Here is a 143090-nt window from a genome sequence, read left to right as displayed (position 1 = left end):
AGACAAAAAATAATAAAATGTATTCCTTTAAAAATTAGGTGTACAATTTATATTTCAATTATGAATCTCAATATCGATTTCTATATTATATACTGTATATTTTTTTAGCTATGAGCACTGTTCTCTACCTCAACTGTAAAAATATTATATTTTCTCTTGTACACTAATGGGTTTTTACCCATATAATAAGTAAATAAATCATAGTCTGGATGCTATTGAAATCAGAACAGAGCTTATAAACCTCGTTTATACTGTTGTACATCTGGGAAGTAAAGTTTAATAAAAATGTAAAAGTGATTGTATTCGAAAACCATACAATGGATACTACGACTTGATCTCGTAAACTTACACTAACAATTTGAATATGCAGAGAGAAGTCAAGTTTAGTCTAAGTCACTAGCTTTGTGGTAAAAAACAATTGGAAAAATGCTTAACGATAAACGATTAATGAATATTATAAAAAGCAAGGGCCTCAGAGGGAAGCCTCGAGGTGCTCCCGACGAATTATACACGTATAATAATATTACTACGCGATCTGTTAAATTTCATAAAGAACACCTGTGAAACGCTGAACACGTCCCCGAACAGGTATCATAATTTCGATTTAACGTCCATGTTGGACCAGCGACTAGGTCAGGCAGGGATAATCGAATAACCGCCGCCTAGATTAAAGCCGATCCAGGTCGTTAAGAGAGTCGCGTCTCTTTCATTCTCTAACGCGATCCACGCAGGATTTTTATTTGTCCCTGTAAACATCGCGCGACTACGTGGCTATCCGAAAAATGTCCCTTAATGGCCACGGAAAGGGAGGTCGCGAAGTCATTCGTTCTAATGTAATTCACACCAACGTGTAAAATTCGTCACATACCGATGATGAGGAGACAGCAACCGTGGAATCTCGTGTGCTCGCCGAGGACCACGGCTACCAAACATTGGATCTCCGCTGGTAGCTAGGCAGATAGAGAAATTCGAAGAATTTTGTCCCCTCGTCGCAACACGGATACGGAATCTGTCAAAAATTTCGAGACACCTCTATCTATCCATTACTAGTTACGTAACCGATTCGTTCGTTGAGAAAACTGAAATCTATCGAACGAAGAATAACATTGAGATCAAGCCGAATAGTTTCAAGACAACCTGAGGCAACTTAACAAATCTTTGAACTGAAATTCAAGAAATTCTTTCGCAACGAACATTTTGTTATATTCGTTTCTTGTCCTGTTCATTCATCTTCGTCGCGACATAAACGAGTTAAAGAATTTAAATCAAGTTCGTGACGATGGAATAAAGTCTCGAACCGGAACGATAATCAAGGAAGGTCCAAAAAACTTCGCACCGAGTTCCTAAATAGTGACATCCTCGTGTCCTGAGAAACTTCAGCTAAAATCGAAAGTAGTCGTAACTTTGGCTGAAAAAGAAGAACCGTCTTTAAGCGACAAATACATGGTCATCGATATTTTAACCCGAAACTTCTGCCCTGGAACGAGGATTCTTCCATCGAATATCCCCGAAACGATCATAGACGATGGTGTTTGTCACCGGACACCGAACGAAAAGTGGAAATCCCGGTGAACACACGCAACCAGTAAGTAAGTATGGCATCAACGAAGGAACAGTCGCTGAGTACATACGGGTTTAGTTAGCTAGGATAGGTTTACAAAGCACTAGCCACTGGAGAAGCCTCTGTGCGAACACTTGCAACCTATGCAAACAAGTGGCATACCCTGCGCCATTGGAGCAGCCACGCCGTGATGTTTGTAAATGATAATGACCATCAGAACGTCGTAGCCGGTTTCGTTCTGCCGCGATGATTCTTCCACTTAGCGATCGGCGGACGTGAAGAGCTCCCGTCTTGTGTTTGCACGCGGACAAAGACGATACCTTCGCGTTTGGGGGATCTCCAGAAGAAGGGATGCTCGATCGAGCTCGAATTATTATTGACGGACGTGGAGGGACTTCGATCGCTACGAAATATAATAAAAACCGAACCTAGTTTTCACGCTGCGTTTCAAAATTTTCTCAACCCTTTGACAAATATGATTACAAGTTAATCTGTAGTTGCTGCTTTTTAATTTGAGTCGAAAAAGAATTCAGATTGAGTGAGCAAACAAGAAATTGCAAATTTTTTGAGAAGCGATAACTCGTTCTCGTTATTATTATTTTCCACCAAAAAGAATACCGTTGATTCGATAATTTGATTAAAATCAATAACTTTGAATTCCTGTAAGTGCTTTTTTATAATCGCGAATAGCGTGATCCAAGTTGCGAAAAGAATAGGCATCGTTGCTTCTTTATTAGCGACCGATATAAAGAGTGTCAATCCGCGTGAAAACTTAGCCAAGCCGGTTTGTTAAAGAGTTAATGAGGCTTGTGTCTCTGACAAAGAGTACGCCATGGAAATCAGTCACGCATTGTCCGCTAATACTTTACGAGGCAACCGAGCGTGGGCCAGACTGACAGTCATGGCTGTTCAAAACGACAGCTAAGAAGATTGCTTATCCATTCCCGGTTGCGTCCTCATCGACCTGGCTTTATCGCCTTGACGAACGGGAAGCGTGGAATTACACAGGTTCCATTAGGTTTGCAAACCGTCCGTTTCGTCGTCCGAGTAACGACGCAATATCTCGCGTCGTTGATAAGCTCGGCAATCAGATCTCAGGAGCAAAGTATCGATCATTAGGGATAAGCTGTTTTATTTGTTGGAAAGCGGGCTCGACTCGAAGACGTAATGTCCTGGCTGGTCGGCGAGCACACTTTGGAAATGAAACATAGGATTATGAATATCGGTTCGGATTACTCGCGGGGATCGAGGCGTTGCAGTGTTACAAACGATTCGTTTCATTTGCTATATTTCAGTTCCTTAGCGCTGCAATATTGGTATCTATGATCTTCGTAAGAGAGGACGAAGATAGTGATATCGCTAGAAGCTATTCGAAATTTTTTACTTTCGTATACACGTAGGTGACGCGACAAATCTAAAAGCATAAATCCTAAACGACGCCTGATAGATTTTTATACTTCTAGAGCGCCTCGGTTGAGATGTAATGTACGATATAGCGTGTTGCTCGAATAAAATAAATCACGGATTAAACAAATGTTTATTTAATACACTGCGCGAGAGAAACGCCTACTTGAATAGTTCCGTACCTATTTAATAATTCTCGCCTACTTAAATAATTCTCAGAGAGGCATTCGTTGTTCTGAAATACGTGTTGTACTACCATATACTAAATGCACTTTTAAGAGAAAACAAGGGAGTAAATATTGTTAATGTAGTAGTGACTATTTTGGAAAAATAGAACGTAACGATTTCACCGTTTCCTCGTCAAACGATCTATCATACTATATTCCTTTTTGCGTATAATTCTATAAGAAATATACTAGCATAAATTGAGCAGAATCAATTGAAGGAATATTTTATCAATCTTAAAATTCTTTTCAGCAATGTACGATGATTCCTTTCCCGCCTTTACGAGAGGAAAGTAGTACCGCGGAACGAAACAGGCGAGTAAACGTTTTGTTTTTTATGGATCACAAACTTAACGTTCCCTTTGTTCGTTCGTTGGCGTTCGTATTAACGGAATTAACAATGTTCCACGCAGAAGGCCGGAAAGTTTACGAGATTGAGCCTGTACCCACGAGTATTTAGATTTATAAATCCCGTGGCACGAAAGTCCAAAGTCATAAGCAGCTGTACCGGCGTACATATGTCATACGGTCTATTATATTCGGATAATACCCTGAAACGTTTGTTTCCGTAATCTGCCGACGATACGCCTCGTGATCTCCCTCTGGAGATACTCTATTTGTACGATACAATAGCCAAACACGCTTTTCTTGATATAGTCGAACGAATTAATCTCACGGATTGTTGGAGTACGAAATTGAATGCGTCGTTGTTCGATAATACACGCGACGAATTTGATTGTAAATAAATGGAGAACGCACCGAGAATATTATTGAAGTCAATACCTTACGAGTGAAATTAATTACGAATTACGTATTATGATTCGTCGATGAAACGTTGTAACTCGTATAACTACAACTATAATTATGCAAATTATATCGCCAAGATTATATTGTCCGAAAGTCCCCACTCTCGTTACGAGGGAAAAGAAATATTTTTAGGAACTAGCGAAGGCGTACAAGCCGTCAAACTGTTAAAGAATACGAATTGGGAGAACAAACTTTATTACTTAACATCGATTACCGAGCACTTGGATCTCGTTAACGTTGTATCTTTCTGTTCCCGATGGAAGGTACAAGTCCTTCGAGGAAAACGGTAGCAGAGGATAACATTTGTCATCAGTCAGGAAAACTTTAGGTGCCGGTTTTAATAGAAAAATAAACACCGCCTGTGCCAACAGCTTTTCCATAGAGGATACGTGTGCGTAGGCAAACAATGGCCGGGCCGAACCGGTGAACGTTGCTCGATAAACAAATACAGCCAGAAACCTGCATTTACACTTGGCTCAGCGTCAATGGGACAGTTCGAAAGAATTTTGATGACCCGTGACAAACCTACCATTATCTCCCAAATTGGACGTCGTTTTTTTTTTCGAACGTGTCACACCGATCGGTCGCACGAGACGCATTACGTATGCACGTTAAACATTAGTGAATGGCGTTCGAACGAGAGAAAAGGGTCGGAAACAGAAAATTTCCACTCTTCCTGAATCGACGAAAAACATCATATGAAACACAAATATTTGAATTAATTTTTGATCAATAGAACAGAGGCGGAATACTGGGTAATTGAAAATCGTAAATATGTAATTTTTGCATAGCTCGTAAAAAAGCTCGTTATTCTCATTTCCTATTAACGATCAATATAAATGACAAATGAGAAAATACAATATCCACAATTAATTTTCGAATATACATTCATTAAGTACCGTTCCCTTCCATGCAAATTTGTACTTCCGAGCCTGAAACGCCCTTTATACACTTACCTACGGAAACTTAGATCAACGAAACTTGATAATCGTGTTGAAATAAAGAACCGCATTCTCGTGTATTTGTCGCGTAAACTCTTCATAAAAAAAAAAAAACACCAAAATGAATACATAAGGCGTGACCCGTAGAAAGAGCGGCAACGACCGCGGAATAAATAATAACGCGGGTCGGAAAATCGTCGTCAGAATCGGCTAATTAAATTATTTCGCACGTCAAAGCAGCAAGCGCGCGCAAGAGGGAGGTGAAACAGAAAGCACCGATTTCCGGGGAGTCGACGCGCGACCGCCATATTAGCCGAACGATATCGTTTATTATTTTCGTTCTTTTTTTACTCTTTCCGTTGCTTTTCTGCGCTCGCCTCCCCGCGCTTTGAACTTGGGGGATCAAACGTCGACTTTGTCGCGGGAAAAGTCGGTGCACGCTCGGTGGCTCGGTACGTTACGCGCGCGAAATAAAACGCGGAAACCGTCGTTGCGGCAGACGAACCCGCTGCGCACAATCCGCAGATAATTACGACGTCCAATTAGCATTAATTACTGACCTCCTTCTAATTAGAGGCGCCCGGTTGAAATATCGCCGATATCGTTCCCTCGACGTGATTCGAGTGGCCACTTCACGTTCGGGAGGCCTCTGATGGTTAACTATCTGTTACCCTATCCGATACTTTGAAGCATCCGATTCCCGGAGTTTTTTCCCCCAACGCGTCTCTCTCTGTCTCCACCCGGTTTCCCCCTTTCTCCCGTCGCGCGCTCCACCCACGCGATTTATCGTCGCGCGATTTAGCCTCCGTTCGATCACGAGCAAGAGCGTTAATAATTTGATTCCGGCAGCCAAGTTCGTATTGTACGGGCCTGCAGACACGTTTGATCGGTTTCCACCCAGGCCTCCTGAATAATTCGTTGATTTAAATTCGCGACACGACCAGAGATCGGGGGTAATTACGAGAAATAAAGTCGCCGTTGTGATTATCGCGACGACGCGGAGAAAAGGGTGACGGGATTGATTCCCGGTTGAAACGTTCCCTCCCCCTGCCTCCCCTCGTTTAATGGTATCGCTTTGATAAATTTATTTCTGTCGCGCGCTTTCTTGCGACTGCTAGCTGAGGAGTTCCTTGGATCGAGAGCAACGCCGTCTTCATCGTTAATTGGAACTTCGGTCGACGCGATACCCGTGTTTGTGTCAACGTTACAGGAACGACCAATTCACCGCAAATAAAATTAAGAACTTTATTTTTTAAGGTATAGATTAGAAGTTGTGCCGGAAGTAACGTTGTTTTGAAACGAGTTTAAACTAACGAGTTATGATGTATATTTTGCGTTGAAATCCTACTAAATTTATCAAAGTGTAATAATCGCTGCAGAAGCTAATCCCAAATTTAAAAATATCCGAATAATGCCTATTATTCCGTTACCCGATTCTTATTTCTTGACGACCATTTCCTATTCCCCATAAAACAATGAAGAAAAAACTCAAGAAACTGCGAAGCTTTCTTCGAAATGTATTTTTAAGGACAACTCACCCTTTGACGAGAGGCCACCCCGAGTGCCATAAAGTCGAAAACTATGGTCAGTTTGTTAACCGGTGGGTTATTGCCTTTGACCTTCGACAATACTCGATGTTCCAGCCGCTTTCGTCGGTTTTCCTTGGCATCGTCGACCTTGAAGAAAAAAAAGGGACGAGTGAACGTTTATAACGACCCTTAAAGTAATGAGATTATTCGCAGGAAACAGTTTCACAGGAACGTAAACACCGGGGAAAGCGGTTTATTGCCCTTCCTACCTGGGCCCTCTTTGATTTTCTGGAGTACACGTGGCAAGGGATGACTCTCAAACGACTCGAAGGTTTAATTCGTTTCGACGCTGACCATGAATATTTTAGGGCCCCGATGTCATTGTTGGCATAGTCATTTAGCCGCGCGAAAGCTAATAAGATTATTCGGAAGATAAGGTTGTTTTATCGAGGCAAATATTCGAGTAATTGTTCCTGATGTCGAAGAAAAGCTTTTACTGGATAGACCCCACCCTAATCTAAAATTTGTGTTGCTTGCATTCATAAGATCGAAAGTTTCTCTGCAAGTTACATTGGGAAATATATTTATAGAGTTATCTGAAATATCCCGTCAGGATTTTGTAAAAAATAGTAAACAAAAACGTGGTTTTCTTTTCCGAGATCACTACTGTTTCAAAAGTATAAATGAAATACACTTGTCGAAGACTTGCATTGAAACAAAGCAAACAGACTTTCAAAATCCATTGTTAATCTCGAAGTACGAGAGTATTTCGAATATTTTGTGTGCACGGAGAAGAACAAAATAGAATATATTTTATATAGATTTTATACGAGACACAAGGTATATATCGTGAAGAAAATGAAAGCACGCCCGCACGTGCCATTCTTTCGTATTGTTTATGAATTAATCCAGGACAAGAGAGTGAGGAGGACGAGCACCCCAACAAATCCGGCCATTTCGGAAGAAATGGCCAATAAACCGGACGCGCTTGTAATAAGCCAAACAGCCGTAAATGGGCATTATATTAAAGGTCGCATCACTGCAGCCCATAATCTTAACTGTAAGTTTATGGCCGGCTAGTTGACTTTTCCCTGGTCGTATATAGTTATAGCCTGCAATCCAACAATCACAAGACAATTGTACCTTTCGTGGATTAAGCTGAAACATCAATATACTTCTCGAATCTTTACGTATTTCTTTAATGTATCTACTAAAAATTGACTGTAAAAAATAATTTCAGAAATGTTTAAGAATTAGATTAAGAAATTTAATTAAAAACGTTCCAAAGTTATAAAGTTTCATGTCACACGAAGATTTGTAAAATAAAATCTAATAATATTCTATTTAATTAATAGTTAAACATAAACTTGTACACGGTTTTGGTTAAGTAGTATGCATTGCAATATTAATGGATTTTAACGCGACTCGAAGATCATTTCTCTTTTCGTCCCTTCTTCGATAAAGCCCCTTCGAGCATTTCCACCCCTATCCTAGCCAAACATTCGAATCACGACTAGCGAAAACTCTCTTCGATTCAACGCTACCAAACACTTCCTTCGAGAATCCCGCGATTAGCCATTCGAGACGTCCCCCGCGACGTCGCAACTTTCTCACATTCGCGAACCTGCAAATTGAACAGTGCCTGACTCGGAACGCATTAACGCGTTAATTATTCATCCGATCCGGCAACAAATAAAGACGCAGCCCGGAGACGCGAGCTCCCTAATGATCGCGCCGGGCGAAACAACGTTACAGAGTAATCCTAATAAGTAACGCCGTAACAGAGTTATTATTCATCCGGGCCGTTGTCTATTGACCCTCGAAAGCGTCTCTAATAAAATACCACTAACCGCATCATCAATCATCGCCGCACAATCGGAGACAAAACATACGCTTTTACGGTTCCGCCTGTCTCCCCACCCCGCCCACTATTGCCAACTCACTCTCTCTCACCCCTAACTTGCTCGATCTTTGTCTCTCCCTTCGGCTCAGGCCATTCAACGCAACCACCGCACCGTCGTCATCATACGGCGCCGTTTATTCGCATTCAAACGAGCGAGGAGACACACTGTGTGTCATATACATTTTTTTTTTCTTTTTTTTCCAGAGGGTGGAGGAAAGGGTACACGTGGAGGGTGAGGGGGGTCGACGGCAGTAAATCCGCGCACTGATTCGATTAATTTGTCCGGCGTTGACAAGCGGCCCATTGTTGCGCATCCCCTCCCCCTACCCCCTTCCCACCCTCCGTCCAACGGCGGTCGCGAATTTTCACCGAACGGAATGACGATTTTCGATAAATCATCGCTGGCCCCGGCCGGCCGCGAACAATGCTATTGTAAATTGTGCAGGCTTATGGACAACTAGTCGCCAAATACACCGGGTATTTTTTCCCTCCACGGTTTCCCCGGCGAATATTTTTCCGAGCTTTATTAATGCCTCCCGCGAGGCCGATTAATAATGGCCGCGGAACGGGTCCCGCTGATTGGAATTTTTCGACGCGGCACGCCGCGACGTTTTAATTTCTTACTGCCCACGGACTTTTTGGTCCGTTTAATCTACCAATCTTAAATCACACGATCGCTCGTATCAAATGCTCGAAGCACACTGTACAGACAACGTAGTCGCGTATTCGTGTAAACCGAACGCTTACGAGTCGACTCGCGTGCGCAAACCTAACCACAAAATCGCAAACGGTCGTCGACGGCACCGTACTTTCTCACCGTGGCGATATTTTCATTGTATCGCGTTTTGGGTAGCAGCTGCTAAATAAATGCAGGTTTACGTTGCCGCCGGTGGCTGCGTTCGACAACAATGCAGCCGGGTGCGAAAGAATACGCGTTACGATTATATGCGTGCAATGCACTTACGTGTACGTGTCCGACTCGCCCTCCCGCAACCTCGAAGGCGGAGCGTGATTTTAACCGCAATGGATAAATCGGTCCTGCGAACACAGACGAGGGAGGCACCTCCTTTTGTTCACCGGCGTCCCGTTGTTATTGTTCGAGAGTCTGCTGCGCGAGAGCCACTTCTAATCATTATTGTCACCCGCACTCGCATCAGAGAAGTAACACTCTTTCTGTTTGCTTTCACCAAACTAATGACTTTCGCGAGATCGCTCCGGGCGTTTTGCGAGCGTCGTTTCCTCTCGTTAACGAATCGATCGCGAGAATCGAACGCGTGAAACGACCAGTTTCGAGTGAAGTTGCACCCGATCGCCGCGCGCATTCTTTCGCGCACGGTGATTCACTTTAGGTTATACGACACGTGTTCCAAGCAGTTTAACCACAATTCGAGCCTGATTAACAGTTTCGTGATTTGATTAATTAGGTTAGTATCAGAAATACAATACTACGATTAATCGGAACATTCCTAGCAAACGGACCGTTCACCGATTGAGGTGAGTTATACGTCATTCGATTCGTCTAATTTAGTACATTATTAAAAACGTAAGGTTAAGTATATTTTCACAGGTTCACAGGTAGAAACAAATGACTGTCGTTATTGTGTTCATGGAGTGAATTATAAATGCCAGGTAGTCAAATGTTAATTTGTTAAACATGTACGCATAAAAGTTATTTTTTTATGCACGTACTATGCAGGAGTAGGTCAGGTAGACAATATGTGCAGCAACAGTACAAAATATTGGCCCCCCCCCCGATTCCTAACCTAACCCAGGCCTAACTCAGCTACAGATGTCTTAAAATTAACATACAATTATGAGCAATGTCATATTATTATATAACTAAAATTAAATAAAAATACTGTTTCGCAATAGTCTTATTTTATAGGACAAATAATGGTCGATTGGCTGTACGAACCTGTCAAAATATACTTAACCTTACTTTTTTATTGCAACTTTCCGAGAAGTTTAAACAAAAATAACGAATTTCCGCAAATAATGAAATGCATATTAATTTTTTAACGAATAGGTTACTATTTAATTCTCATTATTTATCTTCAGTGATTTGTGATTCTAATCGGACGCCGCGACTACAACATTTCCAACGCATTGCTTGCAACAGCAATTGTCCGTGTGAACAGCGTGTCTATACCGAGAGGACGTGTCTGCAATCTATGTAAGTTAAATAATCTTTTATTCTTTACTTTCTACGTTAATAATTCACTTTCGTTGTGAGAATATCGTACGACGAACGTAATTACTTGCACAACGAGACACAAAACTGTTCTTCTTGAGTCGTTGGTCAACTTGAGAGCATTTTGCGTACACCGTTCACTCGCAATTATGATAACCGCTCAGATACCGAATACGTGTACCTATCGTGCTACAAAATAGCGAACGAAAATGTTCCCTGCGATCGACGGGTTCCTTTTGCGTTAAAAAAAAATATGTTCCGATGTGCTGACAAAAGCGTGCTATCAACAACGATGGAATGGTGCCTCTCCACAGAGTATGACCCACTCGACGGAGAAAAGGACCCCCTCGCGTTTTCATTCGTTGGGGGTAAAGGTCAATGCCTGCACGCACTCGACATCGCGAAACGTAAGAACGAGGCATAATGGCGTTCGAAAAAAAGGAAGGAATCAGAAAAGGTGGTTGGCATTGAGGCGGGGGGCAGGGAGAGGGTTAGGGGGTGAAAAAGGAGCGAGAAAGAGGGCAAGAACCCACGGCCCACTCGAAAACCCCAGTCATATTATGCCAAAGCCCGGCAGAATCTTGACTTGCGACGATATTTTTCAAGTGCCGAGGAACCAACCTCCGAAGCTCTCCCTTCCTTCGCCGAGCACCGATAATGCTGAAAGAAACATTTATACGCGAACCCTTGAATGTTTTTCCAAAGCTTTATGCGACTAAAGGGCGATCCTGCACAGTGCTACTCGTCAACGACGGTGCCGTTTTATAAAAGCTAAACGCTCGTTTCTCGTAATTCGTCCTGCATTAATTGCTACGACGATCGCTAGCGTTTCATATTTCATCGTATTTTTCAAATTATCTGTCGAAACATTTGAAAATCGTACCGTTGGATTTAACTCTAAAAATTAATCGGAATCGACGAGAAGCGCGAACTGCAATTAATGTATATTAAGGGATCTTCGAAAATGGAAAGAATCGATCGATCTTTCTCAGTCGTAAATAGATTTTTCTAAACGGATATAAACTGTCTATATTTTCGAAACTGACGCTGCTGTGAGCGATGGATGGTAAAGTCCGACAATAGAACGTAACGGTAAAAGCGTCCAAACCTGGCCAGCCGTTATAAAAGTGTATAGGGCTTGTGCAAACGAAAACAGGATATCGTTTGCGAAATGTAAAAAAAAAGATAATTATGAATTTATCAGAGTCACCTCTTATCATAAAATATCTACACCATTTCAACACTTAATTTTCAATTAAAAATCCGTCTTAACAAATAAAACCTCCTTAGGATTCTTATTTCGATCCATTCTGATTATCTTGTAGAACTAAACACGTAATAAAGATTTTTAGCTAATTCTTTTTCCTCGAGCTGTCGAATAGTAAATGCTCAAAAATTTTAAACGATCTGTCGAATACGGTTGAGAAAATTCTAGAAAATTCGTTTGTTCTACGCTCTGCGAAGACAAAGGGCCCCTTGGAAACTATTCCTGTCGATGTTTCACGCTGATCGTTTTCGCCCACTGTACGATTTAACGTGTGCGCAGATGTGCGTACCGGCGGTCTTCCGTCGCAGTTATTCATCTCAAAACGGAATCCTCGAAAGGGTCCCGGGCGCGGAGGCCATTAAAAGGTTTACATTCACGAGCTTCTTTCTCTCTACGGTCGAGGGTCAAGGGATGCGTTTCCCGAGAGGAGAGCCGCGAGTGTCCACAGAGTGCCATTCCGTCGGCTCTGCCCCTTTTTCTTTTTTCTTCACCTACGCAGCCCCTATTCAGCGTCGTCAACCGCCCTTGCTCCCTTCTCGCAGAAGCGTCTTCTTTCTCTTTTCCTGGCGGTTCGCGGGTCTCGTTTCTGCTCCGCGAGTATCAGCGCCGGTGAAAATTATATCCTGCGTCCGATTGTTAGGAGAACCCACCAGAACTGACGCATTCATCCGTTGCACTTGATGCGGCCATTGCATCGCCCGACTTTCGTGCAGTCGCTGCGACATGCCGCGGCTGAAAGGCTCTCCTTGATACGCGGTGGATGTTCTATAAATACTCGCCGGAGAGCTCTCGTGCAGGGAAAAACGGATTCGTCGCGGCGAGGGACGAATAATCCCTGTTCCCGCGGAAAGAAATTAGTGAGGAAGATATCGTTTTGTGCCGCGTAAACGCACACGAAATCTTTACGGTTACGCTGTCTCCTCGACAACCGAGTTTGTGTATATCGCGACGCGTTCTATACTCGTCGCACGAGAGGTCGAAGGATTTTTAATTGTGAACTGTTCAAGGATCTCGCATGCGGAGAAACGATGGGTTGAGAGGTCATTTATGCAACGTACAGTAGAACCTCGATTATTGCAACGTTGATTATCACGTGAAAGCCTCGTTCGTTGCACGGTGTCGACGATTGGAGGAGATGGTCGCTAAGCAACAAGTAAAATTGCTGGTAGCAATGGGGATCAGCTGTATAGAGTTACCACTCGTTGAAACCCATTTCAGAAGTTTTCTAATAAATTATCTTTTAATTCCAAGGGTAAAAAACTCGCTGGCGTGGGCACGTTCTATCGTGGAAATATTATTTTTTATGGAGATTGTATTAATTTGAACAAATAATTGAATACGCGGTATTTAAAAAGTTCAGTCTCATTATTTTTTTGACACGCGTACATACGTTAGCTGCGAAACAAGAAAAACGAGCGCGCAGGAAAAAGACAAAACGTAACAAGTATTATGAATTAATGTACAAGTTTTTCAAACGGTTATCCCAGCAAGACGTTTCCGTTGTTCCCCCAAAAGAGTCGCACGCAATAATGCACACTCGAGAAAATATTGAAATTCGCGATAATGTTCGTTATTTTTAACGCGGTGGCTGGAAATCTTAATTGTCCGCGGATTTACGTGTAAACGTTATATTTCGTTACTGTTTCGACCGGTGGCAAGTATTCGTTAAAAAAATCGACTGCAACGCATTTATTCCGGCCATTCTTCGTTGCATAATTCGAGGCTGCGGTACGTTCGCGGTTCCAAAGGACTTTTGAGAAAAAAAAGAAAAGAAAAGAGAAAAGTTCTTCGCGGCGATATTGTTCTAAGCCGCCCTCCTGGTTTCTTCGAGGAAAAGTTCTCCGCCACGGAACAAATTCGCCCTCGCTTGATTGTCGTTTTCGAGCGTTTCACGGGCGCGAAAATAATTGTCGTTCATCGTTGCTGGAACAGCGCAGAGGAAGTTCAGCGAGCGAAATTCGCACGAGAATAAGGCGGCCGGGCATTGTTCGAAATGGGAAAGGCTTGTTTTTCGCGACGGTTTCTGAAAGCACAACGAAAATGGCGAAAAGGCATCGCCGCCGACTTTCCGCGCGTTTTCGACGACTTCGTTCGAACGCGCCGCGAAACAATCGCCACCGATGGCAGCGCGATTTGTCCCTTGATAAATGTAGAATCCTTTGTGTATCCGCTGCGGAGGGGCAACTAAGTGGATTTCTTAATTATTTAGTTCCCAAGTTTCCCAGGGAATTTCATTATGGCTGGAAAAGACTCGGAAAGTTCTCTCAAAGGAGACATCGGAGCGTCACACGTCCGATAGTACGCGTTTTGACCCCCTTTTGAAAGTCAACTCTGCTTGAAACATTTGGTGGCCGTTTGTGAAGTCGAGTAAATCGCAACTCTTTGTAACTAGAGTGAGAAGGTCCACGATATAAACGGCGATACAACGTAAGAAAGAATATTTAACTTTAAAAGTCTCGTCGTGGCTTTCGATCAGAAAATATCAAAACATATTGTCCCCATTTTTTAAAAAGGGAGAGAATATTTAATTTTTACAATTAGTTTCAAGTTTTATATATTTTTGGACAAGAAATCAGCTCTTTCCCCTCATCCATTACAAATCAGAGCATCAACCGATTTGAAATTCAAAGCTATTCGTTATCGAATCTGCGAAGAAACTACAATGTATATGAAATTCGTATGGGAGAAATACCAAATTGCCGTTACACAATATTGCTGGTTTCGCCGTAACAGCGAAAACTTGAATGCATCCATTAACACCGAAAAAGGGGTGGCGAAAAGGCACAGAGCACGTGGCCTCGTCTATTCCCCACTTTTCAATCAATCTCACCCGCATCCGAGAGGCTTCCGGTTTTCCACGCGCAAACGACTCAAAGCACCCTATTCCGAGCCATATTCCGTTTCGTGAGCTCGCGATCGTCTCAAAGAAATTTAATTAACTAAATATTGCACTGAGAACCGAAATCCTAAAACGACTCGTTACGCTTACATGGATCGACGTCGAACGGAAATTGTAATAACGTCCTTTGGGTTGCAACTCGATCGGAGCTAGATCGTAACAGTCTGCGAGACTGGTACGCGAAATTTGATCGCTCCTATCTCCTCAACTTGCCCCACTTTGCACGTCTCATTGCAAATAGGAACATAATTTTGCTAATTGCATTTTCCAACACTCGGAGGGCGGATCGTTGGACGATTCCGCTGACGGAAGCTCACATAAAATGATATACAATTAATTATTTTTACTGATTTCTATTGCCCGTTAGAGTTTCGTCGGATTCTTCGATATGATATTCGTCACTTTGATAATCTTCTAGTTCTGAGTTAGCATCACTATGCGATAAATATTTATTATTACCTTCACTATCTATCAGCACATGAAAACTTCTTTATTCTCTGACGATTTGTTCTTTCGTCTTAGACGTGGTAATGTTACGCAATAATTGCAAAACGTTATAATACGTTCGAATAACGATGATCTAAATTTGTACAAGGCACAGCACACGACTTGACATTTAGAGGTCTCACAGAATACTGTCGAGAAGTACATCCTCTGAGCCACCTTCGTTTCGTTGTCGCCCTAACGTAAACACAAGTATCGAAGGAGCGAGCGCTTGCGTCTAGAGTGGGGTCCGAACAGACCCGGTCTTCGTTCTTTCCTTTTCTGATTGCCGATCGGATTACGTAGATGCTTCCAAACACTGAAAAAAAGTGGTTTCCGACTTGGCTGCTATAGATACTGTCTACATAATACACGAAGTGCCCCCTGCACAATTTGCAATGATCCAAAGGACATTACTCTTTTGGAGTCGTTGCTATTGGCGACATATGTCGCCATCCGTGACTTCGTTAGCGATCGTAACAACGCGTCGAATGCGGTTTACCACCCGCTTCCAAGGCCAAATGTCCTGGGAACACGATCGAGTGGTTTCAAGATGAAGTGACAAGGTGGCACAATGAACGAGACTTTAATAATGCGAGCGAGTCAAGAGGAAACGAATTCTCGTTCCACCCTCTATCCGGTATTCTTGCGTTCGATACTGTTCGATCCCAGAGATGCCACTTTTCCATTTACGACCGCGACGTCGAGCATCGACGTCGGTCCGCTGCGAAAACAGTTAAGTGCATTATATCATCGGGACGAGAGCACTGCTGGCCCGGAGTGGACATTGTTTCAACCCGTTCGACAAAAACAATGGCCGGGGGAATCGAGTGCCGAGTACCTGGTAGTATGTACGTTGAAACACTTTTTGCCTACCAGTCGACGCCGACAATGATCTCGTTAAAGAGGCCTGACCGGCCCACTTTGCCCCGATAATGCTTTTCTTTTCAGTCCCTCCCCGCCCTCCTCTCTCGATCCTCGCCGCAATTGTTTCACGGTAGCCGTAGCTTCGATTTGTCAGTTTCTTCTTTTGACTTCTCCGGGCATCGAGTGCCTTCGCAACGGACGCTGCTCGATGGGGTCGATCGCTGAGGGGCAACCATGACTGCTGGCCCATTTCTGACGCGTATCTTTCGCGATTCCATTTACGAACGTATACAGGGTGTTCGGCCACCCCTGGGAAACATTTTAATAGGAGATTCTAGAGGCCAAAATAAAACGGAAATCAAGAATATCAATTTGTTGATTGAAGCTTCGTTAAAAAGTTATTAACAAAATTAAATTAAAAAATTTCAAATCATTAATGGAAAAATTATTTTCGGTTGCGGAGGTCAATTACAGTCATTCTTGGGGAATAGACATACCCCCGAAATCCTACGCACTTTCGAGAAAAAAATTTGAAGAGGTGGACATTGTCGATAAAATTAAAAAATTTGAAATCATACTAGAAAAATTATTTTTGGTTGCGGGAGTCAATTACAATCATTTTTGGTCAATAGACACACTACCGAAATCCTAATCATTTTCGAGAAAAAAATTCCTGATTGAAAATGTAATTTATGGGCAGAAATGTTGCTCAAAAATTTCTTGCGAATCTTTAAAACGTCATAACTTCTAAACGGATTGGACGATTTTAATGTTTAAAAAAGCAAACTACGCGTATTTTGGTGGAGAATATGTACAAATCGCAAAAATATTCAAAAAGTTGATCCTTGACCCCGTAAAATAAGAAAAACCTCGTAAAAATGGTCCAATCTTCAAACAGCCATAACTCCTACAATTGTGAATATATTTCAATGAAACTTTTTTCTGAAGTGGAGCTCATGGGTACCTACAAAAAAGTATTAGACAACTTTTCTGTAGGGTGTCAAACAAAATGACTAAAAATGAAAAAGGAATTTTTAAAAAAAATCGACAGGTAGGTGCTTAAATTTTTCGACGAAAAAAAAATTTTTAATTAATTCTAAAAAAATTATTTTCGGTTCCGGGGGTAAATTGCAATCATTTTTGGTGAATAGACATACCCCCGAAATCCTACTCAGTCTCGAGAAAAAAATTCCTTACCGAAAATATAATTTCTGGCCAGAAATGTCTGCCCGAATTTTCATGCGAATCTTTAAAACGTCATAACTTCTGAACGGATTGGACGATTTTAATGTTTAAAAAAGCAAACTACGCGTATTTTTGTGGAGAATCTGTACAAATCGTAAAAATATTCGAAAAGTTGGTCCTTGACACTGTAAAATGAGAAAAACCTCGTAAAAATGGTCCAATCTTCAAACTGCCATAACTCCTACAATTGTGAATATATTTCAATGAAACTTTTTTCTGAAGTAGAGCTCATGGGTACCTACAAAAAAGTATTAGACAACTTTTCTGTAGGGTGTCAAACAAAATTACTAAAAATGAAAAATGAAGTTTTAAGAAAAATCGACAGGGGGTAGGTGCCTAAATTTTTCGACGAGAAAAAAAATTTTTAATTAATTCTAAAAAAATTATTTTCGGTTCCAGGGGTAAATTGTAATCATTTTTGGTGAAAAGACATACCTTCGAATTCCTACGCAGTTTCGAGAAAAAAATTTAATAAGTGGACAAATTTTTCGATGAAATTAAAAAATATCAAATCATTCTAAAAAAATTATTTTCAATTGTGGGGGCTAATTATAATCTTTTTTGGTGAACAGACATTCCCTCGAAATCCTACGTACTTTCGTGAAAACAATTCTTTACCGAAAATATACTGTGTGGCCGGAAATGTTTCTATAACTTTCTAACGAAGCCTCAATCAACAAATTAGTATCCTTGATTTTCGTCTTATTTTAGCCTCTAGAATTTCCCATTAAAATTTTTCCTAGGGATGGCCGAACACCCTGTATATGGAAGCTTGTATCAAAGCAAATTTAGTAGATTCGTAGCTCAATGTATGGACTTTTAGACGATAGACAAACATTTTGTATAGCGATGTACCTGTTGAAAAAAAAATTTCGAAGTCCTCTTGTCTCATCCTGTCACCCAGGCCTTAAATATTTCTCATGGCATTGGGAGAACGGCGTCGAACGGAAAGCCATTTGAAAGGCGAACCGTGACTAAAGGGCGGTCAAGAAGTCCGACCGGAAGTGCTGGGGAGAAGGAGTTCGCGCCCCGTTATCGGCGCGCGAGAACGCATAGGAGGTATAATGTATACACACGATGCCGAACGATAGAGAAACGAAAGTGCGTGCACCCTACCGAGGAAACAGCCCAACAGAGCCAGCGGGGTTTCTTAGGGTGAAAAGAGTAAAAAGGTCCCCGCGCCAATACAATTGGCCTCTAAACAGAGGGTAGTTATAGCGAAACGCAATGCCCATTGGGGTGACGCGAGGAACGCGGATAGATCCTCCATCCTCGTCCCTCCTGTTGCGCCCCATAAAAGCAAAGGGTGGTCACCTTCGACGATTCGGGGTGAGACTTTTCAATGCACCGACCGACCGAGCATAGAGAAAAATATTATACGTGTGCGTGCATATACGCGAAGGGAGCGAGACGAGAGGTGTCGTTTGACAAGAACCTGACGTCTCTGGTTCCTTCTCTCTTTATTTTCATTCTCCTTTCCCTGCTCCGGGCGGCGGATTTCAATGGCCGTGGGCTTCTCCAGTGTCGCGAGGAAATTCGAGGTTACAAATTTCGTTCAGGACCACGCACCTCGCCATTGTCCTGCAGCCGGCTGTTCGCCGTGCGAAACGTCGCCGACGTTCGACGGATTCCGATCGCGATCGCTTTGGGATTCATTGGATATACCTGCGCACCCGATCGATCTTCGAACATCGGGTCGAATCCTGACCCAGAGCGAACTCGAACGAATCCATCTTGGCCGATGGCAGTTAGGGGTTGAAACGAGTACCGTGGAACAATCGGTGGTCTTGACGAAGGCTACACTTGAAAACGATTCGATATTGTTCTCCGGTTGCTTGATAGAATTTCTTCCATTATCTTGAATCGTCGATGTGTTAACTTCAACCCGCCATTGCACGGCCTTTGTTTTACCTTTCAAAACAAAAATTATTACTCGATTACTTATTCGTCCATGAATAAACTGAAGCAGAAATGTTAGGTTTATTTTTATTGAGTTCCCAATTAACCCTCTGTCATGTGATTCTAAAGTCACGAAAAATCTACGTTTTTGAGATCTAGTGTCAGTTATAGTTTTCATTAGTACTTGATACATACTACTAGATCTTAGGACGCTTTCCAGAAGTCGAATGTAATTTGGGTTGTAGAGAGCGAAGGTTGCGATTATATTTCGATGGTCAAGGTTCACGTAAATAATAGATTTCGATTAATGGAAATTCATAGAGTCATTTATTACTTCGATTCGTCGATAATAATAAATATATGCACATATACGATAAGAGACATTGTTCCTTTACTCCCTCCACTCGCCTTGTCGCTCGACGATAAATTCTCTGTGTCGAAGATCTGGCGACGAACATCTTTTTAGAATCAAACCCCCGCCCGTGTGAATTTCGATCGATCGTTCAACGAACGTTGTTCGTGCACAAACGAATAATAACAATTTATTCATAACAAAACACAGTGTACAAGCTCTCGATCGACGCGCGTACACCATCGTCGAGACGTTTCGTTCTCTTACGGACTAGCGTCTTACGTACGTTTGGACAACATCGAAGAAACGCACGAGCAACTCACATGCATGCGTGTATGTACACAGACAAAAATGATTTAAATAAAAACGAAGGGAAACCGGAATATTGAAATAAGTGATTCGTCGGACACGATCGTCCTGATAAATAACCCTATACACGGTGCAACTATTTAGCGTGTGTGCTCTAGACGTTAGTTACAACAAGAGGTACGAGGCGACTTTTTTTTCTTTAAATCTACGGAAACGACACGCACACGTGATCGGCCGCGTTCGACGCGAGTTCTCGCGTAAAACACGTTCACGACGTAACGAAATCACAGTTAACGACTGGTCTATTTACATCCGGACCATTGGGCGACGAAAATGCTTTCGAGAAGAGCTTAGTAAAGTAGCGCTGCGAATTACGAGCGAAAAATAATTCGAGAAATTTATTTTATTCGATTGCACGCGCAACTCTCTTCGTATATACACGATGTTTCAATGTAGAATTATTTTAAAAAGTTTTATGAACGTAAATTAAAAACTATATTAAATATTAACAACAAAAGGACGAGATACAATTTTTATAATCGTGTTAGTCTTGAATCGACAAGACTGAATAGCGTATTAATAGTAACCGATCGATTCGTTCAAACCTGTTGTTCCATTCTTAAAGCATTTCATAAATCTTTGCGTATTTAACTGTGCAAACTTTTTACCTAATACAAGGATACACAAATATAATTCTACTAGATCAAACCGTAAGACTTTCGTCATTTATATTAAGTCGTTGAAGTGAGTTTAAACAACCGATGTTCCTCGATGATATGAACCAAAAACTAAATTGACAGTGGATGAATTTTTGAAAATAGACTGATTCCTACGAAAGGAGCCTGGAAAAGTCCATTTAACGATAGAGAAAAATCATTAGTTTCCTCGAATCATAATTTATTTAAACAAGCATGCGCAAATACTTAGGAAATCCCCAGACATAACACATCGTTTCTAAACCTTACACGCAGAATATATTGCCACAGTTTGATTGTCTACTTCGGTAACATCCGGTATATATAAACACGTTTAATATCAATTTAAAGAAATCGTCGCGTTAATTACAAATTGTCGTGGTTTTGCAAGCTGTGCAACAGCGGTAAATAAATTCCTCGAAACTATTTCTCCATTGATCGGCAGAAACACTACATCCGGGACGGTCGGAAACCATAAGTTGGAGGCAGAGACTCGCTCCTGATTCGCTTTGCCCCTATGGAGGGTCACGAGGACGCACGGCGCTCCGACGATCCACGGATCAAAGACGGAATATATCACATACGAAGCTTCTCGCCGGCGAAAAAGTGCGATCTCTAGATCCGCGTCCTGGACGAAATGTTCATTCGCTGAGGACGGACTTCTCCGTAGATCTCTAGCTCGCGATCGATAGTTGACATTCCAAATAACAAATTTCGGGCAACGAATAAAAAATAAATAACTTTTGATGCATTGTTTCTCCAATAAAAATTACAATCTGAATTCTACAATCCATGTTTTACGTTTAACGAATAAAAATTTCTTAATAAAAAAGCTACATAAAGTCTTCGTTCGTCGATAATTCCTATTAAATTCGGTTCAATTCTGCTCTCCAGAAAGCTCGTTTATCTTTCAGACGCCCCCCAAGTATCTTTGGAAACTTAACGTACATTAAAAACGTTTTAAACTTGTCTACCAAACCCTACGATTTTTCATACAATAATTTGTACAACTCGATACGATTATTTCAATAATAATAACAAAATGTGAAAGGTTGTTCTACAACCTATCGTACTCTAATATTCGAATATTTGAATAGTCGGATATCGTGATTCGAATACTTAAGAAAAATGAAATTTAAAGGAGAATTTAATTTACGCTCCGCATGGTCAAACTATTTAAATGCTACGAATATTCGAATACATGATCTGTACAGCAATTTGTTGAATAGTATTCGGAAAAAACTCGACGAGTGATACTCCAATTGATAGATCCGAGACGAAATCGTTGCACTAACGGATAGTGCTTATTATTGGCAAATCGTTAACCGATTATAAGATCATACACAATCGATAATTACATTCTTTGTGTCAGTTTGAGTTCTCTGTAACTGGCAGGCCCTTCTGCAGAGGACTTGGTGTGCCTGATACCCGGAAGTCTTGAAAGTTCGAGCTTGGAGCGCCTATCGAGTAGGCGGACGCGTGAGCTAGAACGAGATCTGACGGAGACCGGACGTACCGTCCCACGAAAACTATTCGCTAGCCGAGCGAACAGTCGCTAGGACTCGTTCGCGTGCGGTGCTTAACCTACGCGGATTGTATATTACGTATTATTTACATCCGTACAAACGATATATTAAAACGAACGGTAACGACGCTCGAGAGCCAATGGCGCGTAAAACGTCGCTAAACGAGACCCAGGCCTGTTCCTCAAATCAAACGAGAATATAATAAAATCTCTATTATTCGAACTACATGGAGACACCGAGCAAAGAAATTTTTGGATAACGGAAAACACTCTTGTCTCTAAAATAATGAAGATAAATTATGAACTGACGATTCTTGTTACAAGTCTCCATAAATTTTTTTTAAACGTATCTACGTAAAATTGCTTTTAACCATTTACACCCTCGTCCTTGCGTTACAAATAGGTAAAACCTAACATAGACATATTTAATACCAGTAATCGTAGCTTCCTCTATACCATGCAGTTTTTAGTCATGAATATATTAATTACTATATCGCTTTGGCGTCATTATCCCTTAACTAGAGTTGCGCTACAACCCGGAACTACAAGGAAAGATATTGATATGTATACGCTAAAAGTATCGTGTAATTTAAAAGAATAAAATCGTTTCTAGAAAAGTTCACAACAAAAATTTCTCGACTGCGGTTAAAGATTTTTACTAAATTTTTGTAGCAAATGATTTTTACCGTTATGGAAAAATATTTCAAACGAAAAAAGGTCTGTTATGGTCGAACACTCGGATAATAGAGGTACTACCGTAATAGATCGTAACGCAGAATTGAAAGTACCGCTACGAATAGCCAATAGCTCGACGGGTGTTCGAAAACAGCGGTGAAAAGTTTTCGACTTAGACGATCGGACGACAGGTAAAGGCACATCCGCAATTAGAAAACATTATTCGAAAACAATGAACTCCACACCTTTCGGGAGGGGGGGGGGGGGGAACGCTCCATTCACAGGGCACTGGCGTGCACAATGAACGGCCCCATTCGATAAAGCAAAACGAATCCCGAGGCCTAAACGGCCCTTTTGTTCCAGCGCATTAATATGTTAATTCAATTATCCGCGTCGTTGCCAGCGAGCCTTCCCTGAACGTCGATCCGTGATCGGCCGCCCCCCGACCTTCAAATCTCGCCGCCGCCCGCTCGTGCTGGACAGAGCAGACAATTCTCATGGACGTGCCTCGTCCCTGTATCTCGGACATGCGTCGATCTCGGTCGGCCCTCGAGCGTCACGCATATAAATACGTCGTCGGGTTCCCGCGCGAGAAGGAGGACATACACGTGTACTGCGAGTAACTACAAAGAATGCTCCTGGCGCGATACGTTACGATATACGAAATAACCCTTCTGACCATCGAATCTGAATACCATTCAGGGACAATCTGCAACAAAGAACGTCCCCGAGCAACGTCTTCTCGCTCGTACGAGACCCCGAGCAACTCGTGATCGCTAAACGTGAATTCCATCTAACAGGGCATTCTCTCCAGCTCTCGAGTATATACATACGGATCACATACGATTAAAAACTAAACCTGCGCAGTAGCGTCGTCGTGGACGCCGTGTTCTCTTCAATTGTACATCGAGACGGATCCGCGGGCCGCGGAGGTGTTCCAAAACTCACCGAGTGGCCGTTTCGCGCCACGAATCGAAAACGTTCTCGAACCTAGACGGAGTCTACGAATCTAGAATATCACGGAGACCGGTCTGCGTAGCTGCTCAAGGTCCAGCGTGGTCGATGTCGTCGGGTTGGGCACCTGCTGATGAGACGACGGTATCGGAGTGGTACCCGGACTGCTGCCGGGACTGCTGGTGGTCGTGACGATGCTGCCGGACCCAGTCGCCGACGAGGACGTGAACATAAGGTGAGGATGAGGCGCGGTGGCGCCCACGGTGTGATGTCCGGTCGAGAACAGCGGGCCCAAGTGGGACGCCGTGTTGTGGTACGGCTTACCTGCTGTCGTGGGCGATGAGTAAAATCCGGAGTAGAAGCTGCTGACCACCGCCGCCGCCGAGGCAGCGTTGTTGTTGGCTGCGTCCGCCGCCGCCGCCGCAGCTGCAGCCGCGGCTGCACTCGACGACGACGACCCCGTCCCGTTACTGCTGGCCACTAGCTTGCTCAGGTGGACCGCGTCGAAGGCGGAGCCAAAATACGGCGGCAACGGAGGATAATCGAGGGGGTGCGGATGATGATGATGATGAGAGACCGGAGCAGCTGGCGCGGCGAAGTACGGAGGCAGAGGGAAGCTGGGGAAGCCACCGGGACTCATCGAGCCACCTTTTCCAGGCACCGCGGACACCGGGACCTTGGGCTTCCTTCGCGGACGGTACTTGTAGTCCGGGTGCTCTTTCATGTGCATTGCCCGCAGACGCTTTGCCTCGTCGATGAAGGGTCGTTTCTCCGAGTCGGACAGAAGCTTCCACTCGGCGCCGAGCCTCTTCGATATCTCCGAGTTGTGCATCTTCGGGTTGTCCAGGGCGATCTTCTTCCGTTGGATCCTGGACCACACCATGAACGCGTTCATTGGCCTCTTGATGTGTTGCTCCTGGGACGCGGCGGATTGTTGGCTGGCCACGTTCATGTCCTGGCTCACGTGGTGCACGGAGTGCAGGTCCATGCCCGACAGGAACCCGTAACCGGGGTGTTGTTGGTGAGAGCTCATCATGGTCACCTCGTCGTTGCGAATTCGAGCGAACCGACCAAGATCCCACAGGCTGTATCGATGGACTGCCACCCCTCGTAGCTTTTCTTTGAACTTCACGCACTTACGAGCGGACCACCGTCGCGCTCGGTTATCGTCCTAATCCTCGCGTTCATCCACTAACTGATGTCGCCTCCGTCTTCGCCCTCGCTGAAAGATCGCGTAGCGTGACGAACACCGGACTCGAGGTACGAGCAATAAAAATCCACAAGTGTCGGAAACGAGATGTCGAGTTGGATGCAAGCGAGCGCGGCAAAACGGTCGAACGTGCTCGAATGGAGTGCCGGTGTCGACTGAGCGTGGACTGCCCGTAGGACCGGTCCACGACCTGCCGGAGGGATCCATACTTCCTCTCTCTCTCTTTCCCCCGATGGCTGTCTCTGTTCATCAGGATTTCGAGGGCGGAACCGACGCAGAGCGTCGTACGCCGCGCCCACGAACCGACCCTCTTCACGCTATTCGTCGAAGTTGCTTCGGTCTACGGCGTACCTTTTCTACCCTTTCTCCCCACTAAGTGACACCAGCACACCGACCAGAAACAGCAACCCCTCTGTACCCTACCGGACTGAGGAGGGCTGCTGCTACCTCGGAGACCGCGAGCTGCAATTATTATTATTGATTACCTCGATACGATGAAGTACAAATAGCGTATAGGCTGCCCGTTATTGACTAGCTCTCTGTTCGTGTACTGGCGCGCACGCCACCAGCGGCGCGATATCGCGCGATAATTGGTTACGCTCCCTTCCACCCTCGCTCTCGTTCACCCCTCTTCAACTGCCAGGAGAACGCGGAAGATTCTTCTGGTCAACGGGCTCGAGGATCTTCGGTTGGATTAACTTCTTTGCTCGGACTTCCGTGACCACCTTTACTCACCGGTGACCCCGATAGACCGCAGCCCCGATTGTTCCACGGGGGTGTATGACATTTTTCTTCGCATTCTTCGGACACCTTCAATTTCAGCGAAGATCTTTGAGGTGGATTTATCGCTGCTGAATACGTTGGAACGCGTCTACGTTACTCTTTTAACGCTTCGTTGCCAGGGGATGTTTTTTTTTTTATCCCTCGTCCGATTCCAGAAATAAATACTGTTAAATAATTGCTTTACCCAAGTGGTATTATGCAAATGTCAACAACCGAAAATTAACCTCTTGACATTGCATAATATCGCCAAGACTCGATTCTAGGTTTATGTAGTTAATTGACAAAACGAACGAACAAATTTATAAATTTGACTAGAAAGAAGGACCGTTTTAATCCCCTAAAATGGTAATAAAAAATTGCATTGAATTAGCTAGTCGCTTCTATTAAAATGAATTCTTGAAACACCAGGGGTTAACCTACCATATAAAAATTTTAACAGATGAAGATAAACCTATTATTACAATTATATTATGGAAATGTCAGCAAAGGAGAATCCCCCTCAGCAATATGGTAGAGCGAAGTCAAAGTAACAAGTTAAATATTTTAAAATATATCGTAGACACTCACGCTGTTGTTGGTTATAGGTTGTAGAATAACAATTGAAGAACACCCATTAATATTCTAGTAGACACGTTCCAACCCTTAGAATCGGAGAGAGCAGGTACTCGGATGCCAAAAAGTCTAAAACTCAGCACAAAGCAGATTGTATTAGAATTTTTTAGGGACATGCGTCATATCCTTTTCAGTAATTTCTTTAAATAAATTTTGAACATTTTTAAAATACTCTATCTTAGATATTCTTAGATATTTATGTGACTTTCCATTCTCAGAGGAAATAGAATATAATACCAAAGTTTGGGATTTTTTTTCTAAAGCATCCTGTATAAGAGGAACAATTTTTACCTTTTTTGTTTCCCTCCAGTACACCTAGGAAATATCTTTCGTTTGCTCGAATGTTTGTTTCATCCTGTAACCAGAAAACTTTGAGAAACGCGAAAATTAGTCAAATTTCGCGCCCCGTTCGCAGACAAGGATCGTTTCGCGGGCGCAACAATCTGACATAATTACGAGGGAATCATTAACACCGTTTCTTTGCTGACGCGACTAATCCGGAGGTCGTTTCGTTGAGTAATTAATCAGAATTCGCATGTTGACGTCCTTCTTCCTCCCTCCTATAGAAACAATAAAGGGTTGAAATCTGCCAGTTCCTTTCCTGTGGGAAATCTGAGGAACAATACAAAAAATCTCTCGACGACAGGCACTTGGATTAGAATGGAAAGCAACAGCGGCGAAAGGAGCGAGCGGTGCCCCTTTCCCAATCTCGACTCACCGCGCCCTCGGCTCCCAAAGGACATTCAGCAATGCGAACGAATAAAAGCTCTCTCTGTCGGTGAACTGCATTAGTCGTTTGTGCTTTTGTGCCGAGGAGGCGCGTACGCCTCGGCGCGGTGTCTCCTTACTTCGATTTTCAAATAATCGATTGAGCTTCCTGCATTTTGGAACGGAGCGCCGTTCGACCGAGCGGCGTCGTTGTAATGGGTAACTTGGAATAATTTTATACCGACGAAGGACGAGGCCATTTTCCTCCTGTGACTTGTACTTCTTCTTTTTACAATATGAAATGTTATTGAACTCTTCCTTGCTTTTGGAACGCTTGTAATTCAGATTATAGAGGACCTGGAAAAACTGTTACACCCTTTGCCAACTTTCGTTTGTTTTTTGTATTCACTTGACTTTGTTGACTTCTGTCAAATTCGACTTCCGGGAACATTTCTTTTTATTAACGGGCAAAGACTCATTATTATATGTAGGTTATACGGTCTATAGAAATTATAAAACGACATAGTTTTTTGACGATAGGAAAGAAGAACGCAGATACAGCCGAGCCTAAGATGTTCGTATATAACATATTTTCATTAAAAATCGATTCAAGTATATACAAACGAGTAACAGCACAATAAAAGTGATTATTCCAAAAGACGCGTTAATTTGGAAATTAATTTTGTGCTTATGACAGCTTCGAGTACTAATTTCAAAATCGTCACTCCATATTTATTGTCAAATAGTTAGCAAGAAAAATGATATCAGGGATAAGCTAACCCCGTTGAGCCAATTATTACCAAAATCTCTTCCTATTTAGAAAATCGTCGATGGCGTTCGTCGGGGTTCCGAGAGGAGGAGGAGGAGGAGGAGCGGGGAAGGGCGTAGCGCCAATAAGAGAACGGTAAACAGTGGGAGAAAGCGATTAATGCCCGAAAAAGAGGGGAAAAGGGAAGCCGGACTCTTCCGCGGGACAAAAAAAAAAAAAAGTAGAAGAATCCGTCGACGGATGGTCGCCATTCCGTCGATCCGGATTCTGTAAAATACGCGCGCGTCCGAGCACAGACGCACACAGGCCGGCCGAGTCGCCACTCACACGTTCCTTCCCCTGTATGCAGTCGGGTGCAAATTGGTATTGAAAAATCTCGAAGTCAATTAAAACTCGAGATACAAAGGATTTGGCGAGACAAAATACCAATTATCTCATGTCCTCCGCCTGTGCTGTCCCTTCGACTCTCCCTCCCCCATTGCCGCCAAACAGCCTCGAGGGGAGCACGGGGTTGGTCGTCGGGCGAACGGGGTGACTAGTGAGAGGGGGAGGGGCCGAGGGCGCTTACAAGAACTCAATTCCATTAAGCATTGAAGTGAGTAAAACGAGGCAGCTCAGCGTGGATGGGCATCTATATAACGCAGCTCGCATCTCGGTTATCTACCTAATAAAGCTTCGACTTCCTTCCAAACCCCTTTCCCTCCCACTCCGACGGCCGCGTCTCACCGAGCCACCCCCGGCACCGGCCCGCTACCCTCTACTTCATAAAGCATGTGCCAGCGAGGTGTCTGTGAGACAATCCCCCGGGATGACAATGCTTATCCCACGTATGAATGCCAGCGATGCTTCCTAGGTAATTTAAGTATAGCCACCCCCGCCTCCCACTCTTCCTCTTCTCCAGCCCCAACAAACCAACCTCTCTTTTCACCACCTTGCCATCCGCCTTCAACCATTCGAGGAAGCCGTATACCTTCTGGTGTGCACGTATGAAAACCCGTTGTCCCCGTTTAATGATTGCCATTAGCGACGAAATCTTTTCTCATCGACCACAAGCCACTCCGCCCCCAGCGACGAACCAGCCCCCTTTCGCTTATTCCGGGTCCTGTGAATTTCGAATGAGCCCCGAGATCCGTCTGGGGACTCTCCGTTGATGTTTTCTCGCCCTATCGGAGCTATTGCCAAGGTCGATCTCTGTGGAAGTGCCGTGAGAATCGCGGGGCTCCAAACAATGCACGTCTTTATCTCTTGCCGGAGATTACGATTTCGTGAGTGCAAGCTCGCGAATGCGTTTCGCTTCGCTCGCTCTACGGCTGATATTTCTTTTCTTTTCTGCTTTCTTTTCACTCGGCCATTGTCTCCCTTTGCCCCGTGATTCGCGCGTTACTGGAGCACCGTCGGCGAATAGGAAAATCGAACGGGCCAGTAACGCCGACTCCATCTTTCGCAGATTCGGCATCGACCGATAAATTGAACTTCAAACGGAACGAACGATTAATTAAGCTTTCGACAATTAGTCAGACGCGCGATATGAACTGATCGAAACGGGTTCAACGATGCTACAGGCGGACGTTGAGATCAGTTTACTGTTTAGCGAACTTGGACGAACTTTAACCGTCAGTTGAAGACGTTGGAACAGAATCTGATAAAGTTTATACGTTATGTTACTGCGCTGCATAGATACTCCGACGTTATGGTTGGAATAAGCTTAAACGTCATATTATTTATAAATTTCTTCTGATAAAAAGCAGTCCACTATTAGGTACTGTATATGAATGCAACAAAAAGTTCGATGCGATTGTTAATTAGATTACACGTAGACCTAGTATGGTTTGGATCTAATTATTTCGATAAGATTAACATTACATTTCAAGATTGTCGAACGTACGTCCGTAACAATCGAGCAACTGTAAATTAAAATTATCTAACGCTGGCATTATCTCCGCCCGCGTGTACATCCTTAAAAACCACCATGCAAGGATTACAAGAAACAAATTTCCGAGTCAACCGACCGCAAGGGGAACGCAGTCATTCAATTAACGAGGTACTTCAGGGTTGCCACTTTCATCCGCAAATCGGATCCAAGCGACTGCACGGAAGATGGCTCGTCTCTTGGAGGTCACACCGGCCGAACAAGGATGGGAGGTGAGCTGCTCTCATCCAGGTGGCAAAATCCCGGCTAATTAGTAATCGTCCTCCTCCTCTGTCAAGTCCGCAGGTGCTGCTCGGTGTATCTAGACGGCACGTCGAGCGTGTAATTCGGATGCGCCGGATTATCCGCGCGACGTTCCCGTGTTGATCCTGCAAATTAAGTCGACTGCTCGACGCGGCCGAGCCGTTGGAGCTCGTCGGAGGAAAGGGGCATGAAAGCGCGGGGGGGAAACGGGTGAGTTTATAAGAGGGGTTAGTCGGTCCTGGAAGCAGGTGGGGCAGAACGGAACGCAATCGTAGCGTACTTTGGGTGATTATAGGCAATCGCAAAAGTACCAGAAAGCGGCGGGTAAGAGGGAACAAGACAGAGCAGGGGTTGGACGGAGGGATGGAAGGAAGGAGGAAGGGGGAGGACGAGGGATACACGGGCCCATGACGGTGCCACGTCGCCACCCCGACGTGCACGCTCGAACGCGTTGCGTAATTAGCGACTGCCTCTCCGGTTTTGTGGGTGGGTGTAGGGGGTTGCTGGGCGGCCTGGATAGCGAGGGTGAAGTGGGTGCACTGTTACCGTGCGCCGAGATCGCGGCCACCCCCCTGCACCCCCGAGAACACGTTCGTGCGACTGACGACCGGTTGAAGTCCACCGCGTGCGTGAACACACGTGCGATCTACAGGGTGGTTCTTAACGTCGGATACCAGCCAGTATTCGCGAATTTGAAAAATGTAGGCTTCGGGTCTTCTCGTTTTAAAATAAACACGCATTAGTTTGTTTACTCGTCTTTCAACACGGAAAGTATTATTCTTTTTGGTCTTTGGCTTGAACCATGTTGTTGATGAATGAAAGAAAAGGGTAAATAGAGAAATGGGTTCTACTCGTGCAATGATTAAATAAATAAATAAATCCACCGACTCGCCTATGAAGAGTAAGACCCACTAGTAGATACAACAACACTGTGGCGACACCTCCTGCACTCGCCAATAGAGGAACACGCAAAATCTGTACCTCTTTCACAATTACTCGACTGACCATTGAATTTTCTTTCCTCCTGCTATCTCACTTATTCCTATAACAGGAACCCACCCAGAACACTATGCAACAAATGCATTTTCAACGCTTCTATACAAATCTCCGTCAAAGCAAACTATGCAAATTACAACCACGGATGTGTTTACTACAATATAGTCCAAAAATGTGTCACGCCCGTTCCAGTCAAAAATAAATCTATCCAAACGGTAAGTTTTTGAAGATCGACGAACGGCCGAATGACGACAGAAATCGTTACGATCGATTATCGAGAGTTAACGCTCGACTGGCAAAGTCATTACAATACGCGAGCAGGATTTTACCACGTAAACAACGTCTTGGAGGGCGCGATTCTCGCGCTAGTCGCTCGCGGATCTGATTTTCTCGAGTAGTAAGGAGGGGGGGGGGGATAGGGGGGCGAATTATGCGGCTCGTGGCGTCGACACTAATCCTCGTCGAAACACCCCGTAAAGGCTGACGGAGGGTGGGGGAGGGCAGCGAATCGAGGAGCTCGGGGGTGGCGAAAGGGGCCACGTAGACCGACGTAGACGCAATTAATGCAGAAACAGGGCGTAGGACGTCGAGGGGGTTTCGAGGAGGGCATCGGCGCTACGCCGCGCCGTGAGACGTAATGACTAATTGAGATTGGAAAAGAGGAGGGAATAATGCGATCCGGGTGGTCACGGTAAAACGCACTTTTTCTTTCCTCCTTCGTCCTTCCGTTCCCTCCTCTTCCTCCTCCCCTACCCTTCTTTCGTGTCGATTACAAAGAATCTCTCGCCTGCAGGCACACCAATGGAATTACGGGCTACGCTCTCGCACCGGTAGACTCCCGGATCAGATCCCGGGCTCGATTTTAATGCAATCGATTTATCGAGGCGCTCTTCAACGTCTCGAGTACGGACAGATTTATCAATTTCTTCCGTCCATTTTTTGAACGACGAGAATCTGCTCGATGACGTGGCAGTGTTCGTTCTGACGGATATGTAACGAAATTCGTTGAGATACATTGAAACGTTCAAATATATTAGGTCGTTCCGTAAGGAATTTCGTTGATTATCTTATTTTAAACGAGCACTCGAATCGTATCTCGACAATATGCTTTACAAACTTCTTTTTAAGTCTGTTCATTCAAACAGAGAAAAAACGAGTACAAATGAAGCATACAATGAACGTATTTTAAATTTGAAAGAGCATCAGAAGCGGTTTTCAAAATTTCAAAATGGGAAGAAAGCCAGAAAAGAAAACATTTTTTTTATTGCAAATTACACCTGTCATACTGGATTAGATTTTTATAAGATTTTAACTTTTCTCTCGTGTTTTAATTTTCTGTTTATGCAAGTAAATTATACAACAAGGACGTAGAATAGGAAACAAAAGGTAAATGAATAAATACCTTTCTCTACGACCCCGGTACACAAAGCAAACATCAAAAGCCATCGTTCTCCAGTCGCCCATCAGAGATTTCTGAAAACTACACCGATCGATGGTCCAACAACGTGTCCCGTAACAATCCGAAACACCACTCAGTGGAGTGAATTCTTCTTTTTTCGATGATCGGCATACAACTCCAATATTTGTTTGCTGAAAATTTCAAATTTTAATATACGATTAGCTACAGAATTATACGCTTGAGGAACATAGAGCGAAAAATTGATTTAGTAACGATAAATGTATTTTATATACTCTTCGTTAATGAGTCGCTAATTTATCTTATTCATAACTGACTGGCCATCCGCGACCATAACTTCTACATTCTACTAAATCTATAAGCCTGCAAAATACTCTTAAAATCGGCGTGGATCGCAAAGTCGCTGGAAAACTAAAATTCGTCGATTCTCTAAGAACCTTCAACGTTCGACGTTTTACCAGCTAGAATCGCTGTTTGGCCTACTGTAGTCCATCCCCCGGACGACCATCGAGCTACCAAATAAGGTCCCGGGCGCTTCCACGGCGCATCCATCAGCCGCATGAACAATCGCGGCGCGTGTTGTGACACGATTTGTCACGATATCGCGGGAACGGTTCGCGGCATCGATATTGTGCCGCGCACAATCCGCATCCAAGAGCGAAACAACGGGGCAAGTAAGCAGGGAAGGTAGGAAGGAAGGAAGGAAGGAAGGAAGGAAGGAAGGAAGGAAGGAAGGAAAGCAAAAGGAAAAGCGAACGGGGAGGAGAGGGAGGTGGGTTGGAGGTGGTTTGCGCGCACGGGGTTGGTGCGGGCAAAGGCAACCGGAGTAACCAAGGCAAGAGATCTCTCACACAAGGACAGCCGTCGCGCGAGTGTTCTCCATTCGTCGGCGCTGGGCTCGTCGACATTAAGATAATTACTTTCCAGCAGGACGTGCGCGCTCATTGTCGCCGGTACCGCGGTAGAATGGCATTATTCATTGTCAGGAAGAAAGTGAGGGAGCGCGAGGCTGGATGGTGGGGAGGGCGCGAGGTGCGAGAGGGTTGCGCGCGGGGGTGCAGCCCGTTGGTATACCTTAGCCCGTGGGTGGAGCATTATTCCGTCAGTTCCATGTTTCGCCATTGAAACCGGCGCGGGGGTTGCTTTCCGTTCCTCGGAGGAAGACTGGAGGGGTGGGCATCCCGCCGATGTATCCAACGGCTTTCTCCCGACGACGCCATTAATGTAATTATTTCCAGCGAGTGTTTCAGGTGCCACGAAACGCTTCGCAGGAATCGAGACTGATCAGCCGGCTGCTCCGAGAAAGAATCAACGTCCTCCGGGATGCGCTTACGCCTTCGTGGCTTTCCGCATTCCTTCATCCGCCTACCCCTCTTGCGACGTCGTTCGAACTCTTTTCCTCCTTCTTGCTCCTTCCGCCGCGCGTTCGCTCCTTCCTGACGCCGGGGGATGATTCGTCACAGCGGCGACGAAGCGTTAAAACGAGACGCGCTTGTCGAATTTGTGTCGCTCGCTTGCTACTGGCGATAATTCCTCGATTTCGTCTAACAGGTTCTGTCCGTGGAATCGTTGACTCCCGATTCTTTCCGGAAACCGCGAACTTTCTTCTTCTTTCAAACTTACATGGGCACTTCTTCTCTTACGTTCGACTGCTTCTTTTCCTTCTTCGGAGGACTCGGCAATCATCTCTGTGAAGTCGAACCGAAAAGAGGTCTTGTTCGTCCTGATCGAAGAAAAAATGTTTCGGAAAAAGCTCAGGTCACCTTGAGTTTTTTAAATAGCACTATGTAACGACTCACTACACAATGACCTTCGAACGAATTTTAGCTTAGAAATTCGCTCGTAATTGAGGGAATAATTTTCCGACGCGTTAATGAATGTGCGTTACCGTCAAGCGTGAAAAGGTCAATGAGATCTGCAAATAATGTAAGCTAGTAGTATAAGAAACAACACGATCCATACAAAATAATTAAATAAATGTAGCTGCTTCAATATTTTTGTGTGTTAGAACAAACTTCTTTGGTTGAAATTGTAGGTACATTTCTTTTTGAAACTATAAATTACTATGCACGCGTGCGTTTGTTTGCTTCCGTCGTGTTCTCGGCGCGAAGTTGTTCCTTTTTACAGGTGTTTTAGATCGTAACCTCGTTGACACGGTCGGCGATCAAAATTTTTGTTACAACATTGTGGAAAATTCCAAAAAAAGAAAACATTACAGATGTAAGTAACATAAATTTATCGTGAAGATTTGATTCGGTTGGAAAAAGGCGTTAAAATTCTTATTTGTGCTGCATCATGTCCATATCCGGTACCTTCATCGAGGAAGATGGTTTCGGGCTTGTTCCCAGGCCTAATCGTAACAAGCACAATAGACCATTCGAAATTGTTAGAAGGTAGAACAGAAACATCGACTATCGTGAAAAATAATACGTAGATTACGGCGAATTCCGAGATCATTTTGACCCATATCTTTATCTATTAATGTAGTTAACTCAGTACTAATATTATTATTGTTATTTATTGTTAAAAACCAAAACTTCACGACTCTGAAAGAAATAGTTTGCATGGGTCCAAATGGACTCAAAGTTTACTGGGTGACGTTTTGAGCCATTATATTTTTAATTGTTCCTTTCGTCAGATATACACTAACTAACAAACACAAAGCATCGGTACAACTGATTTCCTGGGGCGCTGGTATCCAATCCATAAAAATTCCAAACAAATCGGGCATTTTAGGCGACGTCGTTTTAGGATTCGACGATATAGAAGGTAAAAATTGTTATTTTCTGAAACCAACGATCACGTGCGCGCTCGTCCTTTACAAAATAACAATCGACTTACTACGTTGGAGGATTCGTAACACTCATGCAAATATAATCAGGATATTTGGAGAACAGGTACATAGGAAGCATAATCGGACGAGTCGTGAATCGAATTTCAAGCGGTAAATTTAGAGTGAACAATAAGAATCACGTCTTAACGACCAATGACAGGGATGGCTCGAGTCATTTCAATGGCGGATTTTTTGCATTCGACAACATTAACTGGCAGTCTCACATATTGCGCAAGCATGTGGTGCGAGCACAATTAATATAAATGAGTAGTATCATGTAATTCTCAATGCAATTCTTCGCACAGATGCCAACTACGAGACGACTTGGTAATCAATTTATTTTTTATGAATGAAATATTCGGTCCAAACGCTCATTGTTCGTTATTTACACGTAGATAGTGACAAATCGTTAGCTATGTGGTAACTCGTAGTAGGCAGTCAACGCGTTGAACAATTCCACTATGATACCTGAATGGTTCCTCTTTTTTTTTTTTAAATTATAATTAATCACAGCATTCAAACAGGTAATGTCTCATTTGAGCCGAGCAAACAGCGAGGGATATCCAGGAGATATGTTGACACAGGTTAAATACTCCTGGACGGATGACAATCAACTTCACATTAACATCCGTGCAACTGCAACTCAACCGACACCTGCTAACATCACTACCAATTGCTTAATGAATCTTGCAGGACACGTAAGATTTTCTAATTTCTATATTGAAGTGGTTGTTGTACGTATGCTAAAATTTGAAGTCACAATACGAGGTGCAATAATAAAGTCTCGAGAATAATTTTGTTTCCGTTGTTAGTAGTAATAACGTAAACAATTATAAGTCGTTTTAGTCGTTATGCAACAAATATCATTATCAGTTTAATGTATGAATTCACGACTCATAATGGAGACTGCTCAAACGCATGAATTATATACACTAGTATATAAATTAAAAATGAACTTTTTACACAAAAAGTATTATATTTTTAACTGTGCAACTAATGGAATTAACAAGTTGAATTCATACGAAACCGTTGCAATCATTATAGGCTACTGGTCCAAGCGAATTGAAGAAACACGTGGTGTCCATCAACGCCGGAAGTTGGACGTTTGCAGACATCAAAGACAATTTGCCGACAGGTGCTATACATCCTGTCGACAGTACAGTATTCGACCTACGCTTACCGACTCAGTTAACCAAGAAACAGCTTTACAACGTACCGGGTGGTGGTTACAACCAAAATCTCTGCATCACCAATCCCAGCTGCTGGTCTTATCGTTTTCACGCTAGGTAAGTCATCAAACATCGAATCGTCGGTGAGTACATTTAATCGTAAACGAAGTATAGAATAGAATTATAATCAGTGACGAGGTACGCGTGTACACTTCACACTTTATGGATTTTCGTGGCCCAATCGGATTGCCATACCGACCTGAAAATTCAAAGATGATTTTAGTGACCTCTTCTCATTGATGAGAAATTAAAAAATGCCAAATCATTCTAAAAAAATTATTTTCGGTTGCGGGGGTCAATTACAATCATTTGTGGTGAATACACATACCCCCGAAATCCTACTCAGTTTCGAGAAAAAAATTCCTTACCGAAAATATAATTTCTGGCCAGAAATGTCTGCCCAAATTTTCATGCGAATCTTTAACACGTCATAACTTCTGAACGGATTGGACGATTTTAATGTTTAAAAAAGCAAACTACGCGTATTTTGGTGGAGAATATGTACAAATCGCAAAAATATTCGAAAAGTTGGTCCTTGACCCCGCAAAATGAGAAAAACCCCATAAAAATGGTCCAATTTTCAAACAGCTATAACTCCTACAATTGTGAATATATTTCAATGAAACTTTTTTCTGAAGTAGAGCCCATGGGTACCTACAAAAAAGTATTAGACAACTTTTCTGTAGGGTGCCAAACAAAATTAATAAAAATGAAAAAGGAATTTTTAAGAAAAATTGACAGGGGGTAGGTGCCTAAATTTCTCGGCGAAAAAAAAAATTTCAAATCTTTCTAAAAAAATTATTTCTAGGTTCTGGGGTCAAATACAACCATTTTTGGTCAACAGACATACCCCCGAAATCCTACTCAGTTTCGAGAAAAAAATTTAATAAGTGGACAAATTTTTCGACGAAATTGAAAAATGTCAAATCATTCTAAAAAAATTATTTTCAGTTGTGGGGGTTAATTACAATCTTTTTTGATGAATAGACATACCCTCGATATCCTATGCACTGTCGAGAAAAAAATTCATTACGGAAAATATTATCGGAGGCCTGAAATGATTCCTTGAAATTTCACGCCTATGTTTAAAACATCATAACTCCTGAACGGATTGTGATAAGGTACTCATATACCTCACCCGTGCTATAATTTAACGAGACATCGTGCCATAGAAACTGAAATACCTACCTCGTATTTGCGTTAGTCTATTAATTTAATCTATCGATAGACTATAATTTCAAAAAATTATTAATTTTAGTTCTCACTCGATCAATTTAGTTGACGTAGGCGAAACCGTAAGACGATAAGTAAATAATGCAAAGTAAACTTCGGAGAAATTAATCCAACGTACACACCTGTTATGATGAATTTAATATTTTCTCGCTTACTTGCACGTATGTTAATATTACATTTTTTATTTTCCATCGAAGAGTTTTGCATCCTGCTTCGGGAAGAACTTTAGAAATATATTCCAATCAGCCAGGTTTACAATTCTCTACTGGAAACGATTTACCAGATCCCGATCTCGTTTACCCTCCCGATTTCGAAGATTACTGCGACTGTGGCGACGAGGATTACGTTAGACAACCTTCATTTAATCTATCCACGAGTTTCTGAAATATATTTATCGAATATAATTTACTTTAGACGGGAAATATCAACGAGATGAGTAAAGAAATTTGGGGAAAAGACGGTGTTCGATATCGAAGGCACGGTGGATTCGTTTTATCGCCACAAAACTACCCCGACGCCATCAACATATGCGATTTTCCTTGCAGCGTACTTTATCCCGGCAAAGTTTACGCGCACGACATAACGTACAAATTCGGTTTGCTTTCAGAAATTTGAAGACGTCGAAAGTTCAAAACGACGACGTTGATCGATATTAATCAATAAACGATCGTGTAGATTTATAATACATATATTTGTGAACCAATCTCGGCTGGAATAATCTTCGCATACGCGCTAATTGTACAAAACTATCCATAATAATTTCTATTCACATATTTATCGTAACGGCAATCGCGTGTTTCGCCCCGCGTTTGCTACTTAATGAGATAATTAGGGCTGCACAGCATTCGCCGCTAATTAAATTGTACATACTATCGGGTCGATTATCGTTACTATCCTTATGTAATTCTCTTTATTATCGTGAAGTAACTCCATTCTGAAGGTGTCACGAAAACTGTGGTCAAACTGTGGAAGCATCCGTTCGTGGTCCGCAATTTCTACATCAGCGTGTATCGATTTGCTCCGTTACTAGCTGGTTGTCCATAAACGTTTATAAATATATAAAGCTATATCTGTGTATGTATACATTTCTCGATTTATCTTAGGCGTAATAAAAAAATTCATTTCCTTTTGTACATCCCTAAAGTGTTATTTCTACGTGTAATATTTTTTATGTTATTTGCGGGCAGTAACTTATGGCAGACATTCTGAAGGCAGTTTCAAGTTTCCACGTACTCGATTTCTTGGCACCCATCGTTTAAATTCATCCCCGAGTTTCGAATTTCAATCGGGGAATTAACGCGTCGCGTGTCGTCGCGTGAAAAACGTGAGTTATGAAACGCATCGTTGTATCATTAATCGAGAATTGCTGTATACAATGCATTTCTATTGTGGGTCTGTGAATTTACATTGTTAATAAATATAGTAATATTTGAGTCATCGGATAACGCGTGAAAAAATTTAAAAAAATTCTGAAATTCGTGGGTGACAATATCAGCGCGACACGGGACGCGTTATCGTCCATCTGACATGAAACTACAAAGGCTTTGACCCGTCTTGATTACAAAACCTCGGACGTCTCGAGGAATGTCAGCGTCAAATGTCGACTAAAATAGCTTAAAAAAGAAACGAAGAAAATATAAAACATATTAGGCAAAGGCAGTGTTAAAGAAGAGTGTCAGTTGCAGCTGTGCACCAGCGACGCTCTACGTAAAGGAAAAAAAAAGAAACACAATTATTTGGCAGTGAAACGACGCAAGTCTGGTTACAAATGAACACAAATTTAAAGCATTCGCGATTTCTCCGCAGGATCGAACCGATGTCAGAATAATTCCTGCCTGTAATACTCGGCCCAGCGTGCTCTCGTTTTCCCTCGTTCGGGATTGTTTTTGTTTCGGTGTCTCGCGTTGCAATGAGAAAATTGACTAATGGAACCGAAACGTTGAACCCCTAAACGTTACTCCGTCACTATTACGTGAACTCTGAGGGTCAGAGGCCTTTCCCAGACTTCGTTCTCCTCGGCGATGCCGTTTTTCGAGCGTCCGTGAATAACCAAGCGGAATTCACCGGGTTCCTTCAATCGACTGCGGAAATGGAGGGCCCAAATACCGTAATCTTTCGCGATCTCAAAGTGATCGTCCTTGTCGCCTTTGGCTATCGTGTATTCCATCTCCTCGTCCTAGAAAAAAGTAGAAATCATTGCTTGCTGGCGAATTAAACTTCAACGGGACTTTAAAAAATATTTTTCAGACCCTCGAAACGAACCTTGACAGCGGGTTGCAGTTTAAGAATTCTCTTCCTGTGCTTCGTCTGCCGCAAACTGATCTTCAGAACGAATTCTTCGCCATGGTGGTGTCTGTTCGCTGTTCTTGGGATTCGTTTCTTCGCGATTTCGCTTCTACGTGAAATCGCTTTCTCTTCCATCGATCTAATTCGCGCGCCTCTTCTGTGTCTTCCTTTGCCATTGATCTGTTTCGAAAAAATTGTTCGATACTTTGTTATTAATTTGAATATCGAAATGAGAGGGGTGACAAATTATATAACAGGGAATAAGATAACATTTAAATAATATACCTTGCAAGTGAAACAACCCTCTGTCGATATCGTCTTGTCGTCTGCTGGTGGTATGTGATAAGGATCTGGATTTATCACGAATGTGGGCGCGTTGCTAATATCTTCGCCGTAGTTTCCTTGTGATAATGGGGTAATCGTTGACAAACAGTGGCCCTGATTTATTAAAATTGGAAAACAGAAACAGTTATTATACAAAGTGTTCGGCCACCCCTGGAAAAAATTTTAATAGAGGATTCTAGAGGCCAAAATAAGACGAAAATCAAGAATACCAATTTGTGGATGGAGGCTTCGTTAAAAAGTTATTAACAATTAAATTCAAAAATTTCAAATCGTCTGGAAAAATTATTTTTGGTTGCGGGGGTCAATTACAATCATTTTTGGTGAATACACATACTACCGAAATCCTATTCACTTTCGAGAAAAAAATTCGAGTAAGTGCTGAAAGATTTGGGTGAAAAAAAAGACTTTCGAATCGTATTGGAAAAATTATTTTTAGTTGCAGGGGTTAATTGCAAGCATTTTTGGTCAACAGACATACCCCCGAAATCCTACTCACTTTCGAGAAAAAAATTCATTACCGAAAATTTCATGTCTGACCACAGCGTTGATATGTTTCACTGAAATTTCATGCGTATCTTTAAAACGTCATAACTTCTGAACGGATTGGACGATTTTAATGTTTAAAAAAGCAAACTACGCGTATTTTGGTGGAGAATATGTACAAATCGCAAAAATATTCGAAAAGTTGGTCCTTGACCCCGCAAAATGAGAAAAACCGCATAAAAATGGTCCAATTTTCAAACAGCCATAACTCCTACAATTGTGAATATATTTCAATGAAACTTTTTTCTGAAGTAGAGCCCATGGGTACCTACAAAAAAGTATTAGACAACTTTTCTGTAGGGTGCCAAACAAAATTAATAAAAATGAAAAAGGAATTTTTAAGAAAAATCGACAGGGGGTAGGTGCTTAAATTTTTCGGCGAAAATGAAAAGTTTCATATCATTCTGGAAAAATTATTTTCAGTTCCGGGGGTCAATTACAATCATTTTTGGTCAACAGACATACCCCCGAAATCCTACTCAGTTTCGAGAAAAAAATTCCTTACCGAAAATATAATTTCTGGCCAGAAATGTCTGCCCGAATTTTCATGCGAACCTTTAAAACGTCATAACTTCTGAACGGATTGGACGATTTTAATGTTTAAAAAAGCAAACTACGCGTATTTTGGTGGAGAATATGTACAAATCGCAAAAATATTCGAAAAGTTGATCCGTGACCCCGTAAAATGAGAAAAACGCCATAAAAATGGTCCACTTTTCAAACAGCCATAACTCCTACAATTGTGAATATATTTCAATGAAACTTTTTTCTGAAGTAGAGCTCATGGGTACCTACAAGAAAGTATTAGACAACTCTTCTGTAGGGTGTCAAACAAAATTACTAAAAATGAAAAAGGAATTTTTAAGAAAAATCGACAGGGGGTAGGTGCTTAAATTTTTCGGCGAAAATGAAAAGTTTCAAATCATTCTGGAAAAATTATTTTCAGTTCCGGGGGTCAATTACAATCATTTTTGGTGAATCGACATACCCCCGAAATCCTGCGCATTTTTAAGAAAAAAATTCAGTACGGGCGGAACTTTAAACGTTAATAACTTTTTAACGAAGCCTCCATCAACAAATTGGTATTCTTGATTTTCGTCTTATTTTGGCCTCAAGAATCCCCTATTAAAATTTTTCCCAGAGGTGGCCGAACATCCTGTATTTTTCGTAAGCCCCTCGCTGCGATTCAAAGGAAACTTAATAAATGTTACGATCAAAGTTCCACGTTGAACGAATAACGGTTTATCCGAATAATTGTTGAATGGAATAAACGTAGTAAATAAATGGTTGGATAACAAGCGAGAATTTCGTGTTACCAACCTGTCCAATTCGCTGATAGCCAGTCGGACATCCGCAAATAAAACCACTCGGGCCATTGGGGGTGCATCCGAATGCACAGGGACTTCCGATGCATCCAGCGCTTACCTAAATCCATTAAATTGCTCTTAGATTTTTCAAGACGTAATGCAGGTCCTACAGTTATTAGATAAGGCTCGAAACATTACCTGAATGCACATTTGCACTTTAGAGTCGAACTGGTAACCATCCGGACAACCGCACTTGTAGCTACCAATTGTGTTGATACAGGTATTGTCTCCGCAAGGGGATGTACTGCATTCGTTCTCGTCAATACACTGATTGTAGTAGAGATGCTGAACGAACCCGTCGGGGCAACCGCAACGATAGCTTCCCATATAGTTCTATAATTAACAGAACGAAAAGAAGCGTCGATTAAACGAGGTTTCTCTGAGATTTGAAAGACGTGAAGCGACAAGCATTTAGTAACATTTCAGAGTCGATGCTGATGCACGGTAACGACCTAGAATAAAATTATTATTACTCGATGGCTTGTCAGGAAATCGATAAAAATAAAATATATACGCTATATTTAATGAACAACAGAATTTACCTGGCAACCGTGTTCACACGACGTGTCATCAGCGCACTCATTCTGATCCACGCAAAATCTGCCAGCCTGATCGAGCTTGAATCCTCTCGGGCAAATGCACCGGAAACTACCGAGTGTGTTGATGCAAGTGCCTGGTTTAGGGCAAGTTCCATGTTGTTCGCACTCGTTTATGTCTAGAGAAACAAAAAATTATGTACCTCCAATGACAAAGAATTAAAACAGTGTATCTGATACTCAGTTGAAGAACAGAATATTAAAAAAAAAGAGGCCTAAGACTTTAGAATAAAATATCTATAAAAGTTTAGATTCATCTTATTAACACGCTGCATTATTTATAGTAATCACAAACCGTGACAAGTGTCGCCATCCTGATTGTAACCCTCCTGGCAGCCGCAAGTGTAGCTGCCTTGAGTGTTGACGCAGTTTTGTTGGCACAGGTGATTTCCGGTCGCGCATTCGTCTAGATCTCTGCAACTGACGCCGTCAGGATTCAGAATGAAACCAGCTGGACAGGAACATGTGAAACTTCCCTCCGTATTCTGGCAGTTGTACTTGCAGGGCTTCGGCGTAACCTCGCATTCGTTTATATCTACAATTGAAAATATAATACTTAGCGACAGGCGAATCTTAATCATCGTTTGAAACAACGACAAAATGGTTCGTGCGAATAGCTTTCGAATTTTCTCCTCGTCTTCTTTGAAACTATCCGCAAATTTATTTTTAACAATGCATATAGGTGACCTTAAATAAAAATACTCACCGACACATTGGGTTCCGGACTTGTCAGGCTTGTAGCCCTTATTGCAAACGCATCTGTAGGAACCTAGTGTATTGATGCACAATCCGTTCTTACACAAGTCAGGAATCGTCTTGCATTCGTCGATATCTGAAAGAAAACGTTCGTAATTCCTAATTACGTGGCAAGACAAAGTATACCAAAGTATATCCAATCTAAATTTTACGAATAACCCTTAAGAAAATGCAAGTACCTTGACCATCCACGGAGAAACCTTTGTCCAAACACAGTTCGTTATAGTTCTCGGAGTCCTTGGACGGACAAATCTCGCAATGAGGTCCCCAAGCCGCCCCCATCGTGCAACAACAGTCTGCTTTCGTGACTGTCCTCAAATCGGAAGTTCTAGCGGTGCATCTACCACCGATCGTTTGCAAGAAACAGTAACCCACTCTGCGATCTGTAAGAGGATTTCACTCAAAACGTATCTCACAATCCGTATTTAGTTCTAATTACCTATGCAAGATTTTCCGTCTTGACTTTCCTGGAAGCCGTCGTAACAGAGACACTGATAACTACCCTCCACGTTCACGCAACGTCCGTTTCGACACAGACCAGAGTTGATGGCGCACTCGTTGATGTCCTTGCACTCGTCGGTCATCCCGATTTGCTGATATCCGGGTGGACAGATGCACATGAAGGACCCGATCAGGTTCTTGCACTGGTACCTGCAGTTGTTCGCCGGCGTCGCGCACTCGTCCACGTCTGAAACGATAATAAAACCCCATTCAGAAGTTAGTAGAGAAACGCCAGAAAAGTGGGAGGAATAAATAAAGAGGAGACCTCAACCTCGAACGAACAATTTCCTCTATATTTGAGTCTCCTGTATAGCATATGCTTTTCACATATTTATTGTGCATGAACATTCGAAGACTACTCATCGGTAATACTAGAAGTAACAGTCTACTACTTAGTTTCAACGACGATTCTAAAACGTCACGTTTATTGTGAACTATGTATAGTGTGTTCGCGAGAAGTTGGCTAGCGGGATCCGTTGCTCCGCCCACGCCTAGAGCGGGGAACCAATCAGAGCCGCGCATTCCTTTCGCTAGCCAACTTCTCGCGAACGCACAGTACGTATCGACGAGTGCAGCAGAGATTCGTGAAGAAGTTTAACCGTACCTATGCAGTGTCGTCCATCGGGAGCCAAAGTGTACCCGTAAGGACAAATGCATCTGAAGGAACCAGGCGCATTGTGGCACCTGAAGGCACACTGATTGCCAATCTCCAGGCACTCGTTCACGTCCTCGCACACTTGGTTCACTCCGGGAGTGAAGCCCTCGTTGCAGAAACACTCGAAGCCACCGTCGATGTTCGTGCAGGTCCCGTTGCCGCATATGTTCTGGACGGCCTGGCACTCGTTATTGTCGACGCAGTGTCTACCGCTCGCATCCAGGACGTATCCCGAGGGACACTCGCACCTGAAGGAGCCATCGGTGTTTATACACTCGCCGCCGGAGCAAGCGTCTGGCATGAAGAGGCACTCGTTCAGATCGATACCAGTGTCGTCCCTTCCTGGTCCCTCGGGGCACAGTCTTCTGAACTCCTCTGGATGGAGACAATTTATCGTTAGAGATTCATCGAGTGGATTTGGCTCGTGCAAACACCTTGATCCGTTACTCGCGTAGAGTTATACTTGGATGTCCCAAGTACTCGTCTCTAGATAGAAAAGAATAATTACCGCTATTATCGGGAGGACATTGCTCGCAATATCTTCCCCAAGCCTTTCCCATTGTACAGCAACAATGTTTCTTCGTCATTCCACCGGTTCGAGGGTAACCGCAACGTCCTCGCGTGTAACTGTCGTAACAAGATTCCTCCCTTACGTCGATGCACCGCATCGAATTCGGTTTGTCGCTCAATTGGAATCCAACCGGACAGTCGCAGATCACTCCACCTTCCGTGTTCAGGCAACGACCGTTCTCACAGATTCCCGGAGTCTCCACGCATTCGTCGACGTCTACGAGCGTGAATATCAATTTATTTCTGTCGAAATTCCCCTTCAACGTATGAAAAATGAACACATCAACTCCGACGCGATGTTCATTTTACAAATCGTTACTGTAGTCGCCCAAAAGAATCCAAAAAATAGGTGTTTTGTAATAAATTTATATTTACAGAGATATCGTCCACGCGAACTTCTGGGACAGATCCTATATAATTTTGCAAAAATTTTATTTATGTAATTTTTACCTACCCACGCATTTCTTCCTCGTGTAATCCAACTCGTAACCAGGTGGACAAGCGCATATGTAAGATCCCATTAAGTTTTGACACTTTCCTGGTGATAGACAGAGCCCAGGTATCTAACGCAATTGTTAATTAGTTTATCGAATGGTAATTTTGAATAATCGAATAAATTTAATAAAAATTAAACAAAATTATTGTGTTAAGAAGTGTATCGACAACTCCTTGAAATTGTTAAAGTACCTACCTCGTGACACTCGTCGATATCCCTGCAATGTTGTCCGTCTTGAGCTAACACGTAACCATCGGCACACTCGCAATTGAAGGCACCGATCGTGTTTCGACATCTCCCGTTGCGACAGAGGAAGGGCATAATTCGACACTCGTCGATATCTGTCTCACAATTTATAGTGGTACAGTAACTACCAGCACGTTAATTATTCCCGAAACTGTATAAGATCATTGTTTCGAACGAAAGTCACGCTGTACAGAAGGATCTGATATCGAATAAACGATCTCACACCGTGGATTCTTGTAATTTGCTATCGCGTGACGCATAAAAAAATGTTGTATTGTACGGCCTCCATCTTCCAAGGAATATTAAAGAAATAAATAACTTTGCGCTTTCGTATTGCATCTATTGTAATATTAATTTAGGATCATTCCAAATCGATCGCTTTTTTCGCCATTTTCACCAAAATCGTAAACTTCGGAAGCCCGTATTTTTTTAAAGAATTCGAAATCAGAAAAACGGCAACTTAAACAACCTCTAATATATCGTATGGTCTGCATCGTATTAAATTTTGAACAAAATCACCCAGAGATCGAGAGAGAAAAGATCGATTTGGCGTGGGACCCTTCGTTGTAATTTTCAATAACTTACCAGCGCAATCGTTGTTAGGACTGAGTTTGAATCCCTCGTAACAGCTACACTTGTACCCTCCACGCGTGTTCACGCACGTTCCATTGTTGCAAATGTTCGGATTCCGCTGACACTCGTCGATGTCCACGCAATTGTCTCTGTCCCGCGTTAGCGCGAAACCAGAGTGACAGACGCACTGAAAGCTGCCCTGCAAATTGTTGCAGGCGCCGTTGTTGCAAATCCCAGGCCTCTCGTAGCACTCGTCGATATCGACGCAGTCTCGTTGACTCAATCCAAGTTTGTATCCGGCTGGACAATCGCATTCGAAGTAGCCTTGCTTGTTTATGCACTGCGCGTTGCCGCTGCAGGGATTTGGAATCTATGAAAAAAAATGTTAGAGTATATTTTCTATCATTTTGAACCTACTACTCGTTTGGGGTGAAAAATTTTTCTCATTTAAAAAGTATAGCAACCACTGATCGGTATCTACAAAAATCAGGAACTAGAATTTGGAAAAGGTGGACTTTGTGTTGTTTGTGTTTTTTACCTGTAGACATTCGTTCTCGTCGATACACTGGTGCGAGTCCTCGTCGTAGACGTACCCCCGATCGCACTGGCATTCGAAACTGCCAGGTGTGTTCATGCAACGACCGTGAGTGCACATAGTTGGCATAAGGGAGCACTCGTCGATTTCCTCGGTGTGATTGGTTATAGGGTTCATTATCTGGCCAGGTACCATGCCGCACAGAACCTCGTGCTCGCCTGAAATAAATTTTTCGTTCAATTCGACGCAGTAGAATTTTAGTTGAATCGTTTAAAACCCAAGTTTCGTTCGTTCGAAAAGAATGCTATCGATCGAAAAATTAATGAATATTCTCTGTTCTTACGAGTCCTTTCGGCAGGACACTGCTCGCACGGACTGCCCCAAGCGGCTCCCATGGAACAGCAGCACAACATCTTCGTTTGAGGATGCATCATGGGGTTGAAACATTCACCCGACTCGTAGCTGAGGTAACACGATTCCTTTCTCATGTCGACGCACTCCTCTGGCGAAACGAATGATCATTATTGAATTTCAGAGACACAGTTTATTACAAATTCAAGTAAAATTTACGCACTTCCTCCTGGCATTGCCATGTACCCTTCTGGACACTCGCAGTGGTACTTTCCTTGGTCGTTGATGCAGTATCCCACGCCACATATGTGCGGATGCAACGAACACTCGTCGATATCTAAAAAAAATACAAAGCACTGATAGATACTACAAAATTAATGATATCTCTACTACGATACTATTTTTCGTTCCAATTTCTCTGTTTATAATGTAGGATTTTAAATTTGATCGAATATTATCCTGCTATTTAATTGGTTCATCTTGACAGAATATAACAAATACTAAATATACGAAATCATTCCTGATTTTCGGATGGATGCTGCGTCTATATTTACCAAATTGCTGAAGATAGACGCGGTATCCATCCGGAAACTTTGAACTCGAGTATAAAATCATTCCTGTCTGTCGCTATCTTGGACACTCGAATTGCTTATGGCAACTTAGAACACAACCTTCGTAAATGCTAAATATGAAAAATCGTTACCAATGCAGCTGGTTTTGGTATCGTCCAAGATGAAGCCCTCGTTACAGGAGCACATGAAGCTGCCAAAAGTGTTGGTGCAATGGCCGTTTTGACAGATGTTCTCGTGCTCGTCGCACTCGTTGATATCCTCCAGGATCACGGTGATCTGATTAGGTCTGTATCCAGGCCCACCGGGGCACAGTTCCTCGAATTCCTTCGTCCCAACTTGGGGACACTCCTCGCAGTGGTTGCCCCAAGCGTTGCCGATGCTGCAGCAACATGTCGCCTTCGTCACCGACGAGGACATGTCGAAGACGCATTGTGGTCGTCCGGTCCCGTGCTCGAAACCGGTGAAACACAACGATTCTCGTCTATCTGTTACGCAAAGACGAAACCAACTATAATTAATTTGTAAATGGAGGCTCGTGGACGGTGAAATAAATGCAATTCAGAGCTACCCTCGATCAGAATATATTTTACGACTCTGTGTTCTCTGTGTTCCTTTCACTACCCAACTTCTCGCAAACTCACGGTACAGACGCCATCATGCACACATAAATTGAGCCAATGATCGACTGTTTGATCTTCATCGTACCCCACAAGTCCCTTCATTTCACAATTTGAGACCCAAAGGTCCAATTTTCGAAAGATTACTCACCGACGCAAGCGTTCCCAGCTTCGACCAGGTCATGATTAGGCGGGCACTTGCACAGGTATTTACCCTGTGTGTTTACGCAAGTACCGTACTGACAGGATTGCGGATTCTCGCACTCGTCGATGTCCGTGCAGTTCCCGCCAGAACCGTCCAGCTTGTATCCGTCGTTGCACTCGCAACGGAACATCCCGAATATGTTCTCGCAGCGGCCAAACACGCACAGATTGCTGAACATCTCGCACTCGTTTATGTCGACGCAAGTTTGGTCGTTGTTTTCGTCGGGATGCATGAAGCCCATCTCGCATTCGCAGCGGAACGAGCCAGGGTAGTTGAGACAATGACCATTCTCGCAAAGGGTATTATCGTTCGCGCACTCGTCGATATCCTTGCAATCGTAACCATCTCCTCTGAAGCCAGCATCGCAAACACACTGAAATATACAAAAATCAATCTTACAAATTGACCTTTTCATCGAGTTTCATGTCGGGGCACTCTAAATGTCAATACACGGAGGTTTCTTTAGCACATTGTTCGTCAAGTAAGATTAACCCCTTGACGTACGATTTAATTTCAAATAATTCGTACAAACAATGGCCACGAAAAAGAATAGATTTATTTTATGAATACCTCGTAAATGTATAAATGTGTTGATTTTAATATACAGGGTGTTCGGCCACCCCTGGGAAAAATTTTAATGAGGGATTCTAGAGGCCAAAATAAGACGAAAATCAAGAATAAAAATTTGTTGATGGAGGCTTCGTTAAAAAGTTATTAACAATTAAATTCAACAATTTCAAATCGTTCTGAAAAAATTATTTTCAGCTGCGGGGGTCAATTACAATCATTTTTGGTCATTACACATACCTCCGAAATCCTATCCACTTTCGAGAAAAAAATTCGAGAAGGTGTTGAAGTTTTTCGACGAAAAAAAAATTTATCAAATCGTTTTGGAAAAATTATTTTCGGTTGCGGGGGTCAATTACAATCATTTTTGGTCATTACACGTACCCTCGAAATCCTACGCACTATCGAGAAAAAAATTCCTTACCGAAAATCTAATTTGGCGCCTAAATTTTTCGACGAAAAAAAAAAATTTTAAAACGTTCTGGAAAAAATATTTTTAGTTGCAGGGGTAAATTACAATAATTTTTGGTCATTAGACATACTCCCGGAATTCTACCCACTTTCGAGAAAAAAATTCGAGAATGTGTGAAATTTTTCGACGGAAAAAAAAAATTCCAAATCGTTTTGGAAAAAATATTTTTAGTTGCAGGGGTCAATTACAATAATTTTTGGTCATTACGAATACCCTCGAAATCTTGCGCATTTTCTAGAAAAAAATTCATTATGGGCGGAACTTTAAACGTTAATAATTTTTTAACAAAGCCTCGATCAACAAATTGGTATTCTTGATTTTCGTCTTATTTTGGCCTCTAGAATCCCCCATTAAAATTTTTCCCAGGAGTGGCCGAACACCCTGTATAAGACTTGATGAAGAGTGAGTAGCCTCATGATTATGAAACTTGACATCAAGAACTTATAAAGAGTCAGACTCGTCATTGTCGGCAAGGGGTTAAAGCAGCCTGATTTGTTTGCCAGAGTCATCGAAAATAGAATTTATCGTATTCGTAGTAGTTTAAATGATGTTTATTTTTCGTATAATGTTATCGAACATCAAAATAAAACTAATGAACAGTTTTATTGGGAAAATCCTGTGTATCCTACCTTGAACGATCCCTCGGTGTTGATGCACTGAGCGTTGGAGTCACAACCTCCGTTGTTCGTAAGACACTCGTTGATGTCTCTACACTCAACCCCGTTGCCCACGAAGCCTTCGTGACAAGTGCACTCATACGAGCCTTGAGTGTTCTGACACTCCGCGAACTCGCTGCAGGAGTACGCGTTTAGGAGACACTCGTCGTCGTCGGTGCAACCGGGACCAGCTTCCGGTTTCACGGAATATCCTTCCTCGCAGCGACAGTTAAAAGACCCGATGGTGTTGTAGCACTCACCGTACCCGCAAATGTGGGGTTGCGTCGTGCATTCGTCGACATCTAAGACAAAGATACATTTTACAAATACAGTAATCTTTCCACTGTAGAAATATACAAGACCATAGAATTATATAAAATTGATTGCACTTAAATATTGCACGTATATTGCTTCTAAAACACTATGTTTTGCTTTGTTTACCTATACAGGATGCACCATCCTTCCCAGGCAGCAGACCGTCGGTGCACGTGCACACGTAACCGCCAGGAATATTGCTGCATTTACCGCCGTTGCAAATTCGGGGATTCTCTTTGCATTCGTCGACGTCCACGCAGGATCTACCGTCGAGATTCAACGCGTAGCCGGTGCTGTTGGCGAAAAGGTAAGAAAACTATTTTTTTTCTGTTCTATAGCACTGGTTCTTAAACTTCTTCCGAGTGTTTTCTCCATAAAAAAAATTCTGAAGTCTCAGGAAAAATTTTCGAGGATCATTTTTTTAAATTTAACTCGAATACAAAATCCCCGTAATTTCCACGAACGTTCGATATAGAAATAAAAAATTAAACTTCAGGGGAACTAATAATAAAAATGAAATGAATCACGAGGTGGTACGAGGACGATAAGAAATAAAAGAAATAGAAACTTTTAAAATATGGACAGAAAAAATTTTACGTTTATAAAACTTCAACTTCGATTATTTTATAATATTTTAAACCTTCACCTGCAAGAACAAGAGAAACTGCCAGGCGTGTTTATGCAAATGTCCTCGCATCCTCCAGAGGAGATCGCGCATTCGTTTATATCTTCGCAATGGGACTTCAATCCTGTTTGTTGATAACCATCGTCGCATATGCACTGATAGGTGCCCATCATGTTCTCACAGACGCCATTCGAGCAGATTCCGCTGGTTCTCGAGCATTCGTCGATATCCTTGCAGGACTGTTTGTCAGGTCCTAACTCGTGACCGGGTGGACATTGACACTTGAAACTGCCCTCGGCATTAAGACAAGTACCTCCTAAGCATAATCCCGGCGTCTCCTCGCATTCGTTTATGTCTGAAATTTACATCCACGAACTGTAGTAATATTTCCTCGCAAACTGTTACGATTTCTGCCTCATTAGTTGTCACAGAATTATCCTCATCGTTCAACAGCATTTGATTAACACTAAACCTACCACGACCGGTCAAATGACCGATTGAATAATTTATATTATTTTTTAAAGAACCAGACAAAATTTCATATCAAATTCTAGTTAGCTTCCGATGTAAATAGAAAATCTATAACAAAGATGAAAGGAGAGAATCTTCAGTTTTCACTGCCTCAGAACAGTCTAACAGCGCGTATTAAAAATAGCCAAACTTTACACACGTGCAATTCTGAAACAACTAGTGCTTCATCTATAATTGAGCCTCTGTTAGAAGCGGCAAAGTTTCCTCTTTGAAATGATTTTTTAATTATGTCGATCCGACTTTCTGTTTTGGAGATACATTGATCTCAATGGATGTAAACAAACGCTTCAGACCCTTGTATCTCCAGAACTAATCACCGCATCACTTGAAATTAAAATCGCTATATCTCCGGATCTAATAAAGCTATCGACTTGTTCAAACGCTCGTTTTAAAGGGCATTTTATCCTCTATCCGATGACTATATCAACTATTATTATTTATGCTGTATTCTATGTTTATTTTGACATTACCCAAAGAAGTTTCAGCAACTCCTATTGATTATACGACTGGTGTGCGATAAAACTGGATCATAAATTGTTTATTTAATTCAAAATGAATTTAAATTTGTATAGAGGATGTTTGCATAATTACTAGCCAGCATTTAAAGAAAAAAGAAAACGAAAGACTGGTCGATAGGTTTAGTGTTATGGGGTTATACCAATGTGACACCCTCATAAATAACCCTTGAGAGTTTCAATAGAAATTTTCGTTTAGTAAAATACTGCTACAAAACGTGTCTTAAAAATAAATTAAAAAATTAAAAATAACAATTGGAATTTTAAATTCCATTTCGATTCTACTCACCCATGCAAATCTTCATTATATCGCTGCTGCGATACCCCGGATTACAGTCGCACTGGAAGTTTCCAGGCGTGTTCCTGCAGGTACCGTTTCCACACACCCCGTGCATAATCTCGCACTCGTCAATATCTGTATAAAAATAAATAAATGCATGCTAGTGTCAAACACATGACGAAGCAATAACTTGACGATCCATGTATGTGGTTTCCTTGCGAAAGATCGGTGGATTTTACTCCGGATACAGTAATGAAAAACACTGGATGACTCACCGTTGCATTTAATTCCATGCTCGTCCAACGCGAACCCCTGATTACACTTGCAACTGTAACTGCCAACCGTGTTCTTGCACCTTCCGTTCAAACACATTCCAGGGAACTCGACGCACTCGTTGATGTCGTGTTTGTCGGTGAAACCATCCCCTCTGGGGCACAACTCGTTGTGCGCGTGGCTGCCTGGTTTCGGGCAGGACTCACACCGTTCGCTACCCCACGCACGACCAACTGAGCAGCAGCAAAGACTCTTTGAAAACTGTCCATCGATGGGATTAGAACACTGCCCGTGACGATACTCCATAAAACAGGTCTCCTGTCTCGTGTCTATGCATGTGGAATCTGCCAAAAACGAACGAAATACCAAATTTGTACTTCAATCTTTGGATAATCATGATGCCCATTGGGAGTAATACTTTCCGAAGAAAATGAATACATGATTTTGAAGTCGTATACCCGTTTTTTGTATTTTAAAAATTTGATTTAATCCTATTGTTAATGTGTATCACACGTGACTTTAAAACAATATGGCCTACGATCGGTTTGCAACACCTATTGTACGATATCTAACACCAGGGTGGGTTGAGTTGAAAATTTGTGTTTATCTGTGGTAAATAGGGGGATTCTAAGACTTACGTGATGCGTCTAAAGTCAATCCAGGTGGACACTCGCAACGATAAGATCCATCAGTGTTGACGCAGGTACCGCCACCCTTGCATATTCCGCTGTTCAACTCGCATTCGTTCACGTCCACGCAATCCTTTCCGCCGAATTTCGCGTACCCTTTCGAGCACTCGCAGATAGAATGATCGCAAATTTCGCAAGGACTACCCCACGCAACCCCTACAGAGCAACAACACTCTGATTTCAACGCCAGCCTCGGCAGATTATACTCGCACCGTCCATCTATCATTTTGGTCCAGCAGGAACCTTTCCTGTTATCTAAAAGACATTCAAATCGTATATTTAGTCTCCTAATTATTAATGCAGTTTCAGTTTATTTATCTTGGATCGACGCAAAACTTCTTTGGGGGCGTTTACACACATTTTTGAGCGTTTATTCTCAATTTTAAGTGTTTACATTCACGTATTTTCAAATAAATTCTATTATGTAATTCTTATTAATTTTTAAGTAAGTGTTTATACCCATGCAAATGTGACCAGTGTGATCGAGGACGTATCCAGGGGAGCATTCGCATTCGTAGGAGCCTTCGGTGTTTAAACAGATCCCGTTCACACAGATATCCGGGCCAAGTTCTTCGCACTCGTCGATGTCCTCGCACATGTGATCCTGTGTACTGTACCTCATGCCACTTGGGCAAATGCACTGTTTCAAAAAAATGCAATAGTGTATCTGTTGTTTCATAACATTTTTAATAACAGTAGCAATTGAATTATTTAATTCAACAGTATCAGGGTCCTCTCATTGTAAACTAGCTGAACAAATTGGTAGAATTACTTCCTCTCTAATATGAGATCGAGACATTTTAAGGTATTTACTTACCTGGAAGCTACCAGGTGTGTTACGACATTGGCCTCTGCTGCACAGAGATTCTTCCAATTCGCACTCGTTTATGTCGCTGCAGATTTTACCAGTGGCGTCTACTTCGTAGCCACTGTCGCAGATGCAACGATAAGTTCCCATAAGATTCTCGCAGCCCCCATTCACGCAAATGTTGGGATTCTGTGCACATTCGTTGATATCTGTTCGAACGAAAAAAATTACAGATTAATCGCAATACTGTTATGGGACTGACAATTATATTATACATTATAGAACACAGTGTAATATATTTTATTTAAACTTTCGATTATCCAAATGATGTTATAAAAATGTTTTATATTTATAACGTTTATATAAACATTCGTGCACAATAATATCATAGATTAAATTTGTTTAGATATAAAAGAAAATTTTCTTCTTTGAAACTTTTACATTACTATCATAGTTTCACACTGCTAGCAAGATGAAATATTGATTTAGTGTTCTTCAATCAGTATTTCAAAAAAACATTTAAATGCAATTGAACGAAGCTTCTTTCTTCAGTTACCGTCTCCATTGTAGGTCATTCCAGCGCCATGCGGACACAATGCCTCGAATTCACTCGATCCAGGAAGTGGACAAGCTTGACAGTTACTTCCCCAACCCATTGGTTGTCCCAGGACCACGGTGCAGCAGCAACAACTTGATTTCGTTACAGCAGTCGATGCTGGATTCGAGCACTGTCCATCCCTGTACTGTGAGTAGCACAAGTCTCTTCTTGTATCTGATAACAATCGCAATATTTAAATTTACTTGGAATATTCCAACGTACCATTTGTCCCACTCTGTGGTCCAATAACAAACAAGCTTAATATTTGAATATTATCAACTCGAACAATAAGCTGTTCAGATACAGCGGTCGATCAGGTTTGTTGAAAGAAAGAATTTAAACTAACCTAAGCAAGATCTTCCGTCTGGTCCCAAATTGAATCCGGGATGACACTCGCACCGGAAGCTACCAGGCGTGTTGATGCAACGGCCATTTTGGCAAGGTCCGCTTAGACACTCATCGATATCTAATCAAATATTATCTTTCACATATTAGAACTCTAAAAAATGATTCGTATCGCCGATAATTTAACTCTTAATCAACATAGTGGAGTGAAAATAATAAATTATTTAATATTCATTAGCAATATTTCAGTTCAGAGGTATTTGACCGAACGAAGTTAACATTTCACCTAATATTTTTATGCAATTATCACACCGATTACGTAATAAGTATGTCAGACTTTAAATTGAGGGTTGAAATTAAAAACGATCAAAACATTAAAATTAAGAGCGTTCGTATACAGCTTAGTTGTGCAGTGTTTGTTAAATTTTTATCGTCACAAAAACCATGAATGTGTTAAGTTACGCGTAAATTAAATTAAAATAAGAGGATTTGGTGAAATAACAACGGTGGTCAAAATACGTTAGGTAACCGAGGGCTGAAAGCTCTGGGGACTGGCCTAATTAGTCGAAGCACACACCGATACAGTGACTCTGATCGGGCCCAATCCGGAAGCCAGAATCGCAGACACACTTGAAGGAGCCCTCCATGTTCACGCACTTCCCGTTCTCGCACATCCCGCTCGTGGAACATTCGTCCATGTCCACGCAAAACGTGTTGTCCCGCGAGGCCGTGAATCCGGACTGACAAATGCAATGATACGATCCAGGGGTGTTTTCGCACCTGCCGTTCAAACATATTCTCGGATTGTCGGCACATTCGTTAATATCTGCAAGAAAGAAGTTCAATTAATTACGATAAGACTGCAGTTCACCCTTAAAATCAGTTTTGTAGCGTTCACACCCACTTTATAGTGGTTTACACTCTCGAATATTTTAGAGTACTTACCGATACAAGTATTCTTGGTAGGAGACAATGCGTAACCATCGTTGCACTTGCACTTGAATGATCCATTCATGTTGATGCAGTGGCCATTGTTGCACATCCCTGTGTCCTGGCACTCGTCATGGTCTGCAAAGAAATTATGTTTTAATCCTTAGAGGGCTGTTTTTCAATGAAATCTTCCTATTATATAATTTTTCCTTTTGGACAAATACAACTGTTAAAATCACGGACTCCTGCTTTTTTAAAAATGGATGCTTTCGTGCGAGAAAATTATTTCAAAAAGACATCTCTTTTTAGCGTTCAGGACTAGAAAGCCCCCTTAATTTATTCGAATACTTTTCTCTCGATAATTTTAGATAGAATGGAAATTCTGTTGGTAAAATTACCTGTGCAGTATCTTCCTTCTCCGGACACCACAAATCCTGGCGGACAGTGGCAGGTGAAACTGCCCTCGTAATTTCGACAGGAACCGCCCTGACAGTAGTCCAACTGGCATTCGTCGATGTCCTCGCATCTGCCAGCCTTTTTGGTGAACCCTGGATAACACTCGCACTCGTATCCGTCCTTCGTGTCGATGCACTTCCCGTTTCCGCAAATGTCCGGACGCAGCACGCATTCGTTTATCGCGGTGATCGGCTGCAGTTGTTGCAAACACAGCCTGTTGTAATCGTCTATAATTGAGTAATAACACGGATCCTGTTACTCACAGTTCCTGTCACCATTGTCCCCTCTTATCATTTAGGACACTCGAATTTGGTACAAATCACGACGTTCTATGCAAACAATACAAAATAAACCGAGAACGTACGCCTCTTACAATTATTGAACAATTAGTATCGGTAACGACCCGATCGCAGTCTAGAATGTTGAAAAAATCGATTTTTTTTTTATTTAAGGATACCTTCTGGCATAACTGACAGTTTTTTAACTATCGTTTTTGTCGTTTTACGTACCGCTTCCGGTATTAGGACAAATGAAGCACTCGTCACCCCAGCCTCGACCCATGTTCTTCCCGCAACAGCAGTCTTTTTTGCTTAGTCTCATTGCCAATCGATTCTTGCATTGGCCGTTCCTATTCACCGAGGTGTAACACAACCCTTGTCTTCCATCTGTAATTTTATTAACAATAGCACCAACCATGCTCGCGTAATCGGTAAACTGTAGTCGATCAATGTATTGAAAATACAAACTGATTAATTCTAAATTCATTTAATACAGCAGTAATTCCATGGGATCAAATTTTCTATATGAACAAATGTTTTACAAAGTAGGTAGAAACTGTAACTGTATTATTTTTGGCTTATTTATATCGTATGTATCAACAAGAATAGAGAAGCAATCGATCAACATAAAATATGCAAACTTAATTTTGAATTAATTAATTTCTGAAAAGTTTGGGAACCACTGCTACGAGCACCGATTAAAAATAAAAGTAATTTCATCGCTCTTACCGATGCAGTATCTTCGATCCTGGCTTTGAATGAATCCTGGATTGCACAAACAATAGTAACCACCTTTCGTGTTTATACATCGTCCATCGGCACAAATGCCTTCTTCTTCGCACTCGTCTCGATCTTTGCACGCGTTCGTCTCGAGATCCCTGGCTTGACCGTCGGGACATTCGCAGGTGAACGAACCAGGTGAATTCACACATTTTCCGCCCTCGCACAGTCCTGGTATTGCCTCGCACTCGTTGATATCTAAACAGTTTTTGGCAATGTAACACTTCTTTGTGTAAAATACGATGAAATTAAGCCTACAAATTCGTTTGTTGGCCCAACATACAGGGTGTTCGGCCACCCCTGGGAAAAATTTGAATGGGGAATTCTAGAGGCCAAAATAAGACGAAAATCAAGAATACCAATTTGTTGATGTAGGCTTTGTTAAACAGTTATTAACGTTTAAAGTTCCGACCGTACTGAATTTTTTTCTCGAAAATGCGCAAGATTTCGGGGGTATGTCTATTCACCAAAAATGATTGTAATTGACCCCTGCAACCGAAAATAATTTTTTTAGAACGATTTGAAATTTTTTAATTTTGTCGAAAAATTTCACAACTTCTCGAATTTTTTTCCAGAAAGTGGGTAAGATTTCGGGGGTATGTGTATTAACCAAAAATGGTTGTAATTGACCCCAGAACCTAGAAATAATTTTTTTAGAAAGATTTGAAATTTTTTTTTTTCGCCAGAAATTTAAGCACTTATTACCCCCTGTCGATTTTTCTTAAAAATTCCTTTTTCATTTTTAGTAATTTTGTTTGACGGCCTACAGAAAAGTTGTCTAATACTTTTTTGTAGGTACCCATGAGCTCTACTTCAGAAAAAAGTTTCATTGAAATATATTCACAATTGTAGGAGTTATGGCTGTTTGAAAATTGGACCATTTTTATGGGGTTTTTCTCATTTTGCGGGGTCAAGGACCAATTTTTCGAATATTTTTGCGATTTGTACATATTCTCCACCAAAATACGCGTAGTTTGCTTTTTTAAACATTAAAATCGTCCAATCCGTTCAGAAGTTATGACGTTTTAAAGATTCGCATGAAAATTCGGGCAGACATTTCTGGCCAGAAATTATATTTTCGGTAAGGAATTTTTTTCTCGAAACTGAGTAGGATTTCGGGGGTATGTGTATGCACCAAAAATGATTGTAATTAACCCCCACAACTGAAAATAATTTTTTTAGAATGATTTGGCATTTTTTAATTTCACACCTTCTTGAATTTTTTTCTAGAAAGTGCGTAGGATTTCGGGGGTATGTCTGTTGACCAAAAATGCTTGCAATTGACACGTGCAACTAAAAATAATTTTTCCAAGACGATTCGAAAGTCTTTTTTTTCACCCAAAGCTTTCAGCACTTACTCGAATTTTTTTCTCGAAAGTGAATAGGATTTCGGTAGTATGTGTATTCACCAAAAATTATTGTAATTTACCCCCGCAACCGAAAATAATTTTTCCAGAACGATTTGAAATTTTTGAATTTAATTGTTAATAACTTTTTAACGAAGCCTCCATCAACAAATTGGTATTCTTGATTTTCGTCTTATTTTGGCCTCTAAAATCCTGTATTAAAATTTTTCCCAGGGGTGGCCGAACGCCCTGTATATTGTTTCGTCTCGGTCTAAATCTGGCGAACCGATCCGATTGAAAAAAAAATGAAAGATAAACTGGCCCACTGGACTGGGGATAGTTCGGGCAATGAATCTTCCTGGTCTCGTGGAAAACTATTGTGGGGTGTGAGATAAGGGTGTGTGGGCAGTACGAAAGTCGGATCGAGTGAGGCGTCAATGAAGAATGTTTGGGTTATGTGATAGTCGGATCGAGTGAGATGTAAATAAAGAGTGTTTGGACCACGTGACAGTTCTTCGGGAATAAGAATGCATCTGTGAGAGTGGAAGAAAGTGAGTTCAGTTGCTTGAGAATATTGAGAGTGTGAAGACGATAATAGAGAACTGTGAGAGAAGAGCTGTATTTTATAGAGATCTGTACGAGAAAACTGTGAGAGAAGAACTGTATTTTATTTTTTTTCATATTAAGTATTCTTAATCCCTGTCGTTGGAAGTCCCTACACTGTGTCTTTACTGCTCCTTTCTTCGCGGCCCTCGTCGTGAAGAGCCTAACGAGCTCACAGGTTCTGCCGCGACTCACTTCTAATCGACGTGTGCGAAACAAGCGATTGAATTTTGTCTCTTGTCAAACTTTGTTGACGAGTCAAATATATGGTACTGAACATATACGATAGAAGACAAAACATACGATGAAAATGTAAAATTAGGATTCGTTTCTTGAGTAATTCGAGATACTAATAGTTCAAAATTTTGGCCAATGTTTTAATCGCTTACCGACGCATTGGCCTTGGTTGGTCTTCAAATGTCCCAACTCGCAGTCCAGTCTGGCGGGACATCTCTCGCAAGGGTGGCCCCAACCCTTGCCCACGGTAGCACAGCACAACTGCCTCGTGCAAACCACACCTTGAAGGTTCGCCAAACATTGTCCGTTTCTCACCTTAGTATAACACGGACCGGTTCTGAGGAAATAATCGACGAAAAAAGCAACATTAAGTAAAATTAAATACACATAATCGAAGCCTCGATTGTTTACCTGTAATCTGATTCGCAATGTCTGCCAGTGTATCCGTAAATGCAGGCACATCTATCTGGACCCACGCAGCGTCCTTGATTCAAGCAAGGTTCTCGACAGATTGCTGTTAAGTTAATTAGTAAAAGAATAATTATACAAATTTTTATTCTATTAGATTTCATGTATTTGTGAAGTTATGAACTACTTTCTATAACACGTTTAAAGAACTTTGTTTCCATTATTATTATTATAATTGGGGTTATTCGATCCTAGACTTGAATTTACGAAAATCTTAAAAATTTGATGACCTTGTGAAAAATCAGTATGCGTTCTTCTATAAATGGAAATTTATTAATTTTTCTAAATTTTTGCCATCTTCCAGGATGCCTTTTTCGTTTGATTTATTACACGTATTTTGGAACTTTATAATAGGAACTAAGTTTATAATGGAACGAAAGTCTCGATCGTAGAGAAATTTTGAATTGATAACTCACGTTCGTTACAGTACTCTCCTTGATATCCACTGCGACATTGGCATTTACCGTCCACGCAATTGCCATGTTTGCAAGGTACTTTGCATCTGCCAGATTCTATCCTGTCCAGTGCGTTACCATTTTCGTTTATGGAAGCTGTCGAAATAAATAAATAATACAGGTAGAAAAATTGTTTAATTAACATTTTAAAAAATAAGATTATTAAAATATTGAAATTAGAAATTTTTAAAACATTTGTTTACCTTTGGTTTGGCTGCTACTGCAAGATGAGGCCACGCTGCCACCCTCGCACAAACAAATATTCGGCCTGATGCATCTGCCCGTTGGGCCGCATCGTCTCGAGCACACAGCTAAAAAATTAATACTTATTTCCTTGCTGAAAATTTCAAATTTTGTTCTATAAAAATAATTTTAAAAATGCCTTAATTTCTTAAACCCTTCGACTTATAAAAAATCACGCTCTCTCCCTCGGATATCGTCGGGAAAACGATTATTTATTTTTATACTTCTCGCTACGAATTCTATTCCGACATCTTTCGTGGTTGAAAAATGCGAGTAAAATCTTCGAACCCAACCCCACTGTGCATCGATACGCAACCGAATTACGAGCCGAGTAGACAATGCAATCAACAGGAAGCATGTAACAGTCCATTAAAGCAATTTCGCTCGCGGAGCCGATCGGTCATGTCGCCATGAACGGCCATTTGTCCGTTGTTCAATTGCGTGATTATTATCATCGTGTAAAAGCGCAGTCGATACGCTAAAATTGAATGCACTCGCTCGAGAGCACGGACAGCCGGGCGTTTATGAGATCACGTCCAATTGCAGGAGTATAGACTCACGGAGAATTATAATTGAGGTTTGATACAAGATGGGCGCAGCTCGTACTTACGAATTACGCAATACCCTGTTTCTGGCTTTTTCGTCCAACCGGGGCAACAGTAGTTCTTGAACCTTGACCTGCACACGTTCGGCCTGAAAAATTATGCGAACACATTGTCATCTTTCTGTTCGAATCATTACAGGAACACAAGGAGACATTTCGATCGATATGAGATTTTAGACAAAATTTGTAATTAAATCACTTTGTATCCTTTCATTTTCCGTCGTTGCAAACTGACGATCGACATGCCACGATTTGGAATCGATATAAGTAGAAATAGTGAGCGATGAACAGACAAATTTTTGTTATCTCGAAAATTAAAGATTATAGAAAAAAATTTTATTCTACGGTTTCAATGTATTTCTCTGCGTATCGAAGTAGGGAGCTCGAAATGTTTCATAACGAAACGCTCGGAGTTACTTTGATTCGCGTTTAAAGGAATTGTTAAAGGTCTCTGACACTGCTAGTCGTGTTCTTATGGAAAATTCTGTTGGCATCTGACCGGTACTGCGGCTATAGTAGAATTAACCTCTAAGTGACCTTGGATGAACAATTAATTTTTATCTAACTATAGATACATCTGGGTACTTAAGGCGCATCGATGCTGCTATGCGCCTTTCAGATGTCATCTATTTAGGTTACGCATGCTCGTGGCACGGATCATTGATCATCAACCACAGTTTTTAATTGGCCAGCTGATCAATTAAGAACTAGAAACACGGCGTTCCGGACAACGTTGGAATGCTAATCTATGATATACATTATACTACTAATATTATTGAAACGTATCAATATACTCGTTGCAATCTTAGATCGTTTAACAAATTACCTAATCGAGAAATTTGAAATAGACAATGTCGATTAAATAGTTACTCGAATAAGCTTTTATTTATTCATTGTGAAATACAATTTCATTTCATAATTCAGATTATAATTTTTATCGATAAAGTATATATGTTCTACTGGTTATTCGAAATTTTCCTCTCTCTGGCCCTGAATGACCAGTTGATTTTGTCCCCCCCCTAAGCGTATTCTAACTTTATTAATACGTTGACGGTCACATTATGCATATATGTACGACGCTAATATTTCAATTACCACAGTGTCATCTCTTAAAACATGACATTCAAATACGAATGACGCAACGTAATCCAACGGATGTCTAAAAGCGCGATTTTATTTTCAAAAAAATACATCTGAAAGTAAAATTAATGTTTGCCCATTAATTTAAAAAAAAAAAAAAAACTGCGAACGTTAAGCAAGTACATACTTCGTCTAACCTCTGTGGACGTTCCACGGTTGACCGATTGTCCATAAAGAAGAATAAAAATCTACTGAAAGAGAATTTAGTGCGTCGACTCTAAATTTTTAAGGGATGGATCTCAACAAGAATTTTACCGCGTACTTATTTATTCCCCATTTGTTTTTCGTATGAATTAAAATTCGTACGGTGGTTTCGACCTCGACGAAGTGGCTCGCCGTGAGACAAAGTGCAAACGTTTCGCCCAGAGATTCCCGATTCTGCTGATAACGTGTAAACGAGGTCGCCTGCGCTATCAGAAGGCGGAAACGCGATTTTTTTTTGAGCTGGCGTCGGTAACGCGGTATCGTGCCACGCGCGCCGCTCTCGAGCACCACCAAGAAGAAGAAAGAATGAGAAGAGAACGCGGTGTGCCACCTCGGAACAAGGCGGCCATTCACATTGAGGGACTCGTAATTAACGTCAGCTGCTATGGGCAGCCCTCTAAGTACTTCCACTTACGCGCCTCGGCGCCAACGCCGCGCCGACATATTTACACGCTTGTAAACGCGACCCTCTTCTTTCTTTTCTTCGATGGCGATGAAAATCTCGAAATCCCCGATGAAATCGTTTCACGCGACGGAATCTAAACGCATTCCGTTGCAAACGCGAGAAACCACCGATCGAAGAACATTTACTAAAACGTTTATTGGAATAATTTTCATAATCATTACGGTAACCGAAGAAAGAAGCTTCGATTGCATTTAAACTTTTTTTAAATACTGGTTGAAAAAACACTAATTCGATATTTAATTTTGCAAGCAACGTGGAACAAGGGTAGTAATACGTTATTGTTCGGCTATATGCAAAGGTTTCGCCCCGGGTATATGCGAAAGAACCATCCCCACTATTTATGTTTCTTCGTACTCGAGCAATCGAACTTTGATTCGAGGTCTATCATTTGAAATAATTTAAATTGAGGTATAGATATAAAAGATTAGATGTATATGTACACGTTTAAAAAATGGCACTAACTGTATAGGTGGCAGTAAGTGGATCATTTATCTTGTACGGTTCTTTCTGTTTTGCTTTACTGCAAAAATTACTGCAATACAGGGCATCATAAGCATTATGCCCTAATGTATCAAATAATGAAGACATACCAAAAAGTGTATTACGTTCTCTACAAGCTGCAGAAAGAGTCATCTTCTATTGCCTTTCCTAGCTTCTTCTCGAATAATGTACTGCAGTGGAACTACTTTTTACATACACAACCTGACGCCTACATGTGTAATACACGTTACATTCCATACAGCCTATATATCACATCGGTTCAGTTATCTAAGTTGTCAAGAAACGTTACGCGATGATAACAAAAATAGTTTGTAAGACGATATCAAAATGAGTCCCATGTTATTAAACAGCGCTAATTTTAACTCCTTTGATGGTAAGAGGACGGTAAGCTTGTAACTTCCTTGTACCAAAATACGCAATGACAGAATTACGTGTTGAGTAACTCAAATGCAATAAATCTGTCGTTACGTATTCAAATTTCAGAATTAACTTTAACTTTTTCAGGTGGGTTAAAAAATATCTCACTGTGCATAAAAAGTTACGCAAAGGGTGGGACATCTTTGATAGTAACATCTTCGTCGTCTTGAGGTTCCAATGGTGTTTTAGGTTCTAATTGTATTGAAAGTACAACAAATCTCAACAAGTATATCTTACTAATACCAATGACAACTTATTTCGATATCAGTTTGACGCATCGCGATTGTCACTACGCTTACAATCATTTGACATGTATACTGATGACTATGTCATTGGATTGGTCTCTGTACTCGTTTGATTCCTAATCCTTTGTTCTGTTATAATTACTATTATGTTTGACGTAAACGAACGACTACCCGAGGAAGTCTCCAGCTTCTTCACCGCCACATTCAACAGCGTAATAACCTCAATTACGTTAACTGTAAACAACGAATAAGTATGTTAATCGCGTAGCAAGAAATTACCTACGAGATCGACGCAACCTCGATCGAACAATAAATTATCGATTTATTTACGATCTTCGGTTACCGTACGATGTACAGTGTCGCGCGAAGAAGGCATAAAAGGAAGGAGAACGAAAGGTGTCGCCATCGGGACCGACAATGATTGATTTTCATCATCGTGGCTAATTGGAAAATTACAGTGCACCGTGAGTCGAAGGGCCCAATGAGATTTATTATCGCGAATAATTAAACCGAGAGCGTAAAAGATGTTGGCCAAGATCATCGACGCGATCTCTATGTAGATCAACGGCCTTTTAAGAAATCAGTTCATTATTTCGATGGGGTGTAATTTTAACACCTGCCGCTAATAATACCTTTTCTTAACTAGCTGCAAGCTGAAATCAGTAACGACGTCTACGTTGTCGAATCGCTTTGGAAACATTTGTCTAACGCGAAACGTGCTTTAATCCTTCGCTAGGTCCCTTGGAGATACAAAGAGATTTCTGATGATTATATAGGACAAAATTAAGCAGTCACAATTTTTTTCTTTAAATATTGTAAATGTACCCTTAAAATTTCCATCCATGTTGCGCAAAAGAATAAAATAGATAATATACTATAACTTCTTTAAAACGCAAAGAAATTTGATCAACAGTCTACAAGAGAAACTCCTCAAATTATATAAACACATAATTGAAAATATAATTTTGTACTATCTTTGGTGGTAGTAAGTAATAATTCTTACACAAAGAGGAATATTAATGCGTGTCGCCTCGGATCTGCTAGTTGGACTCATTAGCGAGTCTTATCTGGCGAATTCTACTACGACGTAACGTTATTAATCGTTTGAACAGTCTGTAATTACTCGATACTTTATTAGCGTATAATTAATTTGCGCTGATCGCTCCAACGATTAATATCGTCACGTCCGAGGCAAGATTTGCTAGGTAAACATTAACGTTGACTCCAAACTAACAGATCCAGGGCCACGCGTAATATTTGTCTTCCGTCTCGAATATCCAGGTATCTGAAAACCTACTAACGTTATTTAATTTCTAACGCCGCGAATAATAGGGATAAATCAATTGCGTACGCGAAGGGACCGTAACCTATAATTTCCAACTCTATCGAAAAACTTGAATTTGCAAAACTTGTTCAGTTAGTATTCGTTCGTTGCAATCGCGGTTGAAATATATCGAAACTTAAGAGCAAATCGTGATTGGAATACCGTTATTCCAAATTACCTGCACCGTAACAAAATTGTTACTTTGTATCATTTTTTACCGATAATATTACGCAATTTAAGGAATTTTTTTTTCTCGTAATATGGTGAACGCCACTCTGTAAAGCGAATGGCTTCTCAGAGAGGCTCTGTACACGCAATTAATACCATCTTTACGCGACGATGCGCGTCTGCTAACGACAATCTTTACACCTCGCCGACGTGCGAGAAGAGAATTAAATCGAGAAACGATCCGACACAAAGGAAAGTAGACCTAAATAAACGCGCGTCAATTGTCGCAATTATCGTCGACGACGAGCGTCCCACCGATTCCACGTCGAAAGTAACTTCTCGATCGTTCTCCTAATTATCCAGAGCCAGAGGATAATCAGCACCACAATAAATTTCTATCATAACCGTTGATACAAGCCCGTCAGTTTCGTAACACCGGCCTGGCCTCAATAGGCTCCTTTAATCTCTCGCGATGACATTTTAAACGGTCGTAAATAATGGTCCCTGTTTGTTCTACCTAATTCTTCATGCTTTTTCCATCTTCAGCATTTATTTCTTCCAAGTGTCGTAGGCACGCTCGTCGACGATGCGTCGCGGCGCGCTGTTTGCTCGACCTTAAACGCAACGCAGTCGCCTTTTGATCGTCTTTAATTTTAATGGACCGTAATCCGCCATCTCGAGGAGCCATTCCGGCGGCTGTTTCGGATCCATTAACTGCACTTTCCAATTGAACTTTTCAAACCCACACCCGCCCGTTCTGGCTGTTTAGACACGCATCGGGGTTTGTACAGTTCTAATTTATTGGATTATTGCGCGGCCGAGCTCATGCATGCGCTTATCGCGAAACGTTTCGCGAATTAACCTCTTCAGGCACGATATACGATGATGCACGGTTGAATTTCAGAAATCCTCGCGCGCAAGGTGGCGTACTTTTTATAGAACTCGAGTATTTCCTATCGAAAAAAGAGCACGATTAGAAAAAGGGAGGAAGTCGGATAGATATCGAGCAAACGACCATCGGGACCCGGCGTTTCACGACAAAAAATAATCGCATACGAGATTACTCGTTTCCACTAATGAAATAAATTATTTTCAAATAAATAATTATCAATTTAATGTGTACGAAATGTTACTTTCCGTAATTTTTATGCTATTGTATTAATTGTACATTCCACGACAAGAAATAATCAGATACGAGATTACTCGTCTTCACTAATGAAGTAAATTGTTTTCAAATAAATAATTATCAATGTAATGTATACGAAATGTTACTTTCCGTAATTTTTATGCTATCGTATTAATTGTAATAATGAATTACGAAGGTCCAGGAACAGTGTTTGAAGAAGACTTTAAGGGGTGCGTGGTTTTCTCACAAGCGTGCACAGCCGGTCGAAAATAGGATAGGACCTATTTCACGCCTAATGCGGGATCATCACTTACATAATTATTCACGGTTAGTCCGCCACTTAGATTAGTTTAAACTAAGTGGGGTTTACGTAACGCACGCGGGAGGAAGTGAAAGAGGAACTGGAGGGAGGAAAAGTGGCATCTTCATTGCATACCGGCACGTTTCACTTGAAATCGCGCAATTGTTCGCCAATTAGGATCGATTCGCGGAATGGGGTCAGCGGTTCGAATTCGACGAAATCTAAATTCGACCTAATAAAATTGCGTTTCAATAAGAATGATATCGTTCGCCGTTCGAAAGTTATTCAACCCCGAACGTACTGTGGGCATGCAACGATGAAACAAAATAAAAGCATGATAACGAAAGGAATAATTAGGAATAAAATTTGTCACGAGTCCACATTTCATGTAACTTCGTCTAAAAAATTTCATTAAGAAATATTATGATTTGCAAATTCGTAATCCAAATCGATCGTTGTCTCAAACCCTCCGAGCATTCAATTTTTGCAACTCATCGTCATTTTCAGAGCACGTCTGCCTGTAAATTAAATTATGGCCAATATATTCTTCGACAGAAATTAATATACAGCGATTCAATTTGGCGAAAGAGTGTTTTAATGAATAAATGAGGTATAATTAAGGGTTTTTTTACACGGATACCGAACACGTTAATTCATCGACAGAAAGTTTAGTTTCTTTCTCGTTGTCTGGTGTATCAGCGAGTCTTTCACAATTCGGTATTCGCATGTAACATTTTACGCGATAAAGCAGTTGGCAGAAATATTCTGCCACGAGTGTACAGGAAGCAAAGCTGAAGCAATGAAGCTGACAGTGAAGGTTGTTAATCCACCGGTGGGCAGAGAGATGATAAGAAAGTGAGCCACCCATTAGATTGCTTTCGCATTCCTCATTGTTCCTACTGATTTTTACTGTAATATATATTTTGTTAACACTCTCTTCGATCAACCTCTTTTCAAATTTTTCCTCACAATTTTGAAATCTTTCAAACTTTCTCAAAATAGCAATTTTCATTTTATACAATCTTCAGCTAAAGTTAGCACATTTTTACAACCAATAATTTCTTTCATCCTTAGAAATTACTATCGAATTATCTTTCATGTTGTATAAAGAACAATATCACGATAACATTGTTTGAAACTTTCTCACGGTTAAATGTAGTAATGATGTCTCCATTAAAAAGTGAATAATATATTTATCTGGTTTTTGTTACTGAAATAGCGTCTTAAGGCGTTAATTAATTACCTCTATAGCATACGACGATAAAAAAACTATATCTCCGTAACCAGCAATGACACACAGCGTCAGGAAAAAAACACGAATCGGTGTAAGAGGAACAACTTCTGAAAGATAACGTTTGAAAACCTTTCTTCTTTCTGGTGACCAATCAACGTTTTACTCGACAAAATATTTTTGCACAGCGTTCTTCGTTTCATAGATTACATTCAGTAATCTTGTTTAAAAAAAAGCAGGGGACAGCAAGATTTATAAATATCTCTAAAAGGAAAAACATTATTTTTCTATCTGTGGTCAGGAAAGTGGGAGAAATGCATTGATCTAAAAAACTATTCTACACGATCTACTTGGTTCCCGTATCAAATATGTCAAAACCAAAAACATTTTGCCCCGAATTTCATTTAGATCGTAAACAAACATACTTCTACTTCTCGCGATCAACGAATATTTAATTTTCTGTAATAAAAAGTAGGAAAACACTAAAATATTACAAAGTAGATCTGTCTAATTTTGAATAAACAATTTTAACAAATTTCTCCGTTGCATCGTAGACGAATTTCGTTCGTGTCGTTCGATGGTGCACATAAACGAAGGACGATGATGCCGATGTACAGTTATCGCGAAACCACGAGTTGCTAATTGATTATTGCAAAAAGAGATACACAGAGGAGAAGTTAGTAGCAGGTTTAACTACAAAAATTCTTTTCTACTCCAACTCTCGGTAACGATGACAAATCTCAGGCTACGGACTTACACGATGCGAATCACACGTACGCGCGTACACCAGCGCAGAGATCGCCCATTAACGCTTGAACTCCGTTGCGTCTGAATCCATTAAATGCAGATTAAACGCCCCGGGAGACGGGGCAACCTTTAAACAGTTTGTCGAAGCGTCGCGCGTTACTCGCCCGGCTTTTATTAATTCGCTCCAGAACATTTATTATCGTCGCGTTCGAACAAGTACAACCGATAAACGACAAAGTTCATCGATTGTAGGGCACGAGTTATCTAGCGATTACACGCCTCCGGTCTAGTCGACCTCATCTCGATCGCCGTCAAGATTTTTCTACGATCGCGAGCGTTTCGTTGACCGTGCCTCTCTACAAGGTGCATTTACGATTAACGAAAAATTTCTAAAAATAGAAAGTAAAATTGAAGAAAGTTAAAAGTAAAATTATAAAAATATAAGGAGCGAATAATAGTCTTTGATAACGCATTATTATAGTGTAATCTAGTTCGATAGAGAAACGAGATGAGAATGATAATCGATGTGACTGCGTTAATGGCCCGATTGAGTATCAACGGTTAGTCGATGTCACGCGAAACGTGCGACTAATTAACCGTGACAAGATACAAGGTAACGCGTTTTTATTAATGAAAAGGTTGCTTGGGCGTGACGCGCCGAGACACGGAGATTCGCTCGATTTTCGGTGGCCTTCTATCTCAGGGTCGATTATTACGCTATGATGGCCAAATGACGCCAATTTGCTGGACGATGTTTCGTTCGTAGCTCTTTAACAGTTTAAATACTACTCAAGCTACGGTTTGTAAAGTATTGTCCTTCGTACAGCTTCATAAATTGGAGACGATAGTTGGGGTGGGAGAACTCTTGTTCAGCCTTCTCTCCCATTTCTCTCGTTCCGTTAATAACGTACCCAAGAAAGAAGCGTGACATTCCAGGATCCGTAAAAAGAACGGAAGGAATGTTAAATACGGATCATACGTCCGAAAGTAAAGCGTTTTCTTGGTACTTAGAAACGCTTCCCCTTCGTTCGTTCAGCGAAAGGAATGCGTTAAAAAAAAAGAAGGTATCGAAATGTGGACGGGAATGCTGGCGCAAATGAGAGCCAATGACGGTTTATTATACAAAGCCACCAACTGACGGTATTAGCCACTCTCGCGGAAAAATATTCAACATTACTGAGGGTATCGTATAACTGGGACCAAGGGAACTAGTTTGTTACGGTAAAAGATTCTTGGCAGCTCGTTGCACGCGATAGTGGCACCGCGCGGATCTCTCCAGGCCTTCGCAGCCGGTGGATCTCGATACGTGAAATAAGTAAAATCCGAGTACGACGAGCTTGTGATTTCACTTAATACGGTGTATTAGCAGAGGCGATAACGTCAATCCAGTCGGCGGTTTCGCGCAGTCCCCCGAGGTTCACGACGTTCAACGAAACGAATGTAACCTTCGTTTGGGACTTCAAATTTACCGCCAATTTTACGATCGACCCCCGTTCGACTTGGATTTTTCCTTTCGATTTCCTCGATGGCCCTTTCGAGCGTACTTTCCGTGGAGGAATACGCAAGATTCGTTTGAAATATAAATAATAAAAAACAGTACAGAAATTTATTACTTTTCTTTTACTTAAATCAGAACGAAATATCGAAGAAATCTATGCACATTCGAATCGCTAAACTTGAAAGATGGCCCACTGTGAGAATGAAGCACGAGATCGATCCGTCCCAGCTACAGAGCAATTTTGCGAAGTCGCAGATCTCGTCAGATCTGCCTAATCCGAAGAGCGTCGTTCCGTCGCGTCGAGGAACCGCGATAACACCTAATTGGGTTATCTCGCGTGTTACGTTAGACTCTCGCGTTTCGATTCATCGTTTTATTTCGCGCGACATAAGCGAGGTTTCGTGCAACGTCGTCATTTTCCCTGGATTGAAACAATTTTCACAGCCCACCGTAACGCGAATCCAAACGGATGATGACCTATTATTATCCATCCATTACGTCCAATTGACCATGGCGCGCGTATTTTAAAGCGGAAACGATTTCCAGGTTCGCCTGGGAACGAAGGCTTTGAGAAACGTTTCGTCAGCGCGATTTAGCCACTTCTCGGCTGACCTTCGAGGAGTCGCGATTAGGGTCCGTTTTCACGCGACACGAAGCCGCAACTATTAATCCCGCGACATTGAATGACCATTTGTCATCGTGAAAACTGAAATTCATTATCTGCATCTTGTAGTAACGAAACCGCGATCAAAATCTAACAGAAACAATTATTACTTAAATCGATCATTAAATTATAGATAACTTGCTAGCGAATTTAAAAGGTATTTAAACAAAATTAAATATTCTTTAAATTTTTCGTCCAAGCTATCCAAGCAAACTTTATTATACAGTGTAATATTATAATTAAGTACATAATCGAGTTTGCTCGAATGATTATCTTTATTCGAGCTTAGTTCACAGTTTAGCTCAGATTGTATTTTCAAGCTACTTGGGACGCCTCTGGTGCAGATCGCCTTCCGCGAAGGGTGAAAAATCGCGACATCGTGTCATGTGAAAATGGACCTTAATCCCCCGTGCATCCCGTCGCGCGTAATTAGCCACGATCCGCGAGGTAATCCGGAAGAAAACCCGCCCGATGAGCCTCGTCGCGATCGCGTCGTTCTCGTCTGTTGATGGCGGTGCCGTGGAGAACCTCGCCACGGCCAAAGCGGTTTCGAATTAACCCTAGAACCGTGCACTGGTCGAACGTAAATTGTACACTGGAGTAATTTATGTCCGAATTATGCGTTTCATGCTGACGATGCGGTTAATAATCCGCTTTAAGTCTTCGATCGTTTATTGCAACAGCTGAAGGACAAAAGTCCTTCTCAAACATTTATTTTACTTTATTTTACTGTTTCGTTACTTGAATAATAGCACAGACTAACCACGTGTGTTTAATTTTTATTTTACGAATAAAACAACATAGTCTACCCAATAGTATCTCCTTTTGCCCAATTATCTTATAAATAATCCAGTATTGCGACCGTCGGCTTCATTTTTTAATTGTATTACCTTTGAATATATATTATTTACTTCTAACGGAAAACAATGTCGACGTTGCTAGTAATTTTGCGTGTGTTATGTGGAACAAAACGCGTTGCATCTCGGAAAAGGGGAGCTTATATGACCCTTTTTTAATCTTAGTAGAATACGTGACCAAAGTAGCGTGGATAGGAATACTTCGGTATCACCCTATAAATAGTATTCTTATATTTTTCGTGCCCCACTCACATGTTGTAGAACACTTCTCGTGTTTTTACATCTTTCGTGGCCCCTAAGAAATACAGCGTAGTCCACTAGGGGGCCATATGGCTCCCATTGAGAATCCCTGATACATCAGATCCTGCCTCATACCACGATTAATCGTTTGTACAGTCTCCAAGATGAATAGACTCGAGTACGGAGGACAAAGAATCCGATAACATAAATTATCTAACGATTTTATTTCATTTATATGTTTGTGCGTTCGATAAAAATAAATCTGATTTTAAGTTTCAAGATCGAGACGAGTTTTTACTGCACGACGCTCGTTTCCGCTGTACCCTGTACAGTTCTAAAATTAACAATTACTCGCGGATATTCCCACTGCACAATTGCAGCTATTTTTGCATTAAAATCGAACGCTCGCGATTGATAAGGCCGCGTAATAATTTTATCGCGTTGTAGTCGCCATTATCATCGTATCGTATTTTGCTAGCTTTCTTTAGATTCGGCTTTTTTAGACAACCGTGATCTTTGTACTTTCCTTGATCTCGAGGTGAAGTTTTAGTTCAATCGGATCAAAGAATTAATAGAAATCGTTTCCATAATGTTACTATGTTTGAGAATTTTTCGCGTACGTACGATGCTGTAATGGGTTCGCTGCGTGCACACTGCAGCGCATTGAAATCACCATGAATGCTAAATTTAGAACGCTACAGTTTCGAAACTCTACCGTCTTAATATTATCATGTGTTAATATTTACATTAATCAATATGTCGAAAGTGTTTAGTACATTATTACGTCTTTGATACTCAGTTACGTTAATATTTTGACACATGTTTCACGATCATTCGAGTATGCTATCGTAACAAGTTTACAGTTTCACGATTCTAAACCTATTATAGTAAAAATTGACGCCTTACGGTGTTAATACAATTCACCAGTAGTTTATAAAATAACGAAACTTAAATTGATTGCGGACCAATTTATGTGTAATAAGTAGAATGAATCGAAGACGATTTTTTAACAGCGTAAAATGGTATGCTCAACATCGTATAGAGCGTAACGCCGGACACGTGATAAACATTATGCTGGTCCAAGACCCACGGCATTACGTCATTCGAATGAAAAAAGAAACTAGAGCAGAAAGTTCCTTGTTGAAACGATTTCACTACGCTCCTGTCCCCTTCTGGCAAGTAAAAATAGAAATGAGCTGAAAACAGCTTTATTGCTGGCATTCCCACGTGTAGAAGTTGGGGTGTTGTCAAACTACTAACATTGGCCTCGTGAGAACTCTATCATGAATCTTCTCGTTCGATTACACTCTCTAATTATGATGAAATAATTAAATTCCTATCGCACGCAAAACTGGACGTGTAATGGATCAAACGAATCCATTTCTTATTTTTGTTTACGTATAAGAAAATGCTTTCACGTCTCAAGAATATGGTGTAAAAATTATAATATACAACAGGATTTGAAAATCAACTTGAAAATTAATTTTTCTAGTTCCATGGGTGACGTGGCGATCGAAGCCTGAAGGAATTGCACCACCTTGATGGGCCCAGAACGAGCGGTATTTTCATGAATTTTTTACAGGAAATGTGTACGTTCAGTCGAAGTGACCCTTTTACCACGTACGAAGCATTTCTTGAGCTCTTAAAAACAATTTTTTTTAAATGTCTATGTTTACTTATAAAGGAGTAAATGGCAATATCTCGAACAACATACAGTACGCGATAACTCAAAAACTATTTAACCGAATTTAATAAAATTTGTTACACATATTCTCAATAACATTCTCTATCCATCTACCTAAGATTTTCTTGAATTACAAAGAATCGTAAAAATTATAGCAGTTTAGAAAAATGGATCCTTCCTCGATATTTTGTTATCAATATCTCGAGAACTAATTTCAAAAAAATCTTACATCAACCCGTAGAAAATATTATTGAGAATATGTGTAGTAAATCTTATTAAATTCGGTTGAATGTACAAGGTTCAGGATACCACCATTTTCTCCTTTACAAATAAATATACACATTTAAAAAAAATTGTTTCCAAAAGTTCAAGAAACGCTGCGTACATGGTAAATAGATCGTATCGATCAAACGTATACGTTCCGTATAAAAAATTCATGAAAATACCGCTCGTGTGAGTCGATCAAAGTGGAGTAACCCCCTTAAGAGTTGTTATAAGTGCACCAGAAGCGGTCAAAAGCTCTCGATCTTTCGTTTCCAATGAAAAGTAGCATAAAGGAGTGTACATATCTATACGCCCCGTAAATTCCAAGCAGTGCTACGCACGCGGAGGGAGCCTAGTGATCAAAGCAAATTACTGTCTCGCGCGCGCGATATCTTTGATCGAGGGGCGATCGAAGATTGCCCGTTAGCGGTTTCGCGCTTCACGATAGCCGATAACTCGATACTCACCCGAGCGGTGGTACTGATTGCAGAGTGTTATCCAGGTCCTGAGCGGGGCTGGTGGTATAGCGTTGTCCCGTGGTCGAGACGTCTCCGAGGATTAACAACAGCAACCACGTCGCAAAGAGCAACCCCTCGTTCGGCATCTTGTCGACACGATTCTTTCACGTTTGATCAAACGACAAACTGTTCACCAGAGATCGCGGGGCGGGAGGGGTTGTGTGCAAAGATATCCGTCGAAATTCGTTAGCTCGTCGCGCGATCGATGGTCGCTCGTTTCACGCGCATGATTCTCGATAGCTCCCTAAATCTCGAACGCTTCAACGCTGCTTCGCGATCGACACCACGATCGGATTCTCGATCATGGTTCTCGGCCGGCCGGCTCGTTGGTAATCTGACACTCGCGGAATTCTGAAACGACGGCGTATTTTTTAGAGGGACCTCATCGTTTTTGGACGACACTGTCGAAGCAAGGACATATTACACGCCCTGGGGGCTGTGAAAATGAAAAATAGTTAACGCAAGACTGAGTATCTAGTAGTGTAAACTCGAGGAAAGTGCAATTTTATTCTTGATTAATAGAGGAGACGTAGCACCCCTTTTTATTTTATATAATTATTTAGTATTTTAATATTAGTTTTTGCTTCCTTTTACTTCTTTTCTAATTTAATATTCCTTTGCTATTTCTTTTCTACGTTCCTGCAATTCTTCGCGAATATAACGTTTCGCTTTTGATCGTTCGTTTTGCAAGCGAACCGAGAATTTCGCCACGTAAACCGAGTCGAGAGACAACGGGGCGATAATTGCCGCGATTCCGCGCTGACTATGACGCCTTTCCGGAAGCACCAAATTAGTACGATGAGATAGATGGAACTATCTTCTGATATAAATATCCACAATAGCTGTTTCGCTGGCACGACGAAAGACAGCCCGGAATTGCGAAGTTAGCTCTCGAGTTGATCAGAATTTTAGAAACACGACCGAGAAAAAACTTACGACGAAAAAAACATCGCACATTGACGAAAACAGAAATGCATATTAAACTTCTTTTTTTTAATTTATTTTCTACCAACACCTAATACTCGAAATTCGGAAACTTCGATGAGAATCGAGATGTGAAAAATACTTTTGCCGATCCTATAATTTTGTATTCAAACGTTACACTACTCCATCAAAGTCTTTATTAATAAGTATAAAAATTGTCATATTTTCCAGTTCTATTTGAGGAGAATATAGAGCGTCAATCAGATCGTTTTCTGATTATAAATAAACTTGAATTTTTTTTCCATTATTTTTTGTTCGTCGTAGGTAAATATGATATCGCGATCATCGTCTGTTGTTTAAACCAATCATTTATCCAACGCAATGTCAACTGAATGCTGACAAAAATTTGAATATGAATTTATTATATTTTTCTCATTGTCAACGATGAAAAAGATATTGTTCCAGAGAACCTATCGAATTGTGATAAACCGGTATTCTCTTCGAGTGATCGCAGATAAATATAGAACGAAACCTGCGTTCGTTTTACATTTTAGTGCTCCTGACGGAAGCTCCGTAGGATGCTTCAATTTAACCGAAAAATCGCCGCGCAGAAATGCGCTTCCATTCTGCTTTCACCCATTATCAATAACGTAAAAGCAGTCCGAGCAGAGGCTATGATTAAAGTTCCATAAAGCTTGGTATGCACGCGCAAAAGTCGCGCAAAAAGAGATCGGTCTGGTTCGCACGTTCTATTACGACGAGAGTGGATCGAGTCGACGATGACGAGGATATCGGCGCGATAAACTCGATTCTAAAACGCTTGCTTCTCGCCAGCGATTAATTGCTACGTTTGCGCGGGGAAAATAGATAATCCGTTTCAACGATTTCAGGTTTTCCTCGGCGATTCCCGATTGTACCAACTAATTACACATTTCGAAGCCTGAAATTTTCGTCTTAAGATCTGCTTGGATTTTAAGCAAAATCGGACTATCGATTGTGACGGTTACCTCGTGTAGTTTTTTTTCTTTTATTTGTCTGATGTAATCGTGATTCGCAAACGCCACAAAAAAAGTTTTAAATATGTATATCTTACAGAGAATTAAATATGACATAAAAGAGTTGAGTAAGCTTTTTGCATACTTACACAACATTAATAATGTATTGTTTGAGTCATTATTTTAATTAACTATCGGAATGCATTGTGACGCGTTCGCCTCTCAATTATATCGAAAGTTCGATAGTAGCTCCATTTAATTTTAGAATTTAATAACAACCTGTTTTATTCAATCTTATATTCATGTATCAGTTATATAAATTAAATTACATTCTTTTTTTTACTTTCAACTTAAGACAGCGATACCATGAAACTTAACAGTTTTTTTCAATTCGATGACTACAAACAAGTCTTTGAACTAGGTAAAAATGAAACGTTAGATATTTTCTATTATTGTCCATTATCTTAATACGAAATGGCAGGTAACAAATTCGAGTATACACGCTTTTTGTGTGAACTTAAATTGAGTCTACAAAACCCTCGAGACTGTTCATAATAGTAATATAGTCTTTAATAAATTTACGATTAGATAAATCAACAAACCAAAATGAACTCTTTTGCTGACCCAAAGAAATGATAAATAAAGTACAGATTTTCTTCATAGCGTCATAAATATATTTATCTCTCAACAGTCAAAATGTAATTAACCTATCGGGTCATATTTTTATAAATAATATTTTCGATCATTCCATCTCTAACAACCTATTACATTACAATCTATGTTTATATACTAAAAGAATAACATAAAAAGAATTCTTTCACTTTGATGTCTAGATCTCAAAAGAATATTAAATTTTTTATGCAGCTTTAAATATCCCCGGGTCCTAAGAGTTTTATATAGAAAAGAAAAAAAAACCCCAACAATAATATATCGTATCTTCGTCATCTCCGACGAGTCCTCGACATCATACCTGTCAACGAAACGATCAACATTACTCCACCGCCAACTACCGATACTCCACAGTGTCACCAATTACACTTCTCGCGTCCAATTACAATTTTATCCATGTGTATTCGACAATCTCCGATCACCAATCTGTCGATGATCAACACCCCCAAAAAACGAGGTCGACCCGAGCCACCACTTGGTCGGAAAATTTGAGGGGGGGGAGGGGGGACTTGTCGAAAAATGTGAAAAGAAAGTCACCGGTTGGACGAGATCTCGATTATTACTTAAAAGCGACACGGGACACTTGGCGCGACACGTTCTTGTAACGAGGGACAGGAAAGGAACGAGGGAACGAGTCCCGAAAAGATACGCGGACGGGACTCGACGCGAGACTGGAGCGGCAGATTGTGGACGAGCAGTTCCGACAGAGGGCTCATCCGGAGAGAAGAGGCACTCTTCCCTCGTCTTCGTGCCTCCCGGCCCCACCACGCGCCCTTTCCCTCCTTTCCCTGCCCGTTTTCTCGCGACCGCGTCCAGCTGACGACCGAGGAACACGACTAGGCGCACCGACGATCCCCAACCCTTCTTTTTCTTCGTCGCTGTCAACGCGTATATGCTGTGCGCGGTGGCACGCATGACGACGGACAGTACCGTCCAATTGAAGAAATTTCGCCCCGGATTGATGCAAACCTCCGTTCCTGTTTATCCGCCTTCGCGTATATCCGCGCGACATCCAATAACGCAAACTAAAATCCAGTACGTTTCTCGTTGTATATTCGAAGAATAATATTACTGGATTGCTGAGGTTTTCCTGATGAAAATGAGTCCAAACGCAACTTTATTATGACCGATTCTAATTGTAACGTAACTAAGAATGTTTCGAGAATTATATAATTAAATGCAATCCAAATACGATGGACGTTTGATTCTACAGTCGAATCCCGATTACCCGGCTCCCGGTTCTCCGGAATGTCCGAATAACCGGCATATTTACACCGACTATTCTTCGGTAAATGTTACGTATTATATTTTATACAACGAAATCACAGCCGCATGCACCCAACAGTGACGTTGCTACTGAACAGTTGACGAATAAAGCGTAGAAATATTGTATATTTTATTTTTTTTATTAATAAATTATATTACTACATTACCCAGGGTTAGATTTATTAAAAATAAAAACCAAATTTTTAAGAAAAATCGACAGGGGGTAGGTGCCTAAATATTTCGGCGAAAAAAAAATTTCACATCCTTCTAAAAAAATTATTTTTAGTTGGGCGGATCAATTATAATCATTTTTGGTGAATAGACATACCCCCGAAATCCTACGCAGTCTCGAGAAAAAAAATTAGTAAATTGCTGATATTTTCGACGAAATTAAAAGATTTCAAATCATTCTGAAAAAAAATATTTTTAGTTACAGAGGTCCATTACAATCATTTTTAGTGAATAGACATAACCCGAATTCCTACGTACTTTCGAGAAAAAAATTCCTTTCCGAAAATATAATGTGCGGCCAGAAATATTTCCCCAAAATTTCATGCGTATACAGGGTGTTCGGCCACCCCTGGGAAAAATTTTAATGGGGCATTCTAGAGACCAAAATAAGACGAAAATCAAGAATACCAATTTGTTGATGAAGGCTTCGTTAAAAAGTTATTAACGTTTAAAGTTCCGCACGTATTGAATTTTTTTCTCGAAAATGCGCAGGATTTCGGGGGTATGTCTATTCACCAAAAATGATTGTAATTGACCCCCGCAACCGAAAATAATTTTTCCAGAACGATTTGAAATTTTTCTTTTTGTCAGTCACCTAATTAGATTTTCGGTGAGGAATTTTTTTCTCGAAAGTGCGTTAGATTTTCGGGGTATATGTAATGACAAAAAATGATTGTAATTGACACCCGCAACCAAAAATAATTTTTTTAGAACGATTTGAAAAAAAATTTTTTCGCCGAAAAATTTCAACACCTATCCGATTTTTTTTCTCGAAAGTGGATAGGATTTCAGAGGTATGTATATTCACCAAAAATGATTGTAATTGATCCCCGCAACCGAAAATAATTTTTCCAGAACGATTTGAAATTTTCGAATTTAATTGTCAATAACTTTTTAACGAAGCCTCCATCTACGAATTGGTATTCTTGATTTTCGTCTTATTTTGGCCTCTAGAATCCTCCATTAAAATTTTTCCCAGAGGTGGCCGAACACCCTGTATATAAAACATCGTAACTTCTGAACGGATTGTCCAATTGTCCGGCATATTTGATTTTCTGGCACTGTTCCAGACCCGAGTATGCCGGATAATCGGAATTTTAATGTATTTCAATTGAAAAACTCACTGTACGTTCCGAGATACTCCAGTGGTCGATGGACGTGAAATGTGGAGGAGAGGGAGGGGGCGAGATAAGAATATCAAATGTAAAATTTCAGCTTTGGGAAATTAATTTAATTTTACGACAACGTACGATTAAAATTAGTTCGAATAATGTCGTGTTAAGATTTATTTTCATCGAGAAAATCTCACCGTCCCACTGATAATTTACTTGCGAAGATGCAGTGAAAAATATAAAAGTTTTCAGTTTGTATTACAAGCTGTCACGCCGATATGAGTGCACGGCATTGCTTTAAAGTTTAGCAACCAAGTACACATTCGAAACGCGCTCGCTGTTGCGTTCGTTCCCTCGTCAGACAGTTCACGCATGACTAGGTTTTTACTCTAGATAGAAATGTTTAATTCCTTAAATGGATTCGCAACCAACCACGACTAATTGAGTCCCAGCGATTCCGGTGTTTCTCATTTAGGACATTTTGGCAAATGAAATATTTTTATTTCGATACAGATTCTAGAATTACTCAACGTATCTCTAAATTTTTCGATTTCTTTCTTAGATTTAGCTATAATGGTAAATACAGGAACGAATGAAAGTACATCGGTCGTTTTATCAATTGATTTGCCTATGACTGGCCACTGCAGTCAAGTAACATTAAAAAGTGACTAACATATAATTATAATTGAAGGTTATAGGTTATAAACTAGGACCCGTCACGACCAACAGTGTCGAAACCTAAGATGCATCAAAGTGTTACAATGTAGGAAACTTTCGCAATAATATGCAGTCGAGCGTTATCAAACGAGGCTAAAGCTTCGATTGGGAAACACCAACGACATTGGCCTTTGTGTTCTGGACTAATAATCATGTTAAGAAGCCATCACTTCCGCCCGATTCAATTGAAAACATCTATTGTCGAATGAGAACTGTGTTATGGAACTTCGCAATTACGGTCTTGAGGCAGTTTGAAATAAAGAAAAAAATGAATAATCTAAGCAATAACTTCCTTGTTGCATTTTATATCGAAGTAGCTTCTAATCAACTCAGAGAAAAGTAGAATGTGTAGCGTAAATGAAACGATTCAACAACGTTAGAAATAGATGTTTCTTTAAATCTATTTTCATATCCACGATCAAGAACCAAACTATGTACGTCATGAATTTATTTATTCGGGTTTTGAACTTCTCCCAACCCCGAAACTACTTCTCATTCGAATTAAGAGGTTGCAAAAAAGAATCTTAGTCCCCCTAAATCCTAAATGAATCGACCTAATCGTCCGAACCTTTTCGTCGTTGTTACGTAAGCCCGTTCCTATGAAGCGATCGAAGATAAATCACCCTCTTACTGGTCAATGAAGTTATATGCGGGTGATGACGTTAAAAATGAGATACAGAATGTCCAATCTAAACACGTTACCCTTAAGATAAAGTCTTTACGCGTCTTAGGATATCCGAAATACATAATTATTTACCTTGGAGTCGATGGGAAAATTATGAACAAAGAGTGAAACATTTGAAATGTGATCATTAATAAAACTTGCCTGGTTAATAGTCGTTAACTTCCTCGGATGATAATTAATTAGCAAAATAATTATTCAAGAAATCAACTGGTACTATTGCTTCCATGCAACAACAAAATTTTATAATTTTTCGAATATCTCCGACACACATCTATCGAATTTACTGGTTTCCAGAAGTATTATTCACCTGACGCTCTTCAGCTTACATATTTGATAACTTAGTCTGTAACAATCGACGCAAAATTTCAACTCGCACAGGTCGAGACTCGTTGTGCGTACCTTTTGCGCACTATCACTATATTCTTCATACGTTTTGCAAAAGCGGAGAGCCTACAATTTTGCAGTTACTATGCCTCAAATAATTGGTTGCATAAATAAACCATAGAGCGAAGAAACGAAAATTGAAACGTCAACCTATTATGGTGTCACTCACATAAAAAATCCAACAGATCCCATGCACCCCATGGCTAACACTAATTATCCATTCCATTTCATTTCTATACCTGTGAAGACACAATGATGAACGTGTATCACATGAACAATAAGTTTCGCATTACCAAGGCAACTCAGGTATATAAGAAAATGATAGGTCTTAGAAATCTTTATAAAAATACAATGATCAAGGAAACCGTTATGCACAATGCTGCCTATATTTTATTAACGCAAAATCTTAGCACTTAGGGAGACAACTCTTTCTGACAAAAGAAATGTGTATTCGTACTGAAACTAACATAACAGTTCAATTGTGAATTCGGAACAGAGTACATCTACCAAAGTATCAGTTACAAATTTCGAAACTTGTAGAAGCAACTAATCCGGTTGTATCGGTGTGGATAAAACTAGTGAACGAATTAATATTAGAAGAATGTCTTTCGTCGGTGAGACCTACTATTTTTTTATAAATTTCATCGAGTTATATTTTGCACATAAACAAATGAATCTTTCTACATCAGTTTGACAGAACATACATCCTTAAAGAACAAATTGAAAAGATTACAATTTTTCTAATGTTCATATTATTTTTTTTATCTATCAATGACCTGTACGTGTATTTATATAACGCTCCGCCCATGTTTAACATGTGCAACAAATGTCCAGCTACAAATTTATACATTGCAATATTGAAAAATACTCGAATTATGTCTAGACCTACAACAGCCATATGTTTCGTAAGTATTTCAGAAGAACAAGAAAAGTTATGCCACCTTAGGTGATCTTCCATATTACGGACCACTTAAGAAATTCTTGATATTAATAGGACAGTATCCACAGCAAACGAATTATAGCCGCATTTCTATATATATCGTGCATATAGGCACCTACATATCGCTGTTAATACCACTTGTGAGTGAAATAATATTAAACTATACACGTTGTCAGACGAATAGCACATTATTTCAAAACATTACGTTAATAAAGAAATATATAAAAAACGCCATGGAAGTGATAATTTTGAACTTGATCTACGTTTCGTTTGCAAGCTTATAGAATGCTACACGTCATTGCACAACAATGACATTGATAGGCTGCTGGAGGCTTTACCAGTTCTAGCTACGGATTTCATTACAATGATGAAATTATCAAACCTTAATTTCAATAGGAAAAAGGTACTTGCACGCTTCATTATACAATAAACTTTTAAGTACGAAACAATATCAAAATAATCAATGTTGTGCAGTTCATAATGTTATATGACCTTGTGATAAGTGAGTGGGAGTCATTGAAGTTTAAAAATAATGTAAAAACTTTGGACGAAGTCACCAGAAAAGGAAGTAATATTGCATTTCTATACAGAAGTAAGTACACCTTCGTAATTCTTAATGGCAAGCACTTCCACTGTTTTATAGAACATTGATATATTACATCTTCCATATTAACTCCGCTACTTTTTCTGTAGTTCAAATAAATTTTGTTTTGTTTCTTGTTGAGCAAAATCATTAACACTGCGAAAATACCATAGGAAGAATTTCGTGAATTCCACTACATCCTTTGCAGCCACATTATTGGGATTCTTGGTCTTATTCGCTATTATTCCGCTAATGCCTTTGTTTCTGGACATCGTCCTACCGTTGAATGAAACACGACTAAAACAGCAAGTGTTTAAGCTTAACTATTTGGTAGACGGTGACAAATATTTCTATCTCATATACTTTCATTCAGTTTGGACTTCAGTCCTTGTTGTGACCGCAATAGTCACCATAGACTCCATGTACATGCTAGTAACTTACCATGCCTGTGGATTATTCAGCATATGCGGGTAAATGTAATTGCTAAAATTTAAATGCACGACGTAACACGTTTCTTTAACTGAAATTATTGATTGCTATAAAAATGCACGTAACGCCACGTATGCGGAATGGGTTATAAAAATTCATAACTTAATTTTGTGCACAGTTCCTATTCATCCGTCATGGTTAACCGAAATTATTTACATAATAAATAATCACACCCTCGCTGCTACTTCTCGCGTACATATAAGATAAAAGTATTATTTCATTAAAATACTTCTAATCGACACAGGAATCAGATTAAAGAAATAACACAGAGTTTCGAAGAGAACAATGATAACACCACAAAGGAGGGAGCCCTATATCAACAATTCATCGACTGTGCGCTCATCCATAAAAGAGCAATACAGTTCGTATTCTTTAAATAATAACAAATTACAAAGAAAAGACAAAGAACAGTTTATAGAATACAACTAATACGTTTTATCCTTCTATTTTGAGGTTTTACGAGCACATCAATGATATGAACGAACTAAGCTTCTTGATTCAAATCGGGGTAAACATGATGGCTATCAGCCTGACTGCTGTCCAAGTAAGAATAATTTTATAAATAACGTGAACCGCGTTTGAATCACGTAGTATAGATTTGTTTCATGAACTAATCGAAACTTTCACTCACTGAATCGGTTTCATGCCCACCACAGATTCTTAATCCCATTTAATATTGGTTTATCTTAAAAAATTCATTATTGCCCTTTCATTAAAGAACAAAAATGAACCCGATTTTTGATAATTTAACAAGGTAATACCGAACTTCATCAACATTTGTGTTTCTTAGTTGACTATGAACCTAAATAACATCGGTGAAGCATTTAGGATTGGTCTTTTCCTCGGGGCACAGCAATTTCACTTGCTCTTCAACAGTCTGCCTGGTCAAAGTCTCGTGGATCACAGTTTACAATTACTGGACGATTTGTATGCTCTCGAAGTGTAGAAAGAAAAACATAGTTCTTAATAACTACGCAATCAACGCGAATGTAACATTTTGCGAATCTTGTGTCAGATACACCTCCAAATGGTACCAAGCGCCAGTGAGAATGCAACGGGTGATATACATGATGCAAATAAGATCCGGCGTACCGTGCACATTGACTGCAGGTGGATTATACGACATGAACATAGAGAACTTTGGAATGGTACGTAACAAAATAGCTCGTGCAAGATGTTTCTGAAGTGTATGACCAAACTTTAAAAATTTCCCCTGTGAAACTCCCTTACAAAAAACTAGTACTACTCTAGGGACAATAATATCCACACGGAAGTACTAATATATTACTATTAATTATTTCTAATAGCTGGAAATTAATAACAACATTTTTATACTGACCCAGTCAGGAATTCTTAACAAATCCTGCAAAAAAAGAAATAGTTCCATCTCGGAATAGAAACAGTTTCAAACTTAAATCTATATATATCCATTTTGCATACTTATAATAAATAAACTATAATTCTAAGTCTGCCCACTTATTTCAGAAACATCCTACACACGTAATAGTTGGACTAAATAAATATTGACAAATACGTTTCAAATTTAAGATTTTTAAATCCTGTATGTCGTATTTTACGATGCTGCTGTCACTGAGGGAATAAATCGTCCTGACAACTGGAAAACATCCTCAAATAATGATATGGACATCGATGTAAACGTATGTTGTAAAAGCGCAACATAAATTAAATTGTCTATGTTTACATAAATATATTAGTGTTTCGTTAAACTAAACATATACTATGAACAGTTATTTCGTTGGGAACATAGAAATTAACTATCGTAGTATGCAATATTAGAAACGTTCTCAGATCAAACCTTATTCCGTAACATCATATAAAAGGTTCCCAGAAATAATATAGTCCATCGATCCACTTTAATGTGACAACAGAATCGGCAATAGATAAGAAAATTAGTAAAATTAGCATCGCTATAAAATGGCAAGTTTTACCTGGTGATAACGGCTCGAAGTGCAATCTCTTTCAACTGACAACTGCGAACACAGGTAAATCGAAGCACGTTTGCTACAGTTCTATCTCGTTTACATTCCCTGTTGTCTATTCCAGAACTGTCCGCGTTATGCTTGATAAAGTCCGATCACCTTGCATCGATCTTGTGACAAAAACCAGGTGCCTGCCGCTTCGCGAATCCAGTGTTTAAAGCAAATAACAGGGTAGGGTCGTATGGATCGAAAAAGTAAAGAACATTGTAGAGGGGTAAATAAGTAACTGGAATAATAGGTCCTGTCCACCATTGACCGTGACAAGATAATTCATTTCGGCCCATCTTAAATGCAAGTCCGCGAACCGTAGTATCAGTCCTTTCAAAGATTCATGTTTTTAATTTAACATTCGTTCTTCATCCAATATTGGCAGTCACCATGCGTGGACGTATCAACTGGCAGACATGTGTTACGTATTTTCCTAATACAGGTAGATAAGAAAATTGCACGACTCCTTAAAAGAAGGCTGTTTCACAATAAATATTTAAGTCGTTTGATCGTAGACCTTCGCATCCCTAAAGAAATATCCTTTCGGACAAGGCGTAAACCGATAGTAATCTCGTGGATCTTGTATAAGTTGCTTCAATAAAAATTCCGATTGCAGGATCATACAACGCAAGTACAATTGAGTAACATTGTTTTCATTTACTTGCGTGCCGATGTTTCTGAGAGAAATATCTAATCAACGCTGTATAATTTAAAAGATTTAGATTTAGATTTGGAAGTGTTAAAGCAATTGATCTGAGAAGAATGTCTTTTGCAGGTAAGACTTATTTTTTTAATAGTGGAAGTGGAAACATTTGTGAACAGTTTTTTGAACCTGTAGACATGTATTTATAATTTCAACGTGTGCATGAAATCGATTAAAGGAACAAACTCGAAACACCATTTTACGAGAAACAGCACGAGCATGACTTACATCACATTGATTCTCAACACGACGTATGTCTCGCGAACAATCGTACAGATTAACTACAATGTGCAGAAACGTACAAGAAAACGCCACTGCAAATTTTAAAACAGTATTGTTGTTACGTATTTCATCACGGTTTCGATCCTTCATAACATTTCACTGAGTTAATAATACTTGTCAACTTATTGTAATATCAATCAATCACTTAAAAATTCTACACATCACATGTATCCCTTGGCTAATACAGTAATTTTTCATTCCATTTCATTTCTATCCCTTCGAGGTAATAAGTATGAACGTGTGTCACACGAACTATTGGCAGGCGTGAATTACAGCATAAATTCCGTGTCACCAAGAATGCTGAGGTATACAGGGTGGTCGGCCCCTCCTGGGAAAAATTTTAATGACAGATTCTAAAGGCCAAAATAAAACGAAAATCAAGAATACCAATTTGTTGATGGAGGCTTCGTTAAATAGTTATTAACAATTAAATTCAAAAGTTTCAAATCGTTCTGGAAAAATTATTTTCGGTTGCGGGGGTCAATTACAATCAGTTTTGGTCATTACACATATCCCCGAAATCCTGCGCATTTTCGAGAAAAAAATTCACGACGGTCGGAACTTTAAACGTTAATAACTTTTTAACAAAGCCTCCATCAACAAATTGGTATTCTTGATTTTCGTCTTACTTTGGCCTCTAGAATGCCCCATTAAAATTTTTCCCAAGAGTGGCCTAACACCCTGTATATGAAAATATCTTGAAAAACATACATTCACCATAAAGAAATCGTTATGTACGATACTACCTATATTTTTTTAACGCAAGATCTTAGTGCTTAGGGAGATAACTCTTTCTGACAGAAGAAATGTGTATTCGTACTGAAACTAACATAACTATACGATCGTGATTTCGGAACACAGTACATCTACCAAAGTCTCTATTACAAATTTTGTAACTTACAGAAGCATTTGTTTCGGTTGCATCGGTGTGGATAAAACTAGTGAACGAATTAATATTGGCAGAATGTATTTCGTCGGTGAGACTTACTTTTTTTTAATAAATTCCATCGAGTTATATTCTGCCCCATAAACAAATGAATCTTTCGATATCAGTCTAAAAGTACATACATCCTTAGAGAACGAATTGAAATATTAAAATTTTATATAACGTCCACATAATTTTTTTCTCCGTGAAAAATTTCGATTATGTGAAGCCGCGTATGCGAAAGAGTCACTGTACCATGAAATATTGAATCTAACGTCTAGATAAACTAACTCGGTAATTAGATCAATTATGGTGGCAATTTTGCTGTAAATGTCGAACACCCTTAGCAATGTGTTTAGTTCACTATCAGTTCGAAAATAATGTATCCAGATGTATCCTTTCCAATATTAAAAAATAATCAAGCTATCTAGAAACCTACATCGATTATAGGTAAATTTGTAACATTTGGTCAGTATTTCAGAAGAAAAAGAACTGTTATGTCACTTTAGGTGACATTCCACATTACAGACCACTCAAGAAATTCTTGATTTTAATAGGACAGTATCCACGCCAATCGAACTATAAACGCAATACTATATTCATTTCATATTTAACCATCATCGTAAGCCTGCTGATACCAGTTGTAAGTGATATAATATTAAAATGTACACATTATCAGACGGATATCACATTATTTAATAACATAATGTTAATAAAGAAATATATACAAAACGCCACGAAAGTGATAATTTTGAATTTGATCGACGTTCCGTTTGACAGATTATAGAATTCGTCACATCATTGCGCAACAATGACATTGATAGGGTACTGGAGGCTATACCAGTTATAGTTACGACTTTGGTTACAATAATAAAATTATCGAATCTTTACATCAACAGGAATAAGGTACTTAGTCGCTGTATTGTACGATACAATTTTATGTAGAAATCAATATCACAGAGATTGATATTTTACAGTTCAGAAAGTTGTATGACCTTGTGATAAGTGAGTGGGAGTCATTGAAGTTTCAAGATGAAGTAAAAACTTTGGACGAAATCACCAGAAAAGGAACAAATATAGCATTTCTGTATAGAAGTAGGTACACTGTATTTCTTAGACACAAGCACTTCCATAATATTTTATAAAAAGTTGAAATTAATGCAAGTCGAGAATCACTCTATGCCGCTTACAGCTACTTTATTGGGATCCTTGGTCTTATTTGCTTTTCTTCCACTGATGCCTTCGTTTCTGGACATCATTCTACCATTGAATGAAACACGATTAAAGCAGCAATTGTTCAAGCTTAACTACTTGGTAGACGGTGACAAATATTTCTATCACATATATTTTCATTCTATTTGGTGTTCAGCCACTATTGTGATAACTATTGTCACGGCAGATTCCGTGTACATGCTAATAACTCACCATGCCTGTGGATTATTCGCCCTGTGCGGGTAAATGTAAGCGCTGAAATTTAATGCACGACGTAACACATTTCTTTAACTGAAATTATTGATTGCTATAAAAATGCACGTAACACCACATATGCGAAATGCACTATGAAAGTCCATAACTTAATTTTGTGCATAGCTCCTAATCACCTCTAATGGTCAACAGAAATTATTTACATGATAAAAAATCACACCCTCGTTGCTACTTCTCGCGTACATATAAGATAAAAGTATTATTTCATTAGAATACTTGTAATCGACACAGGTATCAGATTAAAGAAATGTCACGAAGTATCGATCAAAACGGTGATAACACTGACAAGGACCGTGCCCTATATCGACACTTCAAGAACTGCGCCATAATCCACAAAAGAGCAATACAGTTCGTATTCCTTAAGTAATAAAAAGTTACCAGGAAAAGATAGAAAACATTTTGTGAAAGCATCACTAATTAGTTTTATTCTATTATGTTGAGGTTTTACGAACTCATTAATGAGATAAACCAAAGAAGCTTTCTGCTACAGATCGGACTGAATATGATCGGCATCAGCGTGACAGCAGTCCAAGTAAGAATAATTTTATCAGTAACGAGAAATGAGTTTAATTCACGTATTACAAAGTTGTTATGAATCGATATCATTCCCACCACTGATTCTTATCACATCTACAATGGAATTATCTTAAAAATTTGTATTGTTCTTTCGTTAGAGAACAGAAACGAACACGATTTTTAATAATTTAACAACGTAATACCAAACCTCATCAACATTTCTGTTTCTTAGACGGTTATGAACCTAAATAACATCAGAGAAGCATTTAGGATTGGTCTTTTCCTCGGGGCACAGCAATTTCACTTGTTCTTCAACAGTCTGCCTGGTCAATGTCTCGTGGATCACAGTTTACAATTACTGGACGATTTGTATGCTCTCGAAGTGTAGAAAGAAGAACATAGTTCTTAATAACTACACAATCAACTTGAATGTAACATTTTGCGAATCTTGTGTCAGATACACCTTCAAATGGTACCAAGCGCCAGTGAGAATGCAACGGGTGATATACATGATGCAAATAAGATCCGGCGTACCGTGCACATTGACTGCAGGTGGATTATACGACATGAACATAGAAAACTTTGGTGTGGTACGTAACAAGATAGCACGAGCAAGATGTTTCTGAAGTGTATGACCAAACTTTACAAATTTTCTTGTGAAACTCCCTTACAAAAAAATAGTTCTACTCTGGGGACAACTATTTCCTCATGGAAGTACTAATATATTACTACTACTTATTTCTAATAGCTGGGAACTAATAACATTTTTATACTGACCCAGTCAGGAATACTTAACAGTCCTTGCAAAAAAAAAATAGTTCCATCTCGGAATAGAAACAGTTTCAAACTTAAATTCATATATCTCCATTTTGCATCCTTATAATAACTAAAATATGGTTCTAAGTCGGACCACTTATATCAGAAACATCATACATACGTAATAGTTGGACTAAATAAATATTGTCAAATACGTTTCAAATTTAAGATTTTTAAATCCTGTATGTCGTATTTTACGATGCTGCTGTCACTGAGGGAATAAATCGTCCTGTCAACTGGAAAACATCTACAAATAATGATTTGGACATCGATGTAAAAGTATGTTGTAAAAGCGCATCATAAATTAAATTCTCAATGTTTACATAAATATATTAGTGTTTCGTTAAACTAAGCATACACTATGAACCGTTATTTCGTTGGGAACATAGAAATTAACTATCGTAGTATGCAATATTAGAAAAGTTCTCAGATCAAACCTTATTCCGTAACATCTTATAAAAGGTTCCCAGAAATAATATAGTCCATCGATCCACTTTAATGTGACGACAGAATCGACAATAGATAATAAAATTGATAAAATTGGCATCGCTATAAAATGTCAAGTTTTACCTGGTGATAACGGCTCGAAGTGCAATCTCTTTCAACTGACAACTGCGAACACAGATAAATCGAAGCACGTTTGCTACAGTTCTATCTGGTTTGCTCTCCTTGCTAGCTATTCCAGAACTGTCCGCGTTATGCTTGATAAAGTCCGATCACCTTGCATCGATCTTGTGACAAAAACCAGGTGCCTGCCGCTTCGCGAATCCAGTGTTTCAAGCAAATAACGGGGTAGGGTCGTATGCATCGAAAAAGTAAAGAACATTGTAGAGGGGTAAATAAGTAACTGGAGTAATAGGACCTGTCCACCGTTGACGGTGACAAGATAATTCATTTCGCCCCATCTTAAATGCAAGTCCGCGAACCGTAGTATCAGTCCTTTCAAAGATTCATGTTTTTAATTTAACATTCGTTCTTGATCCAAATTGACAGTCACCATGCGTGGACGTATCAATTGACAGACATGTGTTACGTATTTTCCGAATACAGGTAGATAAGAAAATTGCACGACTCCTTAAAAGAAGGCTGTTTCACAATAAATATTTAAGTCGTTTGATCGTAGACCTTCGCATCCCGAAAGAAATATCCTTTCGGACAAGGCGTAAACCGATAGTAATCTCGTGGATCTTGTATAAGTTGCTTCTATAAAAATTCCGATTGCAGGATCATACAACGCAAGTACAATTGAGTAACATTGTTTTCATTTACTTGCGGGCCGATGTTTCTGAGAGAAATATCTAATCAACGCTGTATAATTTAAAAGATTTAGATTTAGATTTGGAAGTGTTGAAGCAATTGATCTGAGAAGAATGTCTTTTGCAGGTAAGATTTATTTTTCTAATAGTGGAAGTGGAAACATTTGTGAACAGTTTTTTGAACCTCTAGACATGTATTTATAATTTCAACGTGTGCATGAAATCGATTAAAAGAACAAACTCGAAACACCACTTTACGAGGAACAGCACGAGCATGACTTACATCACTATGATTCTCAACAAGACGTATGTCTCGCGAACAATCGTACAGATCAACTACAATGTGCAGAAACGTACAAGAAAACGCCACTGCAAATTTTAAAACAGTATTGTTGTTACGTATTTCATCACGGTTTCGATCCTTCATAACATTTCAATGAGTTAATAATACTTGTCAACTTATTGTAATATCAATCAATCACTTAAAAATTCTACACATCACATGTATCCCTTGGCTAATACAGTAATTTTTCATTCCATTTCAATTCCCTTCGAGGTGATAACTATGAACGTGTGTCACACGAACTATTGGCAGACGTGAACTACTGCATAAGTTTCGTGTCACCAAGAATGCTCATGTATATAAGAAAATGTCTTCAAAGACGTACATTCATAAAAGAAACAGCTCTGCACGATACTGCCTATATTTTATTATCGCAAGATCTTAGTGCCTAGGGAGATAACTCTATCTGACAGAAGAAATGTGTATTCGTACTGAAACTAACATAACTATTCGATCGTGATTTCAGAACAGAGTACATCTACCAAAGTCTCAATTACAAATTTCGTAACTTGCAGAAGCAATTGATTCGGTTGTATCGGTGTGGATAAAACTAGTGGACGAATTAATATTAGAAGAATGTCTTTCGTCGGTGAGACCTACTATTTTTTAATAAATTTCATGGAATTATATTCTGCACATAAACAAATGAATCTTCCTACATCAGTTTGACAGTACATACATCCTTAAAGAACAAATTGAAAAAATTACAATTTTTTCTAATGTTCATATTATTTTTTTTATCTGTCAATGACCTGTATGTGTACTTATATAACGCTCTACCCATGTTTAACATGTGTAACAAATGTCCAGCTACAAATTTATTCTTTGCAATGTTGAAAAATAATCGAATTATGTCTAGACTTACAACAGCCATATGTTTCGTAAGTATTTCAGAAGAAGAAGAAAAGTTATGCCACCTTAAGTGATCTTCCATATTACGGACCACTTAAGAAATTCTTCGTATTAATAGGACAGTATCCACAGCAAACGAATTATAACCGCATTTTTATATATATCGTGCATATGGTCACCTACTTATCGCTGTTTATACCACTTGTGAGTGAAATAATATTAAACTGTACGCGTTGTCAGACGAATAGCACATTATTTCATAACATTACGTTAATAAAGAAATATATTAAAATCGCCATGGAAGTGATAATTTTGAACTTGATCTACGTTTCGTTTGAAAGATAATAGAATGCTACACGTCATTGCACAACAATGACATTGATAGGCTGCTGGAGGCTTTACCAGTTCTAGCTACGAATTTGATTACAATGATAAAATTAGCAAACCTTAATTTCAATCAGGAGAAGGTACTTGCACGCTTTCTTATACAATAAAATTTTAAGTACGAAACAATATCAAAGTGATCAATGTTTTGCAGTTCAGAAAGTTATATGACCTTGTGATAAGTGAGTGGGAATCATTGAAGTTTAAAGATGAAGCAAAAACATTGGACGAAGTCACCAGAAAAGGTGGTAATATTGCATTTCTTTACAGAAGTAAGTACACCTTCGTAATTCTTAATGACAAGCACTTCCATAATGCTTTATAGAACGTTGATGAATAACATCATCCATATTAACTCTGCAATTTTTTCTGTAGTTCAAATAAATTTTGTTTTGTTTCATGTTGAGCAAAATCATTAACACTGCGAAAATACCATAGGAAGCATTTCGTGAATTCCACTACGTCCTTTGCAGCCACATTATTGGGATTCTTGGCCTTATTCGCTATTATTCCGCTAATGCCTTTGTTTCTGGACATCGTCCTACCGTTGAATGAAACACGATTAAAACACCAAGTGTATAAGCTTAACTATTTGGTAGACGGTGAAAAATATTTCTATCCCATATACTTTCATTCAGTCTGGTCTTCAATCCTTGCTGTGACCGTTATCGTCACCGTAGATTCTATGTACATGCTAGTAACTTACCATGCCTGTGGATTATTCACCGTATGCGGGTAAATGTAATTGCTAAAATTTGAATGCACGACGTAACACATTTCTTTAACTGAAAATATTAATTGCTATAAAAATACACGTAACTCCACGTATGCGAGAAGGATTAAAAATATCCATAACTTAATTTTGTGCACAGTTTCTATTCACCTGTAATGGTTAACTGAAATTATTTACATAATAAAAAATCACAACCTCGCTGCTACTTCTCGCGTACATATAAGACAGAAGTATTATTTCATTAGAATACTTGTAATCGACACAGATATCAGATTAAAGAAATGTCACAAAGTTTCGATCAAAACGGTTTTAACACTGACAAGGAAAGAGCCCTATATCAACAGTTCAAGAACAGCGTCATAATCCACAAAAGAGCAATACAGTTCGTATTCTTTAAGTAATAAAAAGTTAGAAGGAGAAGATAGAGAACATTTTGTGAAAGCACCACTAACTCGTTTTATTTTGTTATTTTGAGGTTTTACGAACTCATTAATGAGATAAACCAAACCAGCTTTTTGCTACAGATCGGGCTGAATATGATCGGCATCAGTGTGACAGCTGTCCAAGTAAGAATAATTTTATGAATAACGAGAAACGTGTTTTAATCACGTGTTACAAAGTTGTTATGAATCGATATCATTCCCACCACTGATTCTTATCACATCTATAATGGATTTATCTTAAAAATTTGTATTGTTCTTTCGTTAGAGAACAGAAACGAACCCGATTTTTAATAATTTAACAACGTAATACCAGACCTCATCAACATTTCTGTTTCTTAGACGGTTATGAACCTAAATAACATCGGTGAAGCATTTAGGATTGGTCTTTTCCACGGGGCACAGCAATTTCACTTGTTCTTCAACAGTCTGCCTGGTCAAAGTCTCGTGGATCACAGTTTACAATTACTGGACGATTTGTATGCTCTCGAAGTGTAGAAAGAAGAACATAGTTCTTAATAACTGCACAATCAACTTGAATGTAACATTTTGCGAATCTTGTGTCAGATACACCTTCAAATGGTACCAAGCGCCAGTGAGAATGCAACGGGTGATATACATGATGCAAATAAGATCCGGCGTACCATGCAAATTGACTGCAGGTGGATTATACGACATGAACATACAAAACTTTGGAATGGTACGTAACAATATAGCACGTGCAAGATATTTCTGAAGTGTATGACCAAACATTAAAAATTACCCCTGTGAAACTCCCTTACAAAAAATTAGTACTACTCTGGGGACAATAATATCCCGAAGGAAGTACTAATATATTACTATTACTTATTTCTAATAGCTGGAAACTAATAGCAACATTTTTATACTGACCCAGTCAGGAATACTTAACGGTCCATGCAAAAAAAAAATAGTTCCATCTCGGAATAGAAACAGTTTCAATCTTAAATTCATATATCTCCATTTTACATCCTTATAATAAATAAACTATGGTTCTAAGTCTGACCACCTATTTCAAAAACATCCTGCACACATAATAGTTGGAGTAAATAAATATTGACGAATACGTTTCAATTTTAAGATTTTTAAATCCTGTATGTCGTATTTTACGATGTTGCTGTCATTAAGGGAATAAATCATTCTGACTACTGGAAAACATCGACAAATAATGATATGGACTCTGTTGTAAAAGTATATTGTAAATTTAGCGAAAAATAAATTAAATTGTCAATGTTCACATTCCTGAATTAGTGTTTGGTTATACTGGACGTTCATTTCCAACCTTTATTTCGTTGGGAACATAGAAATTAACTACCTTGATATTCAAAATTAGAAAAAATTCTGAGCTCAAATTTTATTGCGTAACATTATCTAAAAGGTTCTCAAAAATAATATAGTGCATCGATCCACTCTAATATGACGACAGTATCGACAATAGATAATAAAATTGGTAAAATTAGCATCGTTATAAAATGGCGAGGTTTACCTGGTGATAATGGCTCGAAGTAAAATCTCTTTCGCCTGACAAGCGCTGAACACAGGTAAATCGAAGAACGTTTGCTACAGTTCTATCTCGTTTACATTCCCTGTTGTCTATTCCAGCACTGACCGTGTTATGCTTGATAAAGTCCGATCACCTTGCATCGAACTTGTAACAAAAACGTCGTATCTGCCGCTTTGCGTTTCCAGAGTTTAAAACCAACAACCGGTTAGAGTCGTAAACTAACTAACTAGAATAATAGGATCCGTCCTCCATTGGCCCTGACAAGATAATTCATTCCGCCCCATCTTAAATGCAAATTCGCGCACCGTAGTATCAGTCGTTTCAAAGATTCATGTTCTTAATTTAACATTCATTCTTCATCCAATATTGGCTGCCACCATGCATGGACGTATCAACTGGCAGACATGTGTTACGTATTTTCCGAATACAGGTAGATAAGAAAATTGCACGACTCCTTAAAAGAAGGCTGTTTCACAATAAATATTTAAGTCGTTTGATCGTAGACCTTCGCATCCCTAAAGAAATATCCTTTCGGACAAGGCGTAAACCGATAGTAATCTCGTGGATCTTGTATAAGTTGCTTCTATAAAAATTCCGATTGCAGGATCATACAACGCAAGTACAATTGAGTAACATTATTTTCATTTACTTGCGGGCCGATGTTTCTGAGAGAAATATCTAATCAACGCTGTATAATTTAAAAGATTTAGATTTAGATTTGGAAGTGTTGAAGCAATTGATCTGAAAAGAATGTCTTTTGCAGGTAAGATTTATTTTTCTAATAGTAGAAGTGGAAACATTTGTGAACAGTTTTTTGAACCTGTAGACATGTATTTATAATTTCAACGTGTGCATGAAATCGATTAAAAGAACAAACTCGAAACACCATTTTACGAGAAACAGCATGAGCATGACTTACATCACTTTGATTCTCAACAAGACGTATGTCTCGCGAACAATCGTACAGATTAACTACAATGTGCAGAAACGTACAAGAAAACGCCACTGCAAATTTTAAAACAGTATTGTTGTTACGTATCTCATCACGGTTTCGATCCTTCATAACATTTCACTGAGTTAATAATACTCGTCAACATATTGTAATATCAATCATTCACTTAAAAATTCTACACATCACATGTATCCCTTGGCTAACACAGTAATTTTTCATTCCATTTCATTTCCCTTCGAGATGATAACTATGAACGTGTGTCACACGAACTATTGGCAGGCGTGAATTACAGCACAAATTCCGTGTCACGAAGAATGCTCGGGTATACAGGGTGGTCGGCCCCTCCTGGGAAAAATTTTAATGGCAAATTCTAGAGGCCAAAATAAGACGAAAATCGAGAATACCAATTTGTTGATGGGGGCTTCGTTAAATAGTTATTAACAATTAAATTCAAAAGTTTCAAATCGTTCTGGAAAAATTATTTTCGGTTGCGGGGGTCAATTACAATCAGTTTTGGTCATTACACATATCCCCGAAATCCTGCGCAGTTTCGAGAAAAAAATTCACGACTGTCGGAGCTTTAAACGTTAATAACTTTTTAACAAAGCCTCCATCAACAAATTGGTATTCTTGATTTTCGTCTTACTTTGGCCTCTAGAATGCCCCATTAAAATTTTTCCCAAGAGTGGCCTAACACCCTGTATAAGAAAATATCTTGAAAAACATACATTCACCATAAAGAAACCGTTATGTACGATACTACCTACATTTTATTAACGCAAGATCTTAGTGCTTAGGGAGATAACTCTTTCTGACAGAAGAAATGTGTATTCGTACTGAAACTAACATAACTGTTCGATCGTGATTTCGGAACACAGTACATCTACCAAAGTCTCAATTACAAATTTCGTAACTTGCAGAAGCATTTGTTTCGGTTGCATCGGTGTGGATAAAACTAGTGAACGAATTAATATTGGAAGAATGTATTTCGTCGGGGAGACTTACTTTTTTTTAATACATGCCATCGAGTTATATTCTGCCCATAAACTAATGAATCTTCCTACATCAGTTTGACAGTACATACATCCTTAAAGAACAAATTGAAAAAATTACAATTTTTTCTAATGTTCATATTATTTTTTTTATCTGTCAATGACCTGTACGCGTACTTACATAACGCTCTGCCCATGTTTAACATGTGTAACAAATGTCCAGCTACAAATTTATACGTAGCAAAGTTGAAAGATAATCGAATTATGTCTAGATAGTGATAATTTTGAACTTGCTCTACGTTTCGTATGAAAGTTTATAGAATGCTTCACGTCATTGCGCAACAATGACATTGATAGGGTGCTGGAGTCTCTACCAGTTATAGCTACGGATTTCATTACAATGATAAAATTAGCAAACCTTAATTTCAATAGGGAAAAGGTACTTGCACGCTTTATTATACAATAAAATTTTAAGTACGAAACAATATCAACGTGATCAATGTTTTGCAGATCAGAAAGTTATATGGCCTTGTGATAAGTGAGTGGGAGTCATTGAAGTTTAAAGATGAAGTAAAAACTTTGGACGGAGTCACCAGAAAAGGATGTAAAATTGCATTTCTATACAGAAGTAAGTACATCTTCGTAATTCTTAATGATAAGCACTTCCATAATGCTTTATAGAATGTTGATGTGTAACATTATCCATATTAACTCTGCAATTTTTTCTGTAGTTCAAATAAATTTTGTTTTGTTTCTTGTTGAGCAAAATCATTAACACTGCGAAAATACCATATGATGAATTTCGTAAATTCCACTACATCCTTTGCAGCCACATTATTGGGATAGCCTTATTCGCTATTATTCCGCTAATGCCTTTATTTCTGGACATCGTCCTACCGTTGAATGAAACACGACTAAAACAGCAAGTGTTTAAGCTTAACTATTTGGTAGACGGTGAAAAATATTTCTATCCCATATACTTTCATTCAGTTTGGACTTCAGTCCTTGTTGTGACCGCAATAGTCACCATAGACTCCATGTACATGCTAATAACTCACCATGCCTGTGGATTATTCGCCATGTGCAGGTAAATGTAAGCGCTGAAATTTAAATGCACGACGTAGCACATTTCTTTAACTGAAATTATTGATTGCTATAAAAATGCACGTAACTCCACGTATGGCAAAAGGATTATAAAAATCCATAACTTAATTTTGTGCACAGTTCCTATTCACCAGTAATGGTTAACTGAAATTATTTACATAATAAAAAATCACAACCTCGCTGCTACTTCTCGCGTACATATAAGACAGAAGTATTATTTCATTAGAATACTTGTAATCTACACAGGTATCAGATTAAAGAAATGTCACAAAGTTTCGATCAAAACGATCTTAACACTGACAAGGAAAGAGCCCTATATCAACAGTTCAAGAACAGTGCCATAATCCACAAAAGAGCAATACAGTTCGTATTCTTTAAGTAATAAAAATTTACAAGGAAAAGATAGAGAACATTTTGTGAAAGCACCACTAATTCGTTTTATTTTGTTATTTTGAGGTTTTACGAACTCGTTAATGAGATAAACCAAAGAAGCTTTCTGCTACAGATCGGACTGAATATGATCGGCATCAGCGTGACAGCAGTCCAAGTAAGAATAATTTTATCAGTAACGAGAAACGAGTTTAATTCACGTATTACAAAGTTGTTATGAATCGATATCATTCCTACCACTGATTCTTATCACATCTACAATGGATTTATCTTAAAAATTTGTATTGTTCTTTCGTTAGAGAACAGAAACGAACCCGATTTTTAATAATTTAACAACGTAATACCAAACCTCATCAACATTTCTGTTTCTTAGACGGTTATGAACCTAAATAACATCAGAGAAGCATTTAGGATTTTTCTTTTCTTCGTGGCACATCAATTTCACTTGTTCTTCAACAGTCTGCCTGGTCAAAGTCTCGTGGATCACAGTTTACAATTACTGGACGATTTGTATGTTCTCGATGTGTAAAAAGAAGAACATAGTTCTTAATAATTACACAATCAACTTGAATGTAACATTTTGCGAATCTTGTGTCAGATACACCTCCAAATGGTACCAAGCGCCAGTGAGAATGCAACGAGTGATTTACATGATGCAAATAAGATCCGGCGTACCGTGCACATTGACTGCAGGTGGATTATACGACATGAACATAGAAAACTTTGGCGTGGTACGTAACAAGATAGCACGTGCAAGATGTTTCTGAAGTGTATGACCAAACGTTAAAAATTACCCCTGTGAAACTCCCTTACAAAAACTTAGTACTACTCTGGGGACAATAATATCCCCACGGAAGTACTAATATATTACTATTACTTATTTCTAATAGCTGGAAACTAATAGCAACATTTTTATACTGACCCAGTCAGGAATACTTAACAGTCCTTGCAAAAAAAAATAGTTCTATCTCGGAATAAAAACAGTTTCAATCTTAAATTCATATATCTCCATTTTACATCCTTATAATAAATAAACTATGGTTCTAAGTCTGACCACCTATTTCAAAAACATCCTGCACACATAATAGTTGGAGTAAATAAATATTGACGAATACGTTTCAATTTTAAGATTTTTAAATCCTGTATGTCGTATTTTACCATGTTGCTGTCATTAAGGGAATAAATCATTCTGACTACTGGAAAACATCGACAAATAATGATATGGACTCTGTTGTAAAAGTACATTGTAAATTTAGCGAAAAATAAATTAAATTGTCAATGTTCACATTCCTGAATTAGTGTTTGGTTATACTGGACGTTCATTTCCAACCTTTATTTCGTTGGGAACATAGAAATTAACTACCTTGATATTCAAAATTAGAAAAAATTCTGAGCTCAAATTTTATTGCGTAACATTATCTAGAAGGTTCTCAAAAATAATATAGTGCATCGATCCACTCTAATATGACGACAGTATCGACAATAGATAATAAAATTGGTAAAATTAGCATCGTTATAAAATGGCGAGGTTTACCTGGTGATAATGGCTCGAAGTAAAATCTCTTTCGCCTGACAAGCGCTGAACACAAGTAAATCGAAGAACGTTTGCTACAGTTCTATCTCGTTTACATTCCCTGTTGTCTATTCCAGCACTGACCGTGTTATGCTTGATAAAGTCCGATCACCTTGCATCGAACTTGTAACAAAAGCGAGGTATCTGCCGCTTTGCGATTCCAGAGTTTAAAACAAACAACCGGTTAGAGTCGTAAACTAACTAACTAGAATAATAGGATCCGTCCTCCATTGGCCCTGACAAGATAATTCATTTCGCCCCATCTTAAATGCAAATTCGCGCACCGTAGTATCAGTCGTTTCAAAGATTCATGTTCTTAATTTAACATTCATTCTTCATCCAATATTGGCTGCCACCATGCATGGACGTATCAACTGACAGACATGTGTTACGTATTTTTCGAATACAGGTAGATAAGAAAATTGCACGACTCCTTAAAAGAAGGCTGTTTCACAATAAATATTTAAGTCGTTTGATCGTAGACCTTCGCATCCCTAAAGAAATATCCTTTCGGACAAGGCGTAAACCGATAGTAATCTCGTGGATCTTGTATAAGTTGCTTCTATAAAAATTCCGATTGCAGGATCATACAACGCAAGTACAATTGAGTAACATTGTTTTCATTTACTTGCGGGCCGATGTTTCTGAGAGAAATATCTAATCACCGCTGTATAATTTAAAAGATTTAGATTTAGATTTGGAAGTGTTGAAGCAATTGATCTGAGAAGAATGTCTTTTGCAGGTAAGACTTATTTTTTTAATAGTGGAAGTGGAAACATTTGTGAACAGTTTTTTGAACCTGTAGACATGTATTTATAATTTCAACGTGTGCATGAAATCGATTAAAAGAACAAACTCGAAACACCACTTTACGAGAAACAGCACGAGCATGACTTACATCACTATGATTCTCAACAAGTCGTATGTCTCGCGAACAATCGTACAGATCAACTACAATGTGCAGAAACGTACAAGAAAACGCCACTGCAAATTTTAAAACAGTATTGTTGTTACGTATTTCATCACGGTTTCGATCCTTCATAACATTTCACTGAGTTAATAATACTCGTCAACATATTGTAATATCAATCATTCACTTAAAAATTCTACACATCACATGTATCCCTTGGCTAACACAGTAATTTTTCATTCCATTTCATTTCCCTTCGAGATGATAACTATGAACGTGTGTCACACGAACTATTGGCAGGCGTGAATTACAGCACAAATTCAGTGTCACCAAGAATGCTCGGGTATACAGGGTGGTCGGCCCCTCCTGGGAAAAATTTTAATGGCAAATTCTAGAGGCCAAAATAAGACGAAAATCGAGAATACCAATTTGTTGATGGGGGCTTCGTTAAATAGTTATTAACAATTAAATTCAAAAGTTTCAAATCGTTCTGGAAAAATTATTTTCGGTTGCGGGGGTCAATTACAATCAGTTTTGGTCATTACACATATCCCCGAAATCCTGCGCAGTTTCGAGAAAAAAATTCACGACTGTCGGAGCTTTAAACGTTAATAACTTTTTAACAAAGCCTCCATCAACAAATTGGTATTCTTGATTTGCGTCTTACTTTGGCCTCTAGAATGCCCCATTAAAATTTTTCCCAAGAGTGGCCGAACACCCTGTATAAGAAAATATCTTGAAAAACATACATTCACCATAAAGAAACCGTTATGTACGATACTACCTATATTTTATTAACGCAAGATCTTAGTGCTTAGGGAGATAACTCTTTCTGACAGAAGAAATGTGTATTCGTACTGAAACTAACATAACTATACGATCGTGATTTCGGAACACAGTACATCTACCAAAGTCTCTATTACAAATTTTGTAACTTACAGAAGCATTTGTTTCGGTTGCATCGGTGTGGATAAAACTAGTGAACGAATTAATATTGGAAGAATGTATTTCGTCGGGGAGACTTACTTTTTTTTAATACATGCCATCGAGTTATATTCTGCCCATAAACTAATGAATCTTCCTACATCAGTTTGACAGTACATACATCCTTAAAGAACAAATTGATAAGATTACAATATTTTCTAATGTTCATATTATTTTTTTTATCTGTCAATGACCTGTACGCGTACTTATATAACGCTCTGACCATGTTTAACATGTGTAACAAATGTCCAGCTACAAATTTATACCTAGCAAAGTTGAAAGATAATCGAATTATGTCTAGACTTACAACAGCCATATGTTTCGTAAGTATTTCAGAAGAAGAAGAAAAGTTATGCCACCTTAGGTGATCTTCCACATTATGGTCCACTTAAGAAATTCTTGCTACTAATAGGACAGTATCCACAGCAAACGAATTATAGCCGCATTTCTATATATATCATGCATATAAGCACCTACATATCGTTGTTAATACCACTTGTGAGTGAAATAATATTAAACTGTACGCGTTGTCAGCCAAATAGCATATAATTTCATAACACTACGTTAATAAAAAAATATATACAAAATGCCATGCAAGTGATAATTTTGAACTTGCTCTACGTTTCGTATGAAAGTTTATAGAATGCTTCACGTCATTGCGCAACAATGACATTGATAGGGTGCTGGAGTCTCTACCAGTTATAGCTACGGATTTCATTACAATGATAAAATTAGCAAACCTTAATTTCAATAGGAAAAAGGTACTTGCACGCTTTATTATACAATAAAATTTTAAGTACGAAACAATATCAACGTGATCAATGTTTTGCAGTTCAGAAAGTTATATGGCCTTGTGATAAGTGAGTGGGAGTCATTGAAGTTTAAAGATGAAGTAAAAACTTTGGACGGAGTCACCAGAAAAGGATGTAAAATTGCATTTCTATACAGAAGTAAGTACATCTTCGTAATTCTTAATGATAAGCACTTCCATAATGCTTTATAGAATGTTGATGTGTAACATTATCCATATTAACTCTGCAATTTTTTCTGTAGTTCAAATAAATTTTGTTTTGTTTCTTGTTGAGCAAAATCATTAACACTGCGAAAATACCATATGATGAATTTCGTAAATTCCACTACATCCTTTGCAGCCACATTATTGGGATTCTTGGCCTTATTCGCTATTATTCCGCTAATGCCTCTGTTTCTGGACATCGTCCTACCATTGAATGAAACACGACTGAAACAGCAAGTGTTTAAGCTTAACTATTTGGTGGACAATGACAAATATTTCTATCCCATATACTTTCATTCAGTTTGGACTTCATTCCTTGCTGTGACCGCAATAGTCACCATAGACTCCATGTACATGCTAATAACTCACCATTCCTGTGGATTATTCGCCATGTGCGGGTAAATGTAAGCCATGAATTTTAAGTGCACGACGTAGCACATTTCCTTTAACTGAAATTATTGATTGCTATAAAAATGCACGTAACGCCACGTATGCGGAATGGGTTATAAAAATTCATAACTTAATTTTGTGCACAGTTCCTATTCATCCGTCATGGTTAACCGAAATTATTTACATAATAAATAATCACACCCTCGCTGCTACTTCTCGCGTACATATAAGATAAAAGTACTATTTCATTAAAATACTTCTAATCGACACAGGAATCAGATTAAAGAAAGAACACAAAGTTTCGAAGAGGACAATGATAACGCTACAAAGGAGAGAGCCCTATATCAACAGTTCATCGACTGCGCGCTCATACACAAAAGAACAATACAGTTCGTATTCTTTAAATAATAACAAATTATTAGGAAAAGACAAAGAACAGTTTATAGAATACAACTAATAAGTTTTATTCTTCCATTTTGAGGTTTTACGAGCACATCAATGATATGAACGAACTAAGCTTCTTGATAAAGATCGGGGTAAACATGATGGCTCTCAGCCTGACTGCTGTCCAAGTACGAATAATTTTATAAATAACGTGAACCGCGTTTGAATCACGTAGTACAGATTTGTTTCATGAACTAATCGAAACTTTCACTTACTGAATCGGTTTCATGCCCACCACGGATTCTTAATCCCATTTAATATTGGTTTATCTTAAAAAATTCATTATTGCCCTTTCATTAAAGAACAAAAATGAACCCGATTCTTGATAATTTAACAAGGTAATACCGAACTTCATCAACATTTCTGTTTCTTAGTTGACTATGAACCTAAATAACATCGGTGAAGCATTTAAGATTGGTCTTTTCCTCGGGGCACAGCAATTTCACTTGTTCTTCAACAGTCTGCCTGGTCAAAGTCTCGTGGATCACAGTTTACAATTACTGGACGATTTGTATGCTCTCGGTGTATAGAAAGATCATAGTTCTTAGTATCTATACAAATCACGCGAATGTAACATTTTGCGAATCTTGTGTCAGATACACCTCCAAATGGTACCGGGCACCAGTGAGAATGCAACGGGTGATTTACATGATGCAAATAAGATCCGGTGTACCGTGCAAATTGACTGCAGGTGGATTATACGTCATGAACATAGAAAACTTTGGTGTGGTACGTAACAAGATAGCACGAGCAAGATGTTTCTGAAGTGTTTTGACCAAACTTTACAAATTTTCTTGTGAAACTCCCTTACAAAAAAATAGGTCTACTCTGGGGACAACTATTTCCTCATGGAAGTACCAATATATTACTATTACTTATTTCTAATAGCTGGGAACTAATAACATTTTTATACTGACCCAGTCAGGAATACTTAACAGTTCTTGCAAAAAAAAAATAGTTCCATCTCGGAATAGAAACAGTTTCAAACTTAAATTCATATATCTCCATTTTGCATCCTTATAATAACTAAAATATGGTTCTAAGTCGGACCACTTATATCAGAAACATCATACATACGTAATAGTTGGACTAAATAAATATTGTCAAATACGTTTCAAATTTAAGATTTTTAATCCTGTATGTCGTATTTTACGATGCTGCTGTCACTGAGGGAATAAATCGTCCTGACAACTGGAAAACATCTACAAATAATGATTTGGACATCGATGTAAAAGTATGTTGTAAAAGCGCATCATAAATTAAATTCTCAATGTTTACATAAATATATTAGTGTTTCATTAAACTAAGCATACACTATGAACCGTTATTTCGTTGGGAACATAGAAATTAACTATCGTAGTATGCAATATTAGAAAAGTTCTCAGATCAAACCTTATTCCGTAACATCTTATAAAAGGTTCGCAGAAATAATATAGTCCATCGATCCACTTTAATGTGACGACAGAATCGACAATAGATAATAAAATTGATAAAATTGGCATCGCTATAAAATGTCAAGTTTTACCTGGTGATAACGGCTCGAAGTGCAATCTCTTTCAACTGACAATCGCGAACACAGATAAATCGAAGCACGTTTGCTACAGTTCTATCTGGTTTGCTCTCCTTGCTGACTATTCCAGAACTGACCGCGTTATGCTTGATAAAGCCCGATCATTTTGCATCGATCTTGTGACAAAAACCAGGTGCCTGCCGCTACACGAATCCAGTGTTTAAAGCAAATAACCGGGTAGAGCCGTATGGATCGAAAAAGTAAAGTACATTGTAGAGGGATAAATAACTAACTGGAATAATAGGACGTGTCCACCATTGACCGTGACAAGATAATTCATTTCGGCCCATCTTAAATGCAAGTCCGCGAACCGTAGTATCAGTCCTTTCAAAGATTCATGTTTTTAATTTAACATTCGTTCTTGATCCAAATTGGCAGTCACCATGCGTGGACGTACCAACTGGCAGACATGTGTTACGTATTTTCCGAATACAGGTAGATAAGAAAATTGCACGACTCCTTAAAAGAAGGCTGTTTCACAATAAATATTTAAGTCGTTTGATCGTAGACCTTCGCATCCCTAAAGAAATATCCTTTCGGACAAGGCGTAAACCGATAGTAATCTCGTGGATCTTGTATAAGTTGCTTCTATAAAAATTCCGATTGCAGGATCATACAACGCAAGTACAATTGAGTAACATTGTTTTCATTTACTTGCGGGCCGGTGTTTCTGAGAGAAATATCTAATCAACGCTGTATAATTTAAAAGATTTAGATTTAGATTTGGAAGTGTTGAAGCAATTGATCTGAGAAGAATGTCTTTTGCAGGTAAGATTTATTTTTTTAATAGTGGAAGTGGAAACATTTGTGAACAGTTTTTTGAACCTGTAGACATGTATTTATAACTTTAACGTGTGCATGAAATTTATTAAAAGAACAAACTCTAAACACCATTTTACGAGAAACAGCGCAAGCATGACATACATCACTATGATTCTCAACACGACGTATGTCTCACGAACAATCCTATAGATGAGCTGCAGGATGCAGAAACATACAAGAAAACGCCACTGCAAATTTTAAAACAGTATAGTGGTTACGTATTTCATCACGGTTTCGATCCTTCATAACGTTTCACTGAGTTAATAATACTTGTCAACATATTGTAATATCAATCATTCACTTAAAAATTCTACACATCACATGTGTCCCCTGACTAACACAATAATTTTTCATTCCATTTCACTTCCCTTCGAGGTGATAACTATGAACGTGTGTCACTAGAACAATTGGCAGGCGTGAATTACAGCATAAGTTTCGTGTCACCAAAAATGCTCAGGTATATAAGAAAATGTCTTGAAAGACATACATTCATCAAAGAAACAGTTATGCACGATACTGCCTATATTTTATTAACGCAAGATCTTAGTTCTTAGGGAGATAATTCTGTCTGACAGAGGAAGTGTGTATTCGTACTGAAACTAACATAACTGTTCGATCGTGATTTCAGAACAGAGTACATCTACCAAAGTCTCAATTACAAATTTCGTAACTTGCAGAAGCAATTGATTCGGTTGTATCGGTGTGGATAAAACTAGTGGACGAATTAATATTAGAAGAATGTCTTTCGTCGGTGAGACTTACTTTTTTTTAATAAATTTCATGGAATTATATTCTGCACATAAACAAATGAATCTTCCTACATCAGTTTGACAGTACATACATCCTTAAAGAACAAATTGAAAAAATTACAATTTTTTCTAATGTTCATATTATTTTTTTTATCTGTCAATGACCTGTATGTGTACTTATATAACGCTCTGCCCATGTTTAACATGTGTAACAAATGTCTAGCTACAAATTTATACTTTGCAATGTTGAAAAATAATCGAATTATGTCTAGACTTACAACAGCCATATGTTTCGTAAGTATTTCAGAAGAACAAGAAAAGCTATGCCACCTTAGGTGATCTTCCACATTATGGTCCACTTAAGAAATTCTTGCTACTAATAGGACAGTATCCACAGCAAACGAATTATAGCCGCATTTCTATATATATCGTGCATATAGGCACCTACATATCGCTGTTAATACCACTTGTGAGTGAAATAATATTAAACTGTACGCGTTGTGAGACGAATGGCACATTATTTCATAACATTATGTTAATAAAGAAATATATAAAAAACGCCATGGAAGTGATAATTTTGAACTTGATCTACGTTTCGTTTGAAAGTTTATAGAATTCATCACGTCATTGCGCAACAATGACATTGATAGGGTGCTGGAGTCTCTACCAGTTATAGCTACGGATTTCATTACAATGATAAAATTAGCAAACCTTAATTTCAATAGGAAAAAGGTACTTGCACGCTTTATTATACAATAAAATTTTAAGTACGAAACAATATCAACGTGATCAATGTTTTGCAGTTCAGAAAGTTATATGGCCTTGTGATAAGTGAGTGGGAGTCATTGAAGTTTAAAGATGAAGTAAAAACTTTGGACGGAGTCACCAGAAAAGGATGTAAAATTGCATTTCTATACAGAAGTAAGTACATCTTCGTAATTCTTAATGATAAGCACTTCCATAATGCTTTATAGAATGTTGATATGTAACATTATCCATATTAACTCTGCAATTTTTTCTGTAGTTCAAATAAATTTTGTTTTGTTTCATGTTGAGCAAAATCATTAACACTGCGAAAATACCATATGATGTATTTCGTAAATGCCACTACGTACTTTGCAGACACATTATTAGGATTTGTGTCCATATTCGCTATTCTTCCGCTAATGCCTCTGTTTCTGGACATCGTCCTACCATTGAATGAAACACGACTGAAACAGCAAGTGTTTAAGCTTAACTATTTGGTGGACAATGACAAATATTTCTATCCCATATACTTTCATTCAGTTTGGACTTCATTCCTTGCTGTGACCGCGATTGTCACCATAGACTCCATGTACATGCTAATAACTCACCATGCCTGTGGCTTATTCGCCATGTGCGGGTAAATGTAAGCCATGAATTTTAAGTGCACGACGTAGCACATTTCCTTTAACTGAAATTATTAATTGCTATAAAAATACACGTAACTCCACGTATGCCAAAAGGATTATAAAAATCCATAACTTAATTTTGTGCACAGTTCCTATTCACCAGTAATGGTTAACTGAAATTATTTACATAATAAAAAATCACAACCTCGCTGCTACTTCTCGCGTACCTATAAGACAGAAGTATTATTTCATTAGAATACTTGTAATCTACACAGGTATCAGATTAAAGAAATGTCACAAAGTTTCGATCAAAACGGTCTTAACACTGACAAGGAAAGAGCCCTATATCAACAGTTCAAGAACAGCGCCATAATCCACAAAAGAGCAATACAGTTCGTATTCTTTAAGTAAAAAAAATTTACAAGGGAAAGATAGAGAACATTTTGTGAAAGCACCACTAATTCGTTTTATTTTGTTATTTTGAGGTTTTACGAACTCGTTAATGAGATAAACCAAAGAAGCTTTCTGCTACAGATCGGACTGAATATGATCGGCATCAGCGTGACAGCAGTCCAAGTAAGAATAATTTTATCAGTAAGGAGAAACGAGTTTAATTCACGTATTACAAGGTTGTTATGAATCGATATCATTCCCACCACTGATTCTTATCACATCTACAATGGATTTATCTTAAAAATTTGTATTGTTCTTTCGTTAGAGAACAGAAACGAACTCGATTTTTAATAATTTAACAACGTAATACCAAACCTCATCAACATTTCTGTTTCTTAGACGGTTATGAACCTAAATAACATCAGAGAAGCATTTAGGATTTTTCTTTTCTTCGGGGCACAGCAATTTCACTTGTTCTTCAACAGTCTGCCTGGTCAAAGTCTCGTGGATCACAGTTTACAATTACACGACGATTTGTATGTTCTCGATGTGTAAAAAGAAGAACATAGTTCTTAATAATTACACAATCAACTTGAATGTAACATTTTGCGAATCTTGTGTCAGATACACCTCCAAATGGTACCAAGCGCCAGTGAGAATGCAACGGGTGATATACATGATGCAAATAAGATCCGGCGTACCGTGCACATTGACTGCAGGTGGATTATACGACATGAACATAGAAAACTTTGGCGTGGTACGTAACAAGATAGCACGTGCAAGATGTTTCTGAAGTGTATGACCAAACCTTAAAAATTTTCTTGTGGAACTCCCTTATAAAAAAATAGTTTTACTCTGGGGACAATTATATTCCCAAAGAAGTACTAATATATTACTATTACTTATTTCTAATAGCTGGAAACTAATAGCAACATTTTTATACTGACCCAGTCAGGAATACTTAACAGTCCTTGCAAAAAAAAAATAGTTCCATCTCGGAATAGAAACAGTTTCAATCTTAAATTCATATATCTCCATTTTACATCCTTATAATAAATAAACTATGGTTCTAAGTCTGACCACCTATTTCAAAAACATCCTGCACACATAATAGTTGGAGTAAATAAATATTGACAAATACGTTTCAATTTTAAGATCTTTAAATCCTGTATGTCGTATTTTACCATGTTGCTGTCATTAAGGGAATAAATCATTCTGACTACTGGAAAACATCGACAAATAATGATGTGGACTTTGTTGTAAAAGTATATTGTAAATTTAGCGAAAAATAAATTAAATTGTCATTGTTCACATTCCTGAATTATTGTTTGGTTATAGTGGACGTTCATTTCCAACCATTATTTCGTTGGGAACATAGAAATTAACTACCGTGATATTCAAAATTAGAAAAAATTCTGAGCTCAAATTTTATTCCGTAACATCATCTAAAAGGTTCTCAAAAATAATATAATGCATCGATCCACTCTAATGTGACAACAGGATCGACAATAGATAATAAAATTGGTAAAATTAGCATCGTTATAAAATGGCGAGGTTTACCTGGTGATAACGGCTCGAAGTGCAATCTCTTTCGCCTGACAAGCGCTGAACACAGGTAAATCGAAGAACGTTTGCTACAGTTCTATTTCGTTTACTTTCCCTGTTGGCTATTCCAGAACTTTCCGCGTTATGCTTGATAAAGTCCGATCACCTTGCATCGAACTTGTAACAAAAGCGAGGTATCTGCCGCTTTGCGATTCCAGAGTTTAAAACAAACAATCGGATAGAGTCATAAATAACCAACTAGAATAATAGGATCCGTCCTCCATTGGACCTGACAAGATAATTCATTTCGCCCCATCTGAAATGCAAGTCCGCGCACCGTAGTATCAGTCGATTTAAAGTTTCATGTCTCTAATTTACAACTCCTTCTTTAATCATCAATGACTGTCACCATGCATAGACATACCAACTGGCAGGTACGTGCCACGTAATTTTCTAATACAGGCAGATAAGGAAATTGCACGCCTCTTTAAAAGAAGGCTGTTTCACAATAAATATTTAAGTCGTTTAATCGTAGGCCTACGCATCTCTAAAGAAATATCCTTTCGGACAAGGCGTAAACCGATAGTAATCTCGTGGATCTTGTATAAGTTGCTTCTATAAAAATTCCGATTGCAGGATCATACTACGCAAGTACAATTGAGTAACATTGTTTTCATCTACATGCGGGCCGATGTTTCTGGGAGAAATATCTAATCAACGCTGTATAATTTAAAAGATTTAGATTTAGATTTAGAAGTGTTCAAGTAATTGATCTGAGAAGAATGTCTTTTGCAGGTAAGATTTATTTTTCTAATAGTGGAAGTGGAAACATTTGTGAACAGTTTTTTGAACCTGTAGACATGTATTTATAATTTCAACGTGCGCATAAAATCGATTAAAAGAACAAACTCGAAACACCACTTTACGAGAACCAGCACGAGCATGACTTACATCACTTTGATTCTCAACACGACGTATGTCTCGCGAACAATCCTATAGATGAGCTGCAGGATGCAGAAACATACAAGAAAACGCCACTGCAAACTTTAAAACAGTATAGTGGTTTCGTATTTCATCACGGTTTCGATCCTTCATAACATTTCAATGAGTTAATAATACTTGTCAATATATTGTAATATCAATCAATCACTTAAAAATTCTACACATCACATGTATCCCTTGGCTAATACAGTAATTTTTCATTCCATTTCATTTCTATCCCTTCGAGGTAATAAGTATGAACGTGTGTCACACGAACTATTGGCAGGCGTGAATTACAGCATAAATTTCGTGTCACCAAGAATGCTCAGGTATATGAGAAAATGTCTTGATAGACATACATTCATCAAAGAAACAGTTATGCACGATACTGCCTATATTTTATTAACGCAAGATCTTAGTGCTTAGGGAGATAACTCTTTCTGACAGAAGAAATGTGTATTCGTACTGAAACTAACATAACTGTTCGATCGTGATTTCGGGACAGAGTACATCTACCAAAGTCTCAGTTACAAATTTCGTAACTTGCAGAAGCAATTGATTCGGTTGTATCGGTGTGGATGAAACTAGAGAACGAATTAATATTGGAAGATTGTCTCTCGTCGGCGAGACTTACTTTTTTTTAATAAATTCCATCGAGTTATATTCTGCCCATAAACAAATGAATCTTTCGATATCAGTCTAAAAGTACATACATCCTTAGAGAACGAATTGAAATATTAAAAGTTTATATAACGTCCACATAATTTTTTTCTCCGTGAAAAATTTCGATTATGTGAAGCCGCGTATGCGAAAGAGTCACTGTACCATGAAATATTGAATCTAACGTCTAGATAAACTAACTCGGTAATTAGATCAATTATGATGGCAATTTTGCTGTAAATGTCGAACACCCTTAGCAATGTGTTTAGTTCACTATCAGTTCGAAAATAATGTATCCAGATGTATCCTTTCCAATATTAAAAAATAATCAAGCTACTTAGAAACCTACATCGATTATAGGTAAATTTGTAACATTTGGTCAGTATTTCAGAAGAACAAGAACTATTATGTCACTTTAGGTGACATTCCACATTACAGACCACTCAAGAAATTCTTGATTTTAATAGGACAGTATCCACGCCAATCGAACTATAAACGGAATACTATATTCATCTCATATATAACCTTTATCGTAAGCCTGATGATACCAGTTGTGAGTGAAATAATATTAAAATGTACACATTATCAGAGGGATATTACATTATTTAATAACATAATGTTAATAAAGATATATATACAAAACGCCATGAAAGTGATAATTTTGAACTTGATCTACATTTCGTTTTAAAGTTTATAGAATTCATCACGTCATTGCACAACAATGACATTGATAGGGTGCTAGAGGCTATACCACTTATAGTTACGATTTTCGTTACAATAATAAAATTATCAAATCTTAACATCAACAGGAATAAGGTACTTAGTCGCTGTATTGTACGATACAATTTTATGTACAAATCAGTATCACAGGGATTGATGTTTTACAGTTCAGAAAGTTATATGACCTTTTGATAAGTGAGTGGGAGTCATTGAAGTTTAAAGAAGAAGTAAAAACTTTGGACGAAGTCACCAGAAAAGGAAGTAATATTGCATTTCTGTATAGAAGTAGGTACACTGTAATTCTTAGACACAAGCACTTCCATAATATTTCATAAAACGTTGAAATCAATCAATTTCGATAATCAATCTATCTCGTTTACAGTCAGTTTAATTGGATCCTTGGTCTTATTTTCTTTTCTTCCGCTGATGCCTTTGTTTCTGGACATCGTTCTACCATTGAATGAAACACGATTAAAGCAGCAATTGTTCAAGCTTAACTACTTGGTAGACAATGACAAATATTTCTATCACATATATTTTCATTCTATTTGGACTTCTGCCCTTGGTGTGGCCGTTATTGTCACCGCAGATTCCATGTACATGCTAATAACTCACCATGCCTGTGGATTATTCGCCATGTGCGGGTACATGTAATTGCTAAAATTTAAATGCACGACGTAGCACATTTCTTTAACTGAAATTATTGATTTCTATAAAAATGCACGTAACTCCACGTATGCGGAATGGATTATAAAAATTCATAACTTAATTTTATGCACAGTTCCTATTCACCCGTCATGGTTAACCGAAATTATTTACATAATAAAAAATCACACCCTCGCTGCTACTTCTCGCGTACATATAAGACAGAAGTATTATTTCATTAGAATACTTGTAATCTACACAGGTATCAGATTAAAGAAATGTCACAAAGTTTCGATCAAAACGGTCTTAACACTGACAAGGAGAAAATCATATATCAAAAGTTCAAGAACTGCGCCATAATCCACAAAAGAGCAATACAGTTCGTATTCTTTAAGTAATAGAAAGTTACAAGGAAAAGAAAGAAAACATTTTGTGAAAGCACCACTAATTCGTTTTATTCTGTTATTTTGAGGTTTTACGAACTCGTTAATGAGATAAACCAAAGAAGCTTTTTGCTACAGATCGGGCTGAATATGATCGGCATCAGCGTGACAGCTGTCCAAGTAAGAATAATTTTATGAATAACGAGAAACATGTTTAAACCACGTGTTACAAAGTTGTTATGAGCCAGTATCATGCCCACCACTGATTCTTTATCCCTATTACTATGGGTTTATCTTACAAATTTGTATAGTTCTTTCATTAGAGAACAGAAACGAACGCAACTTTTGATTAAAAACGAAGTAATACCAAACTTCATCAACATTTGTGTTTCTTAGATGGTTATGAACCTAAATAACATCGGTGAAGCATTTAGGATTGGTGTTTTCCTCGGGTCACAGCAATTTCACTTGTTCTTCAACAGTCTGCCTGGTCAAAGTCTCGTGGATCACAGTTTACAATTACTCGACGATTTGTATGTTCTCGATGTGTAAAAATAAGAACATAGTTCTTAATAACTACACAATCAACGCGAATGTAACATTTTGCGAATCTTGTGGCAGATACAACTCCAAATGGTACCAAGCGCCAGTGAGAATGCAACGAGTGATTTACATGATGCAAATAAGATCCGGCGTACCGTGCACATTGACTGCAGGTGGATTATACGACATGAACATAGAAAACTTTGGCGTGGTACGTAACAAGATAGCACGTGCAAGATGTTTCTGAGGTATATGGCCAAACTTTAATAAAACTTATATAAATGAATTATGCTTCTAACTCTGACCAACTATATCAGGAGCATCCTGCACAGGCTATAGTAGTATAAGTAAGTATTGACGAATGTGTTTCAATTTTAAGATTTTTAAATCCTGTATGTCGTATTTTACGATGTTGCTGTCATTGAGGGAATAAATCATCGTGACTACTAGAAAACGTCCACAAGTAACGATGTGGACTTCGTTGTAAAAGTATATTGTAAATTTAGCGAAAAATAAATTAAATTGTCTTTGACTTGAATTAGTGTTTGGTTATACTGAACGTTTATTTCGAACCGTTATTTCGTTGGGAACATAGAAATTAACTCCCGTGATATTCAAAATTAGAAAAAACTCTGAGCTCAAATCTTATAGCGTAACATCATCTAAAAGGTTCTCAAAAATAATATAGTCCATCGATCCACGCTTATGTGACGACAGAATCGACAATAGATAATAAAATTGATAAAATTAGCATCGTTATAAAATGGCGATGGTTACCTGGTGATAACGGCTCGAAGCACAATCTCTTTCAATTGACAATCGCTGAACACAGGTAAATCGAAGCACGTTTGCTAGAGTTCTATCTGGTTTGCTCTCCTTGTTCACTATTCCAGCACTTCCCGTGTTATGCTTGATAAAGTCCGACCACCTTGTATCGATCTTGTGACAAAAACCAGGTGCCTGCCCGCTTTTCGATTCCTGTATTTACAGCAAACAATCAGGTGGTGTCATTTGGAACGAAACGGTTAAGAACATAGTGGAAGGGTAAATAACTAACTAGAATAATAGGACCTATCCCCCATTGACCGTGACAAGATAATTCATTTCGCCCCCATCTTAAATGTAATTCCGCGAACCGTAGTATCAGTCCTTTCAAAGTTTCATGTTTTTAATTTAACATTCGTTCGTCATCCAATATCGGCTGTCACCATGCATGGACGTATCAACCGGGCAGGCATGTGTTACGTAATTTCCTATTACAGGCAGATAAGAAAATTGCGCGCCTCCTTAAAAGAAGGCTGTTTCACAATAAATATTTAAGTTAATCAATCGTAGACATTCGCATCTATAAGGACTTATCCTTCCTTCCACGGCGAAAATGTATAGTTATCTCGTGGATTTTGTATAAGATGCATCTATAAAGATTCATTGGTACATTCAAAGGTACATTGTTTTCATTACGCATAATCATCGTAAACGAACGATCGAAATATTGGAACAATTAATCTCGGGAGAATATCTTTCGCAAGTAAAATTTATTATATTTTAGCATGAACATGGATCATTTCTGAAAGTACTATTTTAACATATTGTTATTACATGTATATCATCGATCTATCTTTATCGAACATTTAGTGCTTCAGAATCGTGGAAGACAAGAAGGCATTATATTTGACATTCCTTATTACAAAGCTCTTAGAAAGTATTTAATACTTATGGGAGTACATCCATCCGAAAGGGACCTGAAAAATAAAATTATAGTAATTGTATTGATATGCACGCCCGTTACATTAATAATTCCTACGGTAAGTGGAACACACGATTCATTAATGTTTGTCATTAACGGGATGACTACATGTAACATTTACAAACATATTTGTCACATTAAAACTGGCAACTTCTAAATATCAAAGTAAATAATCAGACAATGTTAAACAATCGAAATATGCAATTCTGTAGTTATTTCAAATGTATATATCGACAATCGACAATAATTTGAACGATGTCGTCGATTGCCTGCCGCATTTGACGACAGCTATTCTTAGCGTTATAAAGTTATTAAGCCTTCAATTGAATAGAAAAAATGTACGTATACACCCAATTGTAAATTGAACCTTTTGAAATACACATAAACATAAAAATCCAAAACATTATAGATACAACAAATATTTGCCTCCGTGGAAGAGGAATGGGAATTATTAGAAATTGAAGGTGACGTGCACATTTTGGATGAAATTACTAGAAACGGGAGTCGAATTGCACAATTATACAGAAGTAGGTCCCTTTTTGTAATCCTCTGTAGCTTCAAAGATCTTATGCAATAATTTTCAGGAACCTTATTATCGAGTTTGGTAATGTTTTTATTGCTTCCGTTGTCTAACCCCATGTTGGATATCGTTGTAAAGCTCAACGAAACCAGACCTCGCGAGCAATTATTTAAACTTTATTACTTCGTAGATGGCGAAGAACACTTTTACTCAATATATTGTCATTTGAGTTTGTGTGCAGTCATTTGTATACTAATGATAGTCACCGCTGACTCTTTATACATGATTCTAGCTCATCATGCCTCTGGAATGTTTATCGTGTGCGGGTAAATATAGCCGAAAAAGTTGGAAGCAATATAGCAGCGTATTTGTATTCACGATTTATTATAAAGATGCACTCTGCACTCTACGGTGCGTATAGAAAAGAAAGCTAACGATGACCAAAACATAGTCGTTCTTTTTCTATGCTGTATTTTTACAAATGGCCATAACGTTTTGAAACTAATCGAGAAGCGTGAAAATACGAATAATTATTTCTTGTGCAGCCGAGAAGCAAGGATATCGAACGATATTTTGTGATAAATTGTTATCGTGTATGGGTTAAATGTACATAAAATTTCAGTTCGATCAGATCATCCACTCCCGCCTTATGATAATAAGATTGAGCGACCGTGTCATTTTCTAACGATCTGTATTAAATAGTAACGATTATAACTATTCTATATTGAATTTAATAATTTTCAAATGTACTACTTTCATAGAACTATGAAACAACGTTTGTTTATTCAAGTAATTCTGCTAAATATAGATATAAGATTAAGGAAGCTATAAAAAATAATAATGTCAATAAAAATGGACGTGTCGAAAAAGACAGTGTATATCGAGAAGTCAGACAATGCGTGATATTCCACAAAAAAGCCATTCGGTATGCAATTATTAATACAAAACTATAAAAGAAATGATCGGACAATTTATGGAACTCCGTTAATTCGTTGTTGTATTGTTTTTCAAGATTTTTCAAGTTTCTGGACGGAATGAATAGAAAGAATTTTTTACTCCAGATCGGATGTAGCGTCATCGGTATCAGCGTCACAGCTTTTCAAGTAAGAAAATTTATTTATAAAAACTATTTACAATGGTTCATCGTCTTAAATTGAAACAAATTAATCAGACTGTAGTGCATATCGGCCAACCTGACGAAGCTTTCAGATACGGTCTGTTCTTCGCTGCCCAGAAGTTTCATTTGTTCTACATCAGTTTACCTGGACAAATCATTTCTGATCACAGTACGGAAATCGCTAGTGACATGTACGTATCGAATACACTGAAAAAAGAAATATAATTTTTTGAAGCTACATCGATAATGAAATAGCAATAATTTATTTATGTTACAACAGGTACTGCTCGGAATGGTATCGAACCCCAGTAGAAGTGCAAAAAGTACTGTTTCAACTACAAATGAGATCGCGTAAATCCTGTGAGCTGTCTGCAGGGGGATTGTACAACATGAACATAGAGAATTTTGGAACGGTACGTGATATTTATAAAAACAATGAAACTAAATTTCTATTCGATGGCATAAATAATAATAACCCGTACTCTTTAATTTTAAGACTTTTAAAACATGCATTTCGTATTTTACGATGTTACTGTCGATAAGAGAGTAACTTGTTATTTTCTTGCACAAAGTTGTTTTGGTGGAGACGAATGTTATACTGACTAATCGACGTACGCGTAGTAAACTCACGTGTGATTTACATAGTACTCTAATAAAATAGTTTTGTTATTAAGATAGATGTGTGTATAAAATTTCAATTGTCTCGGTGTATTGTTTTTAAAATGCTATTATTTCCAAAGAGACTTCTAAAACGATCAAATATTTTCAATATCGTCTTCGACTGATGTAAAACTGGATGTCTATGGAAGGGAAGTACGCGATTACAGGGAGAAAGATACTATTTTTTACATAAAAAATGACAACATACAATTAATTCCATGTACTCACTTCTTACCTTCTCATTACATTGTCTGTTGTCCACCAACAGAAACCACAGAAACTTTGTTCTAGGTATAGAAAGACCGTTCTCTGTTATACTGGCATTGATTATTAATTGTTTTCCTCGTGAAAATGCACAAAGAGTCTTTTAAAAAGTCGTACGAGTGGTATAATATCTGTTGCGTTGTGTCGGTATTACATTTTTCAAATACTTTTACTTTTCGACTTATAAAGGAGGAAACACATTTCAATTCGATTATTACAAAAAAATAATATTTCTTGAACGTGCATATAGACATACTATGCAAAGCTGCAAAATTGTCATCGAAAAAAGTGACCATCTAATTGGTTCTATTAGGTCATCTAATAAATTCGTTCTTAGAAAATGCTTAATATCGATGCTATTTAGTTTGTAAAAAGAGCTCTATTTCTTGAAGACACCACCCCTTGTTTTGACTAATCAAAATGTTCAAAAATTCTTTAAAACGATAAACTCAAAACACGATTTTACGAAAAACAGCACGAGTGTGGTTTACACCACTATGATTCATTGCACGAAATATGTCTTGCAAATAATCGTGTGGATAAACCACGCAGTGAAGAAACGTAAAAAAGCGCTACATCAAATATTTAAACAATACACTGGTCATGTATCTCGTGACGATTCTGACTAATTATCAGATATTACTGGAGCAGTAATATTTGTCAACCTATTGTAATGTCAATCAATCCCTTCAAAATTACACAGATTAAATTTTCCTTTGGCTGACAGAATAATTTTCTATTCTATTTCGTTTCATTCAATTCGTGTAATAACTATCAATGTACATCAACTGGACATCGTCCATAAGATAATGATAACTCTCGAAAACGCTGGTCTTATGCATAAAACAGTGAAAATTAACGACATCCTTAATATTTTACACACAGTATTCTTTATACCCCGTTATCATAAGATCTCAGCATTCAAAGAGAAAACTTTTCCTGCCAGAAGAAATGTGTCCTCCTACTGATAGTAAGACAACAGTTCCATCATCGATTCCGAACGTACATAGTACACCTGCGAAACTCACGCAAAACTCTCGTTTACAAGCTTTGTAACTTGCAGAAGCAATACATCTGTCAAAGAAATTATTTCATTGCCAATTTTGATACAAATATTCTAAACCATATACGAGAAAATTGTATGCTCAATAATAATACGATTCGATTAGAATTAAACTACTAGTATCGTTGTCGAACATTGTCTTCGTTCTTTCGACTCGTAATAATATTGGGAGAATTAATATTAGGAGAATGACTATCACAAGTAAGACTAATCATGTTTTAATAAATTTTTTTGAATCCCATTGTCTTAATATATCAGCTTAAAGAAACGGTCGAGGACGGAAAATAGGTGAAAAATACGAATTTCAATTTTGAGTTGAAAAAATTATATAAATGGGATCCGTAGTAAATAAAAAATTAACGCGGTGTATTTATTGAACATTTAGTGTATAAAAAAAGCGAGACGCGCGAAAGCAGTCTATTCGACATTCCTTATTACAAAATGCTTACAAAGTATTTGATCATTATGGGGCAACATCCATCCCAAACAGAGACAATGAATAAATTTTTCGTATATTTGATATTTGTAAGTAGTATCAGCATTATGATACCTACGGTAAGTAGAATACGTAAATCCGACAACGTACAATGTACAGTAACAGCGTTGATATAAAATATAAGTAAATATAAGTATCAAAATAAATAATCAAAGAATATTATTGCACTACGGAACATGTAATTCGGTAGTTCTATCAAGTATACAAATCGATATGCGAGAAGGATTTGGACGGAGTTATGGAGAGTCAACCGCATTTAGTTACGTGTGTTAGTAGTGTTCTAAAATTATTAAGTCTCGATCTCAATAGACAAACCGTACGTACATACGCTTCCTGATGTAAGAGGACTCGTCGAATCTACAGAGGCACTGAAATCTAAAATATTATAGATGAGGGAAATATTTACATCCGTGAAAGAGGAATGGGAGCTATTAGAATATGACGAGGAAGTGCATTTTATGCACGAAATAACCGGAACTGGAAGCAAAATTGCACAACTGTATAGAAGTAAGTACTTTGTTGTCATTTTCACACATTGTCGCTTCAGAGATGTTCATTTGCAATTATTTTCAGAAACATTGTTGTCTAGTTTGGTAATATTTGTAATACTCCCAATGTTCAACCCCCTGTTGGATGTCATTGTACCACTGAACGAAACGCGATCGCGAAACCAAATGTTTAAAGTTTATTACTCCGAAAACGACGATCAACACTTTTATCCTATATATTTTCATGGAAGTATATGCGGTATTATATGCGTATTAATTATAATTTCCATTGATTCTATATACATGGTCATAGCTCATCACTCATCTGCGCTGTTTACTATCTGCGAGTAAATATAGCTATATAATATGAAACATTGCACAATATAGTAATTTTGTTTGCAATCACGAATCATAATGGCGTTGCACGTTTTACTATGTGCGTATTGTTTGCCTACAGACGAGCAATAGTTTAAGAACTAATTCACGAATAATAACGTAATTGCGTTTGCGGCTCTTTTATTTTAAATGTGTACTCGAAACAAATATTTTTATTGTAAAAAATGCTTTGAGAAAATTTCTTCATGTACCTAATACTGTTCACAGTGTTCACAATTTATTTTTTTATTCACTATTATCTATATTTATCTTCTTTCTGTTTATTTATATAATTCTGATAAACGCAGATGTAAGATTAAAAAATCAAGCGAAATTAATGCAACTACGAGTGGAATAACCGCGCAGGACCTTAGATATAAAAAAACCAGTAAATGTGTGAAAGCACACAATAACGCCATCCGGTTTGTAGCAAATGATACCTAAACTAGAAAAATTGTCGTACGATTTATGTGATTCCAACTGATTCGCCACGTTGTTCTGTTTCAAGATTTTTCGAGCTCTTGGACCAAATAACCCGAAAGAACTTTTTACTTCAGGTTGGACTTAACATGATTGGTATTAGTGTCACAGCTTTTCAAGTAAGGACACGCAATAATATCGTTTTCAATTACTATTAAATGGACCTTAATTTTATTTATTAGACTGTAATGCATATCAACGAACCTGACGAAGCTATCAGATATGCTCTTTTCTTCATTGCTCAAAACTTTCATTTATTCTACATCAGTTTACCCGGGCAATTGATTTCTGACAGTAGTTTAAACATTGCATATAGCATGTATGTACACAATGCACCAAGAATTAAAATGCAGTATTTAAAAAGCACAGCGACAAAGAAACCGAGTATAAAATTTTATGGATTTTTCGACAGGTACGACTTCGAATGGTATGAAGCACCGGTGAAAATACAAAAAGTACTATTCATGATGCAAATGAGAGCCAGCAAACCGTGTCAATTGACTGCTGGTGGATTGTACGATATGAACATACAGAATTTTGGAACAGTACGTAATAACATGGAAATAGCAAAACTCTATCTACTTCTTTACGTTATGGTATAAGTATTATTAATAAATAACGATTTAATTTTAAGACTTTTAAAACGTGCATATCGTACTTCACAATGTTGCTGTCGATGAAAGAATAATACTTCGTTCTTAATGTTGGGCAAAAATATTGTATCGACTTTTTGATATTCGTAAACTATCAGTGGTTTTAATAATATTAAACTAAAATAGCAATTTCACTGTGACAAATATGTACACATGTAATAGTTGGATACATATAAAATACGATTGGTCGTCAAAATGCTATTATTCATAGAACCTCACGGACGTTTACACAAAGACGATTATTACAATATAGAACAGAAACAGATTCATTTTTTAAACGTATTTCGATTACAAAATCGTTCGAGTTTCGATCGTGTCCGGCCCCGGGTGTTGGAACGCAAAAGTAAACGGTGCAAAATGAAACGAAACTAACAGTAACGCATAAATTTTCGTCGGAGCCTTTGTCCGGCCATCTGCCACGGTCGAGAAACGTCTGCCGGAGTGGCTCGTAAAGCACGATTTTCCATCGCGATTCGCGACGACGATGAAAATTGTCGACCGTCCCTAATCCACGCCGCTAGCTAGCAAAGGAAATCGGTGGATGATTAAAGACGGTCGTGTTTGTCGTTTTGCCAGCGTGGCCGGCCCGTTTACTGCCAATAAAACGGAAAACGAACAAACGAAACGATCGTGGGGTGGCTTTACAGCGGCAGCGGCCTCCATTTCCTACGACGCCATCAAACTAACGCCGACCGAGTTGTACTCTGTTGTTGGGAAAACATTCTGTTGAGTTTTACGAGGTTCGCGGGGAAAGAAACACGGCATGGAACAAGAAGATGACGTTGTTAGAGGATCGAGTGCAGTAATCCAATGTTCTGGTTTCGGTAAGCGAAATACTTATTTTAAGACTTTTGGTAAAAGTAAAAAATACGAGAACATGTCGCAATTCTTCTCGTTAATGGCTACATTAGCGTGATTATGGCTATATTAGAAATCCTATTCCATCGATAAATCTTAATCTCGTCCGACTCGCGCTCACTGATACGACTAGCACGTTCGATCGTATCGATGGACACGTTTCCGCGCGTGTGCGTACACGACAAGCAGACACGTACGAGGTAAATTGCCATTGGTAGCCCATAAAGGCTGCCAGTGCCACCCCGATCGTAATTCGTCCCACGACAGACGAGATCGGCTAACAAACACGATCGACAGTGATTACCAGTCGGCGGCAAACGAAGTGCTACCGGTTGCACGGCCGTTGTGAATAGCCTGCAACGTCCGTGCACCTGTAATCAACGCACACGATGCACCTTCGTACAGCACGCTTAGTAAATGTCTCGACGAGATTCCGTAGCCGAGAGTTTGCAACAAAAATTAACAAAATTCTTACCCAGTGCCTACGCTCGTCGTTGAAACTACCTCAAATGTAATTTTTTAATAGCGACTTAGACTTAAACTCTCTTCGACTTCGTGCTCTTCTTACTTCTCGCGCTTTTCTTACTACTCCGGACGCTCACTGGTTTCGTGGTACCGATATAAGACTTCCTGGCTTCGTATACGTCTTCCAACAAGGCTCTTCTCTCCCAAAACGAATCCTTGTGCTTGCTGAAAAGCTCGCGATACCTCTCTACCCGACTTTGCAACAGGCCATGCATCTCTTCGAGAACGTGATTGTAGTCTTCTTTGGCGTAGACGACGTTCATCTTGCGAATGTTGCTCAGTACCTCTTCATCGTGCGGAGTCTTCACCCACGGTGTGTCCTCTTCTTCCTCCTTGATTTTATAGTCCGACAGATTCAAAGAAGGAAGTCGAAGCAACTGAAACGGTTTCTCCGTTCTTGCCTCCATCTTGGACGTTGGAATCTCCAGGCAACAGTCGACAATTGTTTTACTGTCTCGCTTCGCGGAGGACCTACCGGCGTAGATGAAGGATTGTCTTTTCACGTCGACCGTCGAAGACTCCTGTTTGATCTCGTGTTTAGTTATAAAGGCTTCTCTGAGCTCTCTGCCGCGCTGCAGACTATCGGGATTCTCCTTCGACCAGGCTTCCTTCATCTCAACTATTTGCTTCTCTTTCGTTCTGTCTTGCAATACCTGTTTATCGGAATAATCGATTTAAAACAGAGCTGATAGAAGAAAATAAGAAAATGGCACCTCTATATCGCTCCCAAAATCAGCGACTACTTGCAAAACCCAATAAGGAGACTCGGGTACTTGTCCGCCATCGTTAGCCTGCCTTGAACCTTTTCTCGTCCTCGGTGCTTCAGTTTTGGACGACCTGCCTGTAATTGAAACAGTCGACGACTTCGTTCTAACGAGAGAAACCGTGACCTTCGCCTTAACCTCCATCACAGCAGCCCATTCTGTCTTCATTAGCGGCCAGCTATCGTTCAAAACGAAAGCCTCTGCGTAATAAATTCGATAGCCCATGGACTCTTGGCTAACTTTACTTTCATCCTCGTTAAGCTTTTCCTCCGTGGTATCCTCTATATTCTCGCTTTCATCTCCGTTCGAAAGCCTATCGTTATTAGCACTGCCTTTGATGTTCTCTGCTTTAAACTGCATCTGACTAGGCTCGGGTTGCAACCCCAAATGAATAACCGGCAGGATGACCACCGACGTTCCCTTTATCTGAGACAACACGTTCCCCTTTTCGTCTGTCACTCTAAACACGATCTTCGCTTTGTCATAGGATGTCCTTAGCCTGAACGATAATACGCTGGGTTTCGCTACCCGTACGATCCACTTTGAAACGCGTTTGTCCGCGTTTGGTACATAAATATTGGACAACTCCTCGGTTACCAAAAGAGGAAGGTGCGTTAACCCGAAAGGTGCCATCTCGTCGTTCAACGAATGGAACACCGGCTGTCCTTTCATAGTGATTACGTTCATCGTCCATGGCAACTCCTTGAATGCCTGGTCCTCGCTCCAACCGTAGCCGATGATCGTGTACCCTAATGGCGTATACTGATAACGAGTTGGAACGACGTTATTTACCGTTCTCAGCATCTCTCCTCCAGTCTCGTTGTTGAAGACGCGCACACTGAACCTAGGCAAACCGACGAACAGGTCAACGCCTGCGAAAACGGTCTTCATGGTTTGAGGATTCACCGTGAATCTCGCGATAGGCAACCATTGATTTGGCTTGACGTTCGCCAACGTTCCAGTTAGTTCTTGCAATTGTAGCGTGTACTCGAAGTCTCTGGAGCACGGGTATATCTCCTGAAGCCTGTCGAAGTGTCTCAATATGTTCCTCAGCAGTTGGTTGGCTATGGACTCGCGTTTGTTGTAGTTGAACAGCTCGATCGCCCTCGCCAGATTCTCTAGAACCCGTTGGTGTTGCTGGTGACTGGGATCGTGGATCTGTTTGTACTTTCTGATCAGTAGCGTCTTGAAGAACGACTGAATAATGACCGCCGCGCGATTCTTATCCAGAGCGCTACGATTTAACGAGAATTCGCTGCCGTGAAATGGGTTTCCTCTTAAGTATTTAGGCACGTTCGATTCGCGAATGTTTCTCAACATCGTCGATATCGGATTGAGGCATTGCAGACCAATTGCAGGGTTCAAAAAGAATATCCTCAACGACCACAGAACGTCTGGAACCTGGTCTGCAGGAAGGATCTTCCGGATCAACTGCACTTCTTCGTCGATGAAACAATCATGTATGTGATTGTAGAAGACTTTGTTTTTATTTTTTAGGTTCTGGACAGGTGGCATGTAACAGTTATAGTAAATCGTTAAAGCTTCCAGGTACCTTTCTGTACCAAACGACTGATAGGCGCTGCTCACAGAGTTACTTATATGCTTCGCTAACTGATCAATTGTCTCTGACTCGGTGGACATCAGTTGGTATATCCTTCTCCGGTCTCCTAAGCGGAAGACCGTGTCTGAAGAGATCGTTACGAAACAATTAGACTCGGATCGACAATACACTCGCAGCAGGTGTCTTCCCGATTTCAATTCCATTACTGTTGACTTCGTTCCAGCGGTCAGGATGTAAACCAAACTGTTGGACCTTTTCGGTCTGTAAAACCAACTGTGCTTCTCTACGATCAGATAATCCCGATTCGCAACTGATGGAGTCGAGGAATTTGTTGTCTCGCTATCGCCTTCACCCAGCGTAGGAACAGTTGCTGGAATATCGACAGAAACCTGGAACGTGGAAAAGTTTATCAAGAAGAACTTCTCTTCCAAGGAGTCGGTGAAGATGTACAGAGGCTCATTCCTGGTTTCAGACATTTTCTGAGGCCAACAGTGAACGTCGATAAACTCGGGTTCTCTGGTCGGCGAGCTTCTTTTACTGCCTTTTTTCGTCTCTGATCGTTGATCGGACAACCGTCTGCCGATCAAGTGATCCGAGATCTTCGCGGTGTATTGAAAGTAATCTAATTTGTAGAAGAAGTGGACCTCTTTCACGTAGGGCTCCATTTTGTTAAAATCTACCCAGAAACTGATGTCCACTGGAAGATCGTCTGGCGTCTTCTTATAGAGGTCTTTTGCCGTCTTCTTTTGGGATCCTTTTGGTGTATTTTTTGTGGATTCTTTTGATCTGTCGCGATGTTTCTTCTTCCGATCAGATTTCTCTGATGCGGTTTTATCATCGATATCTTCGTTTTGTAATGGTTCTTCCGGTGTTGCATCACTGAATCTATTCACTATACTTCTCTCGAAGCTTTTCAGGGGACTAACAATCTTTAAAGAGCGAATGGGTACGAAGTAATCTACTGGATCGATTATACCTTCATCGATAGCCCATTTTAACCAGCGATAGATCTTCCATCTCGCCAGAGGAGGTTTCACCTAGACCATATAATATATTGAATATTTTTATACGTTAAAGTCTACACGGAATCTACTGAGAGTGCTACTTCGTCCGACGTACATCTTTGGAATCCAAAGGAATGTCGCGAGACTGTGCAACGTAAATAAAATGGTTCCAACAGGGGGACAAACCGGGCACAGTTTCCGAAGATAACGTCTTCATATCGTCCAAACCGAGAAATAAAGTAACTGGTTGGGGTTTGCTCAACACTGCTGGCTTTTGGACGATGTCCTTGGATTTTTTCGATCGACCACTCTCCTTAGACATTTTTGACCGTTCAGTGCTCTTAGTCTTCTTCGATCGTTCAGTGTTCTTAGATTTTTTCGTCCGTACTGTGTCCTTAGATTGTTTTTCATCGCTGCTTATCTTGGACCTCGAAGCATCTATTCGTAATACGTCGAAATTATAGACGAATTATAAAAACGATAAATAAGTGCGACACAGGACTAACTCTGATTCTTACGTTCCGTAACTTCGGTTTCCCATTCGAAGTGGTCCGCGTATTTCCTTAAGAAATCCCATTTGTCTTTGGGAGACAGATAGTCAATCTCCAATTGTAGACACACCCATCCTGGATTGCACAAAAAGTGTCAAATAATATAATCGAAATACAAAGATACTGATTCTTAAATAAGAACGATAGAAGTTCAACTCTTCTTTAAATTTCTGAACCCCTTGATGGTGATTATGATACTCTTTTTAAGTTCGTATTTGCTTGTTACAGTTTCGTTTTTCTCACTTTACCAGTTAGACAACTGACAGGATGAAAATCCACGATTTCATGTTGTTGCGTCCACGTCAAAGAACAGAGTTTCAACAGAGCCTTTGAGAGAAGCATAGGCCACAATTCATAGTCGTTTGCAGTGCGGGGTAAAACTGGCAACCCTTCAAGGTTCACTGGTATCATGTCATCCACTACGATACGACGCCATAATCCCAGAAAGTATAGTCGCACAATGTACTTTCCTTGGATAGAATATATTTATTACACATTTTAAACTTAAACTAAATCCGTAACAATTAATTTCTTCGTGTCCAGTACGAATATGCAATATATGTATACAGGGTGTTCGGCCACCCCTTGGAAAAATTTTAATGAGAGATTTTAGAGGCCAAAATCAAACGAAAATCAAGAATATCAATTTCTTGACAGAGACTTCGTTAAAAAGTTATCAAAAAGTTAAATTAAAAGATTTCGAATTATTCTGAAAAAAATATTTTTACTTGCAAGGGTCAATTACAATCATTTTTAGTGAATACACATGCCTTCGAAATCCTATCCACTTTCGAGAAAAAATAGGGTAGGTCGTGAAATTTTTCGGCAAAAAAAAAATTTTTCAAATCGTTCTGAAAAAATTATTTTCGGTTCCGGGGGTCAATTGCAATCCTTTTTGGTGAATAGACATACTCCCGAAATCCTACTCAGTTTCGAGAAAAAAATTCCTTACCGAAAATATAATTTCTGGCCAGAAATGTCTGCCCGAATTTTCATGCGAATCTTTAAAACGTCATAACTTCTGAACAGATTAGACGATTTTAATGTTTAAAAAAGCAAACTACGCGTATTTTGGTAGAGAATATGTACAAATCGCAAAAATATTCGAAAAGTTGGTCCTTGACCCCGCAAAATGAGAAAAACCCCATAAAAATGGTCCAATTTTCAAACAGCCATAACTCCTACAATTGTGAATATATTTCAATGAAACTTTTTTCTGAAGTAGAGCTCATGGGTACCTACAAAAAAGTATTAGACAACTTTTCTGTAGGGTGTCAAACAAAATTACTAAAAATGAAAAAGGAATTTTTAAGAAAAATCGACAGGGTACGTCCTGCCTAAGGGATAGGTGCCTAAATTTTTCGACAAAATTAAAAAATTTCAAATCGTTCTGAAAAAATTATTTTCGTTTGCGGGATTCAATTACAATCATTTTTGGTGAATACATATACCTTCGAAATCCTATCCATTTTCGAGAAAAAAAATAGGATAAGTCGTGAAATTTTTCGGCGAAAAAAAAATTTTTCAAATCGTTCTGAAAAAATTATTTTTGGTTGCAGGGGACGATTACAATCATTTTTGGTCCTTACACATACCCTCGAAATCCTACCCACTTTTGAGAAAAAAATTAATAACTTCTTAATGAAGCCTCCATCAACAAATTAGTATTCTTAATTTTCGTCTTATTTTGGCCTCTAGAATCTCCTATTAAAATTTTTCCCAGGGTTGTCTGAACACACTGTATATGCATGGGGTTAGAAAATTATTGAATACACCATTTGGATTCACGATAGGTCGATGCTGCGCTCCTTTGCCAGCTTTGTTATTCGCATATACATTCATCCAGCCTTGCCAAGATTGGTACCGTCCGTTCCAAACGAAATTACCATTCTCGCCACTTATTTCTAATCCATCCCGACCACAGTGCTGCAGGTTTATTAGCGTAGAGATAAACCATCGCACAAACTGAAAAATCATTTCCCATTGAATCGTTCCAATATCGCATAGACCAATTTTTTTAATTGACTTATTCTTAACTTATAAAATGCCTACATACAAGTAATATGCACATAGGTTTCGAAGATCAAGGAAGAATTTATGGATTCTAATCATACAGTCGTTAAAAGCACTTCGGCTTTAAAAGAGTTACGAGAAATGTTTAATAAAATTTTGCATTGGAAGGATAGTAACAAAATTTATATTGACTAATAGCAAAAAACATTAACGTACCTCACTGTTTAATATATGTTTGTTGTTTGTGATTAAATCAGGATACGCTGAACTAGCGACGAATACTTTTAGCGATTCCTAGATACATTTTCAATTTATTTCTTTAAAAATAAAATAATAAATCGGAAACTAATTTAAAAAATAAACCTACAGTTAGATTCTTTAAATTCTTTGCTCTTATCCATGCATAGGGTTTCAAAGATGGCGGTAAGTGAACCAGCTGCGTGTCCAGATACAAACCATCTGACCCATCTACGATTAATAATATAAGTAGTTTCGAAAAAATTTATCTTAATATTTATTACTTTTAGGAGTTGCCCAGTTTTCTCTATTTAATGCCACGTCGGACCATTCTGACCATAATATAGAATCATCAATGATAGAAGCGTTAAATTCAGACTCGGCAACTTTCTTAGATTTTATAGACATATTAAAATAGTATGAAGTGAGGAAATAGTAACAACTAATACTGTTGATGGAAAACGATAGTCCTTTTTTTTTTAATAACATTTTTATCATAAAAACAAAAGACAAATCAAATATTCCTAAGTTCTGAAAAAAGTATATATTTATTGAATCTCTGTATTATACATAACTATATGAAGATGAAGTGCGAATCTATGTCAAAAACAGACTTTATAAAAAATTACAATTTAAAAAAACTCTATCTCGTTAGTAGCTACACTGCGATAATACCATCGCATTTATTAAGAAACTAAACATATGGAAGATATATAATTCAGTACAAATATAACTTCTACAAAAAATAATATTTTCGGTTTCACTGTCTCTCTCTCTTTCTCATTATATCAACTCAATAACGAATCAATATTTACATCAATCCTATCAATGATAACGATGAACGATGGCTTGTATGTTTTACATCGCCAGAACGAAGTTTAACTCGCAGGTTTGCAGTTACATAATTTTTCCCAGACAACAAGAAAAATAATACTACTTGTACATCAAGGAATTACCATTAGCCCTCGTTTGCAATTTTGTACGATACTAGCTATCTTTTTTTTTATCTTCAACAATATTTAAGATATAGTTTTATAGTCCCTTCATCAGGCTCGGTTTAGTTTTATAGTCGGTTCCATAGTTAATTTATTAGTTCTATACACGTAAGCAGGCGTGAAGTGTTTAAACCTCTCAAAACACACACTTAGGTCGTCGATAGAATCTCGTAAGTATTAAGGCATTGTTCCATTCTTTCAATCTTTTTTCTTTTTTTTTTTTCTGAAGAAACATTAAAAATTGTTTATAGAAGCGTCCTTTTTTCTTTTGATAATTGTCTTATCACGTATTTAAAGATAAATAACGTCGAGAATTTACAATAATTTATAAGTTACTTATCTAATAGATAGATTTAAGGATATAAATACAATGGAATATTCGATGGAATGTTGAATTAGCTTCTCTAATGAACGTATTACTGTATTATCGTATTTAAAAATGTTTTTTTTTTTTTTTTTTGGAACACAAGGAGATCAGGCGATACATTACACTGTATCAGATTGTAAGTTAGAGAATCCGTATTAATGAAATTCTCCTGTATATAATTAAGTTCGTTAATAAGTGTCAGCGCTTTGGAGTATCGTTAGTACTATAGAATTTAGTTACATAGTTAGGTACCATTGAAATTAGTTTCACTCAAATTTCACGATCGTGATAGATCCAGTCACTGCAAATACTCGATCAACGTTCTATGTACTACGTTCCGCTGACAAAAAGTCCACCGACAGAAATGCAGAGATCTAATTGGTCAGAGTAGAAAGACACACCTAACCTCACATATACTTTGGGCTCTAGCATACTATTCGCTACGGTAACCACCCATACAATGTAGTCTGCGTGACGAGGAGCGTAGTAAGATTGAAAGAAACAATACGAAACAGATGACGTCCATCCTGGGAGACTTCTAGTCAGTGGAGCGCAGTCCTTGAAATGCGCAAAGTATATGAACGACGAAAGATAAAAATGGTAACGTTCGTCATGAATTATTGTAATCGTATGTGTTACCAACTTTTAATGATCCGAGCAAAACGCTTCACGTTGACGTACGTTCGTCAATGCACAATAGAGAAAACAGTAAATACAGAAAGGTACATGCAAATAACAACGACCAAGAACTTTCTTCCTTACCCTCAGTATTTAGTTTTCAACGCATTAATGTTTGGCACCAAGTAAGTAGACAGCACGCCAAAGCGCACTTTCCCGCCATTTGCAAAAATAATCGGTGGCCAAATAAATTGTGCAACACCAGATATGCAAAAGATAAATGCCAGAATTAGTAGACCTTCAGCACACGATACTCAATAACGTGATAACTCTTTTGATAATCGAAAGTACGTTCATGCCACTCATGCTCTCAGCCTGGCAGTGCTTATTCTGGTCAAGAATGAATCTTTTGTACGTCATAAATTATTGAACCATTTCTTAGTTGCTGTTGAGAAATGATAATATTATACTTCAAAAATACTAATATAAAATTATTCTCCATTTAACGTTGCATAACACATCCCGAGCGTTTAAACGCATAACTTAGGCTCGTATGTACAGCATTTGGCACCATATTGCGGACACTCAAGTAATGAAAAAAAGAAGTTCAATTCCAAGTAATAAGTGGGGAACTAATAACAGTGGACGGTATAATAATACCTTACAGTTTCGCAGAATTTGAGTCATATTCATGCAATGATTTTGTAGACTATAAATGTTAAATTAAGCACTGAACGTTTTGTAAATTGTAAAATAAAAAGAAATTGCGTGAACAAGTTGCAAAATTACAAGTACAGTAGTGCCCACTTAAGTGTCCGCGGTTATTCGAAGCCGCGGTTTCTTGGAAACCAAGCGGCTTCGAACATCGAGCATGTCGAGCGTAACTTGACGCCAGTTGATCCTCTTTCCTTATCTCCGTTCAATTCTGAGAAGTAACCATGCTCACATAAATGACCGCGACCGGACCCGAGTTTGGTCACTTAAGTGGGCACTACTGTATATGGTGTTACCATAAGAGCTGTCGCGCTTATTTTTAAGTCGCTTCCCGCTATTAATATTTTATTAAGTTTTACCAGGCCCTGAAGCTCTTTGATCTTCCATTCGTCCCGCCTGAAGTCTTTGAATTAAAGCAAAAAGATCTTCTTCGGGCACCGTCGAACCTGCTTGAGTTCCATTAGATCTTTGGCTGTGTTCCTCTTCAGCATCTTGCACCGTCGATGGCGCAGGTAAAGGACTTCGCTGATCTTCCAAACGTGAACCCTATTTAAATTATTAAAATATTTCACGCGTAAATTTAAGAAAAGCTTCTATATTTCTCTAAACTCTCCTATGATGCATAGTACATACCTGACACCTCACGAGCATTTCAATGAAGGAATCATCGGCATCTTGATTAGTATTTAGGCCAGGTAAATAAGGCAGCGTCACTCGTTGCTCGTCCATTCTTTTACTTTGCATCCCCGCAATTAGTTCTAACAAATCTTCCCCGTCTCTGAAAATGCAATCGATGTATTTTAACATACAATAACAATAAATAATGTAACTTTTTATAAAGTTACATACTTGTCGTCCGAATCGCATGCTTCAGGTGTGATTGCTCTAAACTTCTGACTACAATGTGTGTTCAATGCACAACGTTGGTCGTCCATTCTACCAGATTGAAAACGAGATAGAAGATCAAAGAAGTTATCTTCTTCTTTTTGACTAAGTTGCGATGTTACACTATTACTTTTGTCTGTTTGAGATTCAGCTTGTTCTTTCAATTTTGCATCCGGTGTAAGCTTGATAAGGTCCAAATTGTCCATACTTTCTCGTCTAAGTCTATATCTACAGGGTGATGATATATTAACGTTTGATTCGATTGAAAGTTTGTGTCCAATATTTTCCTTATTGTTCTCATGTTGTTGCCCTTTTTCCAAACCCAAAATCTTTTGCAAGTCATCAACATTCTCTTGTGCTGTAGTTTGTCCCCTAGAATCTTCCAGTTCTTTTGAAATGTTTAAGTGCAGATTGGCATAATATAGTGCCTTTTCATGATTGCCCATTGCTGTATAGGCATTGCCCAAAGACCAACAGGCACGACCTTCCCCTACGCGATCTTTAAGTTGTTGTGCTATTTCAAGATGCCACAAATAATATTCTATTGCAGTTGGATAATCCCGAAGAAGAGTATATGTATTTCCTAAGGAATAGCATGCTTGTGCTTCTACTTCTCTGTCCCCTAAATCTTGTGCAAGATCCAGAGTTCTCCTAGATCAAAACAATATTCAATTTTAATTATATTTTAATGTACAGTAGTGCCCATTTAAGCGACCGCACTTTTGCCCGCTTAAGTGTCCGCGGTTATCCCCACCAATTCTTAGAAGCCAAGAGGCTTCGAACATCGAACGTGTCGAACGTAACTTGACGCCAGTTGTTATCGACACATTGTATATATATTGTATATCTCACTCGCACTTATCCTCTTTCCTTATCTCCGTTCAATTCTGAGAAGTAACCATGCCCACTTAAACGATCGCGGCCGGGCTTGAGCGCGAACACTTAAGTGGGCACTACTGTATTGGGTAAAACAAGGAAATGCAATTGGAGTACACACTTGTAATGTTGTGCAGCCTTTTCAATTTCACCAAGAAATATATGTGAATTTCCTAAATTACTATTTGCTCTTCTCTCAGCGGCTTTGTCACCAGATTCTCTTGCAATTTTTAATCTCTCATTATGATAAAAGATTGCTTGTTGAAAATCATTCAAAAGGTAAAATGTATTTCCCAGGTTTCCACATGCTCTGCCTTGTGCAGCAGAATCTTCCAATTCCTTCATTAATTCTAAATTTTCTCTACAAAACCAATTCACACCATTTATGTATTTGCTACATTTTACACTTACTTCTCAATTCAAAACTACTGATGCTACAATTTTCTTACTCATAATAGCAAACAGCTTGCTGTAAACACTGTCTGACATCCTCAGAAAATTCACCAGGATCCTGATGTCCTACTCTACTAGCTTGTTTCCCTTTTGCATGATAAACATTTCCTAAATTGTATAAAGCCCTTCCTTCACTAAGCTTATCTCCAATTTCTCTTGAAATTTCTAAATGTCTTTTACAACAAATCATAGCTTCATCAAACTTTCCCATAACTTTCAGTGTATTTCCTAAGTTTCCACTAGATTTAGCTTCTCCCAATTTGTCTCCCATGTTACGTGCAAGTGTCAAATCCAATTTGTGATATTGCATTGCTTTGACATAATCTGCCAAGTAAAAATATGCATTTCCCAACTGGCTATAAATTGCACTTAATATCCGTAAGTCATCCGTGCCAGCTTGGATCGCTGCTTGAAAGAATGCCACCCCAGATTTACAATCTCCAGCCTTGCACAGACGCTCACCCTCAAGCGCCAATTCAAGGCACATGTTCCACCTTTCACTATTCTGTCAATTATAAGATCATTTACCTTACATCTACCTATCATTAATTCAAATTATGCTTTTTTACACTTAGAGTATGTTAGAATATTCTGAGATATCAATAAGAACATAATCAGAAAATTTTCAATGCATAGTTGTGATGTCTTTTTTAAAAAAAAAATATGGATAGGGTATTGGAATGATCATGGGAGTGGCTGAATATACAACTTCAATACTGATTGCTGATAGGAGTTCGTAACAATATTTCACATTCCATTCTGTCAAAGTATATAATACAAAACAAAATAGGTTCTTGAGACATATTCGAATGTTCATTGAAAAATATATAAAGAAACATATACATGGTAGATTAAATAAAAAAGAACTTGTATAGTATTTTAATTTCTTTTATTGTTATCGAAATATTTTTTCATTATTTACAAAAATCTTTATAAAGTTAAAAAAAAAAATTATAAATACTATAATATTTGAATGAAATGAATGATTCGCAAGAATATGCGTTTATTGAACATAGCGATCCAATGACAAGACTAATATGAGTCACACAAGGAAAAGTAACAATTAATGTGGTTCACTTACTTGCCCTTCTGATGATAAGTTTTCAGCGCTCGCACTCAGAGACATCGTACTCCTTTTGTCTTTGTTCCCTTTGTAAATTAACAATCGAACCTTGCAGCTTTAGGGCCGTAAATAACACACGCCTTATGTGCACAGTAGGCGATTATTTGGGGTATGATAATAATTCAGTAAATACGACTTTTCGCGCATCATGATTTTCACGTTTCCTATTCCACTACTTATTCTCTCACATAATTGCATCTGCGGACTTTTCGCAAATAAAATACGCTGGCCGTTTTCCCTCCAGCAGGAACCCTGCACCGATCTTCACTCTTTTCGAGTGCAACTGACCGAAAATTGAGCGTCCAAACAAATGGCGCTTGATGCAATTTACCCACACAATATCCAATCGCGGTTCGTTAATCATTTGGTAACAAATTAAAATTCTCTATACAAAGTTTCTCGTTTGTGCACGCTCAGTTTGCATTAATAAAGCGATTTTAGTAAGCAAATTACATATCTTATTCTCATTTATTCAACTAAACTGTAATTAAATTTTTGTCTACACAATTTTCTTGAAAATAAAGCTACATGATAATGTTGCGTCGCGTGGTCAGTGGTTTAGGGAATAAGGAGGTGGGTTGGTGCCCATGGAGCGCCGAACCGCTCTGCTCGGCGAGGCGCGCAAAAATTAAACTACACGATATGTTCAAAGTACTTTTAGCAGAATTTATTTGTTTCAATTAGTTCAATGTATGACTTTCAGGTACTACTCGCTTGAGATTGAAAATCGTTCTGGTCCTCCACAAAAATTCTTCCGCCGTCCTAGGCGTTCGTCCCTTCTCCGGAAAATTCTCGATCCTCCATCTGGGTTGTCCTGATTCAATAGGGGTTGGGCCCTGCCCCATCCGTCCGGAATCGTCTTTGATCGGTGATCCACCCCCGAACTGAGCGGAGGTGGAGGCTGCGCGGCCATGTTCGGAGCGGCCGCGAATGAGAGAAAGCGTGGAAATCGAGAGAGAAAACGAAGCTAGCGGCCTAAAGCAACCCTTAAGAAAATTTATAACCCTCGTGAAAAGAACTGAACGGAACGTGAAGTGAAGTGTCGCGAGGGCCATGCTGTGTTTTTCAAGACCATCGCAACTCTTAACGAAAATAACTAATTCGGCACGGTCGGTAATAACTAACAGGACGAACGACGGAAACTCCGATTTGACACGGCCTTTAGAAAATAAGCTAAGTGTCTCTAAGAAATGCCTTCCTTTCTCTCTACCTTCCCCAGCTTCATCGCCCACGTGAAAAACATACAATTGCGTTGTTTATTACAATACGCTGGTCCGTTTGAATTTCGCTCCTAATTAGAATACAGTTACATGACTGCACTCGACGGTGAGTAATCGGGTTCCAATTAATTCCCGTTGTGGCGCTATGTACATCAAACCTACGTTCACGCGAATGCGTAACATAGTTAATGTGTTCCGGTACCGACGCTTATTAAACTATACGGTTAATAAATGTCAGTGTGGTGATTCGCAGTAGTCGTCTGAGTGGTGGTGATTTTTACAAAGAGTTCATCGAGATGTTGTGCGAACGTTCTAAGTGCTAGACCCATGGAGAATTTTGAGGGAATATTGGCTCTTTTCACAGAGAATTAGTTCATGAAGTGCAAAGCTGCATAGCAGGATTGCATCTGAATATTTAGTGAGGTTATCCTGTAAGGTAAATGGGTGCCGTTTTCCTTTATTAATTACGGGTAAGGGTCAAACTATGTCCATTTGTACCTTTTCAAACGCGCGTTTAGGGGTATCGGTAATTTGCATTGGTTGCTTAGTTTGCATATATAATTCTTATTCTTTTGACAGGTGGGACACGAACGAACAAAATCTACAATTTCCTTTGCCATACCTGGCCAATAGAACTGTTCTTGGATAGGTTTGCGAAGTTTTAAAGGGGCCTTGATGACCTCCAACTACCGTTTCGTGATGTTCTTTAGTAATCTGTGGCTGTTTCGACCCTGGCGGAATTATAGTCTCTGTACTGTGTATGGTAATGTTGTGTTGCGAGTCATTAACGATTTTCCTAAGCAAGTTTAATATACTATACTGAACGGAGGAATATAATTTATTTGGGTCTACTGAATTTTCTACCGAGGTCACACTACTGGATTCCCCGTGCAGTCCCGATCATTCCCATTCACACTTTCATCTGGCATCACCCACCAGGCCTCGTGGGAGTCAGCGAGTCGCCCAACTTTGTCGTGAAATAGTTCGTTATTTTCAACGATAGATGGCGCTTATTTTTCGACCTCAAACCCTCTGGTGCTAAAACGCCCAAGTTTGTCATGGAATAGGTCGTTACCTTCAACGCTAGATGGCGCTTATTTACCGACCTCAAGCCCCTTGGTGCTAAAACGCCCAAGTTTGTCGTGGAATAGTTCATTGTCTGTAACGCTAGATGGTGCTTACTTACCGACCTCTGGTCCTCTGGTGGTAAAACGCCCAAGTTTTTCGTGAAATAATTCGTATCGTCCACGCTAGATGGACTTCTCGACAAACTTGGGCGTTTTAACACCAGAGGGCCTGAGATCGGTAAACAAGCGCCATCTAGCGTTGCAGGCAATGAACTATTCCACGACAAACTTGGGCGTTTTAGCACCAGGGGGCTTGAGGTCGGTAAATAAGCGCCATCTATCGTTGATAATGACGAACTATTCCACGACAAACATGGACGTTTTGCCATCCGAATTTCCAAAGTGCCCGGAACATTTTCAAAATGCTGGCGGCCTTGTGAAGAGGTAGTATGTATCTTATAGCTAAGAGAATAATGGGGAGAGAAAAAGAAAGGTAAAAATGATGAGAACACATAGAATTTTTTGAAATTATATCATTTATTGCCATAGATTTACATTATACAAAGCTTTAATACATATATATCATGTCAATAGTTATCAACGAAGGTTAGCAGTGGTCAGCAGAGGCCAGCAGAGGCTAACACAGAGATGCCAGATTCAGCACCCAGTGCCCTACTCAACATACCAGATCACGCGTACGTGAGCTCGTAGAGTTTCGGAAAGTCGACAAAGGCAAACTGACAACTCTTTCTCAATTATTCCGAAGCTGCCCACAGTAATTTCGGACCGCCTCGTGGGAGTCGAGAGAAAAAGGCTCACATTTACCTTCTCGCTCTTAACAACTGAAATCCGACCTCACGTCAACGGCATACGATTCGGAATCTCAACTGCCCAGGTATTTTTACTTGCCTTTCCTAGAGTTCATTACTGAACTCTGCAAATTACTCCTGGTTTCTGTTTGCCTCTGATGACCTCTGATGACCAGTGCTGACAAAAGCACAGAACTCCCAACAACTTTTGACACCATACAGCGACTGTTACTGACTGCTCCTGATTACTGCTTGCCTCTGCTGGACTCTGCTGACCACTGCTTATATTTCTGACAACCTATAACGATTACTACTGACTTCTGCTAACCTCTGTTGGTCTTTGCTGATCTCTGTCAGCGTGTGCTTGTCTCTGCTGAACTTTCCTGGCCTCTGCCGAACGCTACTGACCACTGCAGGTATTTCTGATAATGTATAACGATTAATACTTACTACTGCATGCCCCTACAAGTCTCTGCTTACCTTTGCAGGTTTCTGCTTGCCTGTGCATGCCTTTGCTGCCCTCTGCTGAACACTGCTGACCACCGCTGATGCTTCTGACATCGTATAACAATTACTACATGCTACTGTTCGCCCCTGCTGATGTCTGCTTGCCACTGCATGCCTCTGCTAACCACCGCTTATATTTCTGGCAACGTACAACGATTACTATTGGCTACTGCCAACATCTCCCGACGTCAGCTGACCATCGCTAACCATCGCTGACCACTGCTGACCGTTGCTGACAAATTGTGACACAATGTAATATAATATAATATGTTTATATGTATTAAAGTGTTGTATTATGTAAATCTATGGCAATAAATGATATAATTTCAAAGAATTCTATGTGTTCTCATCATTTTTATCCTTCTTTTCCTATCGAAATCATTCCCTTAGTTATAAGACACTCCGAATCTTTTAAAATTTTTTAAGTTCCCCAGAAAGATTTCAAATTTCCCGCCGCCAGGAATTACGTAATATTACGTAATATTACGTAACATTACATAATTTTTGCCGAAAAATTCCGCCCGCGAAAAATTTAGAAGAGCTATTACGTAATATTACGTAATATTATATAATGTTACGTAATATTACGTAATTTTTGCCGAAAAATTCCGGCCGCGAAAAATTTTAAAGAGCTATTACGTAATATTACGTAACATTACGTAATAGCTCTTTAAATTTCTTGCCGAAAAATTCAGGCCGGAATTTTAGCCGCTGCCTGAAACTTCTTGGAAATTTCAGGGATTCCGAAAAGTTTCAGGGACGCCGGTAAGTTTCAGGGATCCGAGAATTTTCAGGAATTCTTAGAAATGACGTCATTTCTAGGAATACGCAGAAATTCCTGGCGGCGGGAAATTTGGAGAGGGAAAGGGGGGTAAAAAATTATGAGAATATATAGAATTCTTTGAAATTATATCATTTATTGCCATAGATTGACATTATACAAAACTTTATTACATATAAACATATTATATTATATTACATCATGTCACAAGTTGTCAGCAACGGTCAGCAGTGGTCAGCGACGGTTAGCTGACGTTGGGAGATGTTAGCAGAGGCCAGCTTAGGTCGGAAGATGCTGGCAGAGATCAGCAGAGGCTGGCAGTAGCCAGTAGTAATCGTTGTACGTTACCAGAAATATAAGCGGTGATCAGCAGTGGTCAGCAGCGGTCATCAGAGGCTGGGAGGGACTAACAGTAGCTAGTCGTAATCGTTATACGTTGTCAGAAGTATCAGGAGTGGTCAGCAGCGGTCAGCAGAGGCCAGCGGAGGCTGGCAGACGTCAGTAGTAATCGTTATACGTTGTCAGAAATTCCAGGAGTGGTCAGCAGCGGTCATCAGAGGCTGGGAGAGACCTGTTGACGGGAGGTCGGATATTAGTTGTTCAAGAACGAGGAGGGAAGTGTGAGCCTTTCTCTCTCGACTCCCACGAGACGGTCCGAACTTACTTTGGGCAGCTTCGGTGAAACGAGAAAGAGGGCATATGTCATTTTGTCTTTGTCGACCCTCCGAGGTCTTTCGCCAGCAGAAGCCAACGGAGGCTGGCAGAAGTCAATAGTAATCGTTATACGTTGTCAGAAATACAAGCAGTGGTCAGCAATGGTCAGCAGAGGTCTGTAGGAAAATTCGAAAGTATTTAAAGTATTTTGATTTTGATACGATTTTGATTTATTAATACGAAAAATCGTATTAATAATATACATATGTACGCTCATACATAGGAATAATAAAAAAAAATTTATTTTTTTTCAATAGTTAAAATATGATGGGGGGGGGGGGGGGCGAGGGTACTTTGCTTATGTTAGCCTACATAGGTCGCAAAGTAAAAGAAAATGCCTGGACAGTCGAGATTCTAAATCATATACCGTTGACATGAGTTTGGATTTCAATTGTTCAAGAGCGAGAAGGCAAATGTTAGCCTTTCTCTCTTGACTCCCACGAGGCGGTCCGAAATTACTTCGGGCAGCTTCGGAGAATCGTGAAAGAGGGCATGCGTCAGTTTGCCTTTGTCGACTTTCCGAAACTCTACGAACTCACGTACGCATGATCTGGCATGCGTGAGAAAGCACCTTGGGTGCACTTCTGGCACCTCCGGTCTGCCATCTGATAACGGCGTCCAGAAATTTAAA

The 143090-nt window shown here is 39.1% G+C and overlaps 13 protein-coding genes and 1 long non-coding RNA gene across 17 annotated transcripts; 10 read left to right on the top strand and 4 right to left on the bottom strand.

Moving 5' to 3' along the window:
* Window positions 1-19600: 19600 nt before the first annotated feature.
* LOC143346772 (uncharacterized) lies at window positions 19601-25083 on the bottom strand. The gene has a single exon (XM_076775237.1). It carries the CDS (start codon window positions 24764-24766, stop codon window positions 23786-23788), a length of 981 nt encoding a protein of 326 aa, XP_076631352.1. The 5' UTR covers window positions 24767-25083; the 3' UTR covers window positions 19601-23785.
* A 9610-nt stretch (window positions 25084-34693) lies between these two features.
* On the top strand, window positions 34694-38308 carry LOC143347218 (galactose mutarotase). The gene is made up of 7 exons (XM_076776217.1): window positions 34694-34791; window positions 35037-35167; window positions 35280-35473; window positions 35756-35929; window positions 36276-36517; window positions 37891-38038; window positions 38108-38308. The coding sequence occupies exons 1-7, from the start codon at window positions 34694-34696 to the stop codon at window positions 38306-38308; spliced, it is 1188 nt and encodes a 395-aa protein (XP_076632332.1).
* A 57-nt stretch (window positions 38309-38365) lies between these two features.
* On the bottom strand, window positions 38366-78885 carry LOC143346439 (fibrillin-2). The gene is made up of 42 exons (XM_076774526.1): window positions 78466-78885; window positions 75526-75927; window positions 61988-62070; window positions 61338-61445; window positions 61096-61230; window positions 60623-60725; window positions 60364-60548; window positions 57975-58223; window positions 57477-57632; window positions 56910-57194; window positions 56527-56649; window positions 56159-56407; window positions 55583-55702; window positions 55195-55410; window positions 54648-54847; window positions 54290-54470; window positions 53780-54085; window positions 53144-53485; window positions 52878-53003; window positions 51564-51897; window positions 51044-51210; window positions 50576-50904; window positions 48854-49280; window positions 48217-48570; window positions 47737-47850; window positions 47506-47664; window positions 47166-47380; window positions 46640-46997; window positions 46004-46149; window positions 45767-45875; window positions 45251-45529; window positions 44692-45117; window positions 44026-44274; window positions 43766-43969; window positions 43537-43662; window positions 43126-43365; window positions 42777-42949; window positions 42373-42567; window positions 42188-42292; window positions 40265-40417; window positions 39956-40159; window positions 38366-39869 (listed from the first exon to the last, which is right to left on the bottom strand). The coding sequence occupies exons 2-42, from the start codon at window positions 75660-75662 to the stop codon at window positions 39648-39650; spliced, it is 8592 nt and encodes a 2863-aa protein (XP_076630641.1). The 5' UTR covers window positions 75663-75927; window positions 78466-78885; the 3' UTR covers window positions 38366-39647.
* Window positions 78886-82811: 3926 nt separating this feature from the next.
* Window positions 82812-86173, top strand: LOC143347217 (putative odorant receptor 71a). Its single transcript, XM_076776215.1, has 10 exons — window positions 82812-82865; window positions 83478-83639; window positions 83777-83902; window positions 83974-84091; window positions 84468-84552; window positions 84816-84932; window positions 85025-85115; window positions 85362-85498; window positions 85587-85719; window positions 86120-86173. Exons 1-10 carry the CDS (start codon window positions 82812-82814, stop codon window positions 86171-86173), a joined length of 1077 nt encoding a protein of 358 aa, XP_076632330.1.
* Window positions 86174-88818: 2645 nt separating this feature from the next.
* LOC143347216 (odorant receptor Or2-like) lies at window positions 88819-91583 on the top strand. Its single transcript, XM_076776214.1, has 10 exons — window positions 88819-88861; window positions 88979-89112; window positions 89250-89375; window positions 89447-89564; window positions 89662-89923; window positions 90186-90317; window positions 90429-90486; window positions 90703-90839; window positions 90928-91060; window positions 91456-91583. The coding sequence occupies exons 1-10, from the start codon at window positions 88819-88821 to the stop codon at window positions 91507-91509; spliced, it is 1197 nt and encodes a 398-aa protein (XP_076632329.1). The 3' UTR covers window positions 91510-91583.
* A 2325-nt stretch (window positions 91584-93908) lies between these two features.
* On the top strand, window positions 93909-94860 carry LOC143347210 (uncharacterized). The gene is made up of 4 exons (XM_076776207.1): window positions 93909-93941; window positions 94079-94204; window positions 94276-94393; window positions 94595-94860. The coding sequence occupies exons 1-4, from the start codon at window positions 93909-93911 to the stop codon at window positions 94858-94860; spliced, it is 543 nt and encodes a 180-aa protein (XP_076632322.1).
* A 275-nt stretch (window positions 94861-95135) lies between these two features.
* Window positions 95136-101437, top strand: LOC143347209 (uncharacterized). The gene is made up of 11 exons (XM_076776206.1): window positions 95136-95236; window positions 95330-95420; window positions 95637-95788; window positions 95862-95994; window positions 99271-99388; window positions 99607-99847; window positions 100111-100227; window positions 100321-100411; window positions 100628-100764; window positions 100853-100985; window positions 101384-101437. Exons 1-11 carry the CDS (start codon window positions 95136-95138, stop codon window positions 101435-101437), a joined length of 1368 nt encoding a protein of 455 aa, XP_076632321.1.
* A 1119-nt stretch (window positions 101438-102556) lies between these two features.
* LOC143347208 (uncharacterized) lies at window positions 102557-106469 on the top strand. Its single transcript, XM_076776204.1, has 9 exons — window positions 102557-102569; window positions 104364-104482; window positions 104554-104671; window positions 104873-105134; window positions 105399-105515; window positions 105608-105698; window positions 105945-106081; window positions 106167-106299; window positions 106392-106469. The coding sequence occupies exons 1-9, from the start codon at window positions 102557-102559 to the stop codon at window positions 106467-106469; spliced, it is 1068 nt and encodes a 355-aa protein (XP_076632319.1).
* Window positions 106470-107895: 1426 nt separating this feature from the next.
* Window positions 107896-111686, top strand: LOC143347207 (odorant receptor 4-like). The gene is made up of 9 exons (XM_076776203.1): window positions 107896-107908; window positions 109325-109443; window positions 109515-109632; window positions 109834-110095; window positions 110360-110476; window positions 110570-110660; window positions 110877-111013; window positions 111102-111234; window positions 111633-111686. The coding sequence occupies exons 1-9, from the start codon at window positions 107896-107898 to the stop codon at window positions 111684-111686; spliced, it is 1044 nt and encodes a 347-aa protein (XP_076632318.1).
* A 3123-nt stretch (window positions 111687-114809) lies between these two features.
* LOC143347206 (putative odorant receptor 71a) lies at window positions 114810-116387 on the top strand. Its single transcript, XM_076776202.1, has 6 exons — window positions 114810-115027; window positions 115291-115407; window positions 115501-115591; window positions 115808-115944; window positions 116033-116165; window positions 116334-116387. The coding sequence occupies exons 1-6, from the start codon at window positions 114810-114812 to the stop codon at window positions 116385-116387; spliced, it is 750 nt and encodes a 249-aa protein (XP_076632317.1).
* A 1265-nt stretch (window positions 116388-117652) lies between these two features.
* Window positions 117653-137666, bottom strand: Pins (G-protein-signaling modulator pins). Its single transcript, XM_076774333.1, has 7 exons — window positions 137320-137666; window positions 136235-136743; window positions 135907-136146; window positions 134874-135560; window positions 134658-134802; window positions 134384-134570; window positions 117653-117696 (listed from the first exon to the last, which is right to left on the bottom strand). The coding sequence occupies exons 1-7, from the start codon at window positions 137362-137364 to the stop codon at window positions 117668-117670; spliced, it is 1842 nt and encodes a 613-aa protein (XP_076630448.1). The 5' UTR covers window positions 137365-137666; the 3' UTR covers window positions 117653-117667.
* On the top strand, window positions 117923-123918 carry LOC143347119 (uncharacterized). Its single transcript, XM_076776034.1, has 10 exons — window positions 117923-118039; window positions 118111-118228; window positions 118286-118547; window positions 119030-119146; window positions 119234-119324; window positions 119393-119529; window positions 119619-119751; window positions 123347-123483; window positions 123577-123709; window positions 123799-123918. Exons 1-10 carry the CDS (start codon window positions 117923-117925, stop codon window positions 123850-123852), a joined length of 1299 nt encoding a protein of 432 aa, XP_076632149.1. The 3' UTR covers window positions 123853-123918.
* On the bottom strand, window positions 123732-129187 carry LOC143346331 (androglobin). Its single transcript, XM_076774332.1, has 4 exons — window positions 129048-129187; window positions 128645-128967; window positions 125914-128562; window positions 123732-125853 (listed from the first exon to the last, which is right to left on the bottom strand). The coding sequence occupies exons 2-4, from the start codon at window positions 128849-128851 to the stop codon at window positions 125212-125214; spliced, it is 3498 nt and encodes a 1165-aa protein (XP_076630447.1). The 5' UTR covers window positions 128852-128967; window positions 129048-129187; the 3' UTR covers window positions 123732-125211.
* A 1159-nt stretch (window positions 137667-138825) lies between the features above and the next one.
* Window positions 138826-141698, top strand: LOC143346363 (uncharacterized). 4 transcript variants are annotated; one of them, XR_013080403.1, is made up of 4 exons: window positions 138826-139051; window positions 139161-140141; window positions 140243-140873; window positions 140946-141698. It is a non-coding gene; the product is annotated as an uncharacterized LOC143346363 (long non-coding RNA). The 4 variants fall into 4 exon arrangements; XR_013080402.1 differs by having other exon boundaries at window positions 139161-140543; window positions 140634-140873; XR_013080401.1 differs by having other exon boundaries at window positions 138826-139017; window positions 139161-140873.
* The last annotated feature ends 1392 nt before the right edge of the window (window positions 141699-143090 follow it).

The sequence above is a fragment of the Colletes latitarsis genome, chromosome 10 (assembly GCF_051014445.1).
Source record: "Colletes latitarsis isolate SP2378_abdomen chromosome 10, iyColLati1, whole genome shotgun sequence".
Taxonomy (NCBI): domain Eukaryota; kingdom Metazoa; phylum Arthropoda; class Insecta; order Hymenoptera; family Colletidae; genus Colletes; species Colletes latitarsis.
The sequence above is the reverse complement of the archived record's forward strand: the minus strand, read 5'-3'. Positions and strand labels throughout refer to the sequence as shown.

Excerpts from the sequence above, each read along its gene's own strand:
- LOC143347218 (XM_076776217.1), top strand. The coding sequence starts at position 34,694 with ATGTCCATATCCGGTACCTTCATCGAGGAAGATGGTTTCGGGCTTGTT. Across the intron at positions 34,792-35,036 it reads CCATTCGAAATTGTTAGAAG|ATATACACTAACTAACAAAC; the intron begins GTAGAACAGAAA and ends TCCTTTCGTCAG. Across the intron at positions 35,168-35,279 it reads AGGATTCGACGATATAGAAG|GATATTTGGAGAACAGGTAC; the intron begins GTAAAAATTGTT and ends AAATATAATCAG.
- LOC143347209 (XM_076776206.1), top strand. The coding sequence starts at position 95,136 with ATGTCACAAAGTTTCGATCAAAACGGTTTTAACACTGACAAGGAAAGA. Across the intron at positions 95,237-95,329 it reads ATCCACAAAAGAGCAATACA|GTTTTACGAACTCATTAATG; the intron begins GTTCGTATTCTT and ends TGTTATTTTGAG. Across the intron at positions 100,412-100,627 it reads TCAGCGTGACAGCAGTCCAA|ACGGTTATGAACCTAAATAA; the intron begins GTAAGAATAATT and ends TCTGTTTCTTAG.
- LOC143347119 (XM_076776034.1), top strand. The coding sequence starts at position 117,923 with ATGTATATATCGACAATCGACAATAATTTGAACGATGTCGTCGATTGC. Across the intron at positions 118,229-118,285 it reads AATTGCACAATTATACAGAA|GAACCTTATTATCGAGTTTG; the intron begins GTAGGTCCCTTT and ends AATAATTTTCAG. Across the intron at positions 123,710-123,798 it reads ACATACAGAATTTTGGAACA|ACTTTTAAAACGTGCATATC; the intron begins GTACGTAATAAC and ends TTTAATTTTAAG.
- Pins (XM_076774333.1), bottom strand. The coding sequence starts at position 137,364 with ATGTCTCTGAGTGCGAGCGCTGAAAACTTATCATCAGAAGGGCAA. Across the intron at positions 136,147-136,234 it reads CAAGCTGTTTGCTATTATGA|AGAAAATTTAGAATTAATGA; the intron begins GTAAGAAAATTG and ends TTGGTTTTGTAG. Across the intron at positions 117,697-134,383 it reads TCAAAGAGCTTCAGGGCCTG|GTCCCTTTCGGATGGATGTA; the intron begins GTAAAACTTAAT and ends TTTATTTTTCAG.
- LOC143347217 (XM_076776215.1), top strand. The coding sequence starts at position 82,812 with ATGATGAACGTGTATCACATGAACAATAAGTTTCGCATTACCAAGGCA. Across the intron at positions 83,640-83,776 it reads TATCGCTGTTAATACCACTT|CTTATAGAATGCTACACGTC; the intron begins GTGAGTGAAATA and ends TTCGTTTGCAAG. Across the intron at positions 83,903-83,973 it reads TTAATTTCAATAGGAAAAAG|TTCATAATGTTATATGACCT; the intron begins GTACTTGCACGC and ends AATGTTGTGCAG.
- LOC143347208 (XM_076776204.1), top strand. Across the intron at positions 104,483-104,553 it reads TTAATTTCAATAGGAAAAAG|TTCAGAAAGTTATATGGCCT; the intron begins GTACTTGCACGC and ends AATGTTTTGCAG. Across the intron at positions 105,135-105,398 it reads GGATTATTCGCCATGTGCGG|GAATCAGATTAAAGAAAGAA; the intron begins GTAAATGTAAGC and ends TAATCGACACAG.
- LOC143347210 (XM_076776207.1), top strand. The coding sequence starts at position 93,909 with ATGGTCACCTACTTATCGCTGTTTATACCACTT. Across the intron at positions 93,942-94,078 it reads TATCGCTGTTTATACCACTT|ATAATAGAATGCTACACGTC; the intron begins GTGAGTGAAATA and ends TTCGTTTGAAAG. Across the intron at positions 94,205-94,275 it reads TTAATTTCAATCAGGAGAAG|TTCAGAAAGTTATATGACCT; the intron begins GTACTTGCACGC and ends AATGTTTTGCAG.
- LOC143346772 (XM_076775237.1), bottom strand. The coding sequence starts at position 24,766 with ATGATGAGCTCTCACCAACAACACCCCGGTTACGGGTTCCTGTCGGGC.
- LOC143346439 (XM_076774526.1), bottom strand. The coding sequence starts at position 75,662 with ATGCCGAACGAGGGGTTGCTCTTTGCGACGTGGTTGCTGTTGTTAATC. Across the intron at positions 61,231-61,337 it reads CAGTAGCAGCCAAACCAAAG|CTTCCATAAACGAAAATGGT; the intron begins GTAAACAAATGT and ends TTATTTCGACAG. Across the intron at positions 43,970-44,025 it reads AGACGGAAAATCTTGCATAG|ATCGCAGAGTGGGTTACTGT; the intron begins GTAATTAGAACT and ends ATCCTCTTACAG.
- LOC143347207 (XM_076776203.1), top strand. Across the intron at positions 110,477-110,569 it reads ATCCACAAAAGAGCAATACA|GTTTTACGAACTCGTTAATG; the intron begins GTTCGTATTCTT and ends TGTTATTTTGAG. Across the intron at positions 111,014-111,101 it reads TTACAATTACACGACGATTT|ATACACCTCCAAATGGTACC; the intron begins GTATGTTCTCGA and ends ATCTTGTGTCAG.
- LOC143346331 (XM_076774332.1), bottom strand. The coding sequence starts at position 128,851 with ATGTCTAAGGAGAGTGGTCGATCGAAAAAATCCAAGGACATCGTCCAA. Across the intron at positions 128,563-128,644 it reads TTCCTTTGGATTCCAAAGAT|GTGAAACCTCCTCTGGCGAG; the intron begins GTACGTCGGACG and ends TATATGGTCTAG. Across the intron at positions 125,854-125,913 it reads ATTTTGGGAGCGATATAGAG|GTATTGCAAGACAGAACGAA; the intron begins GTGCCATTTTCT and ends TCCGATAAACAG.
- LOC143347206 (XM_076776202.1), top strand. The coding sequence starts at position 114,810 with ATGCCTTTGTTTCTGGACATCGTTCTACCATTGAATGAAACACGATTA. Across the intron at positions 115,945-116,032 it reads TTACAATTACTCGACGATTT|ATACAACTCCAAATGGTACC; the intron begins GTATGTTCTCGA and ends ATCTTGTGGCAG. Across the intron at positions 116,166-116,333 it reads ACATAGAAAACTTTGGCGTG|ATTTTTAAATCCTGTATGTC; the intron begins GTACGTAACAAG and ends TTCAATTTTAAG.
- LOC143347216 (XM_076776214.1), top strand. The coding sequence starts at position 88,819 with ATGTGTTTAGTTCACTATCAGTTCGAAAATAATGTATCCAGAT. Across the intron at positions 88,862-88,978 it reads CGAAAATAATGTATCCAGAT|GTGACATTCCACATTACAGA; the intron begins GTATCCTTTCCA and ends ATGTCACTTTAG. Across the intron at positions 89,565-89,661 it reads TATAGCATTTCTGTATAGAA|CTACTTTATTGGGATCCTTG; the intron begins GTAGGTACACTG and ends TGCCGCTTACAG.